General features: G+C 44.6%; 1 protein-coding gene across 2 annotated transcripts; it reads right to left on the bottom strand.

The window, feature by feature from the left end:
- Positions 1-19,890: 19,890 nt before the first annotated feature.
- On the bottom strand, positions 19,891-98,235 carry PDGFB (platelet derived growth factor subunit B). Of its 2 annotated transcripts, XM_030208510.1 has the most exons (8): positions 97,635-98,235; positions 72,425-72,521; positions 60,829-60,833; positions 48,069-48,156; positions 45,098-45,297; positions 34,324-34,471; positions 33,353-33,536; positions 19,891-23,426 (listed from the first exon to the last, which is right to left on the bottom strand). In XM_030208510.1, exons 1-7 carry the CDS (start codon positions 97,692-97,694, stop codon positions 33,382-33,384), a joined length of 753 nt encoding a protein of 250 aa, XP_030064370.1. In that variant the 5' UTR covers positions 97,695-98,235; the 3' UTR covers positions 19,891-23,426; positions 33,353-33,381. The 2 variants fall into 2 exon arrangements, with proteins under 2 accessions (XP_030064370.1, XP_030064379.1); XM_030208519.1 differs by lacking the exon at positions 60,829-60,833 and having other exon boundaries at positions 48,069-48,155.
- Between the last annotated feature and the right edge of the window lie 43,215 nt (positions 98,236-141,450).

Genomic DNA, 141,450 nt, shown 5'->3' with positions numbered 1-141,450 from the left:
GTACAGCCCTGAAAAAGTAGGTGATATCTTTGCAGCTTGCTGCATATTACACAACGTGAGCCACCCAACGAGGAATAGCTTTGCCAGAACAGGAGGTCACTGAAGACCATGACAGGGATGCCACCTTCCACCGGGATACACCTGCACCCATCAGGAGACCAGTAGACACTGCTGCAGCTGAAGCAGCCAGGCACAGATTGATACAAGAGATATCTTCGATGAAAAGGTGAGGTATATTTATTTCCAAGTGCCATTGTGAAAAAAAGTATGTGGGGAAGTAACAAAAAAACACAGGGGATAAAACTAAAGGGAGGTGAGAAAACAGTGAACCTCATGCACCACCCCACCCCCACCATTCCATGCTGTGACCCACCCCATCCCCCTCCCCTCCTCCCTCTACTGTGACCCCTCTACATCTCCACCCATACCTAACGGCCCTTCTTCCCCTGTTGGTGAGCCCCCATTCCCCTCCCCCCCAGGTCCTCTTAACAGTCCGTGCACTGTGGGTCAGATGCAGCCTCACAGGCAATACTGCCATCATTCTCTTCCTCTTGCATGCCTGCCTTCCTTCTGTTGTGATGCAGCTGCTGGGGTGGTGTGTGGTTGAGGCTAGAGCTGCCAGGTTCGCAGTATTCCCGCAGAATTGGGTTTTGTGAACTTCCCATGGGAAGTTTTTGAAAGATCGTGGGTCATGACTTTTTGGGTGGATTGCATTTTTTTATGTGGCCACCACTGCATTAGGTTCCTGCTCTGTCTCTGCTTGTCTTACCCTCCTATTGGTCAAATTCAACCAATTGGAGAGTGAGGCGGGTGATGAGGTCAGCACAGCTCCCGCCAGGTCCGAGACTATATAATGGGCTGGAGCGCCGCTGCACCTCTTGGGTTGAGTAGAGGAGTGAAGAGAGAGAGAGAGCAGAGAGTGAAAGCGATGAGTGAGAGATTTGTGACTGAGTGTCAAGATGGAGTCAGATTCAAGCAGTATCCACGATGTGGAGTGGAAGTGAAAGCAGTGCAGAGTGCGGAGTGACTGGACTGGAGCACAAGGCAGAGTGAAAAGAGAGTGCACGCACACAGTGCACAAGTGAGGGAAGGGAGAGGGGGAAAAGCTACATATGATTGGAAGGGACATGCACATAGATGGGATGGAAGGGAAAGGAAGGAAGGAAGAAGGAAAGGCTGATCATGAATGGAATGGAATAGGGGGGGAGGCTGCATATGAATAGAAGGGAAAGAAAGGAAATGTACATGGTGGGATGGAAGGGAAGGAAAAGGAAAGAAGAGGGAAAGGCTGCACATTAATGGAATGGAATGGAATAGAATGGAAGGGAGAGGAAGGAATGCACATGGATGGAATGGAAGGGAAGGGAGAGGGAAAAATGCTGCACTTGGATAGGAGGGAAGGGAGAGGAAGAAAATGCACATGGATGGAATGGAAGGGCAGGGAGGGGGATAGGCCGCACATGAATGGAGTGGAAGGGAGAGGGGAGAAATGCACTTGGATGGAAAGGAAGGGAGAGGGGGAAATGCTGCACTTGGGTAGGAGGGCAGAGAGAGGGGGAAATGTACATGAATGGAATGGAAGGGAAGGGAAGAGAGGATAAAAGGCTGCATAGGAAGTGAAGAGGGGAAACATGCTGCAGGTTATTCTTGTGCTCTAGGGCATGTCTTCATAGGTGGGTAAGGGCTATTATGATTTGGTAAGTTTTCTGTATAGGTTTTGAGTGCTTTCTTTTACAGGGTTTTGTGTTATTTTTCAAAATGTCTGGTCTGTTTAAAAAATAAAAATGCTCAGGACTTTAGTGGGGTCTCCATATCTGGTAGAGCAGTGCTGGGCATACCCAGCCAGTTGGGTTTTCAGGATATCCACAATTTTTTGTGTGGCCAGTTGTAAGGGGGTAGCTCCATTGCTGGGGGATATGAGTTTGTGATATAACAGGAGCTTCAATGTTTATATTGAGATTCTGATCAATTCTGTAGAGAATCCAAAATTCACGCCCACATAGAAGAATTTGCTGAATGATGCTATCAGTTATATAATGATGGTTTTACTGGGTAGTTTAGAGAGTGGAGGGTTTCTTTTATGTATAGAAGATTGCTAATTTAAAAGTAGAGAGTGCAAGGGGGTTATTTTTTTATTTTAGTTACATTTGTACCCCGCGCTTTCCCACTCATGGCAGGCTCAATGCGGCTTACATATACAGGTACTTATTTGTACCTGAGGCAATGGAGGGTTAAGTGACTTGCCCAGAGTCACAAGGAGCTGCCTGTGCCTGAAGTGGGAATCAAACTCAGTTCCCACCACCCTAACCACTAGGCCACTATATGGAAATGTAGCTTTGACTTGCCCCCCACCACACATACCTAGCTTGCCCCCATTTGCCACTCCAAATATTTTTGTCTCAGACTATGGCTGGGGGGCGGGGGGGGGGGGGGGGTCCACAACCCAGGAACTACAAACCATAATCTACAAATAAAATGGTCAGTTTTGTGTTTGAGGGAGAGAAAGGAAATAAAACAAATAAAATGGCCAACTTTTGTGTGGAAGGGAGGGAATATTTTTTTTTTTTTTTTAATGTATTCGGCTTGATCCATAGTTCTTAGTGGATTATATAATTACATATACAATCTAAAAACAAACATCAACACAAACAATCAACAAATCAAAATCCTGAAGCAAATGAAAATATGTCATACATTATCTCAGCTGTAAGCTTTCATGAATAATTTAAAAATTCTGTCTTAAAAAAGGGGGGTTATTGTAACATAAAGATATTCTGTTTTATTAAGAACTATAAAATAGAAATAGAAATTGGAAAAGGGCAATTTTAAGTGTGTATTTGTGGATCATGCTTAGCTAACGATATGTTTACCACAGCTTGTTTACTGATTGCCATGTGAGTCCTGCAGTGAACAAGAACATCTCGATTTTCCAAAGTCCATTACTCATCATGGAAAAGTGGGCACAGTATGGAAAGCATTATAGCAAGAACTGGGAAAATAATGATGTGTTAAAGGACTGGATATGCAGTGTGCCCGGTGACAATACCAAAGCTTTTTGTCGGTATCGAAAATGTGATATCCGGGCACATCATGCTGATTTGATTAGTCATGCCTCAACAGTGAAACATAAGCAGAACGCGGCACCTTTTTCCAGTGCACAGACTTTATTTGATGTCGGCTGTCATTCAAAGAACATCGATCACATTGCCAAGACAGCAGAGATGAAGTTAGCGGCACATGTTGCATGCTATTCCAGTATTGCAACGATTGATCACCTAGGCGAGGTTGTCAAGGACGTTTCAGGCAAAGATATAGCTCTACACCCAATGAAATGTTCTGAACTGATCAAGCACATCCTTGGCCCTGCAGTCCATGAAGAATTAACCTCAGACCTGGACATAAAGGAGGTGTTGTGCTCATTTATTATTGAGAAAAGCATAGATATTGGTCTAGAGAAGCAGATCTGTGTGATGGTGAGCTACTACAGTCGTTCCATGAACTGTATTACCATCACATTTCTAGGAATAATATCACTTGTGTCTGGTACTGTGGGTGGAATATTCAGTGCCATTACCAAGTTTTTTGCTGCAAATCGTCTTGTGATAGACAAATGCTTAGGTTTAGCAACCGATAACTGTAGTACCATGTGTGTCGAAAATAATTCAGCTATATCCAGATTTCATGAAGTTGCCCTAACATTGTACACATAAAGTGTATTTGCCATTCAATTCAATTAAGTTCTTCACATGCGCTGATGGTGACGCCAAGGAACATTGAATTCATGGTTGTTGAGACCTATAACTGGTTCTGCCATAGCACTGTTCACCTGCAGAAAGTGTAAAAGATTATATGAATGCATTAATGTTGGCGAAGAACCACTAAAGATCCTGAGGTTGTCTGACATTCGCTGGCTGTCCATAGCCGCTTGTGTTCAGCACGTCCTTGAACAAAATGACGAACTAAAGCTTCACTTCCAGCTTGTCGAGGATGAGGCATGCATTGAGCTGCTGAATCAGATGTTCAGCACACCTGAAAACAAGCTGCATTTTTAGGTATAACTTGTCTGGAATGTTTTTACGTTTGGGGAGCGTGCCAGGTGCCCTTGACCTGGATTGGCCACTGTCGGTGACAGGATGCTGGGCTAGATGGACCTTTGGTCTTTCCCAGTATGGCACTACTTATGTACTTATGGTATTTTTAAGGCCCATACTACAGGAACTCAACTGAGTTAACAAGCTATTCGAGTCTGATATAGCGAGCCCTGTCCAGCTGCTTACTGACCTGGTGGTATTGCAAAATGCTGCAGCAAATTGTGAGGCTAACCACATTTACAACATGGGGAGCAACTTTGAGGTACAATTTGGAAGATAGGTCTAACCATCAATCATTGGCGGCTATTTACTTTGGGATCGAATTCCAGCAGTTGCGTGAAACTCAAATTAAACGCACATTTGCAGAACAAATAAAAAAGTACTGTAGGGATTATTTATTTGAACTTCTGAAGAAAATGCGTCAGAGACTACTGGCAAATGTACAGCAGCTAGAGTCTCTGCAGATCTTTCTCCATCTGTTGTCCTTGGAGCCCAGAAACCCCTACAGTCAAAGTTAACATTTTTACCTCTGTATATGGGGAATCTTGGAAATCTGGAGCAACAGTAGATGCGAATCAGCACATTGTTGTGGCTAACCTTCAGTGACAACGACATTGAGCAGTTTTGGGTGACTGTGGCAAATCATAGAGATACTTCAGGAGATCATGATTTCCTCCAGCTGGGGCATTTTGCGCTATGTATATTGATTTTACCTTTCAGCAATGCAGCCGTTGAAAGAACTTTTTCTCAGATGAATCTTATCAAGACAAAACTGTGAAACAGGATGCAACAAGGCACTCTGGAAGCCTTGTGGTGTATTCACAGCTACATGAGGGGCAAAGGCATATGCTGCAATGAGTTTACTCCAGCTGCATTGGTGAGTAAATTCATAGCACATATGTATGAGAGCGTGAGCGATGAGGATGACTAGAACCATAGGAGCCAACTTTTCAAAATGATTGGGGGTGCTGAATTTTTTTTTTTACAAGTGGTGCATTCCCCCCTTCCCCTCCCCCTCATCCCCTCCCTCTCCAATGTCACCCCTCCCCTCCCCCTCCCCCTCTCCTGTCCCCCCTTCCTCGTCCCCCCTCCACCTCTCTCCGAGTTCCAGGCTCCCTCCCTCCCAGTTCCAGTCCCTCCCAATTCCAGGCCCTCTCCCTCCCTTCCTTTGAGTTCCAGGCCCTCTCCCTCCCCTCTCTCTCTCCTTTCCCTCCCCCGAGTTCCAGGGTCCCCCCCCTCCAAGTTCCAGGGTTCCTCCCTCCCTCCCTCCCAGTTCCAGGGTCGTCGTCCCTCACTTCCTCTCTCCCTCCCTCCCTTCGAGTTCCAGGCCCCCTCCCTCCAAATTTTAAAAGTCATCTATCTTACCTCGTCGGGGTTAGGGCGGCAGCAGTGGTAAAAAGCATGCAGGCTTGGCTCGGTGCTTAGTTCAGTTTTCCCTTCTCTCTCTCTCAGCTCTGGCCCCGCCCTTGCGGAAACACTTTCCCATAAACACTTTCCTTGGGGTTGGGTTTCTCATATGTCCATTACTAACCAACTTTTCTCCCCCCCCCCCTCCCAGTAACTCTAGTAAGGGGTCTCCCATAGCTGTAGTAATCCCCGTTATAATGGGGGAATTATACTCTCCCCCCAGTAAAGAAAAGATGATTTCCCTGGCACCATCACAGAAATCATCTTCCCTTGTCCTCAAGGGCCATCTTTACCCCCCCCCCCCCCCCCCCATCCCCTCAGGGGTCATTAAATACATCTTAATAACATGAACATTTTAATAAATCCTAATAAATAAAATATTCAAACATAATAACCATTTGCTCAATACCTTCTCTTGTTACTTGCAAACACTTAGCCAGATGTTTCTATCATAACACCATAACTTGACTATATCTGGGGTTGCCTGACCATTAGGCCAGGCACCTCGGAGGGGTGGCATCTCCCCCTTCATGGCATTTTACCTCACATGACATTCCAAATCCGGCAGCGGCAGCGATTCCCATATACTGCCCTGCCGCTGCCGGCACCTGCCTCTTCCCTTTACTATGGCCGTCTCTCTGATGTAACTTCCTGTTTCATCAGAGGCTCAGGCAGCCGCAGTAAAGGGAAGAGGCGGGTGCTGGCACCAGCAGGGAAGCTTATGGGAATCGCTGCTGCTACCGGGTTTGAAACATCACAGTGAGGTAAAACACCGCGGGGGTGGGGGGTGGGGGGGAAGGCTAACATGCATGTTAGCTCCACCTCAGGCAGCATCTTGCCTTGGGCTGGCCCTGACTATGTCCATCCCACATATTCCAACAACCACTCTGTGTCTCCTTCTTTCCTTTTCCCAACAAAGAGTTATCATTTACCATTTATTTTCTTAAGATCTTTCCCATTTTACCATTTATTCAGGACACCCAAATTGAGAGGGTGGCAACCTGCTTAAACTTTATTCTGTAATGTCATCATTTATTTTCCTTAAGATTCAACTTCCATTTTTTTCTCATTTGTCAGGACACCCAGTTGATAGCAAGGGTGACAACCTTCTTAGTTTATTCTTCACATTTATTATTTACCTTAAGGCATGAGTCAGGACACCTTGGCACTGTTATAGAATACGCCTGATCTGCACTTAAGTTAGGCACGGACATTTACACCAGATTTTACTTGGCATAAATGGTCATGCCTAAATTTAGTCATGGGTCTGGGCGTTACGTGTATTCTATTAACCATACCATATGTTAGGCACGTTTTATAGAATAGCACTAAGTGCGTTTTCTTTCTACGCTGATTTTTTCGGTGCCATTTAAAGAATCTAGTCCTATATGTATGCACAGGGATGGCTTGGAGTGGATTCAGAAAATACATAATATTTGGAGAACTTATGGGAAGCGCTAGGTAAAATTCTTAGACAGTAATCTAATGGTTAGTGCAGCGGACTTAGTTCCTGGGGCACTGGGTTCGATTGCTCCTTGTGACTCTGGGCAAGTCACTTAACCCTCCTTTGCCCCAGGTACAAATAAGTACCTGTATATACTATTGGGCTCATTTTCGAAAGAGAAGGACGCCCATCTTTCGACACAAAACCAGAAGATAGACGTCCTTCTCACAGGGTTGTCCAAATCGGTATAATCGAAAGCCGATTTTGGACGTCCCTAACTGCTTTCCGTCGCAGGGACAGCCAAAGTTCAAGGGGGTGTATCAGAAGCGTAGCGAAGGCAGGACTTGGGTGTGCCTAACACTAGGACGCCCTCGACCCATAATCGAAAGAAACAAGGACGTCCCTGATGGACAACTTTACCTGGTAGTGTTTTTCTTACGACCAAGGTACAAAAAGGTGTCCAAACTGACCAGATGACCACCGGAGAGAATCGGGGATGACCTCCCTTACTCCCCCAGTGGTCACTGACCCCCTCCCACCCTCAAAAATCATCTTTAAAAATATTGATTACCAGCCTCTATGCCAGCCTCAGGTTCATGACAGCAGTATGCAGGTCCCTGGAGCAGTTTAAGTGGGTGTAGTGCACTTCAGGCAGGCGGATCCAGGCCCATCCCCCCACCTGTTACGTTTGTGGAGGAAACAGCAAGCCCTCCAAAACCCACCACAAACCCACTGTACCCACATCTAGGTGCCCCCTTCACCCATAAGGGCTATGGTAGTGGTGTACAGTTGTGGATAGTGGGTTTTAGGGGTTTTTTGGGGGGCTCAGCACACAAGGTAAGGGAGCTATGTATCTGGGAGCAATTTATGAAGTCCACTGCAGTGCCCCCTAGGGTGCCCGGTTGGTGTCCTGGCATGTCAGGGGGACCAGTGCACTACAAATGCTGGCTCCTACCACTACCAAATGGCTTGCACTTAGTCATTTCTGAGATGGACATCCTTGGTTTTGATTATCACCGAAAATCAGAAACGAGCAAGGCTAGGGACGACCATCTCTAAGAACGATCAAATTTCAGGATTTGGGCGTCCCTGACCGTGTTATCGAAACAAAAGATGGATGTCCATCTTGTTTCGAAAATACAAGTTTCCCCACCCCTGGATGGGGACGTTTTGCGAGCACGTCCTCATCAAAACTTGGCCATCCCTTTCGATTATGCCCCTCTATGTAAACAACTTTGAATGTAGTTGCAAAAACCACAAAAAGGCAGTATATGAAGTCCCATTTCCCATTTCTTACCTCAGAAGATTCGATTCCCCCCCCCCCCCCCCCCAGATATACATTTATGTTGAAATGGTAGCGGGACTTAGAGATGGTTCTTACATCCAGGGATTCTAAATTATATTTTTGAGAAGTTAAAAGGGCTTCTGTTTGTGTTTTGGAACAGGGAAATGTGTATAAGGTGGTCATACAATGATATTATACACCTGCTTGATTGAAAGGTATGTTTCCATCAGTGTCTGATAAATGTTGGCACTGGGGAGGAAGTGGGTACATTTCTTCATGTGTGGTGGTCATGTAGCCCTCTGCAGGAGTACTGGGAGGGGGTTTGTAAAGAGTTATCTGCAGTTCTGGGTATTGCTTTTTTGGCTTCTCCTCAATGTTGTTTGCTGAGTATGGCTAAAAGGCTGGGTACTAGATGGCAACAGCGGATTAAATGTTTGGGATTGGCAGCAGCTCGATGTGTTATCACAACTCAGTTGAAACAGTCTGGAATTCCCTCTTTGCTAGACCGGCTTCCTCTCCGTTTCCGCATACAGTTCAAACTTCTCTTATTGACCTATAAGTGCTTTCACTCTGCAGCTCCTCAGTACCAGTCTCCACTCTCATCTCTCCCTACATTCCTCCCCGGGAACTCCGTTCACTGGGTAAATCTCTCTTATCTGCACCCTTCTCCTCCACTGCTAACTCCAGACTCCGTTCCTTTTATCTTGCTGCACCATATGCCTGGAATAAACTTCTTGAGCCGGTACGTCAAGCTTCATCTCTGGCCGTCTTCAAATCTAAGCTAAAAGCCCACCTTTTTGATGCTGCTTTTAACTCCTAACCCTTATTCACTTGTTGAAAACCCTTATTTTATCACCCTCACTTTAATATTCCCTTATCTCTTGTTTGTCCTGTTTGTCCTAATTAGATTGTAAGCTCTGTCGAGCAGGGACTGTTTCTTCATGTTCAAGTGTACAGTGCTGCGTACGTCTAATAGCGCTATAGAAATGATAAGTAGTAGTAGTAGTAGTAAATAGTATTTTCTTTTAGCTCTAATAGCTTCCTTCACCTCATTTTATAACCATGCTGGCTTTTGTTTGGTCTTCCATCCTCGTTTTTTAATACATGGAATATATTTAGCCTGGGCTTCCAGGATGGTATTTTTGAACAGCATCCATGCCTGATGTAAATTTTTGTCCTTCACAGCTGCTCCTCTAAGTTTTTTTTTTTTAATCAATCTTCTCATTTTACCATAGTCTCCTTTTTGAAAGTTAAATGCTAATGTATTGGATTTTCTGTGTGTACTTACTCCAGAGCTGATATCAAATCTGATCATATTATGTTCACTGTTATCAAGCGGCCCCAGCACCATTACCTCCCGCACCAGATCATGCACTCCACTAAGGACTAGGTCTAGAATTTTTCCTTCTCTTGTCGGCTTCTGTAGCTGCTTCATAAAGCAGTCCTTGATTTTGTCATAGAAATTTACCTCCCTAGCATACCTTGATGCTGTATTTACCCAGTCAATATCGGGGTAATTGAAATCACCCATTATTAATGTGTTGCCCAGTTTGTGTCCCTAATTTCCTTTATCATTTCTTCATCTGTCTGTTCATCTTGGCCAGGCGGACGCCTTTTCCCCTTTACACATGGAATTTCAATCCACAGTGATTCCAAGAAGTGTTTTGTTTCATGCAGAACTTTCAATCTATTTGATCCAAGGCTCTCGTTAATATACAATGCTACCCCTCCACCAATTCGATCCACCCTATCACTATGATATAGTTTGTACCCTGGTATGACAGTGTCCCACTGGTCATCCTCCTTCCACCAGGTCTCAGAGATGCCTATTACATCTAATTTTTCATTTAGTGCAATATATTCTAAATCTCCCATCTTATTTCTTAGGCTTCTGGAATTCGTATGTTGATATTTCAAACTATGGGCCTTGTTTACTAAGCCGCGTTATAGGCATGTTAGCATTTTTAACGCGCATTAGCCATGTACATGCATTAACAGTGTACGTGCTTACAATATTCCTATAGGTGCCTACATGGTTGGCGTGTGCGCTAATTTTAGGAGCATTAAGAACGCTAACGCGCCTTAGTAAACAGGGCCATAGGTTTGTTGTTCCTATTTATATCATGGTGGTTCCACTGTTTCTAAAATAATTCTCACTATTTCCACATAGTGCACATCATTATTGGCAAATGGCAAAATATGTTTTTTTTTCCTGCTCATTTTTGTTTGGTAAACAAAATGCAGTGACATTAACTATGTCATTGCAAGTGGCAGTCCATCCCTAGTTTTACAATCATTGGTCCACAATTGTGAAGTTCCTTACCCTTTAGGCTCAGAAAAATGCAGAGTTTTGACCTTTTCAAAAAAGAGTTGACGACATGCTTATTTATCCGGGTGTATGGTGGAGTCTCAAATTGATTTCTTGCATAGTGTGTTTGATGTTATAAGAACCTGGAGATTATGAGTATTTGAACATTTAAGTAATGATTTTATGTATGATATATTGTTATGTTAATTGTTGTATTATGATTTTATTGTGTGTGTTCTATTTTTAATCTGCTGAGAATTGTACAGATCATGCAGAATATAAATAAAAACCAGTGTAAACCCTGTTATACACAAGGAAAAAGGCTTTTATAAACATGCATGGCCATAGCACCAAAACGATTGCTCATATTTTTATTCATGCTGTTCATTTGAATTCCCAGGGCACAGTTTGAGTAGAACAGAACAGAAGTTGTGATGTATGCGAGTATTTTGTAAAATACGTGAGTATGCACTTACCCCTGGATTCTATATATGGTGCCTGGATTTGTATACTAAAATTTGGGTGTGTTCCCGAGATGTGTGAGTGATTGGCCAAAGAGTCAACTAACATCAATAATTGGGTTCTACTGTAATAACCAATTATTGAAGTTAATTGGCACCCATTAAAATTTTCATGTGCATCTGGCTGTGCACTGTTCTATAAGGCATGGCACCCAACTGTACTAGAGCATAACTCAAAAGAGGGTGTGGCCGTGAGCATGATAGGGGTGTTCTGAAATGTTGCATATGTAGTTACAGAATATTGCCTCAGTGTGCCTATCCTGGGCACCAGCATTTACATCAGGTTTCTGCAGGTGTAACTCTGATGCCCAAAGTTAGGCACAGGAATTGGTGCTAAGTGTGATTCTATGAAGCGCGCGCACCCTTTAGAGAATCACACTTACTGCTGATTTTTACAGACCAGAACAGGGGTGAAATGGTGGTCAGGTGCTTAAGTGCATTTAGGTGCTATTCTATAACTCGGCACCCAGATGTTTCAGTGGCCAATGCACAAAGGCTGCTGTTAAATACAGTAGCCGTGGTTGAAGTTACCGAGTCGCAAACGGCTACCGATGCACAAAGGGGATGGCATGCAAATAAGATGCACGGATCATTGTTTGTGACTTGAAGCTGTCAAATGCAATTGTCACCACCAAAGAGTTTTTTGAGTTGTGTGGAGGGAGGGGGTTCATCGGAGTCCAGTGGACCACTCTTGATCCCTCTCCCCACATCTCAAAACACTCCATGGTGGACTAGTAAGCCCCCTCCATGAAAATCTCTGGTGTTTTAGTGGACCTCCCCTTCTACCAAAAATCTCCATGGTGGTCTAGTGACCCTCTCCCCACCTCTCCCATCCATATGCCTCTAGAGTTAGAGGCAGGAGGACAAGAGTAACACCTCTGGGCCCTCCTTCTCAAAATGGCCGGTGCATTCTGGGATGCACTGGTAGGGGCTAAGCACTATATAAGGAAAAAAACTCCTTAGTTGGTGCTTAGCCCCACCCAGTGTATCCCAGGAACACACTGGGCAGGGTCTGGGCACCATCATTTTGAGATGGGTGGGCCCAGAGGCAGAAGATGTTGCTCCTGCCCTCCTGCCTTTAATTTTAGAGATATGTGGATGAAAGGGGAAGAGAGGGGTCACTAGATCACCATGGTGTTTTTTGTTAGCCGGGGAGGGGGGCTTGAGAGGAGGATCCACTGGACCACCAGGGACTTTTTGCTTGGGGGAGGGCATGAGGGAATGCAGGGGGGTCTGGGTCCACTGGACCATCAAGGAGGTTTTAAAAGGTCTGGGGGGGGGGCAGGGCAGGGAGTTGGAAGTCCGTGCACTGAGCGTCTACCCTGAGGAGCAGTCTGCTTGCACTGTACAATGCAAGCAGATTGCTCCTCATAAGGACAGGTCCAGAGACCTGCATAAAATTTTGTATATTAAATGTGGGCGCTCGGGTCTGTGCATTGCTCAGAATGCTCATTTTAATACTAATGAGCTCATTGTAATGCATTTGTATAGGGTTGTCGGTATCTGCTATGGGGAATGGTAAAAGGGATGCAGAAACCCTTTGTGCATTAACCTGTTGAAAGCAAACATTGCAAGCATAGAAAGCTTTGTGCATCGGGCATTCTGGTTATTTAAGCACATGTTGTATTGAATACTGTCAGGTGCCTAACTGCCGCAGAGCAAGTGTAAGTGGTGGGGCCTAAATTCAGGTGCCTAATTGCTGACTTATGTTAATATTCCATAATGCGTTGGGCACATAAATTTGCTGTTATAGAATATTAGCTTAGTATTAGTAGCTTAGATTTGGGGGGCCTTTTTTGTGTGTGAGACTTGCATGCTATTGGGGCAGGTTAAGGGTATGTACAGTATAAAGCCACATAGGCAGCTATGTTACCTCTGTGGTTAGGATGATTGTAATTCACTCATCTGACCAAGACTACTTTTGTCTAGTACTGTTTGAAATATATACTTGTTTTAGCTCTCAATAAAGATATTTCAAAAAACTGTGCCCTCTTATATAACTATCCCCTTAGCAGCTGGATATTGCCACTTAAATATATAATTTATACTTCTAAATGGTGCCACCCATGGACTACCCAAAATTCTGCCTCACTTTTGGTGCATAACATTGGCTGTATATTGATTTATATGTTCAAATTTATTTGTCCAAGTGGCATGGATTTTTTAAGTACTTTTGCAGTCAGTGCCATTGGTGTAAGTATAAGTGCTTTTGAATATTGATCTCTAGGGGTCATTTGACATAGTGACCCCTGAAGGTCTGATCTTGAGGAGGAATCAGAGACACCTATGACACAGCACCCTACCAGTGAAGGTTTCCAAAGGGGCTTCCAAAGGGGCAGGACAGGATAATGGGAACCTCTGAGAGACAGAAGGAGAAGACACTTCAGTGAACAACTTAACAGCTCAGAGTCTAGATACACCTACACCAGACAGTTCAGCACAGGCCAAGAGTTAATCGGGTCTATCAGGACCTTATTGTTTCTGACCAGGGTGAGGAGTGGGGTCCAGTTTTGAAAATCAAACCAGGGCTCATGTTGGGTGACTGCTGAAGAAGCCTCTTCAACTAATGGTCTAATTTAATGCTAAGTTTGGGAGCCAATTAAATTCTGAAAAGAAATACATAATAAGGATTTGCTTATATAGCCCGATATTGAGCTGGTGACAGGCAGAGCATTTGCTGTCCACCGCTGGAGTAAAACCTGGATATTCAGTGCTGGGGTGTATCCAGCAACCAGCATTGAATATTTGGCTTTATTTTGGCTGCTAAAAAGTTAACCGGTTAACTTTTTAGCGTCAAAGATAAGCCTGCTATTTAAGCAGCCTAATTTGACCGCTCGATATAGCCGGTTAGGGCTGAGAATCTGTGCCTAGCTGGCTATGTCACATGATATAGCCAATTAGTGTCTAGATTCAGTAGGAGATAAACAAGCGCTGTTAGGCGCTTAAACCCTATTTAATAGGCCAGGAACAGCTCCTGGCCAGTTAAATAGTTTTATTCATGTTTATTTTCTAGGTGTTGCAAAGGCAGTTGTTTAATGCTAACCACTGGGGGACCAAATAGCGCAATTCAATCCCCACATTTAGATTCACTTTCGTGGAGCCACAGCCCAGTGACTACCAACAGGTCCAAGAGAAAAAGCCATAAACTGTGTAGCCATGCATTTATCTGCACAGTGACGATCCTAGGTCAGCTGCCACTCGGGGCGGATTGCCGATGCGCACCCCCCCTCCCGGGTGCAGCATGACACCCCCCCCCCCCCCCGGTGCATCAACCCCCCCCCCCCCCCGGTGCATACTTAGCTGCTGGGAGCAGCCATGCGGCTCTCGGCTCCGCTGGCTCCCTCCAGCGGAGCCAACAGGCTCACGGCTGCTCTCTGCACCCCTCCAGTGACGTGCACCCGGGGTGGACCGCCCCCCACTGCCCCGCCCTTGGTACGCCGCTGCATCTGCAGGATGGAAGCCTCTCTGCTTTGGCCTTCACCCTTGATAGGGAAGATCAGCAAGAATACCTATGTACACATCTGCTTTACCCTCTTTCCCAGAGCCTTGGTGTGCAGGCATCATTAGTATCAACATGGATGAGAAGCATCAGATGATAGTATACTTGGTAAGGCCCAGCAAACTCCACATAACCTCTCAGATCTTGGCACCAGGCAGACAACACATCTCCCAGGACATCATGTCTGGTGGCTTTCTAGCTAGTCGTCACTGATCTAGAAGCATTGGGGGTTTTGAACTCTGGTTCCTTCTGTCCCTGGGCTGTTCTTGCTTCCTCTACTTCCAGGGCTGCATAGCAGTTGGAGAGTGAGAGTGGAGTTGGATATCAATTCTGCATTTGTCCTCTTTCAGGACAGTTTCATATTCCTCTCCAACCAAAAAGGGATTCTGCTACAGTTATCTATAATTTCTTTCCAACATTTTATTGAGTTAGAAAGGGTAATAATTAAAAGTAGCGAACTAGGTTAATAAACTTGCATAAAGGTCTGTGGTTCATTTTTTAGTACAGGGAAAATGTAAAAAAACATCCAGGACAGGCTCCTTAAATCTGCATTGGTTTCTGAGCTGATTCAGCTGATAAGCATGATTCACAGTGACCAGATTCGGCACAGATTTACTTGAAACAAATCCACATTGGGTCAACATGATTTTCCCCAGGTTTGTTGGGCAAAAATATAAGCAAACTTTCCCATAAAATCTTTCTATCGCTCCATGATGTGACCACACCTCGAATATTGTGTTCAATTCTGGTCACCGCTTCTCAAAAAAGATGTGGAGGGGCATAATTGAAAGGGGCACCCAAATTTTCCTGAGGGACGTCCCAGCGAAGGGGTGGGGAAACCTGTATTATCGAAACAAGATGGATGTCCATCTTTCGTTCCGATAATACGGTCAGGGACTCCCAAATCTTGACATTTAGGTCATCCCTACAGATGGTCGTTTTTAGACTTGGTCGTTTCTGATTTTCGGCGATAATGGAAACGAAGGACGCCAGCATTTGTAGTGCACTGGTTCCCTTGATATGCCAGGACACCAACTGGGCACCCTAGGGGGCACTGCAGTGGACTTCAGAAAAAGCTCCCAGGTACATAGCTCCCTTACCTTGTGTGCTGAGCCCCCCAAAACCCACAACTGTACACCACTACCATAGCCCCTACAGGTGAAGGGGGTACCTAGATGTGGGTACAGTGGGTTTCTGGTGGGTGTTGGAGGGTTCACATTTACCACCACAAGTGTAACAGGTAGGGGGGGATGGGCCTGGGTCTGCCTGCCTGAAGTGCACTGCACCCACTAAAACTGCTCCAGAGACCTGCATACTGCTGCGATGGACCTGAGTATGACATTTGAGGCTTGCACAAAATATTTTTAAACTTCTTTTTTGAGGGTGGGAGGGGGTTAGTGACCACTGGGGGAGATCATCCCCGATTCCCTTCAGTGGTCATCTGGTCAGTTCGTGCACCTTTTTATGCCTTGGTCGTAAGAAAAACAGGACCAGGTAAAGTCAGCTAAATGCTCGTCAGGGACGCCCTTTTTTTTCCATTATAGGTCCAGGACGCCCATGTGTTAAGCACGCCCAAGTCCCACCTGCACTACGCCTCCAACACGCCCCCGGGAACTTTGGTTGTCCCCGCGACGGAAAGCAGTTGGGGACGCCCAAAATCAGCTTTCGATTATGCTGGTTTGGGGGCCTCTTTGAGGATGCCCATCTTCCGATTTGTGTCGAAAGATGGGCATCCTTCTCTTTCGAAAATAAGCCTGATAGTGGAATTAGAAAAGGTGCAGAGAAAGGCAACAAAAATGATAAAGGGGATGGTTGACTTCCCTATGAGGAAAGGCTAAAGTAGCTAGGGCTCTTCAGCTTGGAGAAAAGACGGCTGAGGGGAGATATGATAGAGGTCTATAAACTAATGAGTGGAGTGGAGTGGAAAGGGTAGACGTGAAGCATCTATTTACTCTTTCCAAAAATACTAGGACTAGGGAGCATTCGATGAAGCTAGAAAGTAGTAAATTTAAAACGAATTGGAGAAAACCTTTCTTCACTCAATGTGTAATTAAACTCTGGAATTCATTGCTGGAGAATGTGGTAAAGGTGATTAGCTTAGCAGGGTTTAAAAAAAAAGGTTTGGATGGCTTCCTAAAGGAAAAGTCCTTAGACCATTATTAAAATGGACTTGGGGAAACTCCACTGCTTAATTCTGGGATAAGCAGCATAAAATGTTTTGTACTTTTTGGAATCTTGCCAGGTATACAGTATGTACCCTAGATTGGCCACTGTTGGAAACAGGATGCTGGGCTTGACGGACCTTTGGTCTGTCCCAGTATGGCAATACTTATGTAAGGAAAGCAGAAAACTCTGTTAGAATGGAGCTAGGCAAAAACATATCTGGTTTAAGCATATTTTCCAAGCAGCTCTATCCCAGAGCCTGGAGAGGTGGAGTTAGAAGAGATGAGTCTGACTGTACAGGAGACAGCTTCTGTTGGACACAGAGCTCACGTTTAATTTGCACTGCTGAGAAACGTGGCTTTGTGAAGCTGATGATGATGGGTCTGTAAATGTTTGCCCAAGTGTCTGTTTGCAGAACAAGGGTCTCCTCAATGAGACATTCCAGCACCTGTCTGCAGAATATTCCCGTGGTTGTAGCTGGCTAACTGCTAACATTTGGGAAGCCTGGATCAGCAATTTGACAGCTAGTTCCCAAAGTGTGTGACCAAGTAACTCTACAGCAAGGAACCTGACATTCCTCCTCCCTCCCTCCCCCTACCATCTGTCAGCCAGGTTGGCAGGATTCAACAGGTATGGAGTCTCACAGAGGCTTCACATGTCATCTCTTATCATTGGGAAAAGAAAAGGGCAGGGTAGGAAACATAACATTGGAGGCTGTGGACTGCAATGAGAATACAGTGAATAAATACTAGTGCCTGATGCTGCAGGAGAGGCATTGATTAACATAACTAGGAAAGCAGAACCACAAGCAGGTGCCAACATGAAATTTATGGTGCTGTGGAAGCAAAGAATGAGTTTTTGCCACTCTACCAGGACAGGCTGCATGTCTCCTCCAGGCCAAGGAGATTGAGCATTCATTGCCTTGCTAGGAAAAATGTGTAAAGTGGGTATCAGAGACCAAGTCAAGAAGACTAGGCCAGTGCTAGACTTGACGGGACCAGGTCAGAAACTCAGAAGTGGGCCCCAAAACCCACCAGCAGGCTGTGCCCTCCTGCTGCTTCAGGCAAGCCTGCCCTGTGCCAAGCTGGCCAAGGCAGTTGTCTGTGTAGTGGTCCACTCATTGGTTTAGGTTGAGAGTTAACCCCAGAGGCAGGTACAGAATCAATTTATGGTATCCATAGTCAAATTTACATTTCTACCTTCCTAACTTTAACTCATGGAACAGCAGGTTGCAAAGGATTACCTTTATGGGCAGAATAGGCACAATAGGGAAGCAGGGAAAAAGAAGACTGAAAGCAATAGCTGTTTCTTTTTTTTTTAAATTCCCATTAAAGCAGGGGTTCTCAGCCTAGTCCTAGGACACACCAATCCAAGCTGGTTTTCAAGATATCCACAATGAATATGCATACTAATTGTGAGCTCCTGGTTTTTCGCATTAATCACAATATTGAATAACAATCTAGTGACTATTTTTTTATTTATTAGTGTGTATAACAAAATACTATAATCCTTTTAATTCTATATGGTTATCGTGCATCTGCCCATTCATATACTATCACTGTACTACCTCATCCTCTCTTCTCATTCACTACCTCCTTTCATTCTCTAAAATCCATGGGGATCGTATAATATCAAGAAACCTGTTATTTCAACTATTATCAGGAATATGAATACAGATATCTGAACTTTAACCTTCCTCTTAAAGTTCTTAAAGTTCTCTAAGTTCTCTTTTGATGTCCATCCATTCCAGCTCAAGGAGTACTTTGACTTTTAATATGTTGTTTTTACTCCGTACTGGTTCCTCAAATCTTCTGGTTCAAATATTCCCTTAGTAAGTGAAAGTTATAAAATACAATCCTTCCTTCTCAGTATCGTATCATACTGCTCCCTCGGTGTCTCTATATAATTTTCTTTTAATATACTTCCAATCGCCAGCAAAAGCTTTCATTGGTATGTCTTGATATACAGCACCTAGAACGTTTTAGGTGCTGTATATCAAGATTTGAGGAACCAGTACTCTCCTCTGCCCTGCCCTCCCCTCCGTGTCCCACGATACTGGCCTCCCCACCATCTGCAGCGATTCTCCTCTGCCCTGCCATCCGTGTCCTTCGAGTCTCCCCTCGCCTCCCATCCCCTCCATGTCCAGCAATTCTCCTCGGCCCTGCCCTCCCATCCCATCCATGTCCAGCGATTCTCCCCTCCCCTCCATCGCCTGTGACTCTGTCCTTCCTGCCACCCTGCCTTTAATTTGTTCATCTTACCTGAGGTTGCAGCAGCGGCAGGCTGGGCTCGCGTTGCCTCCAGCCTTCCCTTGCCTTCCCTCTCAGTGTCTTGCCCTCCTCCGACATAATTTCATCTTTACGTGAGGGCGGGACACAGAGGGAAGGGAATGCTGGAGGCGAGCTGACATCAGCATGCTGTTACAAACCCAGCCAGCCAGCCAGGGAAGCAGAGTTACAAATTATTATATAGATGCCATGAGAGTTGTTGCAGACTACTTAGAAATCTGTTATCAGGTATAAAACTAGAAGGCACATTTTGTAGATGGAGAGGATAACTAGCATGGTTCAGACATGTATGCCTAGTGCCTACATATGGTAACCTGGGTCTCCGTAACTCCTAAAATAATTTCTGGATATGTCACTGTTTAAGTCACTAGGTTTCACAATAAAATTTACAACAAAGAAAATTGAAATACAACTCTGAATGAGCCAAGCCTGCAGGGATAGGGTGTTGTAGCAGTTGGGGGAGATGTGTGGGGATGAAACCTCTTGGAATTAGGGTGTACATATTTCCCTAACTGCTATGTTTCAGTGTAATACATTTCTATGCTGCAGAAGCTGGAAACTGCTGCTCACATTGAAATACATTGCGCCATTTTGGGGGAATGTATTTCCCTAGAACACCCAGTCTAGAGTGGCCTATTTTTGAACTTCATGTGTCTTTTCACCATTTTTTCTCCATGCCAAATTTGATCCTATTCTTACATATTCAGAGAGTTATTTTGCCCCCAAACAGACATTCTCGATTCCTAGTGTACAATTCTTTTTCCAACATCCCTTAGGCTGGAAAGAATGCAAAACAAACAAACAAACAAACAAAACACAAAAACTAAAAAAATACAAAGCCAAAATTAAACTTTTACTTTTTTTTAATACAAAGTTGACATAGTACAATTTTTACAACCTTAAATAGAGTATATAAATTAATTTTACTTTTTAAAAAATTTCTGTATAAGCTGAGCAACTGTAAAATCTTTCAAGAATACATTTAAAGAGACAGGTGGCAGCGTTCAGTGGTAGAATCAGCATCAGTGCCTCTAACCTGCTCCCAGTGGGGCCCTTTACCCCTAGCACCATGAGACTTCTGAGTTTGAACCCCCCTCTGTAACCATTTCTTTCTTGTCTAAGGTCCATTACACTAGCTTTTGACCTTCTATGACTCGAGACACTGAACCGAGCTATAAAATCTCCTCTTCCCTCTGTGGTCAGGATACTTGATGGCCCAGGGCCAGCTGGAATGGAGTGAGACAGTTCTGATATGTAAACCCCAGACCCACAGCATCTCTGATTTCGTATTCCTCAGTTCACCCAAAAAATTAGTCCCTGCATGCTATGGGCTTGGAAATTGGGGGAAAAATACAAAGCCTCCATTCCACCCCTCCCCTGGCAATCTAATGGCCTAGGCCTGTCCCTGATGATTTTGAACTGCCCAGTGACCTTACTCTGTGGGTGATATGAGCACAGAATCACATGTGAGAGAGAGGGAATCAGTATAGATTCACCATCTTGATTGATATAACTTGGCTGTGAGTTCATTGTATAGGGCAGGAGAGGGCAACCTTTATACACAGAGGGCCGCATAAATGTCAGTTCATAATATTGCAGCCCTCCAGAGATAGTAATGTCAGAATTGGAAACACACAGCGCGCCATAAGTCTTCTGTTCATCAATTTTGCCTATTTAACTAAAAATGAGGGAAACGAACGGAAAATATTTGCAAAATATAGTATTTAAAATCATCAAAACTCTGGTTAATGATATTTTCTGTGCATATTTCCCATGGTCTTCGGGGCCATATAAACTTGAACTGTGGGCCACATTCGGCCTGTGGGCCACAGATTGCCCACCCCTGGTGTCAGGAGTATTTAAAGTGCCCCTCCCCCCACAATCATAAACTGCAGTGCTGGAATACAGTGAGGTGGCTGTTAACACAAGCTCATATGTACAGTGACAGGGTAGGACAATAAGAAGATATTAACAAGGTTGCTCTTTCTTACTAACTCAGGTAGCTATTCTTTTCACTCAGTGCTGGTGGTATCCCTCTGTTGAAGTCAGAAATTGGCAGGTCCAGATCCTATACAGTGAATCAGTGATTCCTGAGCCTTTACTATACCTGTATATATGAATATATACGCACAGAGCAAGTATGACCGGACGAGGCGTACAGTGGGCTGAGTGATCTTAAACAGACAGCACAGTAACCCATGGGAGATTCAATATTTGAGAGTTGAGAGAAATGCACCCAGGACCACCGAAAGACAAAGCTAGGCCGAGGGCAAACAATCTTCAGGGCCTTGCTGCCCCCCCCCCCTCTCGCTGCTACTGCTCCCCCCACGCCACAGTGAACGAGAGTGCACGCTCTGCAGGCTCTAGGCCTTTCTTCCTGCCGCGTCCCACCTCCTGTGAAGTAGCTTCCTGTTTCTGCATAGGCAGGATACGGTAGGAAGAAGGACCTGGGGCCAGCAGAGCACTCTCTTTCGATCGCCAGTGCTGAGCCATCCTTGGATGCCGGGCCTAGGGTATCTTGCCCCCCTCTTGGTGGCCCTGTACCACTCCCCTCATTCGACAACCTGGCCCTTGAAGTCAGGTGCAAGGTGTGTGTCTATGTTAAAGAATATTAACACTTACGTGCGTCAGAGACACCAGTCATTGGCAGTTACATACATTAAGTGCTAGGTGCCTTCTATAACGTATGCACCAAAATCGTTTACCCCCAGATTTGACTAAAGCTGCATGCGTAGCCAATTTGCGCACGCAACTTAAATTAACAAGCTAATCAGCACTGATAATTGGCCACTAACAAGCAATTATCGGCACTAATTAGAATTTACGTGCGCAACTTTCTAGGCATATTCTGTAAAGTGGTCTGCACAAACTCTAATGCATGGATTCCAAAAGGGAGTGCGGTAATGGGAGGGGCATGGGCGGATCATGGGCATTTCTGAAAATTATGCGTACGGTTACAGAACATGCCCGATTTGTGCCTAAATTAAGATGTGGGCATTTACACCAGGCTTTAGTTGGCGTAAATGGCTGCGCCTATATTTTAGTTGCTAGATGGCCACTACGTGCATTCTATAATCCGTGCCTAACTTTAGGCGAGGTTTATAGACTAGCGCTAAGTGCAGGGGTTTTGGTTCTGTATACAGAATCTGGGCCTTAGTGCATAACTGCAAGGGACTGTACATATGGGCAGGCCATGGGCGTGTCACCAAGCAATGTGTATAACTTATTCAGTACTATCAGTCATGCGCATTACATGGGGCACTTAGACGCATCAACTTACACCAGCCATTGACCTGTCATACGTGGGTGAATCTAAATTTCAGCGCGCCAATGCGTGCTTGCATTATTATTCTATAAAGCCTTAAGACACACGTTGAAGTCCTTATAAAATTGGTCCTATACATGCCCCATTGTGGAACCTACATCTTGAATATCAAGTTATAGAATTGCTCCCCTATGTATTCTTAAGGGATCCGGTATTCCATTTTCACTATGGAGCAAAGATCTCGGATCAATCCTCGTTTCCTTAAACTCCCATCAAAAGCAGGTTAAAACAATTCTGATGAGGACATCAAGTCAACAGTTGCCTTCTAAGAGCACCATGGCCAAGTCTATGTTCAGGCGTGTGACCTCTAAACCAGTCAAAAAGCATGATACAACTCTGGGGTTTCATCAGTGTATAGACACACTAATAAGCGTATAGAGAGAGATTTATTAGTGTGTATATACACACACCTTCAGGAAATTAAATTACAAGCAAAAAAAGAATACGCGATATCCAGTGCTGACACAATGAACATTCAATGCCTTGGGTGAGAAAAACTTTTCTATCCATCTTCAGTTCCTCCAATTGCTTCATTTTTGTTTACAAAGAAGCACTTCCAGTGAAATGCGGTGTAACGTATATATACATGTACATATAGTATATATAATATACATATAGAGTCTGTTTAAAAAAAAATATTCCAGTTTTTGAGATGAGAGCGTAGTGGTTTTCATAGTCCCAGTTGTGCTGTGGGGTAGAAAAGCCATGCAGTGGCTTTCAGTACATTATCATTGCCATGGCTGCGGTTTTTTAGATGAGAGAAGAAGGAAAGATACAACTCCTGCAGAATCATCTGCCTTCTCTCTCCCCTCCATGGGTAGAAGAAATGCTTCCCTCTTTGCCTGTCAAAAATAGCTGACTGCACTGAGTGGGTTACTTCTCTTGGCTTGTTGCTTTCGGTGACCTGCCAGCACACACCCTTCTAGGAAAGTCCTAGTCAGCAAGGGCAGGGAGGAAGGCTTGTCTTGGGCAGGATCCATCCAGGCAGCACCACTAATGTCCGAGTAAGGGCGTTTTGAAGCAGATGACAACAAAAATTACAGCGCATCACTCTTAGGACCCCATAGGGGCCACTTAAATAATACATTAAGGAACCTGGAAAGAAAGACAAGATAAGACCGATCATTGCTAGTGAACTGAACATGCATTTACATTAGTGGTTTTCAATCCAGTCCTTGGGACACACCCAGCCAGTCAGGTTTTCAGGATACCCACAATAAATATGCAAGAGACAGATTTGCATACAATGGAGGCAATGCATGCAAATTTATCTCATGAATACTTATTGTGGATATGCTGAAAACCAGACTGACTGGGTTGTCCCAAGGACTGCATCGAGAACCCCTGGTTTACATAAAACAGCAAGCTATGTCAAATACCTTATTCTTTTTGTTCAAATTTGACTGGGCATTTTTTGTCTATTAGATTGTAAGCTCTTTGAGCAGGGACTGTCTTTCTTCTATGTTTGTGCAGCGCTGTGTATGCCTTGTAGCGCTATAAAAATGCTAAATAGTAGTAGTCGTAGGCAGACAGTGATTTTCTAACCCTCTGGTTCAGTAAAGCAGTTTGGTCCTTCACTTTCCATGCTTCTCCAAGAGTTGGAAAAACAATATTTTTCAGGGCTAATTTCGAGGATCTGGTTTCTGAGTTTTTGCATCGCGTAGCCCCATCTCTCTCTCTCTCTACTACACAGCGTGAGCCTCTACAGGCTGTTCAGTAGAACTGAGGCCTAAGGATATCGCAGATGCATTGTGTAGAAACAGGCAGAAAAGCAGGACTGATTAGTTCAATGCTATTCACTTCCAGTCCAAAAGGACCGCAAACAGGTCAGCTTTTCAGGATTTTTTAATGAATATGCATGACGTATGCAAATCTGTTTCATGCATGCTCTTTAGGGCTATCCTAAAAACTCTGTCTGTTTGTTGCCCTTGAGGACAGTGAATACCACTTTACTAGGTAAAGGAAAACAGATTTTTTTGGAATGTGAGTGGTGAGGGAGGCCGGGCTCCTCCACTTTTGCCTCAGGCCTCTACCAGAAACCAGGCATGCCACTGCTATGCCTGGCAGGGATCCACAAGCCCTACCAGATGAAAAAATCTGGATTCGGGTCAGCTGAAAGAAGAAGAAGCACAGCAGTCAGCAGAAGCACTCTTGGTAGCCGAAGAATGGCTGAGGATATAGAAGAGGTGTCTGGGGTAAAGAGAGCTTTGGGGATGTTTGTGCCGGGGGCAATCTGAGAAAGCCAGGGATGTCTTGCTGGGGAATGGGGAGAGCAAGAAAGCTGGAGTGGGACAGAGGAAGGAAGAGAAAACTGGGGGTTGAACCTGCAAGTGGGCGGGGAGAAATCAGGCCTAGGGTGGATTTCTAGCTAAACTGAGGAGTGAGATTGCTGGAGGGACTAGCTAGCTTGAGCAGGAAGAAAGTTGGAGGAGGGGGGGGGGGGGGTGTCAGGCCTGGGGCAGGGAGAACCAAGCCTTTATAAACACAATTCAACACAAAAGTATAAATAATGCACAATTTTCAAAAGGTGTGCAAAATTTTTTCACAGAATTCCCAGAGGAGTAAAATTTTTTAAAGAAATAAATAGTAACAGATTTTAAGTAAGCATTAGCTGTGAAGACATGATAGGAAGACTGGATCTTTGTCATCTGCAAAATGAGCAGATTTGTGTTTAGACTGGATAGTTCTTATAATCCTTCATACACCATGTTTCCTCCCTACGCATTCTGAATCATGTGATACTTGTTTAAAGACCATGATGCATGAATTGCTGTGTAAGACCTGAATTCAATCCCTGACGTGGCTCCTGTTCCTTGTCAGAGCTGTTATGTTACCCAGTTCCAGCAGGAAGACTTTTTGGTCAGACCTCATTTTCAAACCTACCTGGCAAAAGAGCAGAATTTATAGCTCCCGATTCTACCCAATGACATCAGAAATGTGCATGCAAAAACAAAAAGGCAATGGGAATGACCAAACAAACCAAAACGGGTGATGCCAATATTAAAACGTTCTTTATTGTCAATCCTAGTTAAATGAGTTGATGTGGACTCGACATGGGCCATGTTTTGGCTCTAGCGCCTGCATCAGGAGCCCATGAAAACTGATTTAGGGCTTACTAATGTACAACTCTCCTTATGCCAACAAAAATCAAATGGCAAAGGAAAAACATCTTGATGCTGCTGGATCACAGTTTTCATGGACTCCTGATGCAGGTGTTAGAGCCGAAACACAGCCCATGTCGGGTTCACATCAGCTCATTTAAGTAGGATTGACAATAAAGGATGTTTTAATATTGGCATCACCCGTTTTGGTTTGTTTGGTCATTCCCACTGCCTTTTTATTTTTTGCTGTTGCGATTTGTTGGACTTTTGGTTTTCTCCTTTTATCAGAAATTGTAGATAGAATGTATTTGGATACAGGCAGCAGATGATGTTTTGTATATTCCTGAGAATCTAGCATGTGATGTTTTTGTTCTTTCCTGAGAAAGTAGCAGAATAGCAGGTGATGTTTGTACATTCCTGAGCAGGTTCACGAGCTGTTCATGTAGAGTTGTTCTTGTAAGCAATGCATGATCATGGTTGTGTAAGCAAAATGTAACCAATAGTAATGATAATACATGTAATATCCATGAATATTCATAGAGTATATAAGAAGGGGATTGACTCCCAAATAAAGAGTTTTTTGCCCAGACACACGAGAGGAGAGTTATTTTGCAACATCTGGTGATCCCCGACGTGATCGGTGAAAACGTGACGTACTTACTACGACTGGAACAGTCAGCGCGCCATTCCTTCTACGGAACACTGTAAGTATGGGGGGAAATTTAACATCATCACATAAACAACATGCACAGGAGCTATATACTATAACGCAAAGATATGGTTCCTCCCGAAATCCAATAACTCTTAAAGATATAGAGCGTTTAATTGAGGAAATAGTTTGTCAATGTCCCTGGTATCCAGAGAAGGGATCATTCGATCCTCAAACATGGGAAAAGATAGGGCAGCAGTTTCGTTTAGAGCCTAGAGTTTCGACTCCTATATTATTGACTTGGAGAGAGATATATTCTACTATAGTAATTCTCTCTTCTGGATTGACAGGCATTACTAACGAAAATATATCCAACAAATTGCCAGGCAAGACCTGGTCTCTTTTACCTCCCGCGACTCTTGGACCTACACCTTCTCCTCCTTCTTGTCGGCTGGCCACCGATATGGGAAGGGAAGAGCAAAACAAAACTCCTGACTTTACTACTACTACCCCTAATAAACAAATTGAAAATATCCAAAACAACAACGCTAATGATAGCGTTATTATTACCAAAACACCAAAGAGCGTAGAACGACCTAGTTTAATTCAATTAGGTATACAGCAAGCACGAAAAAATGGTGAATTCATTTGGAACGATGATCTATGGGATAATTCGGAACCTAATCCTAATTTATACCCAGTTACTAGAACTACAACAATAGAGGCAGGGAACGAAACACATCATGCAGAATGGACTGCTCTACCTTATCAAGTTTTGAGAGAATTACGTAGAGCTATCGTAGAATCAGGTTTAAAAAGTTCATTTGTTCAAGGCATGATAGAAGGGATTAGTAACGGTTACTTAATGACTCCAAAAGATTGGAAAGACCTTTTCCGTATGCTGTTAACTCCTGCGCAATATGTAGTGTGGGATAATGAATATAAGCAAGCAGCACAACTTATCACTGGGACTAATTTGGTGCCTGATCAAATTTATGGATCGGGACCATTTTCAACCCTTGATATGCAAATTCAACAAAACGATACCTGTTTTCAAGCCATAGGCACTTGTATCTTGCGAGCATTTAAAAGAACACCAGAAGGGAATAAACCAACAAAATCTTTTGCATCAATTAAACAGGGTGCAACCGAATCTTACCTTCAATTTGTTAATCGATTGCAGGAAGCTGTAACTAGGCAAATTGATAATCTTGATGCGCAAACAGAGTTATTGATTAAATTAGCCCAAGAAAATGCAAATTCAGATTGCAAAAAGGCATTGCAGACTGTAGCTCATCGCCCAGGAATTACTTTAGCAGATTTATTGAGCGCATGTGCAGATGTGGGGACTCATGGTTATTCTATGAATTTGTTAGCAGGAGCTATACAAAAAGGTAATAAGCCACAGGGGACGTGTTTTAATTGTAAGAAACCAGGACATTTTCGAGCTCAGTGTAGAGCCCCAGGAGGGGGTGCCAACTTTGCAAAAGGACCTTCTCGACCTTCTCGAAAATGTCCTCGATGTCAAAAAGGATATCATTGGGCCAATCAATGTCGCTCTAATCCAATTAATTCCACACCGCCACCCCCAAAAAACTTTGCTCCGGGTTAACTCCTAACCTCGGTCCAAAGGGAGTGCAAGGGTCTTTTGCTCATAGTACTACTGCTACACAAGGTAGTGCAGGAATTGACCTTATTGCAGCGGAATGTAAAACTGCCATCTTACCTCATGAAGTTTTGGTATATAATACTACCTTTAAAGGACCCATTCCAGCGGCTACTGTAGGTTTAGTATTACCTCGCTCCTCTGCATCGAAGGCAGGTATTCATGTTATCCCTGGAGTTATTGATGCTGATTACACAGGCATTGTTAAAATTCAAGTATGGTCCTCATCACCTTTAACAATTTCTCCCGGGGACTCGTGGGCACAATTAATTATTTTACCATATTTTACAGCACCTATTCCTTCTACTGTCTCTCGTACAGGGGGCTTTGGATCTACGCGACAGGTAAGTGCAGTTTTAAAACCGGTTTCTAATGCACGACCCACTGCTCAATTTTTATTGCAACAAAAGCCCTTTGTTGGTATATTAGATACCGGGGCGGATGTTTCTGTCATAGCTTATAAACAATGGCCTGTGGAATGGCCCATTGAAGATACTTCACATGTGACAGGAATAGGGGGAACTCAGTCAGCCTCCCAAAGTTCTCAATGGTTATCTATTACATATCCTAACGATACCAAGGTTCTAGGACATATTAAGCCCTGTATTTTACAAGTACCCTTTAATTTATGGGGTCGTGACCTTTTGGAACAATTAGATGCATCATTGATCCTACCTGATTAACAGTTCATAAATATGTCTTTTTCTCTTCCTTTGGAATGGAAAACTGACAAACCTGTTTGGGTAGAGCAGTGGCCGATTACCAGAGAAAAACTGTTGATTTTACATCAATTGGTGGAAGAACAATTACAATTAAATCACATTGAGCCTACCAATTCTCCATATAATACTCCGGTATTTGTGATCAAGAAAAAATCCGGAAAATGGAGATTTTTACATGACCTACGAGCTATTAATGCGATTTTAGAACCAATGGGCCCGTTACAATGTGGTATTCCAAATCCTAATTTGATTCCTTATGATTATCAATTAGCTATTATAGATCTGAAGGATTGTTTTTTTTCAATTCCTCTCCAGGAAAAAGATTATAAATACTTTGCTTTTACTGTACCTGTTTACAATAATGCACACCCTACTACTAGGTATTGTTGGAAAGTTTTGCCCCAGGGAATGTTAAATTCACCCACTATTTGTCAATACTATGTTCATCAAGCCTTGCAACCATTTCGTGCCTATTTCCCTCAACTTTTGGTATATCATTATATGGATGATATACTAATTGCAGGGATAACTCTTCCCCCTTCTTGGAAATCTACTTTAATTTCTATCTTGGCCTCCTCAGGATTAACAATTGCCTCAGAGAAGGTTCAAGAAAAGGAACCCTATTTATATCTAGGTTTCCGTATGACTAAAGCTGCAGCCCAACCTGTCGCTCCTCATCTCAATTTACAGTCTCCCACGACATTACATCAATTACAAGAGATTTTAGGAAATCTCAATTGGTTACGTCCCTACTTGAAACTTCCTACAGAATTTTTACAACCCCTGTTTCTCGCATTAAAAGGTCATAAAACACCTGCTGAATTAATTACACTCACTGCATCGCAACAAACAATTCTGTCACAATTGGATCAAATCTTACAAACAAAATGGACAGATAGACGAGATGCATTTGCCCTTTTTTGTTTTTGCGTTCTCAAAGACCCCACCCACCGACAACCGTTTGGTGTCTTATATCAAGATACAACTCCTCCGAAATTGATAGAATGGGTCTATTTACAGAATACTCTCCATTCTACTATTACACAATGGCCCCAGCAACTAGCCTTGCTGATTACTAAAGCTCGAGAGCGAGCAACATTCATGACTGGTTTCGACATTCTTAAACTCATCATTCCTCATTCTTTGTGGCAGTGGGAAAAAATGATTCAGTTCTCCGACGACTTGCAATTTATTTTAGCCACTTATGTTGGTATTATAGATTGCCACTATCCTAAAGACCCTCGCATACAGGGCACATCCATTTTGCCAATCACTCTTCATGATCCCATTTCTTTACGTCCACTCCCTACTGCTCTCACCGTCTTTACAGATGGTAGTCCCACTCGTGGGGTGGTTACTTGGTACAATCTGAACAAATGGCACGTCAAATTTACCTCTCCACAAACCTCTGCTCAACGTTCAGAGCTTGCTGCCATCATCCTGGCTCTTTCTTTATTTTCAGATCAACCACTGAATCTTATTGTTGACAGTCAATATTGTGCTAATCTTGTCCGTCGCATGCCCGACAGTTATGTATCATTCAAAATGGATGCCTCTTTTTATGCTTTACTGTTAACCCTCCAAGGTTACTTGGAGAATCGCCTTTCTTCTCTCTTTATAGGTCATATCCGCAGTCATCAACCTTTTCCTGGTGGTCTGTCTGAAGGGAATGCTCGAGCGGATCGCCATCTTCATTTTTTCTCCACAGCACACTGCAGTCATGAACTTCATCATCAAAATGCACCTAGCCTAGCTCGCCAGTTTCAAATTTCTTTAGAAGAAGCTAGAGCTATTATCAAAAATTGTCCACAATGTTCCTTTTCAGCTCCTACTACCTTTTTTCCTGGAGTTAATCCTCGTGGTCTGGAAGTTAATAGCCTCTGGCAAATGGACGTTACTCACTTTCCCCCTTTTGGTCAATGGTCTAAGCTTCATGTGGTTGTTGATACTCATTCTGGATTTTTGTGGGTCACTGCACAAAAAGGGGAAACTACATCTCATGTCCGCTCTCATCTTCTCCAAGCTTTTGCGGTCATGGGTGTTCCTAAAACTCTCAAGACAGACAATGCCCCTGCTTATACTTCCACCTCCTTACAGGAGTTCCTGACCCTCTGGCATATTGAGCACCTTTTTGGTATCCCCTATAACTCCACTGGTCAAGCTATTGTTGAACGTGCTAATCGCACACTGAAAACTGCTTTAAGTAATCTGACTACAAAAAAAGACGGTATTCTCCGTCATAGAGTAAGCATTGATGAATGCTTAGCACAAATCCTTTACACACTGAATCATCTCAATCTCATCAATAATCCTGCTACAAAAACTTTTTCTTCCAGATTTGAACAACATTTTCGTACTCCTGCCCCACCTTTATCTCGTCCTTTGGTCATATACCGACAACTACCTTCTGATCAGTGGAGTTCCCCTGTGCCTCTCCTTACCTGGGGTCGTGGTTACGCTGCTGTTCAAACAGATTCTGGCCCGGTGTGGATTCCAGCAAAGTGGGTGAAACCTCATGTCGTGGCATCAAGGTCTTCACAACCCAATTCCCAATTTCACACTCACCCTTCAAGGACCGCAGATGCAAACACGCAAACGGTCAGTGACTCGTCAACCTAATGCTCCTGTTACTTGGGGACAAATTAAAGCCTTGAGTCAACAAGCTACAGAGACTTTAGAAAAAGCTCATATTGAAAAGACTGATGATAACTTCGTAGTGGCTATTATTGCAGCGCTTAATGCTAATTCCATTACATTGCTTCTACTGTGTTGTTGTTTGTACATACCTTGTGGACAGTCACAATTACTTCCCACAAAAAATATTTGGGAAGCGTTTGCAATTTCACTGAACCAAACTGATTTCTGTCTTTCTCATCAAAAGGCAGTTGGAGAAGTTTTGGCAACTTGCCTGATTCCAGTATGTCATGATCCTAAAGATATGCAAAATGATACTTGGTTTTATTCACAGCTTCCTGTTAATTCATCCTATCGAAATGCTTCTTATGAATACCATAATTGGGGAACACAAACCCTGTTGCCGCCTACTTTGGCAATGCATGTGAGAACCAATCAAATAGCTAGTATCAATATGACATGTGCTCGTATGGTTAATTGTACCCGATCAAATTGTGTTAATTTTGGACCAACTTTGTTAAATTGTAGCTCCTACGAAAATGTTTCATATATTTATAAATTTACTCATTTACCCCCTGGTTGGTTTTGGTCATGTGGAATGTATACCTTTAATTATATTCCAGCTAATATATCTGATGGTACTACATGCTGTCTAAGTCGACTCATTATGGTACTTCCCAGTAAACATATTTTATTTTCTAACTCCTCACATATGCGATCCAAGCGTATGACCCTTGCTGCCAATTGCAATGATAATGTTAAATTTCTGAGTCAAACTGAATATCTGGCACTTGCATTTTCATTAATAGGTGTCCCTGCATTGGCAGCGGCAAATGCAAAAAATATTCGTGAATTAGCCTGTTGGGCAATTAAATCAATCAATGCAACCTCCACTGCTATTAGTTTACTTAATGCTGAGCAACAGCAATTACGTCATGGAGTTTTACAAAATCGAGCAGCCATTGATTATCTTTTATTACTTAACCATCATGGTTGCGAAGAGTTTCAGGACATGTGCTGTTTTAATTTATCTGACAATTCAAAGGCCATTGACAAACAATTAGCTTTCCTACGGAATTTAACTACTCATATTACTATTCATAATAACCTACTCTCTGATGTATGGGATCAATTGTGGCAATGGATCCCTTGGACCTGGCTCCGCCCTATTATCCAGTATTTAGTCATTGGTATTTTTGTTTTCACTATTTTTTGCTGTTGTATACAATGCATTCCTAACCTTTTTTCTTTATGTTTTCCTCGTCCATTCGCTCCAACACGTCACTCTGCTCAATATGTTTATAAGCTATTACAAACATCTCCACCTCCATCTCCAGCTGGCACACCACGGAGATTTCATTAAAAAAAAAAAAAAAAAAAAAGGTGGAGATGTAGATAGAATGTATTTGGATACAGGCAGCAGATGATGTTTTGTATATTCCTGAGAATCTAGCATGTGATGTTTTTGTTCTTTCCTGAGAAAGTAGCAGAATAGCAGGTGATGTTTGTACATTCCTGAGCAGGTTCACGAGCTGTTCATGTAGAGTTGTTCTTGTAAGCAATGCATGATCATGGTTGTGTAAGCAAAATGTAACCAATAGTAATGATAATACATGTAATATCCATGAATATTCATAGAGTATATAAGAAGGGGATTGACTCCCAAATAAAGAGTTTTTTGCCCAGACACACGAGAGGAGAGTTATTTTGCAACAAGAAATGCAGATCCCATAATGCATCAGGAGAGGATAAATTCTCTTCCTAGAACTGAGTAATTTGGCAGATCTGCAAATGGGGCCAGAATGAGGGAAGAAGGGAGTCCCAGCAACACCTGTTCACTGACTATCCTAAGGAATCCCTGCTTAGTGATTCTCAGCCAAGGACTCTCTCTTAGGATGGCTGAGTTGGGGACAGAATGGGGATGGTGGTGGGGGTGGGGTAACTCCCCAGAAAGCTGCAAATGAGTTTTTGTGGTACCTTAGTCTAGTCAGCACAGGTTGTACAGCCAGAAATGTGCAGTATGAAAGCTTCCCTTTCCCAAAACCTAAATGAATAAAAAGATACCACCAAAAAAACACGCATCCCAGCTTGGGCAGGGAATGGGAGAACATTCCTTTCTGAACAAGGCCCCAGTGTCATCTGGGCCTGCACAGCAGACTTCCAAATCTCAGAATACATGCAGAATATACAGAAAGCTCTGAGATGACAGGTGTGCAGCACTGAGAAAGTGCCCTGATCTGGTCTCATACCTGGCAGCACCCTGCTGCAGCACACACCCCTATGTTCTCAGCAGCTCCTTCAGTGTCTTCTTGTCAGATACGTGTTTCAACTTTCGATGTTTCCGTTTGGGTGGTCGGAGAGTGGCTCGTTCTTTCCACATGGCAGGAGCGGCTGTTGTGCGGGACCAGTGACTAGCAATCCCTGGAGAATGACCTAACCACGACAAGAGAAAAGAAGAAGTGGGCATAGTGAGAAAGAGCCTCAGAAAGTTTAATTTTTGCCACTGCTGTCATTACACACTGTGTGTCACCAAAACCTCCTATGACTAATCACATTAAAAATACAAAAACCAAAAAACCCCACAGTGTATAATTATAGTACCACACTGGGAAAGCACAGGAAAGCAAAGAGGCTAAGATGACAGAGCAGAGAAAAGGCAGACTTTAACCAACATCAGAAGACCTGGAGTGCATTCCCAGCTTATTCCAAAAGGGCAGGAGTCCAGACTTGTCTTGGAAGAGTGACTTCGGTTTGACAGGGAGAGGAAGGGCCAGAAAACGGATGCTTGGTGGGAAGTGGAGAGCACACAGAGAAGGGCAGACTGAAGGGAGAGAAAGGCTATGAAGATGTACTGGATATGCTGAAAGGCATCCAGGCAAGTGAAGCCAAGAGCTATGTCGTTGAATTTGGGATTCTGGTTAAAAACATGGGGGCTCCCTGGACCTGAAAGAAGGCAGGGCCGACTATTGATGAATACAATTAGATCAAATAACACATTCCACTATCATCCTAAACTGTCCATTTAGTTTATTTCATACATCAAGAAAGAGGGACACACAGGACTGTAAAACATCCTGAACACTGCTCTGAAATAGAAGCTCCCAGCGTGCAGCCCTCCAACCATGGCTTAGCTGCTATTCTGAAGATTTGTGACAGGGCACAGTGGTAGAGCACAGACATGTGAGGCTTCACACACATCACAGACAAACTGTGAGCTTACCTCGTGCTTCGTGGGACTTTGCCATGGCGTGCTGACCAGGAGGTGGGGCAACTGCAACAGACTCACACCGGCATGCCAGGTGATCCTCCAAAGTCACAACGACCTTATGAAAGATGGACTTCTTACGTACAATTTCAATTTTATTCACCTGTTCAAGGAGAAGCAACAAGAAAACTACAGTACTTGAAAAAGAAATATACCCCCACTAATCACAACAGTGCTTATTTTAAATTCACTAGTCACATTTTAGGTGTACACAAACTGGCATTTAGAGATTTATATTGCACAAAGGAATAGAATGGGTAGAAGTGAATTGATTTTTCACTCTTTCAAAAAGTGCAAAGACCAGGGGACACTCAATGAAATTACATGGAAATACCAAATAGGAGGACATATTTTTTCACTCAAAGAATAGTTCAGCTCTGGAACTTGCTGCGGGAGGATGTGGTTAACAGCAGTTAGCATATCTGGGTTTAAAGGAGGTTTGGACAAGTTTCTGGAGGAAAAGTCCATAGTCTGTTAATGAGATGGACATGGGGAAAGCCACTGATGAAAGTAGGATACTGGGCTAGATGGACTATTGTTCTGACCCAATATGGCTGGGATTTACACTTCTAAAACTGAAAAAAACCCCGTGTAAATGGCAAGGGGTGTGGTCTGGATGTACTTTGGGCAGGACTAGGGTGAGACTAAAAAATTGACATGTATTCCAAATTTCAGATTTACACCTGCTACCTGGGATGTCTAGATTTCAAAAAAGTGATCTTACTAAGCACCTCCCCACTAGGGGAGGTCATCGACTTAGTCCCCGAGTGGCTGATGTCCCACCTCAACAGCAAATCTGGCAAGGGAAACTGGGCCCTGTGACAGCTTAGGAGAAACAAACATTTGTGTTTCTAAAATGCTAACATTAATGTTCTTTTATGTGCCCGTGTCAATCCCATTGATATTTTAGATCAGTTGGGTTTTCAGGATTTCCCCAATGAATATGCACGAGATCTATTTGTATACATTGGAGGCAGTGAATGCAAACAGATCTCATGCATATTCATTGGGGACATCCTGGAAACCCAAATGGGTTGTGGCCCTCAAGGACCATGGCTGGACACGCCCCCGTTTTAGACATTTATAGTTCTAAAATGGATTCTCTCGCCACACCTAACTAGCACACAAACTTCCATTTCACCATCTTCTTTAGAATAGATTCTTAACCGACAGATGCTGTTCTAAAATCCTAATGGAACTTGAGACATCCCAACCTGGATGTCTCAATTCTGATTTGCATGTCTTTTTTTTTTTAAATGCCTCTCCAAAGCAGAAGCACAATCATAACTTCAGACACTGATGCTGTTGCAGACAACATATTTAGGGTGCTTGGTGAAAAAAGTTACAGAAGGAAAACTGTGTATGGAAACAGCTTCCTTAAAGAACAGAAATTAACCCTACAAGGCCAAACTTCTGCTTTGTGCTAACTCAAAATCAGGCAGATTAAACTATCTGCCATATATCTAATGCTTTATTTTGTGCAAATTTTCAATACATAATAATTCTAAAGTGCAAGCTCCAAATTTGGCACAATCATAAAACTAAGCAAAGTCTTTGCCTTTAAGTATTCTATGTACCTGGATTCAGTTACATTATTTTTTTTATCATGAACGTCTAAATCTTTCCAAATTTTTCCTGCTTCTAAAGGAAGTGAGCACACGTGAAATCTGGTTGCATCCACCTTCTAGTTTTCCAGAGGTCTCTTAAGTAAACAACTTCAAACTGAGGGAATGACTGCAGTATTTCACAATCACCTGTGGCATCCAGTAATACACAGTCAATGTATATATATATATATAAAAAAAAAAAAACTTTCATTGTCACTGTTTTTAAGTCACTATACGCAGCAACCCATAGTTCCCCAGCCAGTACCTCTGAGACAGTGGCGTTCCTAGGGTGGCTGACACCCGGGGCAGATCGCCGATGCGCCCCCCCCCCCGGGTTGCATGCAGCATACCCCCCCCACGGGTGCATTTTTACCTGCTTGGGGGGGGGGGGGCCGTGCGCCTGTCGGCTCCGTTCATTCCCTGCTCCCTCTGCCCAGGAACAAGAAGTAACCTGTTTTGGGGCAGAGGAAGCAGAGAACAAGCGGAGCCGACAGGCGCGCGGCACCCCCCCTCCCCCGGCAGCATGCACCAGGGGCGAACCGCCCCCCCCCCTTGGTACCCCACTGCTCTGAGAGCTGCCTTGTCATAATAACATAGTAGATGACAACAGATAAAGACCTATACGGTCCATCCAGTCTGTTCAACAAGACAAACTCGTAGCATAAGGTATGATGTGATACTACATATATATCTTGATTTGTCCTCGCCATTTTCAGGGCACAGAATGTAGAAGTCTGCCCGGCGCTGGCCTTGTTCTCCAACTACTGAAGCTGTCGTTGAAGCCCTACTCCAGCCCATCCAAATCTATTCAGCCACAATCAGGGCACAGACCGTAGAAGTCTGCCTGGAACTGGCTTTGCTTCCCACTTCCCAGTGTTGCCATCTAATCACCACTAAGCTTCTTTGGTTCCACACCTTCTATACAGGATTCCTTTGTGTTTCTCCCTCGCATTTTTGAATTCTGTTACCGTTTTCATCTTCACCACCTGTTGCGGGAGGACATTCCAGATATCTACCACCCTCTTCGTGAAAAATACTTCTTGACATTATTCCTGAGTTTGCCACCCTGCAACCTCAATTCATGTCCTCTAGTTCTACCACTTTCCCTTCTCTGGAAAAGTTTGTTTGTAGATTAATACCTTTCAGATATTTGAATGTCTGTATCTCTCAAAAGCAGAGTCACAAATGATATCACAAGCTCCTACCTCAAATCCTATAAATCCCACCCAAAGTTGGGCATGCAGTTAAAGATTTCAGTCAGTTATGCATGTAAACCAATTAGCTTAATTGGATATAACTCATTATTTGGCTTCTTATCTTTCCCCCTAAACAAACCTCTCCTCCTCCCCCATTCTCTGTTTCTGTGGATAACACTCTCATCCTTCCTGTCTCATCAGCTCGTAACCTTGGGGTCATCTTCGACTCCGTCCTCCCTCTCCTCCTCTGCACATATTCAGCAGACTGCTAAAACCTGTTTGTTTCTTTCTCTATAATATCACCAAAATTCACCCTTTCCTTTCTGAGCACACTACCAGAACCCTCATCCACGCTCTTATCACCTCTCGCTTAGACTATTGCAACTTGCTTCTCACAGATCTACCACTTTGCCATCTCTCTCCTCTTCAATCTGTTCAAAATTCTGCTGCACGACTAATATTCCGCCAGTGTCGCTATGCTCATATTAGCCCTCTCCTCAAGTCACTTCACTGGCTTCCTATCCATTTCCGCATACAGTTCAAACTCCTCTTATTGACCTATAAGTGCATTCACTCTGCTGCTCCTCAGTACCTCTCCACTCATCTCTCCCTACATTCCTCCCCGGGAACTCTGTTCACTGAGTAAATCTCTCTTATCTGCACTCTTCTCCTCCACCGCTAACTCCAGACTCCGTTCCTTTGATCTTGCTGCACCATATGCCTGGAATAGACTTCCTGAGCTGGTACGTCAAGCTCCATCTCTGGCCATCTTCAAATCTAAGCTAAAAGCCCACCTTTTTGATGTTGCTTTTAACTCCTAACCCTTGTTCAGAACCCTTATTTTATCATCCTCACTTTAATATTCCCTTATCTCTTGTTTGTCCTAATTAGATTGTAAGCTCTGTCGAGAAGGGACTGTCTCTTCATGTTCAAGTGTACAGCGCTGTGTACACCTAGTAGCGCTTTAGAAATGATAAGAAGTAGTAACAAACACAAATTGGCCTAAAATTAGCAGTTAACGCATGTAACTGGTCTATTCCCTATTCTATAAACAGTGTGCCTAATTTTTATAGTATGCAACTCCAATGGGGGCATGGCCAGTATTTGGCTGACATAAGTGCTCATGCCAAAATATAGACTTAAGCTAGTATTTTGCGTGGAACTACCGCTACTGTCTCTCAGCATCTAACTTTAGGTGCCATTTACCGAATTTTCCCCTTGCTGTTTGAATAACTCAGAGTAGACGTGATGCTAACTGTGACATTAGGACTCATATGGATCAGTTTCATCCAGAGTGTGTGGGTGAGGAAATACATGCCTTTTAGCAAACCGCAGGGCTCCCCGAGTACCAATTTACACAGCCTTATAAACTGGAAGTCACAAAGATGTGCAAATTATCACTGGACTCTAACTCATCAGAAGAAAGGTGAAGGAGTGGCGTAACCTTTGTGAAATTGCCAGAAAAGCAAACCTAACCGCACATGCACAATCCTACTTTTTAGTAACAGTTTGACAATGATTTACCCTTGTATTCCACAAAAAAATTAAAAACATTGAAATGAACTCTTATCTCTCCGTAGAGATGGAAGAAAAAAAAAAAAAAGAAGTTCCAACAACCTCCATTCCACTTTTTCCATAAAAACAGGCTGCTTCCATTCCTCCTGCATGGCTTCCCCACATGCTGTGGCTTTTCCGACTGTAAGGAATTTCCTGAAAAACAGACTGTGTGCATGCCTTCACTGCCGGACCCTAATCAACTTTCAAACAGGCCACGGCCAGTTCTCCTACTTATTTTTATCCATCACTGTCTGGCAGGAAGTGTTGACTGGGTCAGTATTGGCTGAGTAGGTCAGAGGGGTCGGATGGAGAAGAGAATCCTGACAACAGCCCCTAGTGGTAGGCAGGGAAATGCTTAGCTTGTCATCTTGTCAGGGTTAGAGGGTACAGATGTCCTCTCTTCCTCTGTAACAGACACCATTTGCGCTCCGCTTTGCAAAATATTGCAATGGTTTGTTTTTTTTAACTTTACCAACCCACTTTTGGCAGTGAAATCTGAGCAACTAAGATTGTGAGCCCTCCTGGGACAGAGAAATATCCAGTGTACCTGAATGTAACTCACCTTGAGCTACTACTGAAAAAGGTGCGAGTAAAATCTAAATAAATAATAAAAATGATACCCTCAGAGAAGAAATGATAAAAATCAGTAAAAAGTCAGGCTGTGGCAATGACGCTGGGAATGTGAAACTTCCTGCTTTGGTCAGTGTCGTAGTGCCTGCCTGATTCTCAGCCTAAACTGTCCGTGCTGCATGATCCAGCTTCTGCTCCTGACTTCCAGCCTGGGTTTTGGGAAAGCTTAGCTTCCTACACCAGCTGCCTGTGCATTTGTTGGTCTGAGCATCCTCTCACCCGTGCAGTGTTTGTGGGTGATTTGAGAGGTGTGACCAGGTTTTTTTTTCCCCCCTTCAGAGCCACTGTGACCATATCACAGAGAGATGGGGAACTGTGAAGCTTCAGAAGCTCACCTCAGTACATTGTAAATATTTTAGATTTCCTATACTTAATAACCTTTTTGTTATTTGGCTGGTTAAAGTCACTTTGCAGCTCTCACAGTTAGCAAATTGCACAGAGAGATGTTTTCAGTGGTAGCTAGGTGCATACTGCTGTTTTTTTCCATTAGATACTATTTTTTGGATGCATCTGTTTCTATCTGTCTATTTCAATAGGGAATCTACTGGTTTTCGTTAACTGTTGAATTTTTCTTACTTTTTTGGAACAGTTTCAGTTTTTTTCATTATGCTAAGCAGGAAATGCAAGAATCGAAGTTTTTTAAAGGCATTCTGTGCATGACAGTCTGCAGAGGTGTGCAGTAGCACACACATCACATGCATCATTCCTACCGATTATTCACAAAAACAGCCAAACCTAACTTATTATTTCTCTGTCACTGCCCAAAAAGAAGACTGACATGCACTTCCACCAATCCACAGTCTTCTTGTGATGTGTACCTTGGTCATGCCAATCTACAGTGGCTGCAGTGGGCATGGTGTGGGGATGCTCCCATAGCTCAAAGCTGAGTTTTGTCGTCTTGGCACCAGGACTGACATGTCAACAAAAGTCACATGAAGCTGGTGGGTCATGGTGGTGGCATGGGTTTTCTTGTTTGATGCTATTCATGTGATTGTAATTGTCATTCATGTGACTGACTAAGACCACGTTGCTATGTATGGTCCAGTCTAACAGTCTGAAAGAACAAGTGATGCTAGCGTCACCGTTTCAAAAGACAATTAGAAATCAGAAGATTTTCAGCTCTGTATTCCTTGTACTTGGAGTTAAAATATGGAACTCTCTACCTATTGCCATCAGAACAGAAAACAGCTACCTTAGCTTCAGAAAGAGGCTAAAATCCTCTCTCTTCCTAAAGACTGCTTCATAACAATCCATTGACTTCTACCTTCTAGTATCATCCATTATCCTTTCCTATAATATTTTTTGGTCTCATGTATTACACCAATGGTCTCTAATTGTTCTCATACCTCACACTAACGTTATCGGCTTTTGTCTCAAGTAGAATGTAAACCACACTGAACCCTGGAAAGGGGCTATTAGCAGTATACAAGAATTGATTTGATGTGATACACTTGCCGCACGCACATTGAAGGAATCACTCAATTTACACGACATGAACGTGAATTGCGTGCCTTGATAGAGAATGAACTTTAAAACAGTCACATGGACAAATTTGGATACTATTACAAGTAAAGCATGTTGAAAAGGTTTTTTTTCTATAAAGAATATTTTGAAACAATAATCTATCGAATTCCTCTTTGTTTAAAAGCTGTAACTTTTTTGGGGCCCTCAGATGTTGGGCAGGACAAGCACCATCACGTTATAAGTTTAAAGTTTTCTTCTTTTTTTTGTACTGTTTTTTTGGGGCAGGGGTCTGTGTTTGTCCTAAAATCTTGAGTGGCAACACAACTGGAGAAACTCTCTGCAAGGAGGATTAATGACAGGAGAGCATGAGCCTATCTTGCCTTGTTACCTGGGCTGAAGGCAGTGGGCGGAGCTTGCTGCCATATTGGCCAGAACAAAACAATTGCTATTGGATTGGACTTATTAGCTCGATATACCACTTAATACTAATGTGTCTGAGTGGTTTAAAACCAAAAAAATGTACATTACACATCAGTTAATCCTACAAAAGTTTTAACACAGAAATTAAAAATACATCATGCAATTATAAAATCAACTAAAATGTTGCTGAAATAGAAGAGTCTTCAGTACTGTACAAAAGCCATGATATAAAGAACACAGTCAGAAAAACAATGCAACCATGAGTTCCATAAAGCTGGCCCTCTGTAAGAAAATAATAGCAAACTTGTGAGGTTTTATTAAACCTCCTAGGTTTTGCATTCTTTCTGTTAGAAGGAGGAAATTTAAGGGAAGTGGGGGTAGGGGTTGGGAGTTTTCAAAGAGTCTGTGAAGGAGGAGGAGGGTTATATTTGAAATGTATTTGTCAGTGCTCCAGAGCTTGCTTTGTTATTTGCAATGCTTAGGGTTACCATATTTTGTCCTCTGAAAACGAGGACACATGTCCCGCCCCCTGCCCAGCCCACACCCCGCCCACTGTCACATATTCCCCTCCCTTTACTTACTATCTACTGCACTGGTGGTCTAGTGACCTCTTCGGGGAAGGAAAGAGCCCCCTCTTTCCTGCCTGGAGCTCTGTCCTTGCCCTGCATTCTGTTGCTGTGATGGTCTCGGGATTCAAAATGGCCACCGAGAGTTGAAGTCTCACGAGGCCGCTTCAACTCTCGGCGGCCATTTTGAATCCCGAGACTGTCACAGCAACAGAATGCAGGGTAAGGCAGCGCTCCAGGCAGGAAAGAGGGGGCTCTTTCCTGCCCCGAAGAGGTCACTCGACCACCAGGGCAGTAGATAGTAAGTAAGGGGAGTGGAGACCCAACCCTCCTTTCTCATGTCAGAACAGAATACCATAACAGCAGTATACTGTCCTGACATGAGGCAAGAGGTTTTGGCCTCTGAAAGCTAACTGAAAAATGTATTTAGTCCAATAAAATATTATCATCATATTTTATATTTTTATTTGTATTTGTTAACCTATAGTACAGTGATTGAAATATGTCAGTTTTTGAAATTTGTATCTGTTGTCTTTATATCTGTACAGTACAGGGGGACATGAATCACTTTTTTCTGCAGTTGCCCTGTGGCTTTTTGGGAGTTCAGTTTAATATCTGCCTACATATTTTTATACTATGGTGGGGGGTTCAAAGGTAGGGAAGGATGCTGGATGACGTGGGAGGGGGTTGACTATGGGATATTAGGTAAGGGGAGATGCTGGAGCTGGGGGCAGAGCATAGGCAGGGTTAGGGGTGGGGCTTGGCCCCCCTTCAAACAAAAAGGCGTTCTGCTGCCTCTGATTTCAATGCTGAGCATTAAGCCTTTATTTTTTCTTTTTATATAGAAATATCTTTGTCATCATAAGAAAAAAATAAAGGCATATAGCACAGCACTGAAATCCACAATACAGCACTGCAAATAAAGCAAACTCTGGAGCACTGAGAAATACATTTTGAATATAACCCTTCCCCCCTTCACAGACCCCTCAAAAACTCCCCAACTCCCCTTACATCCTCCCACCTCTGATCCCCTCCTAACAGAAATAATGCAAATCCTAGGAGGTTTAATAAAACCTCAGAAGTTTGCTATTGTTTTCAATAGTGAAAGAAATTATTTTGTTCTAACCAATATGGTGGCTGCATGGGGGAAGATTGAGGGGCTTCAATTTTTTTGACGTTATGCCATCTCCTGTCAATAAACCTCCTTGGCTTGCAGCAGCTGACTAAGCCCCACCTCCTGCCTCTGATTGGCTCATTCTTCTGGCCAGGACCAATGAGCAGCAAGAAGTGGGAAAACACCTCTTCAGCTCTTACCAAGGGAGGACAGGGGCACAGAGAGGAGAGTGCAAGAGAGTGTTATGTGGGGTGCAGTAAGAAGAGGGATGGGAGGACAGAGGGCCCCAGTAAGAAGAGGGATGGGAGGACAGGAGGCCCCAAACCAGCTAGTGGGCTCTGGGGGCCCCAGCATATCTAACATAAGTCATGCATCCTGGGGCTTTAAAGTTTGGTGATATCATCATGGCCATCTTAAGTGTGGAAGAAGGTCTAGGGCAGCAATGAAATACAGGGCTAACAACCTGACTCCCCTGTACTCTCCCAGAAGCCCCAGCAGCTTCCTACACTTTAGAAGAGAGTAGGGGTAAGGTAAGGGTGGGATCCACACCCCTGATCCTCCTCTCAACTTCTGTTGTTGAGCAATGTTAGAGGGCCATCTGAGTACCGAGGCGGCCCCTCCAGCTGTGTAGCATGAAGCAGATGTATTATTTGAATCTGCCCAAAGAGGGCCCTTGACTTCCAAAAATCTAACCACACTGAAATTTCATTTGTGCCAGCCAAGAAACAGTCGAAATTAGGGGTTTTTAACCAATGGTGCAAACAACCTCAAGAGATGCAAGAAGAGGTCAGGTGGGGTGCAGAAGAGGGCCTTGAAATCTGGGGCAATTTATTGAAACTCCCTAGACAGAGTGAAGGCAGTTATGAGGACAGTTATTGGTAGTATAACCGCATACTACTGTAATTTTTGCAGCTTGTTAGCAGTTAGCAGCTAACAGTTGGTGACATAATGTAGCTGTCAGTAGTCACTAGTGGACATGTGGTTTAGGAAGGGGGTGCGAGGGTTTCATTGATCAGATAAAGGAGTGTGAAAATCAAAAATGGGCAAGAACCCCTGATCTAAATGGATTGAGTGTCTAAAAGTTTCAAATGTCACGTTTTATCTTTATTTGATATATGGTCATATGGTGTTAAAATCCATTACCATACTACCAGGTCTTTATTCATAGATTTTAATACATTCCTTAGCAGTTGAAGGCAGCTAGCCTTTGTATTCATACTCACAGTGCAATAAAATTTTTTAATGTATTGTACACTGTCACAAGGAGGGCCAGGTTTCATTCCTGAGCCAGGTTCCTGCTATTCAGGGTGGGGATGCTATGGAAGGATTCCCAGACACTGCACACCAGTGACATCTACAAGTTCATTACTGACATATATGCTGAGGTCTGAAAGGAACTGCATTTCCTGCCTCTCAGTTCAGGAACCGCAGCTGGACTTACCAGCTTGATGAGCGCAGGTGGGAGGGGGGGAGGGGAATGGACTTTCAGCCATTCAAGATTTTCAGGATATCCACAATGAGATAGATCTGCAGAAACGGCTTATTTCTGTTATGAATATTCATCATGAATATCCTGAAAACCCAACTTGCTGGGGGGGACCTGAGGGGAGTTTGGGATCCACTGCTTTAATGCGAACTTTTTAAAGGCAGAGTTCCTTCTTCAAACAATAAGTTCTTTATAACGTTTTTGGATAACTTTTTGGGAAGTTTTAACGCTTTTGCATTAGTAAAAGTGAAGGTTCTTATGCTAATGATAGAACACCCAGGGAAAAACACCCTGTTCTGGCGCTATTCAGATTCTTTTCCTCCATATGTCATGAAGATTTATTGATGTATGTAGAGATTTGGATATATTTTCCATTCTGCCAAGTGTTATACCAGTGGTTTCCAAACCTGTCCTGGGAGAATCCCAGCCAGTCAGGTTTTCAGAATATCCACAATGAATATTCATGAGTTAGATTTGCATGCAACAGAGACAGTGCATGCAAATTTAACTCATGAATATCCACTGTGGATATCCTGAAAACCTGACTGGCTGGGGTGCCCCCAGGACAGGTTTGGGAACCACTGCTCTACAGAGTTAACAGACCACAAGCTTAAAAACTGACTTGAGAGAAAGATGAGCAAACAAGGCCGTATAGCTGCTCCAGCATGAAGCCAAATGCTCCCACATACCTGGACGTGTCTCAGGTGAACATGGGAAGGTGTGCAGCGCATGGCTTTGGTATTGCAGCAGCCCGAGCAGCGTTGCACTTCTACGCACGGTGGCCACACTAGGAAATTAGCATTGGAGGGGTCCACCAGGCTCCGGGAAATCTCAAACACTTCTGTCCGGGTCTTGCACTCTGCAATCTCCGCTTGTTGAGCTGCTACAACTGAAGGGCAAATAGATAGATTTTAAGTGATCCAGTGGTGCCATGTGGTTCTATGAGGTCATCTTTAACACACAGCGGTCAGCACAGAATGAATAAAAATGAAAACTAAACAGAGCTACTGTAAGGGCAACAAAGCTATTTGTAAGGAAAGTAAATAAAAGTAAGAGGAAACTGATGGTTCTCAAAAGTAGTAGCTGAAAAGGTAAGGAAAAAAAAAAAAAAAAGAAGAGGTTAGCCTTTATAAACTACAAGAAATCGCAGAAAGAGGAAGACAGGTGACAATATCTAGGAAAGCTAAGAGAAGCTGGTAAAGTAGTCAGGAAAACAAAGATATAAAGGGAAGAAAAAATAGCCAATTCAGTAAAATGGGGGTCAAGACATTTTTTTTTAGATATGTTAGTGATAGGAGGAAGTACAAAAGTGCCATTGTGAGGGAGGTAAAAGGGAAGAATATGTAGAAGCTGATAAAGATAAGGTGGAATTGCTTAACAAATATTTCTGTTCTGTGTTCACTGCTGAAAAGCTGGGAGCAGGACCACAGAAGACAAACAGAAATAGGAATGGCAGGGGTGGTAATCCCTGAACAATTCAGAGGAACAAGCGAAACTAAAGGTGGGCAAAGTGATGGGGCCAAATGGCATATATCTGAGGGTACTGAAGAAACTTAGGGAAGTTCTAATAGCTCCGCTGGCTGACCTTTTCAGTGCTTCTCTAGAATCAGGATTGGTCCCAGAGGACTGGAGAAGAGCAGATGTGGTCTCTGCACAAATGCAGAAAAAAAAAAGGTTGGTAACTACAGGCTGGTAAGTAAATTAACGGAAACACTTTTAAAAGAGAGAATAGTAAATTGCTTGGAAACCAATGGATTACAGGACCTCAACCAACATGGTTTTCACTAGAGGCAGGTCTTGTCAGACAAATATGATTAATTTCTTTGACTGGGTGACCAGAGAGTTGGATCAAGGGAGAGCGCTAGATGTGGTGTATTTAGATTTTAGCAAAGCCTTTGACACTGTTCCACATAGATGACTAATAAATAAACTGAATGCCTCAGTATGGGCCCTAAACTTACTGACTGGGTTAGGAATTGGTTGAGTGGAAGAGTAGTGGTAAATGGAGCTCATTCTGAGGAAAACGATGATAGCAGTGGTGTACTGCAAGGTTCGGTTCTTTGGCTGGTTCTTTTTAACATTTTTGTAAGCAATATTGCTGAAGAGCTGTCTGTAAGATTTGCCTCTTTGCAGATAAGAAATCTGTAATAGGGTAGACATCCCCGATAGTGTGGATAAGATGAGGAAGGACTTAGTGGCTTGAAGAATGGTCTGGAATTTGGTAGCTTAGATTTAATGTTAAAAAATGCAGGGTCATGCATTTGGGCTGCAAAAACCTGAGGGAACGGTACAGTTTAGGGGATGATGAACTTTTGTGCACAAAATAGGAGCAGGACTTGGGTGTGATCGTCTGTGATGATCTTAAGGTGCCCAAACAGGTAGAAAAGGTGACAACGAAAGCTAGAAGGATGCTTGGATGCATAGGGAGACAAATGGCCAATAGGAAAAGGAGATGATGATGCCCCTGATGAAACCTCGTTTAGAATATCGTATACAATTCCTGTGACTGCACCTTCAAAAAGATATAAACAGGATGGAGTCTGTCCAGAAGGTAGCTACTAAAATGGTCAGTGGTCTTCGTGGTAAAGCATATAGGGACAGACTTAAAGATCTCTATATGTATACTTTGGAAGAAAGGCGGGAGAGGGGAGATAGAGACATTTAAATACCTGTATGGCATAAATACACAGGAGGTGAGTCTCTTTCAATTGAAAGGAAGCTCTGGAAAGAGGGGGCATAGGATGAAGGTGAAAGGGAACAGACTCAAGAGGTAACCTGAAGAAATACTTCTTCACAGAAAAGGTGGTGAATTCGTGGAATAGCCTCCCAATGGAAGTGGTGGAGATGAAAACAGCATCTGAATTCAAGAGAGCTTGGGACAAGTACATAGGATCTCTCTAGGAGTGATAGGCAGAGTCAAGCAGAGTCAATGGCATGGAAGGACAGACTGGATAGGCCATATGGTCCTTATCTGCCTACATTTTTCTACGTTTCTATGGAACAGTAGAAAAAGAAGAGCATGGTGGGATTGAAAGTCTTGTAGAAAATTCAAAACATTCAGAATGTCGTGATGAGATTAGATCTGTATTCTAAGTTCTCCTGCCTAATGGAACTGGGCACCCAGTAGTGCACTAGGGAGTGCTGCAGGTCAGGACTGAGGTGCATTGGCAGAGCTCTATGTGTGGGGTCTCAGTACTAGTGTAACATAGGGTACTGCAGGGCAGGACTTAAGTGCATTGATAGAGCTGTGTGTTTTTTTTTTTTTTTTTTTTGGGGGGGGGGGGGGGGATCCCAGCACTGGAATAGCAGTAGGTACTGCAGGTCAGGATTGAGGGGCATTGATAGAGCTGTGTGTGGGGGTCTTTGTACTGGAATAGCAGTGGGTGCTACAGGTCGAGGTGCATTGGCAGAGATGTGTGTGGGGGGGGGTGGGGGAGGAGGGGTCACCAGTACTGGAATAGCAATGGGTGTTGCAGGTCAGGATTGAGATACATTGGCAGAGCTGTGCATGTACATGTTTGGATGTAAAGTGATAAGCACTATATCTGGTAATATCAGTTTCACTTTGCTCAGATGTAAAATTCAGTATTCAGAAGGTTATTAAAGCAATTCACATATGCATAAAAAGACTTCGAAGGCTGGATGGGAATCTGTACCTACCTAAGCTGCGTCTGACTCTTGATACTGTCAAGTTGTTGCTGGAAACGCTTTCCATTGAGTTTTGATCTGTATCCAGATAATCGTCCTCTGTAAGAGAAAGAAACAGTCATATTTATATCCCATTGTCACCACGTTAAACCACAGAGAGGTTTTTATCACAGACTCTGGTTCAGTGGCCATTAGATGCAAAAAAGCTTCTAGGGAAAGACTGTTTTCTAGAACTGGATGGCAGACCTCTCGCTGGTCACATGTGACGGGCGCCTTCAGAATGATTGCTGAAATCAAAAGCACACTGAACGCCCAGATGAAACAAGACAACCCAGCTGGGAATTCATTTCATGTCTTGTCAAACAAAATGCCATTTATATGCTGCATCTAAAAGCCCTTCATTTGCCAGCAAGTGGCTTCGCTACACTTCATTTGTAAATGCATTAGATCAGCTTAGTACCAAGGGCTGTGCAAGTGGTGTGGCCACAGGACAAGAACACGAAAGGGCTCAAAAATTGCCCCCAGTTCACTGTCTCCTCTCATTGGTGGTAACAAAGCAGTTGGGGCCAGGGAGGCGCTAAAGGGCGAGTCACACAGGGGCAAACTATAGCGGAAGGGGGAGGAACCTATGATTCTGTTTTCTGGGCTTATCTATTACACTACTGAATATTTGTATATTGCCTTTCTTACACATAGCCCAACTCAGAGCAGTTCACAAAACATAACACAGCAATTAATACATTATAAAATGCACCAAAATACAATTCACATATACAAATGAATACAAATCATTAATATTTTTCCACATAAAATGCAATTAATAAAAATATAAACCACCAATATATTTCTAAGCAAAATGAAAATATAACACAATTAATACAATATAAAACAAACTGCGTACAGTGTCTCTAGATATTTACATTCTGAACATCAGTGATGCAATTGCTTCTGATGTCCTAGAACACTGTTTCCCAAGTCCGGTCCTGCAGTACCCTTTGCCAGTCAGGTTTTCAGGATATCCACAATGAATATGCATGAACTTGATTTGCATACACTGCCTCCATTATATGCAAATCTCTTTCAGGCATAGTCATTGTGGATATCCTGAAAACCTGACTGGCAAAGGGTACTGCAGGACCGGACTTGGGAAACACTATCCTAGAAAGTACTGGGATAAATATAGTTTTAACCACTACTCCATACATAAGCAACAGTAGTACAACAGCATCGGACTTCCCACCATGGTTAAAACCCAAACTTCAGTCAGCATAAGATGAATCACTTAATTTTTAAACCACATCGCTAACCTTGGAGGCTGTGAAGATTGTTAAACTGTTATGGAAAGGCAGAAATGGGCTTGAGTGTCAGCTTAGCTTGAGTACTGGGTATTGGCGCTAATTGGCAGGATATTCAATTAAATTGTGTGCACAATTTTAAATTCAATTTATAGAATTGGGGGGTAAATGTGGTACAACATACTATTTGATCCTGATCTTTCTTTGTCATTTCCAGGACACAGACCGCAGAATTCCACCCAACACTGGCCTTATGTCCCAACTACTGGATGCTATCCGGTTAAGCAACGTTTTCTTACTGAACGAAAAGCATAAAACCAAAAAAATCGATGTTGTCAGAAAAATACCAGAATAATCAGCCTCCAAGAATAGATCAAAGATTCTGATCTGTTAAAACAGAAATCAGGTTGACCAGGTCTTGATTTGTAGACAAAAAGGGAAGTGGGTCTGTGGAGCTGGGATAAGGGGGAGAGGGATCCACGGTCAGGCGCAGCAGAAGAGAGACTGGATTATTTAGTGTGACTGCTCTTTGCTGTGCTCCAGTTTCACACCCTCCTCTTCTATTCCCTACAGGCTTCCGGGAAGGAAGGATCTGGAGACTGAAAATAGGTGGGTTTTAAGTGTTTTTCTGAAGTGTAAGTGGTCATTCGTGGTTTTCAAGGCTTTTGGTAGTGCGTTCCACAGTTGTGTGCTGATGTAGGAAAAGCTGGCTGCATAGATTGATTTGTATTTGAATCCTTTGCAGCTTGGGTAGTGGAAGTTTAGGTACGCTCGTGTTGATTCGGATGTGTTTCTGGTTGGTAGGTCGATCAAGTCCGTCATGTATCCCGGTGCTTCACCGTAGATAATTTTGTGAACCATAGTGCAGATTTTGAAGGCAATGCATTCTTTGATGGGAAGCCAGTGTAGTTTTTCACATAGGGGTTTTGCGCTTACAGGAGCCATTGCTTGTCGGTTAAATAGTGCTGAATATTGGGAGGAGTGTAAAAATGTATGTGGTGCTTTGCCATCACCTCTTCGATAATTACAGTACATGGGAATGCCTACAGACTCTCTGGAGCTAATTAGTTTCCCCACTCTCCCAACTACATTCTTTTGGGAACAACTTGAGTTGCTGGCAGTGCTTAATGAACCTGACAAATACACAGAGTTCGTATCCCCTCTTTCTGGGGGGGGGTTCAGTTATGTGGTTCTTTCCAGTTTTGAAGGTTTTTCCTGCACATGTTAACATTTTTCAGTCCCTGTTTATATGTTAGCATGTTTTTCCCCCAGTCTCAGTGTAAATGTCATGATGTATTCATATGGCCAGTACCATTACTGTCACCTAGAAGCAACATTTTTCCAACTGTCAGAGGCTGAACTGCTAAAACGTGTTTTTTCTTACTTTATTACTTTCTAGCTATCATTTTCCAAGGCACTGATGTTCAAAGGTCCAGCGAGACAGAAAACAGGACAAACCCCATAGTGCAAGAACAGTACAGAAACCTAAGCTCTCCAATGCTCAAAGCAAATGGGAATCAAATTTTATGAGTGCTAGTAAACTGAAAACGAGGAGAAACGTGCCTGGCGCATGTGCAGAAATGTTTCATGGTAGAACCAGAAGTGCAAGCTCACATTGGTGCCATTCTTCTGTGCCTTTAAATATAAGCTTTTCAAAAATTGCTTGCACTTAAAATTTTCGAAAGGCTCATAGTTAAGCGCAGAAAATCAGGTGTCAATTTGTGCTTTCACTTTCTCTTTTGCTCGGACTCGCACACGTGTTTATTTTTCTCATTATCAGCACTTAGAGGCTGTACGGGCTTCTTTCCGCTTCCAAAGCGATACAAAACTGGCAGTTTAATGTCATAAACTGAGAAGAAATCCTCTCATCAAGGCCTTTAATGCTACCCCCGAGTGGGTGGAAAGTTTTCAGCATTAAAGCAAACTTTTTTTCTGCACTGTTGTCTAAGCATTGGGAGAGAATACCGAGTAACCTCATTAACATTCATTTCAATACATTTATAAACAATTTGTGGCCATCTTTGCATGCACGTTGATACCTGCACTAGAGCCCTCTGAGCATTCTGTGCACATTAACCTGTGTGCTACTCCGGCACTAATTGCCTTTAATGCCAGCATTAGGTTTTCAGTGTTGGCCCCCAAGTCCCGAGGTCTGCCTGTTTACAGTTTATGTTGCCTGCACTGCACACTGGACTTTGATGCTTACTTGCCTGTCACCAGGGGCGGCCCAAGGCAATCTGCCGCCTGAGGCAGGGATAAGATGCCGTCCATGCCCTCGCCGCCACCTGGTTACAGTCTGGAATATTCCCTCCTCAACCCTCTTCCATGCGTCTACCTTCTTTTTTTCTTTTCCAAAAGGTGGCAGTGGAAGCAATTCACAGAGGCTGCCCTGCCGCTGGCATCGACCTCTTCGCTCTACTGCGTCCTGCCTCTGAGGAAACAGGAAGTTATGTCAAGAGGGGGGCCAAAATAGGGAAAAGGGGCTGTTGCTGGTGGCAAGGCAGCCTATGGGAATCACTGCCGCCTTTTGGAAAAGAAAAAAAGAAGGTAAACATGGGAAGAGGGAAGGGGGGGGGGGAAGATGTCGCTCCATGGAGAGTGCGGCCCGAGGCCCCCTCCTCAGTTGGCCTAATGGTAGGGCTTCCACTGCCTGTCACAGCACATTAGTGAAACTTCCCATGCACAGATCCCTGGCATAGCTTACTGAGAAAAAAGGGAAGCCACTATGCTTTTTGTGACCTTGGTCGTCACATCAGCCTCCAGTGTCTCAGATACAAACTAACTAGTTAATATTCAGACAGCGGCGGTCAGTGTTTCTTTAAATGCTGACCGCAGCCACCTAAATTAGATTCAGATACTCAGTGCTGAGCTCTATCTAGTCCCTGGCACCGAATATCCGAGTTTTTGAAAAGTGCCCAGAAGCTATTCACGTGCAGCTAATATTTACTGCTGTACATGCAGAACTAACCAGGCATAGTTAGGACTACTTTTTATGTGGTCCAACATGCCCATTTAGCCATGCAGGCACAGACCCTGAATATTGCAATAAATCCCAGGTCTGTCCCAATTCCTCTCCAAGATCACCCCAGCATTAATCAAAGAGTGCTGCAGCGGTCAGATCAATTCATCAAGTTTCCAGTTGCCACTGAATATCAGCTCTTGGGCTGGCCAGTATGATTTAATCAGGCAGGAGCCTCTCCTGCCCAGTTAATGATAAAGGAGATGGGACAACTTCCCCATGAGGAACGGCTAAAGCGGCTAGGGCAGCTTAGAGAAGAGATGGCTAAGGGGAGCTATGATAGAGGTCTATAAAATAATGAGTGGAGTGGAACAGGTAGACGTGAATCACTTGTTTAACTCTTTCCAAAACTGCTAGGACTAGGGGGCACACAATGAAGCTACAAAGTAGTCAATTTAGAACAAATCGGAGAAAATATTTCTTCACTCAATGCATAATTAAACTCTAATTCACTGCCAAGGAATGTGGTAAAAGCAGTTAGCTTAGCGGGTTTAGGAGAAATTAGGTCTTACCTGATAATTTTCTTTCCATTCGTTCTTCACACTATTCCAGGACAAGTGGGTAGTTATGTCCATCGACCAGCAGGTGGAAATAGAAAATCCAGAACTGAGCACTACTACCTAGCCATGTGCTAGCCACCCAGTTCCTCAGTATTGTACATAAGCCAGTAGAAAACCAACCTAAATGAATGAACAGCAACCAACCAACAAACAAGGCAAAAAAACCTCAAAAACCAACGACAGGATCCAGAACAGTGAGCAGGGCAGTCAGAAGCAAAATAGGCTAAAAACACCGGGAGGGCTCCTGGAATAGTGTGAAGAACTAATGGAAGACCTAATTTCTCCTTCCATTACATTCTATCCCAGTATTCCAGGACAGTGGGATGTTCAAAAGCAATTGGCCCTGCTGCTCTTAAGACCGCCACCCCAAAGGACGCATCTGACCGCGCAGCAACATCCACCCTATAATGCTTACTGAAAGAATGCAACGACGACCACGTTGCTGCCCTACAAATGTCTACCGGAGAAGACAAAGACGTCTCTGCCCACGACGTCGCCACACGCCTAGTCGGGTGGGCTTTCAAACCCAAAGGCAAAGCCTTCCCTGCCAGGAGGTAGGCGGACAACATCGCCTCCTTCAACCAGCGGGCAATGGAAGCTTTGGAGGCCTTTAGGCCCAACTTCTGTTTACCGAACAAAACAATCTAACCGAGCGACAAAACTCATTAGTTGCCTCCAGATACCGGATAAGAACTCTTCGAACATCTAGAAGCCGCAAGGACACATACCGGCTCCCCACGTCCTACCGACGAAAAGAAGGCAGCTCTACCGACTGATTAAGATGAAATTCTGAGACCACCTTGGGCAGAAAAGACAGCACTGTTCGTAGAGACACCCCCTTCTGAAAAACAGAGAAAGGGGTCCCTGCAAGAGAGCGCCTGGAGCTCAGAAATGCGACGGGCCGAAGCGATAGCCACCAAAAATGTCGCCTTCAGAGTAAGATCCTTCAGGGAAGCCTGACAAAGAAGCTCAAAGGGAGGACGCTGAAGTGCTCTAAGCACCAGATTGAGATCCCAGTCAGGGCAGGGAGCCCGGAAGGGCGGTCAAAGACTCACTCTTTTCAGAAAATGGACCACATCCGGGTGAGCCACCAGCGAGGAACTGCGCAAGTGCCCTCAGAAGCAGGCCAAGGCCGCCACCTGGACCTTCAAGGACCCCAGTGCTAAGCCCTTGTGCACCCCCTGCTGCAGAAAATCAAGGTTGCTGCCCACCAAAGTGCTAAAGGAATCCAAACCCCTTTCCGTACACCAATCTTCAAATATATGCCAGACGCGGACATAGGCCGAAGTAGACCGCTTGCGAGCCTGAAGCAGGATAGTAATAACCGAATCCGAAGAGCCCTTCTTCCTCAAAAGAGACCTCTCAAGGGCCAGGCTGTAAGACCAAAGTGGGAGGGATCTTCCATGGCTACCGGTCCCTGCCAGAGAAGACCCCTCTCCTGCGGAAGCCGCAGCAGCTGGCCATCCATAAGACTGATGAGGTCGGCATACCAAGGATGCCTGGGCCAGTCACGGACCCACCAAAATCACTCTGCTGTGATGAGTCGCTACTCTTCTCAGCAGACGGCCCAACATCGGCCAAGGAGGAAAGACATACAGGACTCCCTCTACCAGCCACAGTTGAAGTAGGGCATCCAGACCTAACAAATCCTGCTCCCTGTGACGACTGAAGAAATGTGGAACCTTGGCATTGTCCTTCATGGCCATGAAGTCCATTCAAGGAAGGCCCCAACGCCACACTACTAATTGGAACGCCACGGCAGACAGCTTCCACTCGCCGGGATCGAAAACATGACGACTGAGAAAGTCGGCTTCTATGTTGAGGACCCCGGCAATGTGGGCGGCTGAGAGGTAAGACAGGTGCCGCTCCACCCAGACCATCAAGAGGCCGGATTCCCTGGCCAGACGGCTGCTGCGGTTCCCCCCCAGCCTGTTGATATAAGCTACAGTCGTTGCATTGTCGGAGAAGACTCGGACCGCAATCCCCTTCAGGAATGGGAGAAACGACTTCAGAGCTAGCAGCACTGCCCAAAGCTCCAGAAAATTGATGGTCCAGCGGGACTCCTGCGGTGACCACGTACCCTGAGCTAAATGGCCTCTGAAATGGGCCACCCAGCTAACAGGCTGGCATCCGTTGTCACTACTTCCTATTGCAGAATGAGAAAGGACATTCCCCGAGCCAGAGACTGGGGGCAGAGCCACCATCTCATGCTCCGCCTGGCCTCCAACGTCCAAGGCAGTCTGACTTGGTAAGCCTCCGACACCGGAGACCAGCGAGAGAGCAGAGACCTCTGAAGCAGACACATGTGAGCTCGCGCCCAAGGGACTACCTCCATGGCCACTGTCATGGACCCTAGAAGCTGGACGTAGTTCCAAACCCAGGGCCTGGCGGCCAACAGAAGGGGGCGTACCTGCCTCACCCGCTGCGGGTCAGTCAGAAAGACCCGAGCCCGTTGGGTATCAAATAGAACACCTAAGTATTCCAGGCGCTGAGAGGGGATCAGGCAGCTCTTCTCGAAATTGATCACCCATCCCAAGGACTGAAGCAGCCTGACAACCGTGGAAGTCACTTCCAAGCTATCCTGGTAGGACGACGCGTGAATTAGCCAGTCGTCCAGGTAAGGGTGCACTCGAACACCCTGTTTCCGGAGGAAGGCTGCCACCACTACCATCACTTTGGAGAAGGTCCGTGGGGCCGTAGCAAGGCCAAATGAGAGTGCCTGAAACTGGACCTGCTGACCCAGTACCGCAAAATGAAAGAACTGCTGATGGAGGCCCCAAATTGGAATATGAAGGTACGCTTCTTTGAGACAGAGAGGTGAGAAACTCGCCCTCCCACACGGAGGCAATGATGGACCTGAGGGTTTCCATCCAAAAGTGTGTAACCCGCAGGCACTTAACACTCTTGAGGTCCAGAATGGGCTGGACCATGCCTCCCTTCTGGGGGACCACAAAAGAGATGGAGTACCTCCCCTGTCTGCGCTCGTCGAGCAGCATGGGCACAATAGCCTGAAGAGACAGTAATGCCTGAATGGTGGACTTGATTTGTGCCTCTCGGACAGAACCTCGACACAGAGACTATAAGAAGAGAGGAGCGACCGGGCGGTAGAATTCTAACCGGTAACCGTCGCGCAGGATGTCCAGCACCCACTGATCTGAGGTGATGGACGCCCAGACGTCCCCCTATCGGACTGAACACATGGACCAATGCACCATCATTGTGACTGTCGGGCAGGAGGACCTGTCCGACCTGACTTGCTGGTCCCCTTCCTGTCCCCCTGAAAGGACGACTGACGGGGCTGAAACTTAGGCCATTACCCGAAGGCCGGGTGACCTGGTCTGTATTTCTTACTGTCCTGAAACCGAGGACGAGAGAACCTGGACTGCCGACCAGACGACCTAGGCCGGTCCTCAGGCAGCCGCTGGGGTCTAGACTCTCCGAGCTCTTTCACCAGATTACTCAAGTCCTCGCCAAACGGTAACTTCCCCCGAGAGGGCAGCTTGACCAACCGGGCTTTGGACGCCGCATCCACAGACCATGCCCGGAGCCACAACTGTCGCCTTGCGGAGACCGCCAATGACATACCCTTAGCCGAAACCCTAAGCATGTCGTACATGGCGTCTGCTAGATAAGCGAGACCTGCCTCCATCCTAGCCGCCCGCGAGCCACTCCTGGCCCCTGACCTTTGATGCCATTGTAGACAGGCACAGGCCACAAAGGAACTGCAAATTGCAGCCTGCAAGCCCAAGGCAGCCACCTCAAAGGCCTGTTTTAGGGCCTGCTCCAATTTCCTATCCTGAAGGTCCTTTAAGGCCACCCCGCCTTCCACAGGCAAGGTTTTCTTGGTGACCGCTGTCACCAAAGAATCCACCATAGGAAAGCCTAACTTCTTCCTTTCCTCTGGAACCAAAGGGAAGAGACGGGCCATGGCTCTCTCCACTCGTAGACCCGCCTCGGGGGTAATCCACTCTGCAGAGATTAAATCCTGAATATCTGGATGCATCGGGAACGTCTTAGAGGGACTCCTAAGCCCCTGCATGGGATCAGACTGCTGGGAAACTGAAGAATCCTCCCCCCCCCCCAAGTTCAGATATGGAGAGAGAGCCGATAAGGACTCCGAAATTAACACACCCAATTCATTTTTTTTAAAAACTTTTGGCGCTAGTGTTTAATAGAAAAAAGGTGCACCGCAGGAACCACGCAACCGTTACCATGGCCCGCTAACAGATCCCCAATTCACCACCTGGATCCTGAAACAGGGTGTGCACCCCCAAACTCTCCAACCTCCTCACTCCCCCCAGCCAGAACCAACACCGCCGGACTGGAGCCGTTCTGATACAGCCAGAAGAAACATGGCTCTTTTTTTTTTTTTTTTTGTTGATGGTTGCTGCACAGACTCTGCCACAAGAGAGGCTCAGGAGGGAAATAAAGGGAAGAAAGCCTCCAGGCGGGAGCAAGACAGGGACCCAGCACCACCAGGTATGTCTCAACTAGGAACCAGTCACCAACCGGACCAGAAGAAAACCAACTGGAACACAGAGAGAAACGAAGTATGTCCATCCACCTGCTGGAGATAGAAGATACTGAAGAACTGGGCGGCTAGCACGTGGCTTGATAGACCTTCAGTCCAGTGGCGTACCAAGGGGGGGGGGGGGTGGTGGGGGCGGTCCGCTCCGGGTGCCCGCCGCTGGGGGGGGGAGGGGTGCCGCGGGCCTGTCGGCTCTTCGTTTTCATGCTCCCTTTGCCCCGGAACAGGTTACTTCCTGTTCCAGGGCAAAGGGAGCATGAAAACGAAGAGCCGGCAGGTGCGCGGCACCCCCCCCCCAGCGGCGTGCACCCGGGGGGGAGGGGGTGACGCGCTGTTCCGGGGGGGGGGGGGGGCGCGGTGCATCGGCAATCCGCCCCGGGTGTCAGCCCCCCTAGGAACGCCACTGCTTCAGTCTGTCCCAGTATGGCAACACTTATATACTTATGCCCCCTTAGATTATAAGAGTTGAGCAGGGACCTACCAACTATGCCTGAATACGTAACTTCTCGAGCTCAAATCTGAAAAAAGGTTAATTTAGATCTAAAATCCAAATCCTGCTACTAAAGGCTGTTAAGACTGGTAATTCAGATATTATTTTGACTGAAGGTATATGTCAAGGGCATTTTCTTCTTCACTTTATAGGTCAATAAATATACCACACTAGAGTAGTGGTTCTCAATCCAGTCCTCAGGACCCAGCCAGGTTTTCAGAATATCCATAACAACAATATGCATGAGATAAATCTGCATGCACTACTTCCACTGTATGCAAATCTCTCTCATGCATTTTCATTGTGAAAACCAGACTGGCTGGGCGTATCCTGAGGATTGAGTTTAGAACCCCTGCACAATCCTCGGGATTCTATATATCACACCGAGATTCCTGCACAGAAATCAAAGCAGATTCCTTCTCAATGCACATAAAACTTAGTTAACAAGCTAATTGGAAGTTAAGCAATTATCAGCACTAATTAACATTAATTAGAATTTACGTGCACCGAGTGTATTCTGTAACGCGGTGTGCATAAATTGTCGCTTAGTTGAAAAGTAGGCATGGTTATGGGGTGGAATGGGCGGGTCATGTATGTTTCTAAAATCTATGTACATTGTTACAGAATACACCTGCTCCGCACCTAATTTAGGTGTCATTTAAACCAGGTTTTAGTTGACCTAATTGACCGTGACTAAATTTAGTCGCCTAGACCGGTACTCAGCGTTTTCTATATACCATGTGGAAATTTAAACCTATTCTATAAAATTTAGGCATACTTTAGAGAATATGCCTAGGCGTATTATTTTTCTGCACAGAATTCTCAGGTGCCATATATAGAATTTAGCCTGTGTGCGCTAATTTTCATCAGCACACTCAGTAATCTATGGAACGCATTGCCGTGCAACCTAAAAACGATTCACGAACTAATGAACTTCCGCAAACTTCTGAAGACCCATCTCTTTAACAAGGCATACCACAAAGATCAACCAATGTAACACACACAATTCCTCCACATATACTCAAACTGTCTTATAATATCTGCTTGTCATGCTAGTATCTTGCTTATCATAATCATATTGCTTGTTATACTACTATCTTGCTTTTCATTATCATATTGCCCAAGATTCCTCTGTAACACTAAATGTTTATTTCCTAATGTCTTCCATTTTCAAGATGTATTGTAAGCCACATTGAGCCTGCAAAAAGGTGGGAAAACGTGGGATACAAATGCAATAAATAAATAAATAAATCGCTACGTTAAACACACATACACCTCTCTGTTCTTCATTTAACCCCTTCCATTTTTAGCTTGACAGATTTAGAGGGGTATAATCGAAAGGGCCGCCCAAGTTTTGTTGAGGATGTCCTCGCAAAACGTCCTGATGGAGTGGCGGGGAAATCCGTATTATCAAAAAAGATGGACGTCCATCTTTCATTTCGATAATACAGTCGGGGACGCCCAAATCCTGAAATTTTGGTCGTCCTTAGAGATGGTCGTCCCTAGACTCGTTTCCGATTTTTCGGCGATAATGGAAACCAAGGACACCCATCTCAGAAACGACCAAATGCAAGCCATTTGGTTGTGGAAGGAGCCAGCATTTCTAGTGCACTGATCCCCATGACATGCCAGGACACCAAGCAGACACCCTAGGGGGCACTGCAGTGGACTTCATAAATTACTCCCAGGAACATAGCTCCCTTACCTTGTGTGCTGAGCCCCCCAACCCCCCCCCCCCCAAAACCCACAACTGTACACCACTACCATAGCCCTTACGGGTGAAGGGGGACACCTAAATGTGGGTATAGTGGGTTTGTGGTGGGTTTTGGAGAGTTCGCTGTTTCCTCCACAAACGTAACAGGTGGAGGGATGGGCCTGTGTCCGCCTGCCTGAAGTGCACTGCACCCACTAAAACTGCTCCAGGGACCTGTATACTGCTGTCATGGACCCGAGTATGACATCTGAGGCTGGCAAAAAATATTTTGAAAGATATTTTGAGGATGGGAGGGTGTGACTACTGAGGGAGTAAGGGGAGGTCATCCCCAATTTTCTCTGGTGGTCATCTGGTTAGTTCGGGCACCCTTTTGTTGCTTGGTCATAAGAAAAACAGGACCAGGTAAAGTTGTCCAGGTGCTCATCAGGGATGACCCTTTTTTTCCATTATGGGTCGAGGACATCCATGAGTTAGGCACGCCCAAGTCCCGCCTTCGCTATGCCTCCGATTAGCCCCATTGAACTTTGGCCATCCCTGTGACAGAAAGCAGTTGGGGACGCCCAAAATCGGCTTTCAATTATACCGATTTGGATGACCCTGTGAGAAGGACGCCCATCTTCCGATTTATGTCGAAAGATGGGTGTCCTTCTCTTTCGAAAATGAGCCTGATAGCTGTTATACAATTTGCAACCTGGACTAGTGTGTCTTCTAGGCTTTTATTATCCATTAAATGTGTGTGAAATGTCTTCCGAAAATAACTAAAATATTGCAATCGTTTCTGAAAGTGTAAACGGGTCAAGTACCGTTTCTAGAAAAAATGCACTTATCTTAAACAGAATACTCCAAATGTGCCCAGAAATTGAATAGATCACATTTTCTCTGCAGCTCATACTGCAAACAGTCCGCAATTACATTTTAGGATTCATAACTCTCTTCCTATTACCACGATGAAATCATACAAGCTGTTTTGTCATTCTAGAATATTCATTATGTACTAGACAGTTTATGCCAGGAAATATATATGGCCTTAATATAGAACAGAATATCTTTTTCATAACATTTTTTAAAGTGCTTTCTAATTATGTTATTTCTATCTTTATCCTGGGGAGGGGGGGGGGGGGGTGACTAGAATGTTTGTTTGAATCCTACTATTAATAGAGCTCAATGTTCTCTTGTGGTTACTGCTATCTCCAGTGATTTATGGAAATTATTCAGTAATGCTCAGCCTGAAGATATCTGGAGTGAACTTCCCTACTTGTGAAGATGATACTTTTTCTCTGAGACACAATGCCTAGAGCCCAGCTGGTTATTTTCATATATTATATTTTTATATATATACATAATATATATATATACTAGTTCACACCGGAACAAACCAGAACAAATATGTACTCCCCCACTACTATTTTCTCTGTTTAAATTGCCACCATGGTTGACTCCTGTGATATTCTACCTTGCCCCATCAAGGTTAAAAAAAAAAACACACACACATACACCTTGGAGCTCTAGTACTAGATAGACATGAATTATAACCTGAATTATAACCTTCTGAGATATCTTAGAATAAAAAAAAAATCATTCAGGTTTTCTACACTAGTGACACCCTGTCAAGTTACAACTAGTGGTCTGTCGTTGATGGTAATCTAATTCATAATATATCAGAATTCTATACACGAGGCATTACATCTGGGTCCCCTTCTGGCACATCCTGTCTCAGAAAATATTTTGAAGTTCATTGAATTGTGGGGCCATAGATAATGCTGGTCAGGTGATATCAATGCTTTATTTCTAATACATTGTCTTCTGTTTACTATTTTCATACTAGCATGATAGATTGGGACCCAGAATTATTTCTTGATCCACTGAATCTGGCCTGTTGTATCATCAGATTTGCATGATGTTCTGATAAACAGTACAACACTGCCTGAGGTGAACCGGACAATTCAAGCCCTACAACTGGGAAAACCTCCAGGCCCTGATGGATTTCACCCAGGCTTTTATAGAAAGGTAATGTCTGTGAGTTCTGTATTCTACAAATGATTTAATTAGTCAGGGAACTACAGGATGAGACACAAAAAAGTAACCCCCTAGATGTATTTTGTTGTTTTTTTTCAGCAACCACCTGGAATTTCAATATGAAATTTTACAGCTTTATTTGTTCTACTCTATTCCCTCTTTTGTATACTGCCAACTTTCCCAAAGGATTCAAAGCAGTTAACAAAAAGATATTACCTTCCTAATTAAAAGAAATACCTATTGATAAATATAAGAAATCATAATATAGTCCGAAACAGGTCATCTAAAAATCCTTAGCTGTCAATAAAATTATTTTAACTAACAATCATTGATTAAATAACAACAGTCTTCAAAGCTGTGACCATATGATTCAGGTGGGAAGCACATTCAGCCTGAAGCTCTAACCATTTAGGCCCAGAAATACCAAGAATTTGTATAAGGATCTTAAAGAGTTGATTCAGGAGCATATAGGAGACAGAAACTGCTTAAGCATCTATCTTGTTGGAGTGCTCAATGGAATGCAGATTCCTCTACACCTCTTCTGAAAAACTTTGGAGTAAGAGATACTGGGCTAGTCTTGTGATTTCAGCAGTGCAATCTGGACTCCTTCCATCTGCTGATGATCCGGGAACAACTCATTGGCAATATATAGGGTTTTTGAGGATCTGTACCGATCCCAACTGAAAAAGATGCTGGAGGACCACAAATGAGCCTAAAAGCCCCCGAGCCTCCTTGTAGACATCACCAGAGCTGCAAGTGCAAACCTTTCCACAGACTGTACTTCTAACGTTTACTATACCCAACAGTGGGGAAAAAGAGGGAGAGAAAGAAGGATTGTATAACAGAATGAAAGGAGGACTGTGAATTTTCTCTGGATCTAAAAAAAAAAAAAAAAAAAAAGTGAGACTATCAAGGTACAGAGACTTCGTAAACATTTTTCTTCAATACTTGTCTGCCTTGTACTGCCTCTACCAGTTTGTATCTGCGCCTTTTGACATTTGAAAGATGTTGCTTCAGTAAATTAGTTAGTTCAGCACACCAGCTTTGGAGTGGATTGAGTTACTGAGAAAGTGGGAAGCACAGAGAGAGTGTGAAAACTTGCTTCTGCCTTGATTACCAGTCCCAAACAAATAAATTTGGTTATAGATAGATCCCCCACCAATATCTGGGCACACTCGGGGACCAGTCTTTAAATACTCAATATCTTTGGCTCCGTAAGACTGACAAGAGGTTGGACCCTATGGTATCCTGAACCCATTAAATAAGTTATAAGTCCGCTTTGCCCCATAACTCAAATTCTTTCTTAATGTTGTCATTGCTTAGTTAGAGCAGAATGAAATGCTAAAAGCACACCTGCACTAATTCATAAATTATAGCTAGTCAGACATTCCTAACTGGCATCTTCCATCTGTTGCAAAAATGGCAAGTCCATGTATGGCCTCCTACACTGTAGCTACAAAGATACCCTCTTTTCCTTTTGCAATTTCAGCAATGCTAGCCCCTTTGTGCTGGAGAAGCTGTGGGAAGATGGATTCTCAAATTCACGTGTGACACTCCTGTTAGGGAGCCAATAAATTTCAGGTGCCAGCAAGATTCTGTCTCCCTTAACTGAAGGCAGTCCCCTCTCACTGCATGAGCAAACTGCAGTGTACCAGGAAAAGATGTCTGTTCAGTTCACAAAGACTGGTGATCTCCCCCTTGCTTGGTCACTGATCATATGTCGTTGGGATGACAGCGATGGGAGACAGTAGGCACTGTATAAAAATTCTGTTTTCTGGTGTCTTTGGACATACAGCTCATCTCCATCGCCAGAGCATTTAAGGCAGTCTGTGAAAAGCTAATTTGCTACTTAGAACCTCAACAAAAAAACCAGGTCACTGAGGGAGAAAAAAATTGATGAAAACACAAAAGATCCTTATATTTAAAATATCCTTTAATGTTTCCAACAAGAGAGGATACACGTATAATAACTCAGGGGTCCTTTTACAAAGCCGTGGTAAAAAGTGGCCTGCAATAGTGTGGGTGAGTCTTTTGGGTGCACACTGGGCCATTCTTTACCGTGGCTGGGAAAAAGGCTTTTTTTAATGAGCCGGGAAAAGGGCCTGTGCTAATATTAAACCGAGCATGTCTATTTATGGCTTGAGCGGAAGTCTTGTGAGGCTGCCACTTGAACTCTCAGCAGCCATTTTGAATCGGCGCAGGAGGCAGCAAGAGACAGTCTGCAGCCACTCCAGGCAGGAATGAGGGGGGCTCTTCCTGCCCCGAAGAGGTCACTAGACCACCAGGGCAGTACAGTAAGGTAAGGGGAGGGGTGGATAGGACACCCTAGGCCCGCTTGCCAGCCTGCATGTTTGTCCACATATCCAGACAAACATGCAGGCTGGCAAAACCCACCCAGTTGCCCGGCCGTGTCCTCAAAAAGACTGGGCATATGGTAACCCTACTAGATTCAGAGTTATCAGCACAGTCTCTAGCGAGTACATGAGGCTGGCTTGCAGCAAACCAGGTCACAACACCAACTCTTCAAGGTTCCAAGTTGAACTTGGCCTACCTGAACATAGGGGTTAGAGTTTCTCAGCTTCAGAGTGGAGGCATCTGCGTGGCCATCACTGCTTCCCTCTAGGCCCCTTTAACCTAGCTCTGGCTCCGCCTTTTATACTTTCTGGACCATGTCCTCCTGACTCCACCCTTCCTGTGTCACTTCCCCCTTGTTTGGGATTATGGGGTTTTAAGGTGGTTCTAACACTGTGAGCGAGTGTCCTCAAGGGGAAGTGGCAGCGTCCTATAGACTCCCTCAATAATATGTATTGTCTTCCATTTTGTCTACTCTTTGATTTTATTTTATCTAAGCGTTATTTTTATCTGTAATATTATATCTCCTAGGTGTAATATTTTTATGATTTGCTATATAACAATAGGTAAACTGCAAAATTCCTGACCGATTGTATATTTTTGAGCTGCTGCTTGTTCTGCAAACCAAAGAAATCACCAGTAAATGATTTTTTTGACTGGATTGTGTGAAGTATGGCTAATCCGGATTTGGGGTTACGGGTTTCTGCACAGACTTCTTCCCCTCCCCTGGCCACCCAGCAGTGATCCCTATGGGTATGGAGTGTAACGGCATCATCTATTCCTTTCCCAAATCCAATGCTATGAAGAAGATATACATCAGGACAAGACGCATTTTTGAAAAGGTCAAGTCCAGGCACTGTTTTACTCTCCTTGACATAAATACACCCTTGGAAATGTCTGTTATTAACCTAGCTAAAAGTATATTTACTTTATTTAGATTTTGCTCACACCTTTTTTCAGTATTAGCTCAAGGTGAGTTACATTCAGATACACTGGATATTTCTCTGTCCCAGGAGGACTCACAATCTAAGTTTGTACCTGAGGCAATGGAGGGTTAAGTGACTTGCCCAAGATCACAAGGAGCAGCAGTGGGATTGGAACCGACCACCTCTGGATTGCAAGACCAGTGCTCTTACCACTAGGCCACTCCTCCACTATAGATGGCTCTAGGCTTATGGGAGCAAGTCTATAACTTGGCACCTCCAGGTAGGTGTGCCGATGCTGAGCGCTAAGCACCAATTCTATAATGGCATCTGTGCACCAAGGTGCCCTTATAGGATACTAACATAAACCTCAATTGGCAAGACCATTTATGCCAGGTCAATGATAGGCATCAATGGGCATATTAACCCTCAGATTCTCTATATGGTGCCTAAAGTTGTGCATGCAAATTTGGCAGGTAGTGCGGCCATATTGTATGAGCAATTTAATTAGTTAACAAGCCAATTGGTGCCAATAATTGGCCACTAACAAGCAATTATCAGCACTAATTGGCACTAAATAGAATTTCCGCACATGACTTTCTAAGCATATTCTCTAAAGTGCTGCATGTAAATTCTAAAGCATGGACCACAAAGGGGGGGCATGGACGTTCCTATAAATTACATGCACTGTTATAGCCCGATCCGCGCCTAAGTTAGGCATGGGCATTTACACCAGATTTTAGTTAGCCTAAATGGGCGCACCTAAATTTTAGTCATGGGAACGGGCACTATGTGTATTCTATATACCACACCTAACTTTAGGCAAGGTTTATAGAATAGCACTAAACATGGTTTTCTTTCTCAGCGTCAATATTTTATCATATATAGAATTCACCCCATGTGCGCCATGCAACATGCTTAACTTACACACGTAACTTAGAGAATGCCAGAAGCTGAAGACACGCATATGCCTTTCTTATGCTCTGCCCATTATACATCCCCTTGCAATTAAGCACTAAGGCACATACATGCGCCATTATAGAAAAGTGTGGCGTACACTCCTGTGCCAAAGAGCCAATTCTCTCAGCGCTTACGTGCAAAAGGCGCAAGTAAATTCAAGCACCCAGTTATAGAATTGCCTTTCAAATGTATTTTAAGCCTGGCTGAGGATATTACTCAGAGAAACCTAGATTGTAAGGTCTTTGAGCAGGGACTGTCTTTTTGTGTATGGTGTACAGCGCTGCTTATGCCTTGTAGTGCTATAGAAATGATAAGAAGTAGTAGTAGTAGAAACCGGGATTTTTACAAGGATGTGCATACATGTATTGGGGGGGGGGGGGAGCACAGAGGCATAGCTAGGCAGGGGTGCAAGGGGAGCAGTTGCTCCCCAAATTTAATTGACTTAAATGGCGTTTATGTAGATTGTCCCTTCAGCCTCGCACTGGCACCTAGTTTACAAAAGGTCTGCTCCCCCTATGACAAAATCTGGCTATGCTTTTTTTTGGGGGGGAGGGGGGAGGGTTGCAGGAAAGCTGTAGGACTGGAGAAGAGGAAAAGAAGCTGCTGCTCACTTCTCAACCTTCATCCCTCTCTGGGTTCCTGTAGGAAAAGCTGCACCTATGGAAATCCCCACAGTTCCTGGGAGTGAACACATTGGTTCTGGCCTTGAAATGCTGCTATTGTTTGAAGCAGAGGCGTACACCCAGCTGCGCTGGCCTCCAAGTGTCTTTCTGGTGAGAAGCTGCTGTGTGAAAGTCTGACCTGCGAGCTGCCTGGGTCGATTCCAGAATGTTCCCTTCTCTCTTGTCCAGCTCACACCTCTTTGGATTTACAGTTTAATGCAAATTACTTCTTTTCCTCTTTACAAATACTGTTTCTGCACACTGAAAACAAAATGGGAAGCTGTGGGCGCATGTGCACATTTTCTTACCAGGCTGCCTTCGCAAGACAACTTGATTTGATTTAATAATTTGATATACTGGCTTACACTTAAGTTTTAAGGTGGTTTACAATAACAAATTAAAAAGCATAATACAATACACAGATAAGACAACTGAAATTAAATTCCACCCATCAATATTCATAATAAAACCTCAGAAGAGGATGCAATATGCCATACAGAGTGACTAAAACACAAATAAAGTTGTCTCTAAGCTGTAATGACGTTGCTTCAAACTGTAACACGATGAACAGGATGGTCACCAAGTCTGTTGTGTAGTAAGACTCCAGCCCCTGACTTTGAAAGTCTATTTTTAGACAGGAAATATTATGCGTTTGGGGCAGTGTGTGGAGGCCAAGAGGGACAGTGTCAGCAGGGAGCTGGTGCACTGAGAGCAAACACTGGAAGGAAAAGTCTATTTTTAGCCCCTTGAATCTCCGTGCTCTTAGTCTATCACCCCAGGACAGGGCTACCGAGGGGGGGGGGGGGGGGGGGGGCAAAATTCTCCTTTGCTTGATTTGCAAGGCAGGAGGAAGGTTACCGTATGCTGCAGCAGACAAGGTATTGGGGGGCCCTTTTACAAAGGCGTGTAAAGACCTACGCATGTGTAGCATGTGTCAAATCGGCATTACTGCCAATGCAGTGGAGAAATGGTCCAGCGAGTGTGCGATACACGCGCCCTTAAAGGAGATGGCCCTGAGTATCTGAACAATAGGATGATCCTTTATGCACTTCCAAGGACAATAAGGTCCTCTCAAGGAATATCACTAACCACACCCTCTCCAAAACACATTACACAATGTGATACCCGCAAGCCAGCCTTCTCCAGAGTAGCCCCCCACACTCTGGAATGCACTGCCAGAAAGTCTTGTGTTAAGCGGAGCCTATCTCTACTTCAGGAAGCAGGTGAAAGCTTGGCTCTTCAACCAGGCCTTGAATGGAAGAAGTAACTAACTTGTTAGTCTCACTCACACACACAAGGATTGACTCAGGCTGCACACACACTGCAGCAGGACATGTTTTATCTACTCGTACCCTAGCTAAGATAATATTTAACCATCTCTCTGTACTCATGTGCAACTTTCTTTAAATCAGTCACCTTACTTTTTAACTCTTCCTACTGTCTTACCTATGTTATATCTTTGCTTTACCCTTCACTATCAACTATAATGCTCTATTAATTACCTATTGTGTTGACATTGTAAGTAGTATACCATACTTTGTAATGTTATTTGAATATTTTTACTGCTGTAATTGTCTATTGCTCGTTTGATATACAGTGGTTTTCGTTGACGTCGGTTTCGGATTTCGTTGATTTTTGACTAGAAATTTGTCTCAGTTTTCGTCGAAAAAGAAGGACGTCCATCTCCCAATTTGTATCGGAAGATGGACGTCCTTCTCCTGATTTTGGGCGTCCTCATTAATTGCCTCGGTTTTGGATTATCGACGAAAACCGAGGTTTCATTGTATTCTTATTGTACAACACCTTGAGTGAATTCCTTCAAAAAGGTGGTAAATAAATCCTAATGAATTAATACATACATACATACAGCAGGCCACTTTTTGGCATGTCTTTGTATGGGTTAGTGTGTGCAAATATGCACATGCTTTAACATCTCTGCAGTAACTTGTTTGCATGTGGGCACTAACCATATGTTAAGGGCTTAACACCCTTTAGTTAGCTTAGCAGAGTTTAAAAAAGGTTTGGACGGCTTCCTAAAGGAAATTGGACAGGGAAAATCCACTATTTCTGGGATAAGCTTATAAAATGTTGTATAATACGCTTCGTTTTCCACACAGAAATTAAGGCGTAATATATAGAATTGAGGAGAAAGTGATTTATAAACTAGCGGACCTGTGATTCAGGATATTAACAAAGAATTACATATTAGTCCACTTGGATATGTGGAAATTAGGGTTGAACACATTGCAGTGGTACAATTTTACTGAACTATGTACCAAATCTCCTTCACATAGCAGCCCAGTTATAGAAACATGTCTGTATTCAATTTCTTACATGGAAAATTTTTTCAAAGTGATTTGTGCAGATGAAAAAAGCATTTTGCAAACCTTATTCAGATGTCTGAAAATTTCTCACGTTAATACGGCTTAATTCTTAGGTCTATTCCGCAACTCAGGCCCTCTTACCTCTAGCAAGAGGAGATGTTTCCTGGCCTGTGCTTAGGACGAGGGAGGAAAGGTCTGTGAGTGGGTGACATTCCAGTTTTCACACAAAAGCAGGTGCCAGTGAAAGCATATATTTTATTTATTTAGTTCAATTGCTGCCCCAATTTAAAAACATTCTGGCTGGAAATTCAGCACTGGGCCCTGTGGATACTTCGGCATTGAATTTCTGTTTTTTTTTTAATTTTAAATGGCTGGCACATGCCTGGTTAAGTCAATATTCAGATTTAAACTGCCACGGGCTAACATATAAATATAGGACAGCTGTTTATACAGTCATATTTATGCACTAACGTGGGTGTTAGTGCTCTGAATATTGGGAGCTTACTAGCTTTTGCACAGTGGAGGAGTTGCCTAATGGTTAGTGCAGTGGGCTTTGAGCTTGGCAACCTGGGTTTGATTCCCACTGCAGCTCCTCGTGACCTTGGGCAAGTAACTTAACCCTCCATTGCCCCAGGTACAAAAATTTTGATTGTGAGCCCTCCAGCGATAGAGAAAGTACTTATATAGCAAGTGTACAGAGCTGCATATAGTAGTGCTATAAAAATTAGTAGTAGTAGTAGAAATGCCCCTGAATACCCCCGATGTAGCCAGCTTCCACTTTGGCACCAGTAATTTTCTGCGTCACTAAAAAGTGACTGGATAGTCGCATACAAGCAAGTTAACTGGTCGGCGGCCGTTCCCAGCTGGTTAACTCACTTTGGGGCTCATTTTCAAAGCACAAAGGGGCCCTTTTACAAGGCGTGGTAGGCTGTATGCACGTGAGCGTGCATCAAAAGGAGACTACCATCAGGCTAGTGTGCCCTCTGGTGGTAATTTCAGATTTGGCATGCTATTTTTTTTACTTCTTACTGCGCGCAGCGTTTCTGGCATTAATCAGCAGTTGGTGTGCGGTGATCAGTCACTGTGCATGAAACATGTGAGCCTTTACTGCTAGATCAATGGGTGGCATTAAGAGCTTAGGCCGTAAATAGGCACGCGTGGTTTCAATTTTACTGTAGGCCCTTTTCCTGGCTCATGGAAAAAAAAAGCCCTTTTTCCAAGATGAGGTAAAAACTGGTCTGGCACATGCCCAACACATGTGCCCACAGAACCGCAGGCCACTTGTTGCCATGGCTCAGTAAAAGGACCCCAAAGTTCCATAGGTTACTATGTAACTTTGTAGGTCTAAATGCTTTGAAAATACCCAGATTAGTCGAAGTGGATTACATAAAAACATACATAATTATATTTGTCCAATATGACACTCTCATTCCTATTTGTAGGATTCAGGTTGCCATCTACAAGTTTATTTCACTGCTTAAATTTATGCTTATGTTTGATCATTTCTATTTATTAGGATTTACCAACTTTTTTGAAGGAGTTCACTCAAGGCAGTGTACAGTAAGAATAGATCAAACATGAGCAATAGGCAAATACAGCAGTAAAAATATTCAAACAATACAAAGTATGGCATAGTATACTACTTGCAATGACAACACAATACGTAATAGAACATTTTAATTGACAGTGAAGCGTATAAGCAAACATGGAACACATATAGGTGCAGTAATGGCTTAGGCAAACCAGCCCCTAGAAATGCAATGGAAGCAGAGGGGAAGAGAGAAATGGGAAGGCTGAAAAACCTGCTAAGTGGCAGGCTCGGAAGTGAAATTTTAGGCTACTTTTTATTTTGCCTGATAGGATCCTCCTACTCCTTTGGGTTTGCATTTCATTTGGAACCTGGCACTGTAGTGCTGGTTGAGATCCTTCATGTGCGTGTATTTCAGGAAAGAGTCCCAGTGTCACTCCTATACTCTTCTTGTGTCTAGTACAGCCATCAGAGTGACACGTGCCTGACAGAGCAGCACCAACTGCTTTCCCATCCAGAACCTGGCATAAATACTTTTCCAGGTAACCAGCAGGTGTCACTATTGCACAATGGCTTAGGTTCCCCCCTTCCCCCTGTCCCCCAATCACTGTGAGCCAATCTTTGATATACCACTTTTCTGTGGTTACAAGATTTTTATTCCCTCTCCTAATGCAGTTCATAGAAACATGATGGCAGATAAAGGCCATATGGCCAAAAATGGAAGAAAGATGGATTACAAAAATCCCTATGCTTTACAGATACATGTAAAACAAAACCAAAAAATAATTTGAACTGACTTGACATTTCCTCCAGAAACTGGGCTACTTGGCAGCTCTAGAAGGAGAAGCAGGTGTGGCTCTTTCATTCTGAACAGCTGGGCGTGGGAATGCATTCCACAGCTAAATTTGAAATGCCTACCATTGTACCACTGCCTGGAAACCAAAAAAACCTGACCATTGTTTGGCCACCTTGGAGTTTCCTCATGACCTCTCCCGCTCCACAATGCCCCAGCAGCTGAAGGTCAATTTGGTCAGAGACAGAAACGGTAAAAGTGAGAAAAAAAACACCCCCACCCCCATGCACCACATGGAGTGGTGGAGGTGGTAGCTGAGGTAGGGAGAGACTGGGAAGGTTGGTAAGAAATTAAAAAAAACAAAAACAAAAAAACTTTGTTAACTCAGAGTAACTAATTTTGGAAGGTGCCAAACACTCCAAGAATGAGAGAGGACACTGTTCTAGGTCTTTCCCAAGGGAAAGAATGATTGATGCAGCTGGTGCTGAGGACAAAATATACTTCAACCCCAAGGATGGGAGGGCAATTTTTGAAATTCAGTTGGAGGGGGCTCGGAGGGAGCAGCAATGCTTCAGAGAACAAGCCACTGGCCCAACTGGCAGAGGAAACAAAGGCAGGAAACTCTGTTCCTTCACAGATAGCACATCGGCAGCAATCGACAAAGCAAGCTACAGACAAAACAAAAGGGGGAGAGAGAGCTGCAGAGGTCGGAAAAGAATAGAAGCCCCTGCGAGCGACATTAAAAATAAGCCTTTGACCCGGCCTGTTGGCTCGGCGCGTGTTAACATCTGCACATGTACATGCTTCCCACACGCCAGGGACCATCCCCATCACAGATGCCAGCTCCAAAGGCAGGCAGAAGATGGGCATCTGACATCTACAAGTGCTAGGCATTCATTTCACTCTCGAAAGATCATGGGACTGAACTATTGTGTTTGTTCTCCCAACCCTTGTACTTCAGGATTCATTCATTTTGCCATAGCTAGAGAGCCAATACCCATCCCTTCGTAATATCCCACAAGCCGCATCCTGCTTTAAGATGTCTCTTGCACAGGTAGGTGCCACAAGGCAGCTCCTGTGACACAGCAAGCAGGGTAGGGCAAGGAAACATCCCCCACCCCTCCACCCAGAAGACTGGGCATTGCAGATGGGAGGAGCAGGAAGGCTGGCAAAGAAAGAGAAAGGTTGTTGAGCATAGATTTACCTACGGAGTCTATCTGCAGGAGCCGCTGGAGGTCAGCGATGGAATGAACTGAGCTGCCCCTCAGCTTCTTGTAAACTTCCTGGGGGATAGGATCACCCTGCCAGAGAAGGAAAAAGAAAACAAACTGGTGTTAAAGTTACCCACGGAGGGAGCCATGGTACAAAATCATCCTTCCGAGCCCCAGTCAGTCAGGAGGAGAGCTGCAGGAGAACTCAGTATCCTCAAACATGGGCAGAATGACTGACTGCTGTCTTTCTTGTTTTTATTTCACTACACCTGCATTACGGGATCTGTAGGCCCAATTTCTCCCAACAACAGCAGGACTGCAAGTCCCAGCATCTCCACCAACAGTGGAATGGGATCCTAAGGGTCACACTGGGAGGCTGGATTTCATATCAACGGTATTCACTGCACCAGCCAGAAAGAAACACTAGAAGGGAAATGAGATTTGGCAAGAGCCAAATTTATAACTATGCAATGACTGATCAGCTCTGATACCTAAACCAGATTTTCTAGCAGAGGCAGTTACTAAGATTTGTTGGTGCATCTCATTCCTATCCTTGAGCTCCCCTGTTATTCCAGAATGGGAACCCCTCCCCCTCCCCCACAAACTTACACTCAGAGCACCCCTCAGTCCTGACCTGCAACTCCAATATTACACACAGCTCTGCCAATGCACCTCAGTCAGCTCCACTGTGCATCTACTATTATTTCAGTACTAATTACAGTTAGGACAGCAGGAATCTCTTACAAAGCCATGTGTAACATTTTGCAACATATTAATGCCATGCGAGGTCAAGCCAAATCCCCTGCCTTGCACTGCTCCGTTCTCTTAACTGATATCTAACTCTGTAATAGAAATGTTAGTGGTCACTCCATCCCTAAGAGCACATCACAGGCAGGAGCAGGTGATGGGAATTTAGACATCCAGAGAGAAAGTTACCAAGACCTTTTTATCACAGACACAAAACAAAATTCCTCAGCAAATCTTTCACATGCAAACAAGACTGGCAGATCCAGGTGGGTCTCCTTATAAATTCACAGACAGGACAGCTTCTGAAGCTAAGCTAGGCCTGGGACTTACACCAAAACTGTAAAAAGACAATACAATGGGAAAAGGCAAAACCTTTACTCTTAGTTTACAGATAAATAAATATCTTGGGCCCAATATTCAACACGATTTAAATGGCCAGGAGAGGCTTGTCGGGATCTATTCAGTGGCAGTTAACTGGAAAGTGTCACTAAATATTCCTCATTAGTTGTACGCCACAAACAATTATTTTGTGGGCAGTCCAGGGTAGAGTTGGCACTTATCCTGTTAAGTGCAGATAGTAGCACTTAATCGGATAAATCGGACCATAGTAGCACTTAATCGGATAAATCGGACCACACAAAATACAGTCCTATCTGATTACATTCTGAATATCAAATTTAACTTCAAGTTCAATGAGTTGCACTGCTGAGGCAAACACGATGTTTACTCATTAAATATTCTATGTTATGATCTGGTGAATGATTTATTATAAGAGTTCGTGTTTACCACACCAGATTGATTTAAGCACGTTTATAACTGAGTGTTATTGGCATCCGATTAGGGAAGGGCATGGTGAGTGAAGGTGGAGGATGAATGTCTTCAAGATGTGGAACTGTGATGGGCTGCCCTGGGGAAAGGATGAAGCTGTGAGATTCCTCCACCTCCTAACCCAAGCCCTCCCCTCGCTCTGAAAACATTAAGCCTCCCTGCTGCCCCAACGCTTCTGTGGAGCACTGTCTGGAACCAGGGACTCCCAGGAGAAGGGACAGCTAGCAATTCTTGGAGGGAAAAGGGTCAAGGGGTGGGAGGAGGCAGGGAAACTTGTCACTTGAAAAGACAAGAGGAAGGAAGAACAGAAATGAAATACAGAAGGAAGCTGCAATGACAGTTCCTGAAGTTCCCTTGTTCTCATAGGAAAGGGTAAGGGAGAGAAGTGAAAGGGGTGACACCAAGGGTGGAAGGGGAAGTGTAAGCATTCCCTGACCTCTGTTCATCAAAACACTGGCACATTAGTGGCACAGCTGGGGTTCCTCAGCATAGCTGTCAATTTACCCAGATCCAGTAGAGACATTTCAGGCCAGTCCGGCTTTTGAACTGAACCGGTGTGCTTCTGTATATGAAAACCTGAGTCTACCCATTTAAAATCAGTGCTGCAGGTCCCATAATACAGTGGTTCTGAACCCTGTCCTTACGGCACACCTAGCCAGTAGTTTTCAGGCTAGACACAATGAATATGCAGGCCACAGATTTGCATATAGTAGAGCCAGTGCATGTGGCTATCCTGAAAACCCGACTGGATGAGTATACCCCATGGATTGGGTTGAGAACCAAAGCAAAAATACATTAGGAAGAGGTTATCAGAAAATCAGGACCTGCCCAAAATCTCCTTCCTGGAATTAGGTAACTTGGAAGCTCTGGCTTCTTAGCCTTGGCTTTTAGTCCTTCCTAAACTCCCACAGAGCTGAATTTATATCTACAATAATTCTAGAGCTGCCAAACTACCCAATTTTGAGAGAGAGATTTTAGGCCAGTCCTGATGCATTATGGCTGTGTTCCCAGAGTCCGGTCCTGGAGTACCCCCTTGCAAGTCAGGTTTTCAGGATATCCACAATGATTACGCATGAAAGAGATTTGCATATAATGGAGGCAATGTATGCAAATCAAGTTCATGTGTATTCATTGTGGATATCCTGAAAACCTGACCAGCAAGGGCAGGGCCGGTCTTAGCAAGTGCGGGGCCCTATGCAGACCAATTTGACGGGGCCCCACCCTAGCCCCGCCCACCCTAACCCCGCCCCACCCTAACTCCACCCCCACCCTAGCTCCAGAGCCAACCACCCCTCCCTCCGAGCTCCAAGGACCCCAGCTCCAGGACTTGTCGATCCTGCACAGTCAATGCCAACGGAAAACCATGTCTTTTTCACAAACACAGATACACCCTAATCCACTATAGAATAAGTAGTAATATTTAAACTTTCTATTTAGACAAAAATTAAACTGAACCCCCAAGATGCCAGACTCTGCATACAATTCAACACCACAGAAACAGAAAATGACCCCTAGTACTGTGCAAAATATAAAGACAGCAGATGTAAATTTGAAAAAAAACTAAAAAAATACCAATCACCACTTTACAAATTAACAAATAGAAATAAAACAAATATAGAAAATAAAATAATACCATTTTATTGGACTAATACATTTAGCTTTCAGAGGCCAAAACCTCCGTCCTCAGGTCAATACAGTATAGAGCTGTTACAGTATCCTATCCTGACCTGAGGAAGGGGGCTTTGTTCTCCGAAAGTTTGTCAAAATGTATTAAAATTAGTCCAATAAAAAGATTACCTTATTTACATGTTCTATTATAAACATTTATTAACATAGCTACAATACTATATCCTAAAGCAAAAAAATAAAAATATATATTTTATTTACAGTTTGTCATCTCTGGTTTCTGCTTTCCTCATCTTCTTTTCACTGTCTTCCATCCAGCATCTGTCTTCACTCTCTCTCTCTGCCATCCAGTGTCTGCCCTCTCTGCTGTCCCCGCCATCCAATGTCTGCCCTCTCTCCCTGCCCCTTTCGTGCACATCTGCCCTCTATCTCTGCCCCTTCCATTCACTGTCTGCCCTTTCTATCCCTTCAATCCACCATTTGCCCTCCCTCTCCCATCCAGGGCCGGTCTTAGCAAGTGCGGGGCCCTATGCAGACCAATTTGACGGGGCCCCACCCTAGCTCCGCCCCACCCTAGCTCCAGAGCCGGCCATCCCTCCCTCCGAGCTCCAAGGCCCCGAGCTCCAGGGCTTGTCGATCCTGCACAGTCAATGCCAACTGAAAACCATGTCTTTTTCACAAACACAGATACACCCTAATCCACTATAGAATAAGTAGTAATATTTAAACTTTCTATTTAGACAAAAATTAAACTGAACCCCCAAGATGCCAGACTCTGCATACAATACAACACCACAGAAACAGAAAATGTCCCCTAGTACTGTGCAAAATATAAAGACAACAGATGTAAATTTGAAAAAAAACTAAAAAATACCAATCACCACTTTACAAATTAACAAATAGAAATAAAACAAATATAGAAAATAAAATAATACCATTTTATTGGACTAATACATTTAGCTTTCAGAGGCCAAAACCTCCGTCCTCAGGTCAATACAGTATAGAGCTGTTACAGTATCCTATCCTGACCTGAGGAAGGGGGCTTTGTTCTCTGAAAGTTTGTCAAAATGTATTAAAATTAGTCCAATAAAAAGATTACCTTATTTACATGTTCCATTATAAACATTTATTAACACAGCTACAATACTAATATCCTAAAGCAAAAAAATATATATATATATTTTATTTACAGTTTGTCGTCTCTGGTTTCTGCTTTCCTCATCTTCTTTTCACTGTCTTCCATCCAGCATCTGTCTTCACTCTCTCTCTCTGCCATCCAGTGTCTGCCCTCTCTGCTGTCCCCGCCATCCAATGTCTGCCCTCTCTCCCTGCCCCTTCCGTGCACATCTGCCCTCTATCTCTGCCCCTTCCATTCACTGTCTGCCCTTTCTATCCCTTCCATCCACTGTCTTCCCCTTCTCTCTGCCCCTTCAATCCACCATTTGCCCTCCCTCTCCCATCCATCCGGGTCTGCCCTCCCTCTCACTCCCCCTTCCATCTAGGATCTGCCCCTCTCCCTGCCCCTTTTTTCAGCCCCCAGTTCCAGCCCCACTATCCCACCAGTCCCCCGTTTCAGCCCCAGCCCTTTTCTCCCACCAGTCCCGAGCTTCAGCCCCCAACCACTCCTCCCTGTCCCCTTTTCAGCCCCCAGTTTCAACCCCAGTCCCCAGCCCTTTTCTCTCACCAGTCCCAAGCTTCAGCCCCAGCCACTTCTCCCTATCTCCTTTTCAGCCCCCAGTACCCACAGTTTCAGCCCCTGCCCCTTTTCCGCCTCCAGTCCCAGTACTAGCCCCCTTATCCCACCTACCCTCCTTTTCAGCCCCCAGTTCCAGCCCCCTTCATCCACATGCCTTGTATTAGAACCACCCTTTTCAGCCCCAGAACCATTCTCCCACCTGACCCATGCATGCCCCATTTTCCCACCAGCCCCATGCATGGCCCCCATTTCCCATATGGCCCCTTCTCAAACCCCAGTTCCAGCCCCCTTCTCCCATCTGAGAACCCCCATCCCACACCCTTCTCCCATCTGAGTCCCCCTTACCCCCTTCCCCCAACTGAGAACCCCCATCCCACACCCTTCTCCCATCTGAGTCCCCCTTACCCCCTCCCCCCAACTGAGAACCCCCATCCCACACCCTTCTCCCATCTGAGTCCCCCCCCCGACCCCACCCACCTAAGAACTCTGTTCTGCTGCACCCACTAACTTTAAAAAAAAAATTGAGAAGCGCCGAGTAGCAGGCAGCGCCTCGTGTCTGCCCTGCTACAAATCTCCTGCACATCGTCGGGCCGGCCTTTCCGCATTAAGTCCCGCCCTCCTCTGAGGTAATAGGCTCTTCCCGCATTAAGTCCCGCCCTCCTCGAGGTAATAGCCTATTACCTCAGAGGAGGGCGGGACTTAATGCGGAAAGGCCGGCCCGACGATGTGCAGGAGATTTGTAGCAGGGCAGACACGAGGCGCTGCCTGCTACTCGGCGCTTCTCAATTTTTTTACTGAAGAGCAATCGAGCGGCAGGTGGGGCGACCCCAGGCGCGCCGCGCGGGGCCCTATGCGGCCGCCTCGGTCGCCTCGCCCTAAGACCGGCCCTGCTCCCATCCATCCGGGTCTGCCCTCCCTCTCGCTCCCCTTTCTATCCAGGCTCTGCCCCTCTCTCTGCCCCTTTTTTTCAGCCCCCAGTTCCAGCCCCACTATCCCACCAGTCCCCCGTTTCAGCCCCCAGCCACTCCACCCTGTCCCCTTTTCAGCCCCCAGTTTCAATCCCAGTCCCCAGCCCATTTCTCTCACCAGCCCCAAGCTTTAGCCCCAGCCACTTCTCCCTATCTCCTTTTCAGCCCCCAGTACCCACAGTTTCAGCCCCTGCCCCTTTTCAGCCTCCAGTCCCAGTACTAGCCCCCTTATCCCTCCTTTTCAGCCCCCAGTTCCAGCCCCCTTCATCCACATGCCTTGTATTAGAGCCCACCTTTTCAGCCCCAGAACCATTCTCCCACCTGACCCATGCACGCCCCATTTTCCCACCAGCCCCATGCATGGCCCCTATTTCCCATATGGCCCCTTCTCAAACCCCAGTTCCAGCCCCCTTCTCCCATCTGAGAACCCCCATCCCACACCCTTCTCCCATCTGAGTCCCCCTTACCCCTCCCCCCATCTGAGAGCCCCCACCCTGCAACCTTCTCCCATCCGAGTCCCCCTTACCCCCTCCCCCCATCTGAGAACCCCCACCCTGCAACCTTCTCCCATCCGAGTCCCCCTTACCCCCTCCCCCCATCTGAGAACCCCCACCCTGCAACCTTCTCCCATCTGAGTCCCCCTTACCCCCTTCCCCCCAACTGAGAACCCCCATCCCACACCCTTCTGAGTCCCCCTTACCCCCTCCCCCCAACTGAGAACCCCCATCCAACACCCTTCTCCCATCTGAGTCCCCCCCCTGACCCGACCCACCTACCAACTCCTGCTGCACCCACTAACTTAAAAAAAAAATTGAGAATCGCTGAGTAGCAGGCAGAGCCTCGCGTCTGCCCTGCTAGTAAAAATTTCCTGCACGTCGTCGGGCCAGCCTTCCCGCATTAAGTCCATTGTTCCATGCTTCTTCTCTGCCCCGGAACAGGAAGTAACCTGTTCTGGGGCAGAGAAGAAGCATGGAACAACGGACAACAGGTGCGTGCGGCACCTCCCCAGCAGCGTGCACCCGGGACGGACCGCACCTACCGCCCCCCCCCCCAGGAACGCCACTGATTTTATTTGATTTAAAGTTGAATACAAATAATCCGGAGCTCTACTCTGCTAAATCCTACTGAAATAAACACTTGATCTCTGAATTTCACGTTGCTTCTTTTATTATTTGTTAGGTTCAAGCTCAATGCCCATTATTAGTATTTGGCCGAATAGTATTTTTCATGAATCGTATTCAGATGAATAGTAAAATATGCTATTTGGTACAGCTCTACTAGATATGCTGTATTCTGTGCTCTGTAAAATTGGGTAAAGTCCCACACCTATAGGGTCTTTCTTTGTTTTTTTTACTGTAAATTCCTAGCTTGGCCAGGGTCCAAATGCTTTCATGTTCCTCGTGGGTTCGGCTTTGCTTCTCTTCCCATAGGCAGGGCCGCCGAGAGACTGAGTCAGGCCTGCGGCAGGGCTGCTGCCAGCCCCCCCTCCTCCCCGGACTGCAGTGTAGCCAAACTATAAAAATTGGGGGGGGGGGGGGGAGGGTGCATATTTTGCCCCACCTCCCTGACCCCAGCCGCAACTCCACATACCTTGCTGGCAGGGGTCCCTAAGCTCAGTGTCATAGCGAGGTCAGCTGACACCCGGGGTGGGTCACCGCTGCGCACCCTCCCCCCTCCGGAGCACATACCGACGAGGGAAAGCGGCGAGGGATGGGCGGGAGGGCCAAACCGCCCCGAGTGCATGCACCCAGGGCGGACCGCCCCCCTTCCTACGTCACTGCCTAAGCCCCTCCTGCAGAAGTCTTCCTCCAGTGCTGTTCTCCACTGCATTGCCTGCCCTGGGGCTGCTGTTCCCTTTACGTCATGACAGGCAATGCAGTGGAGAACAGCACTGGAGAGGCTTGGGGACCCTCACCAGCCAAACCAGAGGCCCCGAAGCTCTGTGTCTGCTCCTCCCCAGCCTCTAAGGGGGGCCCGGTGCATGCAGTTCTCTCTCCTGTTCCTGTCGGGAGGTGATCACCTGGGTCCCATCAGAAGCAGGAGAGAGACAGACACCAGCACTGGGCCCCCCTTGAAGGCCAGGCCCACAGGAATCATGCCCCCCACCCACCCCTCGGCGGCCCTGCCCATAGGGGAAGATTCAGGAAATGGCACCAGGATACAGGCATGAATTCTATAAATGGCAGTTCTGCACCTCCAATAACATCAGGAATGAAACAACCACACCCCGACTTTTAAGTCCCCTCCGCGAAAAACTACACTGGCTCCCAATCAAAGAATGCATTGCTTTCAAAATCTGCACTCTGGTTCACAAAATTATCTATGGTGAAGCCCCGGGATACATGACAGACTTAATCGACCTACCAACTAGAAACACATCCGAATCAACACGAACGTACCTAAATCTGCACTACCCAAGCTGCAAAAGATCAAATACAAATCAACTTAGGCATCCAGTCTCTCATACATAAGCACACAACTGTGGAACCAGTGGCGTACCAAGGGGGGGGGGGGGGTGCCGTGCACCTGTCGGCTCTTCGTTTTCATGCTCCCTCTGAAATAAGGGAGCATGAAAACAAAGAGCCGGCAGGCGCGCGGCACCCCCCCTCCCCCCAGCGGTGTGCACCCGGGGGGGGGGGGGGCGTTGCGCTGTTCCGGGGGGGGGGGGGTGCTGCACCCGGGGGGCGGGGTGCATCGGCGATCCGCCCCGGGTGTCAGCCCCCGTAGGAACGCCACTGTGTGGAACGCATTACCAAAAGCCTTGAAAACTACGTACGACCACCTAAACTTCCGGAAAAAACTAAAAACTAACCTGTTTAAAAAGGCATACCCCACCGATCCAACATAAATGCCAGATCTCTGCAACACAACAAAACTAAAATACGTAATGGACATAACACAACTCTTTCCGTTGTACGATTCCCTAATGTGGCCGTGCCACATGAACTTTATCTTACCACAACATCATTTTGTATTTGTTTACACTGGAGTCTCCAAATGCCTCTCTGGTACTATGTAAGCCACACTGAGCCTACAAATAGGTGGGAAAATATGGGATACAAATGTAACAAATAAAAAAAAATAAAACTATCATTATAAATTACCGGCTTAAGTCTGCATTCTCACGGCTACTTACTGGCGTTTAAGTGCACTTTAATGGAAGTATTCAATAAAACTATGCCTACATGCTGGGCAAGCACTGACTCACCCGTGGCCATGCCCCTTTAGGGGATGTGCGTTACAGAAAGTAGACGCACTCCGGCCAATATTCAGTGCTATTTAACCAGCTAAGAACAGCTCCTGGCCGATTAAATCGCACTTAACCAGATAATTGCTAAAATTCAGTGTGGGATAGCCAGTTATCTCTGCTTAATATTAGCGTTTACCCCCAGATTCTATATAGCACGCCTACAGATTTGTGCCAAAACTGGCACGGATTCTATAACAATGCAAGTAACTTAACAAGCTAATGAGCGCTGATAACGCTGAACAAGCAATAACAAGCACTAATTGGCACTGATTAGAATTTACGCACACAACTCGCTAAGCGTATTCTGTAATGAAGTGCGTCAAACTTCTAATGTGCGCATGCAAAAAGGGGCATGGTTATAAGCAGGGAAATGGACATTTCTTGGGTATTACGAAATTTATGCGCAAAGTTATAGAATATGGCCCAGTGCGCGTAAATCTACACTCTGGGACTTACGCCACATTTCTGTTGGTGTAAACGGATGCGCGTAGTTTTAGGTGCTGAGATATCAGCTAAGCTTACTGTATAAGCGGCACCTAAATCTAGGCACCAATTATAGAATACGCTTAGTCAGCACTGATTTCAGCGCAGATTTTTTTTTTAGGCGCCATATATAGAATCTCCCCCTTAACGCATACCGGCTAACTGGCTTTATCATGCGACATAACTGGTTAGCCATGGATATCCAGCACTTCGCCGGCTAGGTTTAGCAGCCAAATAGAACAGCCTAAATACCAGTCCTCTCTTTGGCCGCTATAAATTTAACCGGCCAGTGCTGAATATTAATTTGAATGGTTACGTTTAAGCTGCCCCCCCCCCAAAAAAAATCCCTGAATATTCAATGCAGGTCACCGGATAAGGTCCAGCATTAAATATCCGGGCTCAATGCCGATCACAGGACTCAGCCAGGCTGCCTCCCGCAAAGTGAATATCGGCCGGACTGTTTATAGAAGAGGCATAGATCAGTTAAGCGGATAAATCCTAATTATAGCCGATTATTAATTGTTATTGCCTATTAAGTCAATTAGTTTATGCATGCCACCTAACCATCCGCTCAATTGTGCACCTATCTTTGGGTACCATTTATAGACTTGGGGGTGGGGGGTACTGTATAATTTCTCAGTCTCTGCTCCTCCCCCCCCCCCCCCCCCCACCGAATTTCCCCCATCAAATGCTAACACTAACCTATCCTGTTACTGAGGATCACAAGTCCACAGCTCATCCTCTGGCTTCTGGCTCCTCCTGCATCAGCTGAGTTCTGCTCATCCTTTCCACTTTGTCAGCCCCACACCCTTCCATCTGCTCCCTGCCTGGAACTGGCTTGGACCTGAGGACTGCCAGTTAAGGGGGGGGGGGGGGGGGGGCTCACAGTCTCACACAGAGCATCAGCACATCTCTCAGGGCATCCTGGTTTTCCCTTCTAATAAAGAGAGCCTTGGGTTGCCCTGTGTGACTGTTCATTGAGTCACAGTTCACATCTTCTCAGTGTGCGTGTTCCAACCTCTTGTTGACAAGTCATTGTAGTAAATGAAGTCTAAAGCTCAGGATGTGTTCTGTCTGTCTTCAGACTGGTGCTGACATCACTAGACAATGATTCTGCTTCTACCTCCAATAACATCAGGAGTGAAACAACCACACCCCGACTCTTATGTCCCATTTTCATTAGGCAGTAAGAGTGTGTGCAGTCAAGAGATTTTACTAATAAACAGAGGGCATGCAGAGAAAGCAAGGGTCACAGTTCTACATGGGGATTTGATGGTTTATTGAGAGGTTTGATAAATAGATCAAGTTGAAGTGGTGCACATAGCATTTAAAAATATAAAAACAGATAGAAAAGAACTCCCATTAGCTTAAAGGAAAGAACAGCTCGATAGCCATAGGTTAACTATGTTTCATGTTTCAACAGTCATGATGATTGATGGCAGTATTGAATAGAGGAGTTGACTGAGCAGGTCTGAGGGACACAGGAAGATTGTTCCAGAATCTTGGTGCCAGAAAGTAAAATGTAGAATGGTAAATCGGTTTTCTATCCCACTATTACCTCACAGTTCTAAGCGGGTTACAATTTTAAAGAAGCCAGTTTCATTTAACTGGGAAGAATGGGTATGGAGTGGAGTGGACTACTAGTTAGAGCACTGGTCTTGCAATCCAGACTGCTGCTCCTTGTGATTTTGGGCAAGTCACTTAACCCTCCATTGCCTCAGGTACAAACTTAGATTGTGAGCCCTCCTGGGACAGAGAAATATCCAGTATACCTGAATGTAACTCACCTTGAGCTACTACTGAAAAAGGTGTGAGCAAAATCTAAATAATAAATAAAAATAAAATAATAATAAATTCAATAAATTAAGAAAAAAAATAACAACATCAGTGATTAACATGAGACACATAGTTCTGAAACAAGAAGGTTTTCAAATTTTCCCTAAAAAGAATATAGGACTGAAGATTTGAATATAGGTGAAATCATAGTCCATAATCTTGCTGCTTGAAATGCTAACCCTAATTCAAAGAGGTGTAATCTCTTTTTACCTTTTGATGATGGAAAAGAATAACCTACAGTACCAGTATATCTTATTCTCAAAGCATAAATGAATAAAAAGTGTGGATATAGATAGTCTGGTGCCAAGCCATGTAGGAGTTTAAAGAGAAAACAGAGTAATTTGAAATAGATTCTAGCTTCAATAGGCAACAAATGTAAATGATAAATAGCTGAATGACTAGTTGATTTCCATTTGGCTTGAGAATGGTCTGGGAGTACGAGTTGTTGGTCATCTAAAGCAGTACTTCTCAACCCAGTCCTCAGTACACACCCAGCCAGTCAGGTTTTCGGGATATGCACAATGAATGTGTGTGTGATAGATTTGCATACCAAGGAGGCAATGCATGCTAATTTATCTCATGCATATTCATGTAGGTATCCTGAAAACCTGACTGGCTGGGTACGTCCTGAGGACTGGGTTGAGAAGTACTGATCCAAAGAGGGGAATATGGGAAGAGGTATAAGGAAGGACATGGGATTATAGGTAATCCAGAATACCTATAGTGTTTATAGGTAACAGTCAGGATTTTGACTTGTACTCTGTTGTATAACCAAAGGGATGCTATGAAGCACTGTATCTTGGTCACCCTCACGTTACTTATTTTCTGCAGAATTTGGTGGCACCCATCAAGGCTAGTCCACTTTGACCACATAAGTACACAGCTCCCCTCTCCAAAGAGGCGGTAGGCCAGCCAGAAGCCAAATCTCTCTATTTACTAGGGATGGGCTGTCATTTGCAATGACGTGGGACATGACAATGACATACCCCTATGTCATCACCAAATGAAAATGGGCAGAACCCACCCCCCCCCCAAACAGTTCATGTTTTTTCGTTTGCCAAAAATTGTGTGTGCTCTTTTGAAAGATTACACACTCAAATCACTTTGCTCCCGTGATGACAAAATGGCCAATGAATCAAATACACATTCCTAGAAATGACACAGGAAATTACATGAAACATCAGGGGTGGACTGAGAGTACTCTGGGTCCCCCCTCCCCCCACACACACACACACTACTGCCATCCCCTACCTTGATGAGCCCTGGTGGTCTAGTGGCTTCTTTGGGGGCAGAAAAGAACCCCCAATCTTTCCTGCCCACCTGCTGCCACTACTCTGCCTGGTGCCATCTTTTCAAAATGGCTGCCAAGACTTCCCATGGTAGTCTTGTGGGTCTCGATAGTCTTGCGAGACTGCCGCAGAGAGTCTTAGCAGCCATTTTTAAAACATGGTGGTGCTGGGAGAACAGTGGCAGTGGCCACTAGACCATCAGGGTCTAAGGGGGGCTGTAGTGTGTGGCAGTGGCTGCAAGCAACTGAGATGAGCCTCTGGGCCCCCTAGAGCTTTTTGGGCCCTCAGACACTGCCCGATTGCCCGAATGGTCAGTTCGTCCTTGTGAAACATAATCTTATGGCTCCCACATCTCTACTACACACCTGTATAGGACCAGATTCAGTAGATGGTGCTCAAGAATCAGCATGGAAAAAAATCCTCACTAAGCATTATACTATAACGGGTATTCAGGGCTAAGTGCAAATTCCTGCCCCAAAATTTGGACGCTAGCTGAAACCTGGCACAAATGCTGATGCAAGAACACCAGGAAGGCAAATTGCCTACGTATGCAAAAGCAAAGAGGACAGAGTAGGGAAGGAACAATGGTCAGCCACAAAAGGACCAAACCCAGAGGTCAATATAAATTAAATATTTATTTGTAGCATTTGTATCCCACATTTTCCCACCTATTTGCAGGCTCAATGTGGCTTACAATATTCCGCTCTGATTATTGCCATAACAGAGTGAAGATACAATTAATAATTACAGAAGAATATATGTAACAAATGAGATAAAGCATTAGTTATAACGGGATCAATAATAATCATATTGTCCAAGGTCAATCAAATACAATCAGACTCTGTCAGACTCCACATGGAACCGTGTTTCGGTAAATTGATGCCTACTTCAGGAGTCAATATCTGATGTGTAATTGAATTAAACCTATTCAAAAACTGCTGGGACTCCACGATATGCACATAAGGAGCTCCAATGGGAACAAAGTTTGTCCGGTCTTCTGATTCTGTGGAGCACAGTGTAAATGCTGGTACCCAACTCATAGCATTTTGGCATATAAATGGAGTGCAAAGTCTCGGAATGCCCCTGACCTGCCCATGCTCCTCCCATGGCCACACCCCCTTTTGGGTGCACACTATGGGAATAGCCAATTAACATCAGTAATTGATGGTTACCATCCAATTATTCACTGCAATTGGCTTAACTAATTAAGCTGTGCACACATCTCAGGATCACATCCACATTTAGGTGACCTTTAAAGAATCAGGGGCATAAAGTTAAGAATGAGATGCTACGACCTAACTATGTGTACCCTAGAAGAGGAGAGACAGGAGATATGAATGACATATTCAAATACCTCAAGGGCCCTTTTACTAAGCTGCGTAAGTGTCTACGAACACCCAACGTGCGCCAAAATGGAGTTACCGCCCAACTACCGCATGGCTCTTGCAGTAATTTTATTTTTGGCGCGCATCCGATATACGCATCTGAAAAATATTTTTTATTTTCGGGCTCGGATAATGGACACGCGCCAAGTGACATTTGGCACGCGTAGCTCATTACTGCCTGGTTACCGTGTGAGTCTTTATCACTAGGTCAATGGCTGGCAGTAAGGTCTCAGACCCAAAATGGACGAAGTAATTTTCATTTTGCCACACGTCCATTTTCGGCAAAAAAAAAAGAGAGGCCTTTTTTACAGGCGCGCTAAAAAAATGGATCGGCGTACACCCAAAATCCTAAGTCATTTTTCAGCACGCCTTTGTAAAAGGACCCCTCAAGAAGCAAACCTTTTTCCGCAGACAGGAAGTTCTATGTGACTTTCTTTGCTGAATGACAAAACGATGCTTATTTTAAGAAAAAGGAATTTGTATTCGGTGGACAAAAACTGCAGTTTCCCCGAATTGAGAAGGAAATCTGTTGTGTAATTAAAATTTAGGAAGCTTGCATGGGATGCTACTTTTTATTTAAAGTTCCCATAAAATCGAAGTGCTTTAATTCCAAAATAGTAATTATGTGTTGACAGATCCCTTTCACTTAAGAGAGATTTTGGCTTGAAAAGGAAGGAAGGCTGGTGATTTGTTTAGTGGCCTGGTTGAGGTATGTAAGTTAGGGCCTTATTTATTAGGCTTTATTTACCACCTTTTTGAAGGAATTCACTCAAGGCTTAGGACGTATGTAGTTATTTCTTTGATATTTTCCCCTCTCTCTTGATGTGGGCTTGATACTGAAGAATGCTACGTTACAATGTTTTTTTTATTTATTCTTGCTTATGCTTTTTTTTTTTTGTATATACATGATATGTTCTTGTAAGTCTTTTGGAACTTATTAAAACTTGTAAAAAAATGAAAGAAAGGAAATTTTAGAACAAGAGGTCGTGATATGAAGCTGTGAGAGGGTAGGCTCCAGGGTAAGATCAGAAAATATTTATGCATGGAATACATAAAACAGCCTTTTATGGGCAGGAGGCGGAGGCAAAAAGAGTAACATGATTCAAGAAAACTGGAGGATCCTTAGCTGAGGAAAAGTGAAAGTAAAGGCAGAGATCAAACAGCCTCTGTGACACTGCATCTAGATGAGAACAGTACTGTTTACCTGCTAGGACTGTTCACCTGTTAGTGCACCTTTAAAAAGTGTTAATGATGCGCTAATGAACCTTAATAAACCCAGCTGACTTGCTTTTCACCAGCCATGTGGAATAAGAACTAATGGTTATTGTTTTGATTTTATGTTTTGATTTTATTTTATGTTGTTTGATTGCCTTTTCAGTCCTCTCTTGAGACTGGCGTTCTTTTCATATGCTTTGTGTGATTTTATATTGTAAACCGCCTAGACCCAATCCTTTTGAAATTTTGGCGAGTTACCAAATATCTAATAAACATAAACATAAGACGCCCATAGGAATACAATGGGTGTCTTACCATTTAGCACACGGTAATCATTAGAGCGGACCTTAGTAAAAGGACCCCTAAAAGTGTGTGCTAAACTGATTCAAGGCACACTATCTGACTTAGCATGTCTTAATTCATCAGTTAGTTCACGTTAAATCAATGAAGTGCACACTAAATATTCACTATTAAAACGAATGTTTGAAACTAGCCCAGAAAATGGCCTAACATGGGATGCGTTACAGCGTTTGTTAGTTTTGCCATCTAAACAAGCTAACCACGTACTAAATATTTTTTTGAATTTTTTGAGGGGACGTGTCAGGGGTGGAAAGTGGACATTCATGTGTGTGTGTGTGTGTGTTTAGCTCATCTATATTACCACATGCTAACTGGTCAGTGCACAGATAACACAGAGCCCTTACTGCTACAAAAAAGGTGATGCCAAGTGCTCTCATTGTAATTTTTTAAAATGGCCATGCAGTAATGGCAATATTAGTGCATGACTATTAATGAAATACATAGAAAATTGTGAATTTTACAGCCATGGAAAGAATGGTCATCCCAATTCTGGTCACAGCATCTAAAAAATATATAGCAAAATTAGAAAAGGTACAGACAAGGCAGGGGCGTAGCCAGACAACAAATTTTGGGTGGGCACCAATTGTTCTCCTCCCCCCCACCCCCCCCCCCCCCCCCCCCAAAAAATATCTCAGCTGGTGGGAAAATGCTTCTTTCCCTTGGCAGTCTGCAGCAGGCATGCGCTGAAAACTGAACATATGCAGGTGCCGGTATCATGGAGAGTAGCGTTTTCGTTACAATCTGGAGGAAGTCTTCAGTTGGCCGAGTTTGGGATCCCATAGCTACCACTAAACGTGTGCTACTGTTGGGTGGGCCTGAGACCTAAGTGGGTGGGCCATGGCCCTCCCAGGCCCACCTGTGGCTACACCACTGAGACAAGGGCAACAAAAATGATAAAGGGGACGGGACGACTTCCCTATGAGGAAAGGCTACAGTGGCTAGAGCTCTTCAGCTTGCAGAAGAGACGGCTGAGGAGAGATTTGATAGAGGTCTATAAAATACTGAGTGGAGTGGAACAGGTAGACGTGAATCGCTTGTTTACTCTTTCCAAAAAATACTAGGATTAGGGGGCACACAATAAAGCTACAAAAACTAGAGAAAATATTTCTTTGCTCAACGTGTAATTAAACTCTGGAATTTATTGCCAGAGAATGTAGTAAAAGCAGTTAGCTTAGCAGGGTTTGAAAAAGGTTTGGATACTTTCCTATAAAAGTCCATAAGCCATTATTAAGATGGATTTGGGGAAAACCCACTGCTTATTTCTAGGATAAGCAGCATAAAATCTGTTTTACTGTTTTCAGATTTTGCCAGGTACTTGTAACCTCCATTGGCCACTATTGGAAACAGGATACTGGGCTTGATGGACTTTCAATCTGTCACAGTATGGCAATGCTTATGTTCTTGCCTGTACAGCAGCATGCTAAAGTCACTTTTTACTGCAGCTTAGTAAAAGGACCCCAAAGAGCCTGTGTTCCTCTTGGTTCTTTGCATATGCTCCTCTATGTTGTATTATCACTAGGGGCAGTTAATGCATGCTAATTTAACACACATTAACCTTCAGATTACGCTTTATTAAAAAAAAAAAAAATGAAGCCAACTGGGAAAAACTGCCCAAAATGGAGAAAAAAGTCCAAACTGAAATTACACTGAAAATGCTTGATCTCATGCACAGCCCTAGTAATCACGAGGCAACTTTAAATCACTACAACACTGGACATAAAGACGTTTCTGCCTCTCTGGATAAATGAAGTATTTATCCTCATGATTTTTGGAGAAGGACATGTGAACAACATTACTGCTAAACATATTTTGGCAGGACATGGCTCCAAGATATTTGCTGTCTAAAGGCCCTGCTGAGATCCAGTCACCTCATCTCACCCAATGCCCCAACAAGAAAAGATCCGAACAGTGCAGCACTGAGTTTCACTACCGTTGTCTTGAAGTGCAGGGGATTTTCAGATGAAGCAGACCAAATTTTTTTTTAAAGATTTTACAACCAGCTGCCTAAAATAAGGGGAAGTGAAGAATGGAAATCCTTAAATAAAGAAGTCCGGAAGCCTTCATCATCATCTCTTCTGCTACTGAAAATGCATCACTGTGTGCCAGGGCTTTTTTTGTGCCGGTACGCACTGGTACTGCGTACCAACACTTTTTTTCCCCCAGCGAGTCCTGCACCCTTCCTCTCACTCCCCTACTTACTGGTTTTTTATGGACTCGGCAGCCTCTTTATCGCTTCGCTGGCAGGCAGGAAGGCAATGGAGAAGGAGGATGGGCTGGGAGGAGGATCGCTGGACATGGATGAGAGGCGAGGGCAGGGGAGAGAGAATTCATGCTGGACATGGATGGAGGGGAGGAAAGAAAAAGGAAGAAGATGCACATGGCTGGAGATGAGGGAAAGGGAAGAGGAGAAAAACTGCACATGGGTGGAGAAAATAGACAAAAGCTGGATCCACGTTATACCTCCTCCAGTCAATTCCACAGAGGAGGATCCAGCTTTTACTTATGGATGTAGGGCAAGGAATGAAGAGGAAAGGAGGAAAGTAAAGAAATAAATGGAAAGGAAGCCCTGGAAACAGTGTTAAGAGAACAGATAGAGAGCAGCAGAATCAGAGACTAGGACCAATATGGATAGAAAAACAAAGTCACCAGACAACAAAGGTAGAAAAATTCATTTTAGTGTTTGGAATATGTCCAATTTGAGAATTTACATCTGCTGTCTTATTTTGCACTGGGTATACCAGAGCTGTAACAGCTTACAGAAATTATTTATAATGAAAAAAATCACGTTATTTTTTTCTCCTATACTAGTATAATGTTTTCAACGATGTCTGTTTATATGCACCATGGCTGGTATAAGGGGTGTGGCTAATGCAGGTGTGGCTATCAGGGGGTGGAGCCATATGTGGTGACCCCTCCCATAATGAGTACTGGCACCTTTTTTTCTTAAAAAAAAAAAAAAAAAGTAGCACTGCTGTGTGCTCACGTCTCAAAAACCCTCATCCAGTAGTGTCTGGAAAGAGGTGCTCTCGCTTTACTGGAAACCGGTACTTTTCTTCAATAACAACAACATTCTTCCGTTCAGTTTTCCAGTAAGACCACGCCATTCTCCCTCACCAGTGCTGTTCCCTCTAAGCTGAGCAGGAGTCCTCCATTTACAGTCCTGCCAGTGGGGGGTGCTGTTTCACCATCACATTTTCAATAGTTCAAAAGTTCTGCAGGACTCCAGGAGATTGAAAACACAACACTGAAGCACCACCCCCTACTGGTATCAATGCAATTGGAGGACACCCACTCAGCTTAGAGGGAACAGTGCATCACCAGCCAATTAGATTGCTTCCCTTACCCAATCAAAAGGCTCAGTGGCACTGTGCCATTTCCCCACTGCCTTAACCAAGATCATGTCATGTGCACAACATAGGATTAATGGTGTCATGGCATTACTTGAACCCAAACTGATCACTCCATCCCACAATCTAGACACTCAGGTCATGTTGTGCCCCTTCATTCACTGACAGTTTGTGGAGGGGGGGGGGGGGGGGTTCTCAAGCACATGGCTTATTTCCTAACAACCAAACAGTGAATCACAGAATAAACATTTCCAACTTTTCTTTATACAAAAAAAGAGGGGGAAAAAGACCTCATAGAAACTGTGGCATAATTCACTCTTTTTGGCGATACAATCTGCACACAGTTTAAAAAAATAAAGTAATCAGTCAAAAAATCTCCAGTTCAAAAATCCTTTAAGTGTGAACAAAAATTCAAGTAAACAAAAATCATTGAAGAGTGCAATTAACTTAAATTATTAACACTTCTCCCATGCAGTTGTGTCATAGAGGCTGAGTCACTTATCTTGTAAAGAATATCTTGTTCTGGTAGATGGTCCCTCAATTTAAGCAGGACAAAAGAAAAACAAGGTAAGTGACATTAGCCTCTATGACACAACTGTATGGAAGAAATGTTATTGCACTCTTTAATGATTTGTGTTTATTTGAATTTTTGTTCACACTTATAAAGGATTTTTGAAGTGGAGGTTTTTGACTGATGATTACTTTTTTTTTTTTTTTTTTTTAACTGTGTGCAGAGGGTATCACCAAAAAGAGTGAATTTTGCCACAGTTTCTATGAGGTTTTTTTCCTCCCTCTTTTTTTGTATAAAGAAAAGTTGGAAATGTTTATACTGGGATTCACTGTTTAGTTGGGATTATCCTGGATTATTTGAGTGAATCTGATCTGGTTGTGAGTTTTACATTTATTTCCTAACACAGCATCCTCAAAAATGCAGGATTATGTCACATGCAAAGTGTGGACTCAGGCAGGCAGGAACAGAAATCAATGGTGCTTTGGAAGCTGTCTGTCTAAGCATGTTTTCCTCAAGAAAGTGCCTGTTGGAGAGGGTTAATTTGTCTATTCCATCTCTAAGCATAGGTTTGTTTGCAACTGCATGACAGGAAGAGCCGCTGCAGGATCTACCAGCGGGAATTTAATCCTCACCGGCACAAGAAAAACCAGAAAGCCACCAGAGCCAAAAGGCAAAGCAGCATCTGCTGGCAGGGACTGGACAATGTAGGGTTACCATATTTGCCCTAAAAAAAAAAAAAAAAAAAAAAGGACACATGCCCCACCTCCTGACACACCTCTTATCTGCCCCTGTCCCGCCCATGCCCCACCCCTTGCCCCGCCCCCTATGCAAGACTTCAATGGAAGTCTCGCGAAGCTGCCGCTTCAATCGTATTAGCATACATTCACCATCCACCTTTTTGCCAGCTCTCTCCCCCCCCCACCACCCCCCAGTTTTCTTCTACTTCTCCCCCACTTCCTTCTCCCACCTAGATTAGTATACAAATCTCCAGTACGGCCTTTGCTGTCCATATAAAAATGTATTGAGTGTTTTTAAAACTGTCGATGTAAGGAAATTTTCATTTTGAACCCCGCTTTGATGCTGTTATTAGGACAGGAGACTTTATCAAGTTTTAATAAGTATATAATCACAAATGCATGTATTTGTGATGCTTTACTATGAGTTTGCATTAGATCTAGGCACAACAAAAAAAAAAACTAACCCTAATTCTTGTTTAATGTGGGATATAACTGCCATAAATATGTAAATAAATAATTAGAAAGAAACTCTGAATGTTGAGCACCTGATTTTTATAACATGATGTCTGTTTAGTGGTCCTTTACCAGGAGAAACAAAAATCTCTGCAGTGCATGAATATAACACATGCTAAGGTGTCCCTATAACCAGCCCCACCAAATAACACACCGTTTATGATTTATAACAAATTCCTACTCTACCTATGAAAAGTTATTCCGTTATTTATACTTCCATCGGTGTACATCCGTATGTTGCACATGGCAGCCTACCAAGTTACCTACCAGCTCCAGACCAGTACCATCCGAAAGAAAGTGGCTCCGACCCCGGACCCAGACAGGGAGGCCGCCCTTGGAGGAGAGACGAGTCGGAATCAGGATTAAAAAAAAAAATTTACCTCGTCGTTGTCAATATGGCGGCGGCTGTGCAGGCAGCAGGCACTAGAACTGAAGCGCTGCACTGCGTACCTGCCTGTGTGCTCGTGCAGGAGGACGGACGGAGGGCGGATCATTGTAATCAGCTGACTGGGGCGGGCGGGCCTGGCTGGCTAGCGCACACACATGGACGCTGCACGTCGGCGTCGGACGACGGGAGGAGTCGAGTCAGGAGGAGGAGAAACCTGGACAAAGCCAACAAATGAGGAAATCCGCCCGACTCCCCATGGCGCCCTCAAAAAGAGGTCATGTCGGGGAAATCCGGACGAATGTTAACCCTAGGAAAATGGCAATGTTGGGATCAGTTTGCCACAATAATGAAAGACACCATCCAGGGGGGGGGGGGGGGGGGGAAGATTAGAAACAGGTACAGGGAGGGACGCAGGGACATGATTAAAAAGAAGGAGAAGAGGGAAAATGGGAGGGGGATGGGGAAGAAGGGAATGGGGAGGATGAGAAGAGCAAGGTGGAGTGGCCTGTACCCTACTCCTACCTCCTCTCCCCCATACACACAAACCTCATTCCCACTCCGTCCCATCCCCAACCTTCTCTTATACAATCCTTCTTCACATGCATGCCAATTCCACCTTCTCCCCACCCCCAGATATACACAACCCACCCCTCAGAATGACAGATATATACACACCACTTACCATAACCTTTACCCCTCCCTTCACATCCACATTCCTCACCCCCACTCCCTGTCCCTCTCTCTCACACACCCCCTCATAAATACTCACCCCTACTCTCATGATACACAAAAATATATACTCAATATCACTCACACACACCTCTCATCCAGTCCCTCCCCAACACACCCACCCATGCAGCCTGACAGCCCTGTTGCCACCCTTAAGACACACTTTTTCTTATCATGTGTCTTCTCATCAATTGCCCCACCCAGAACTGCACAATTTTGCAAACGGAGGAAGGGGAAATACGCCATTGGGTCATGCTGTAAATGTTCTCTTTCCATCCATTTAATAATGTGTATTAGGTGCACTGAAAAAACCTAGCATACAAATTGCACGTTAGGGTAACATCCTTCGGCCCACGTGTGTCGTATATGGCTCTCTAGAATTATCGGCGTGCCCTTGTAGGTGTGTCTCCGTGTGTACATGTCCAGGTTTGCCAGGTAATTTATAAGCTGTCAGTCTGAATTATCATTCTTACTACTGATGAAGTGCTAGGGATGTACACTGCAAGTTTATAAGAGAAAGGAGGTAATTGTATTCTATGTGGCACACAGCAAAAACCCCACAGGTACGGAGCCTGGCACAGACTATCTCGTAGAGTCCACAATGGAAGGTGGCCACAGTGGTTTTAGCTGGCACTGAGGAATCACTGAAGTGTTAGCAGCACATTCTGTGGAGTAGGGCAGTTTCAGCAGAAACTGGTGCATGGTATGCGGGTCTATATTCTGTAAGGGGGGGGGGGTATATTTTACCCTTCTGTCCATCCTAGGCCTCCTCCTCTCTCTCTCTCTCTGACCTTCCTGCACTTCCATCAGAATGCGGATATGTCTGTTCTCCAGGATTCGGGCACCTGGAGCAGTCTGGAGAGGAGCCAGGCCAGCTTAGACTACATTCTTGGAAACAGATGGCAACCTCTGTAGCAATCAAAAAAGGAGAAAGGGGAATCCAGTCCAGGAGTTGCTGCCAAAACACAACTAAGGATGGGATCAAAACAAACAGGCCTTGTGCGCACCAGGTACGGCGGGGCAAGGGGAAGAAAAACAGAACAGAGAGAGTAAGCGCTGGTCATCGACAGCCAAGGGAATGATGTGAAAGCAGCGGAGAGGACCAGGTTAGGCGATCTGAACATGCCAGGGAGAAAGAGTGTGTGTGAGACGGGGCAGAGGATGAAGCATGAGGGTGACAAAAAAGAATGAGAGGGAAGATGCAGACAGAGGAAGAAATAGGAAAAGGAAGAAACCTGTGCCTGTGTGCAGGTCACTCAGCTCCTGGGAGACATACTGGCACATCTCCTGCCCCTGTCACTGAGGACTGCGGGGAAAACTTCAAATCATGTCCCAAGATCACAAAGAACAAAAGAGCAATTCTTTCCACAGAATCACAGTGGAGAGCAACCTGCACTCCTTCACACCCCCTCATTTTCTTAGCCTGCCAAGGCAAACCTCGATTTTTAACTCTCGCCCTTTCAGGTGCCCTTCTCCATGCCCTGTTCTCGTTTCCCTTTCCCTACATTTAGCTCTGTCTCCGACTCTCTCCTCCTCCCCCTCCCCTCCCTCCAAAATGCTGGCAGTCTTCCCTGCTGCCAGTTACCTGTGCCTCCCGGAGAGCAGAACTGATCCGACCTGCTTGCCTCAGGCATTTTTATTACCTTGCCCTGGAGCAACACATAACATACTGCATTCTGACTAATCCAGTGACTGTCTCTGCTTGTCCCAGGGCTGTGCCTTACCTGCACCAAGAAACAGTGTGCGGGTGAACAGCAATCCTAATAAAAGGTGAACGTGCAGACATGATACATATATGTGTATGTCCAACATGCATGTCATGCTTTATGACTATTAGATGCTGGATTTACTCTTTGAAGGGAATGTAAAGGGCACTGAAAAATCAGCACTATGCATAGTCCATAAAGCACGCTGCAGGATGAACGCCCTTTACAGAATAACACTTATAGAGGTGATTCCCGCGCTTAACTTTAGCCACTAACATTTGCGCACGGTGTAAATGCTGGTGCCCAAGTTTCGAAAGTTGAGCATGCAAATCATAGTATTCGATAACATCACACCTAACTTCTAGGAATGTCGTCGTCGTCCCCTCCTCCCCGCTCTGCTCAAGCTTCTCCCATGGCCATGCCCCTTTTCAGTCACATGCAAAATAACGTTTAGGGCAGATGCACGTGCCAATCCAAATTGGTGCCAATTAAGTCCAATTGATTGTCAAGGCCTCATAACTAATTGATTTGACCACGCATCTGCTCAGCATGCGCAAATTCACACGCCTACATTTTCAAAAATCTGTGGTTTGTGCTCAGGCATGAATTACTTATAGAAAACTTCTCCTTGCATAAAACAGGTAGCAATAGTCAATCCTGTATTAAGCTAGCCTAATGAAAAAAAAAAAAAGGATACCACCATACAATTTTGTAATTTATTATCCCTTGCCATATAGGGATGAAGTTTTCTATATACAAGAAGTCAACTATTACTCTGACTGTGCCAGGCTGTTTTGATTGGACGGTGACTATCGGAATGCCTTTGTGACGTCACAAAGGCAACAATGCTCTAATGATCCACCTTTGTGACATTGATCACCACTGATTGGTCAGCTGGGAAGCTACAGCTGTATATTCCAGGTCCAGAAAAGGGCTTAAAGCCTCCTGCAAGTTAACTGAATGCCAGTTCAGGTGAAGGCTTGTATATGATAACAGAAATATTATATGTCAGTGTATAAAGGATGTATAGCATAGGCTTTTATATATACATATACAATTATGCCTGTGTGTGTAATAAAGAGCATGCACGCATTGAAAGCATATTGTGTCAATCCCTTTTACATTTCTGCGCCAGGGCAAATTATATCTGATCTAAGAAAAGTTTGTTTTAAAAATGTTAACCAATTTCGCAACAACAGGTTGAGCATAAACAGCTGGTAAATCAAGCCCTGCCCAATTTATGTCCCAGGCAGCTCAAACTTCTGTTTGCAAAAATACTGCTTGCCGGGAGCTAGCGACCTGAACCCACTGCAAAACGGGGGAGAGGGGGGGTCCTGCAGCCACTCTACCCCCTCCCCCCCCCCCCGTGCAAAATTAAACCAATTCAAGATCGCTTCCAGCGCTGAATAGAAGGAAAGTGTCACAGCTGAAATCCAAGCCTTGTACTTGGCTCCAAAGCAACGCCAGATAAGAGGCAGGGAGGCTACGTTCAGGTTTCTAAGTTTAAAGTTCAAGTTTATCTGGGAAGACGAGCGAAGGGGGGGGGGGGGGGGGGGGGGAGGAAGCAACGACAAAAAGCAAAAACTCACCTCTGCAGCAACTAGGAGCAGGTACCACCGCAGTGAGAGGAAAAGCAACCCAAAATTCATACTGCCTCAGATCCCCAAGTTTCTGGTGCATTTAAAAATAGCCTGGCTAAAGAAACGCACAGCTCATCTGAAAATTTTATGCAACCAATAAATTTCAAGTTGTCAGAGGCACACGCAACGCTCTCCTCCTGCTCAGGGAGAATTTTTTTCTGCTGTACAACAGGTCCAAGGCTTATCGCCTCATAGAAACTTCTGCTAGTCCCCCTTCTGATAAAACGTGGCTGCCCCTGGAAAGAGAATCCACCGTCCAGGGTACTCGGGCAGGCAGGCGATGTACCAGGGAAAACACAAAATATACATGAAAGTGACCCCAATTTCTCAACCTAGCCTCCGTGCAGGAGCTGCAATGTCTTGGTGCCTGGTACTGAAGATATATATATCCACCCTGTGCCACGACCAAATAATTCCTCTAATGCCAGCCAGCGATCCCGCAGTGCCCCGATGCCCCTTGTCGCCTCAGTTCTGTGCCGTGTCTTGGCCCCCTTCTGAAGACAGGTGCGAGAGGGGCTGGCGGGCTGCCCGGGGGGCGCTGGCTCCTACTTTCAAGATTAGACTGATTGATTCTTAATTGCGCTTCGCCTCTTTTTATACGGCTTCGGTGCAGGGGAGGGAGCGCTAAGGTAGGGGGAGGAGCTAAGGCAGGGAGAGCCCGGGGCTTATTAAAGTGGGAGCCGAGGGGGCTGGCACGGGCCGAACCTGAGCTGCTGGCTGTGTATCAAAGGCGGAGAAAGAGTCCGGCCAACGTTAGCTACACGCCCCTCTGGGTACGACTGGGAGGGGAGGAGAATGAGAGAGAGAGAGAAACTGCTTATACTTATCTGCACGGCTCTGCAACATAAACGTTTAGTAGTGATGACAGCATTAGAAGCAAAGGGGGCAGAAAGCGAGAGAACTGCAGATGGGAGGTACTCGGGAAGGAAGAGATAAACGCCTTTATTTTCAACAAGTGTCTTTTTGTCTTGATGGAAAGGTGGGGTGCTCTTAGGTGTTCTTCATTCTTCAAGTTTGCAAAAACATCCTTTGCTAAAGATACCACCTGAACACGTCAGCCTGACTGTGTCCTCCTGGGAGTGGACAGTTAAACTTCTCCCCCCTCCCCTTTCCTCACCTATGTATGTGCATCAGGGGAACGGAGCGGAGGAGTTCATGGGGGTTAGTCTAGGAGGTGTGATTGGGTGATGTGTAACTCAGTCTGAGTGGGTGACTCTAAGATATATTAGAGGGGTCAGATTTTCAGGGTATCCCTAATGAATATGCATGAAAGAGATTTGCATGCCTACTACCTCAACTGTATGAAATCTGTCTTTTACACATTCATGGGGGATATCCTGAAAACCTGACCTGTTGGCATCCCTCCAGGGCTGGGAGTGAAGACGGAGGGATTATGTAGTGCATAAATGCAAAACTGCAAGTTACTCAGTTCCAGGAGAAAAAGTGGGCTCCAGTCTTGGATTTTTGACAACCCTATCCTGAGGCACTGACTATGCGACCTGCAGCATTGGTTTCAATGGGTAGAATCAGGGACTGCAAATAGGTGGGAGCTTTGGGGATGTAAGTTCAATGCCAGGAGTGGCCAAAAAGTTTCCTTTCTAGAACTAAGGTAAAGTGGCAGCTCTGCCAGGGTTGATGGATGAAGTATTCTATATGTGAGTGCTAGTCTAATTGTAAATGATTGAATATGCCTAGGTGCACAGCAGGGTAGGGATGGGCAGCCAGAAGATTTTAGTTTAGTTTTTTTTTCCTTTTTAAAATTTGTTTTGAAATGAATGTTGTTAATAGTGCAAATTATTTGCATATAATGTGCACTTTTCGTAAACAGCTGTGCTATGGGGATAATTCTATACAACTGCATACAATTTGGGCATTCCACTGGCGCAGGCTGAGTGCCAATTCTAGCAAGGGGCTATGGCACCAAGATTCCATCACAGAATACCAGCACAAGCCTCTTTTGGCGTGGGAATAATGACACGTGCCATCAGTTACACCTGTCAGACATGGTGTAACTGCTGGCACATTAGGGTGGCAAGAGCGTGTGTAATGTACAAGATTCTGTAAGGTACATACATCAATCTATGCGGGATGCAAAGAACAAATCATAAAGAAACTTCAAACTGCTCAAAACACGGCAGCCAGGCTTATATTTGGGAAAACACGATTCGAAAGCACCAAACCCCTCTGAGAAAAACTGCACTGGCTCCCAATCAAAGAACATATCGCGTTCAAAATCTGCACCCTGGTTCACAAAATTATCTACGGCGAAGTCCCGGGATACATGTCAGACCTCATAGACCTACCAACCAGAAACACAACAGGATCAGCACAAACATACCTAAATCTCCACTACCCAAGCTACAAAGGACTCAAATATAAATCAACTTATGCATCCAACTTTTCCTATATAGGCACACAACTCTGGAACGCATTACCAAACGCAGTGAAAACAACGTTTGACCATCTAAACTTCCAGAACTCACTAAAAACGTACCTGTTCAAAAAGGCATATCCTATCGACCCAACTTAAATGCCTCTGAACTCTGCAACACAACGGATCCAAAGCTTGTACTGGACATAATTTTAACTCTTCCTCCTTACGATTCCCTACTGTGTATGTAACACATGATCTTTATTCTTCCACAACATCACTCTGTATTTGTTCATACCGGTTTTGGCGATCGCCTTATGGTAGGTACTATGTAAGCCACATTGAGCCTGCAAATAGGTGGGAAAATATGGGATACAAATGTAACAAATAAATAAATAAATAGAATTTGCACTTAGCGCCGATTGCCGCAACAAACTTTGGGTGCCAGAATTATGCCTGCTGTAGCCCTGTATAAATTCTGGTGCTCAACTTAGGCGTGCTGACGCTATATTCTATAAATGTAATTACGCACGCAATGTTTCAGAGCACCCCTGACACACCCATGGCCACACCCCTTTTGTATTACATGCTAGAAGAGTTAGGCACCATTCCTAATAGAAGAACAGGCAGCCAGAGGCGAACGCAAATTTTAATGAGTGTAAATTAACTTTAATAATTGGTTGTTAGCTAAGGGCTCATTACTCAATTAAATTGTGCATGCATCTTGGACGTGCAAATCTGGGCACCATATAAAGAATTCATGGGGGGGGGGGGATGTATAGTGTGACTCTTTAAGAAACGTGCACACTATCCCCGGTATTCTATAAATAGGGACTAAAGTTGCGGGTGCAACTTAATTACTTAACAAGCTAATCAGCGCTAACAAGCAGTCATTGGCACTAACTAGAACTTACGTGTGCAACTGTCTAAACGTATTCTGTAAAGTGATGCACGGATCACAAAATTCTGTAAATTCTAATGCACGGATCACAAAAGGGGGTGTGGCCATGGGAAGGGTGTTCCTAAAAATTACATGTGCTGTTATAGAATAAGCCCAAGCTGCACCTAAATTAAATGCGGGGCATTTACACCAGGTTTTAGTTCGTATAAATGGCCACGCCTCCATTTTCGTTGCAGGGAGTGACACTACGCATATTCGGTAAACTGCATCTAACTTTAGGCGAGGTTTATAGATTAGTGCTAAGCATGGTAGGTTTTTCAGCATCATTTATAGAATTTGGTCCTATATGCAAATAGTGCACTCTCTTCTCAACAAACGACATTCATTTCAAAAGTCAGCCCATCCGTAGAGCACAGCATAGGTAACTTTGGACCAGGAATGATTGTGGTGCTTGGTAGGAAGAGGCAGTAGCAGCCCTACCATTAGGCCAACTGAGGCGGGGGCCTCAGGCAGCACTCTCCCCTTCCCTCCTCAACCCTCTTCCTCACGTCTACCTTATTTTTTTCTTTTCCAAAAGGTGGCAGTGGCAACGATTCCCCATAGGCTGCCCTGCCACCGGCACCAGCTTCTCCCCACTGTGACCTGCCTCTTGACATAACTTCCTGTTTCCTCAGAGGCGGGACACAGTAGAGCGAAGAGGCCAGTGCTGGCAGCAACACAGCAGGAAGGGGGAAATGGGACTTGATATACCGCCTTTCTGAGGTTTTTGCAGCTACATTCAAAGTGGTTTACATATATTCAGGTACTTATTTTGTACCAGGGGCAATGGAGGGTTAAGTGACTTGCCCAGAGTCACAAGGAGCTGCAGTGGGAATCGAACTCAGTTCCCCAGGATCAAAGTCCACTGCACTAACCACTAGGCCACTCCTCCACTGGATTCCCATAGCGATTCCCATAGGAAAGCCTATGGGAATCACTGCTGCCTTTTGAAAAAGAAAAATAAGGTAAATGTAGGGAAGAGGGTTAAAGAGGGAAGGGGGGAGATGCCAGACTGGGTGGGGACATGGACGGGAACAGCATCTTATCCCTGCCTCAGGTGTCAAATTGCCTTGGGCGGCCCCTGGGTACGGTCTTACCTCTCACCCTACTCCTGCCCAGTCAAATCACTCTAAACTAGCCCTGTGTTTTACCTCCCATTTCTTAGGATTTGGGATCCCCTTGTTCTGAAATGTGCAATGACAAAGCCCTGAGTGGTGAGAGATGACAGTCTGAAAATCTGGACTGGCATTAGACTGGAGCTGGTGGAGTCTGAAAATCAGGACTGGCATTAGACTGGAGCTGGTGGAGGCATGTGTTAGGCCAGATCATGGAGCCTGCACCATGCCAAGATGTTATCCGAATGGTGATGGAATCCTAAGCCCTAGCATTGGTACTCTAAGGGCCTCTGATGAGAAGCCTGCACAGTTGCAAAGTGCATGGAAGCCTTTCCCACTTTTATGTTGCCGCTAATTTTCAAAAGAAACCTAGCTGGGTCGCTAACTCATGTAAAGTATATTCACTACGACAAGTGGTTCTCAACCCAGTCATCAGGACACACCTAGCCACAATGGAAGATTTTCACGATAGCCACAATGAATCTGCATGAGATAAATTTGCACACAGTAGAAATAATGCATGAAAATTTATTCCATGCATATTCATTGCAAATATCCTGAAAACCTGACTGGCGGGATATGTGGATAATCCCTGCACTAAGAGCATGTCAGTACTTTGCAGGGGCTGAAAGAAGCTAAAATTGCATGCATGCTTTTGAAAATGAAATGGATGCACTCCACAGAAAGCACTGATACCTGCATATATGTTTTTCACTGGGCAGTGCAGGGCAGTTTTTAGGCAGGCAGCTTTACCCAGCTAAATCAAACTTGCGTTCTCAGAGGTGTCATTTTGATAGGGAATAAATAAATAGATGGATAAAGCTGTGATTCAAATTCCCTTTAAAAACTGACCCCAGCTCCCTGTGTGTAAAACCATGCGCACGCATTACATTGAACAAAAATCTTATATGCCGCAACTATGCGTTAGGGTTCAGTGCGATTTACAACAAGAAGAAAGAGGCAGACCCTGCAAAATAACAAAATACAAAAGAGTCAGGGAGTGGATGGAAGCAGAGATAGTAAGTACAGGGGATTTCAGTTTGAAATTCACATTGCTACTTTCTGATGAACCCTTTGCTCTTGAAGGTGTGTGAGGTAACCTCTCCCCGCTGGTACCAGCCTGCCATGGAGTTTTGAAGGGAAACTCTGTGGGACTCCAAGCACTGAGGATTCACTGAAAATACCTTCCCATGTGCAAAGACTGACAAAATATGTGGCAGGGGAGATCCGTGCCAAAGCAGTATTTCACGGAGGTAAAGTCTTCCATTGACTGTAGATGGCACTCTCAGGCACATATGAATAAATACAGCAAACCAGTTGTCTGCTTTCACTTCAACAGCAGTCTCATGAATGCAGCATGTGAGTCACAGTTTTATTCATGAAGGTCATCCAGTCCAAAACTTGATAAGTTTTCAGTTAGGAAATGCATCTCAAAAGATTTTTTTCCCCTCCCCTTGTCAATCACACAAATAACTTCTAAACTCCGGATCAGTGGCGGAGCTACGTGGGGCCATGGGGGCCTGTGCTCCCCCCCCCAAAAAAATTTCCTCTAGGCCCCTGGTTTTGCTGGTGGGGGTCCCCAACCACAGCTAGCTGAAGCCTTGTCCAGCGCTGGTCTCCTGACACCGCCGCATGCCTGCCCTGCTCTGTCTTCCCCTCACGTCCGACATGCTCCTTTTAGTGAAGCTGAGCGTGCTCAATTTCACTAAAAGGAGCATGCAGGATGTAAGGGGAAGACAGAGCAGGGCTGGCAATGCACTGGACAAGGCTTCAGCTGGCGGGGTTGGGGACCACCACCAGCCAAGGTATTTGCTGCGGGGAGCAGCAGGGTGATGAGGCGGCGGGGGAGTGGGGGGGAGGCGGCGGTAGTGCAGCAGACCAAAATGTGCTCTCCCACCTCAGGCTCTGGCCCCCTCCCACCGTGAGGTCTGGTTAAGCCCCTGCTCAAGGCATCAGCCAGGAAAGAGCCCATAGGGTCACAGTGACAATATCTTGTGAACTCAAGATAATGAAACAGCATGACATGACAGTCGCGACAGCCTGGTGCACAGGGTGAGGCGTAACCGGCAAAAAAAAAAAAGGAGGTGATGATGCCCCTGAAGAACAAGGGCAGTAGAACAAAACAATCTCTGACCCTAATGCTGTGCTGGGCAAAATATTGGTCAGGTCTACGGCACCAATGGTCTGTGGCCCACCCCATCCTGTTGCCTATTTTTGCACAGGTCATTGCAGTGGACCTAAACTGGAATACAGTTTTCAGATTTGGAGGCAGAATCTCAGAAAGGATAAAGAGAAGCAAGAGGCAATTCAGAGGAAGGCAACCACACAGGGAGGGGGAGGGGGGAGCTCTGCCTCAGAAGCTACACAACATGAAACATAAAGATCCAACTATATAGTTATTTATTTATTTATTTATTTATATACATCCTAAAGCAGTGGATCTCAACCTTTCTTCTGTTGTGACACACCCGACAGATGATGTTCATCTGTGTGACACACTGAAATTATTGTTAAAAATGATGTATTGAAATATACAACAGTCTTAAACAGAATTTGTATGTATAAACTGTCATTAAAGTTATCAAATTTGATTTTTTTCTGAGTTTTAATCGTCACTTACTTTATCAGTGAGAAATCTGGGAATAATGTACTGCAAACAGTTTTCGAAATAGCTTGAACAGTAGCCAAATTCACACTAAACATTTTTATTAAGGGATTGTGTTCATAGTCGTGAATTACTTGTCAACGTTCAGGCGTTGCTCTCATCGACCATTGTCATAATCTTTATTTACATTTCAGACTACTATTAGGTTGAATCACGGTCTGTATCGGGTTATTTAATAAACTCTACATAGTCATACATCAATAACTTCCCTGTGGTTCATCATTGTCCATGGACAACTCATTGATGTTTCTTGTGGTGCTATTTCTTGGGTTTCATCCCTGTCCGTGTCATCTCAGTAACAGCATCACAAAATCCATCTACTGTCAAATACTGTGAAGTATCATAAAACCCTTCAAATCTCTCTCTCTCTCTCATTCATGCTGCCCACAAACAACAAGCCATGAATGGCTTATGGGGCCACCACACAAGTGTAATGATTTTAATGGCAGGCCCAAAAGGGGTGAGGTAGCCAGCACCACCCCTACCCTTCAAACATGCTACTCAGAAACTATGCAACAAACAGAACCTATGAACAGCAGACCTGCAACATTTCCAGTTGGGGTTGGAGGCAGCAGTTATCGTTTATTCAGTTTATTTTATCTCTTCTTTTGCGGGCAAGTCAAAACTGTCTACAATACATAAAAATAAACATAAAACAGAACTAAATTAAAAGGAGCGCCATAAAAAAAATTGGAAAGCACAATCACTCAGGACCAGTCAAATAGTACACAGGCATCCAACTTAAAATAAAAAAAAAACAATTTGCATAAAGCAGTCATTACGTTATTTTGTGTTTCCTCCCCCCGTCGCAGAAATCCAACCAGAAAGGACATTACAGTCCAAAAGTCAGCTTGAAAGAAATATGTTTTAAAGGAGGCTTGAAAAGAGGTATAGAAATCCTCTAACTTTAAATATTGGGACAGTGAGTTCCAGAGGGCAAGAAAGAAAAAAAGCAGATGACCGAGTAGACTCCCATCAGAGATTGTGAACCCTCTAGGGACAGAGAAAGCACCTGCATATAAAAAAGTGTACAGCACTGCGTGTGTCTAGTAGCTCTATAGAAATGATTATTATTAGTAGTAGTATAAGTACATAAGTATTGCCATAGTGGAACAGACCGAAGGTCCATCAAGCCCAGTATTCTGTTTCCAACAGTAGCCAATCCAGGTCACAAGTACCTGGCAAGATCCCAAAAAGTACAATACATTTTATGCTGCTTATTCTAGAAATAACTATCAAAAAAATCAATTGGCTATGTTCCACTTGAGTGTTTGCACACAAGGAGGTTGGGGGCAGTCGATGATTATAAAGTGGCATGTATTACAGGCTCACCAGTTGAGTGATATACATTGCCTGAGTCATTTTATGAGACGTCCCCTTACAAAATATCTAATGTTTAGCACTAAACACCATTTGTTCCACTAACAGTGCGTTGTGTATTCTAGAAATAAGCAGTGGATTTTCCCCATATCCATTTTAATAATGGTCTATGGATTTTTCCTTTAGGAAGCCATCCAAATCTTTTTTAAACCTCGCTAAACTAACCGCCTTTACCACATTCTCTGGCAACAAATTCCAGAGTTTGATTGCACGTTGAGTAAAGAAATATTTCTCCGATTAATTTTAAATTTACTACTTTGTCACTTCATTGCGTGCCCCCTAGTCCTAGTATTTTTGGAAAGAGTAAACAAACGATTCATGTCTACCCGTTCCACTCCACTCATTATTTTATAGACCTCTATCATATCTCTCCTCAGCCTTCTTTTCTCCTAGCTGAAGAGCCCTAGCCACTTGAGCCTTTCCTCATAGGGAAGTCGTCCCATCTCCTTTATCATTTTCATCGCCCTTCTCTATACCTTTTCTAATTCCACTACATCTTTTTTGAGATGCAGCAACCAGAATTGAATACAATATTCGAGGTGCCTTAGAAGGGCAAAGTATAACGAGCCTATATCAAGGATAGTGTGGAAGCAGAAATAGAGACAATTATGAGGATTTCAAGTACTGGACTCTGAATCTCTGCTCTCCCCGGTTTGAAGGCACAGATGGATTTTAAGAAAAGCACAGGCTTGCTGTCTACACCACATTTTGGTGCTACACTTCCCACCTCCTGGTGACACACCAATGTGTCCCAACACACTGGTTGAGAACCAGTGCCCTAGAAGAGAAGAGAGAGGGGGAGATATAATAGAAACATTTAAGTATCTGAAGCTTGTTAATAGGGCACAGAAAGCAAATCTTTTTCAAAGGAAAAGGAGTTCTAGAACTAGGGGGTCATGAAATGAAGCTCCAAGGCGATAGATGTGGGAACAAGTTCTTTTATGGAAAGGGTGGTGGTGGGTGCCTGGAATCCCTCCTGTAGAAGGTGCTGGATACAAAAACAGTAACAGGATTTTTAAAGATGCACAGGATTAGCACAGAGGTTTCTTAGTGACAAGCCCTGGGTAACAACTGCACTGTGCTTCCAAGAAGTTATTGGGTTATTGCATTACATCACCCATTACATCCTGAAAGAGCAGTGATATGATCTTATTAGATCTATGAGAAAATATCTGAAAAAACTTGCACAGAGACAGTGGGGCAGCTTGCGACATTGGAGGAGAGATGTGGGAAAAGAGGAAGGAACGTTGGGTTTCCTATGGAGATTTGGACAAATTGCTACAGGGCGGAAAGGATCAGCCATTCTGGTCTTTATCTGCCATCATAACCTGTGAAATGTTTTGCAGGTTAGCAGACATTTTCTGTGAAATTTTGGTAGAGATGCAGAGTTGCTTGGCCCTGGCTCATTTGAGTCCATAGCAGAATTTTGCAAGTAATTTAACATGGCTTCCATGGCTGGGAATTTTGTATGTTCCCGGCTGTAGCCCCAGAATTTATTGAATTCTAACATTTGCCCTTTCTGCTCAACAGTGGTGAAGCCTTAAAGAGGTCACATGACGTCTGTCAGAAGCCCTCCTGGCTCCTCGAATCTCTGGTGAGCCAGTGGGTCTTTGGAAAGCCTCTCTCCAATTCCTCTCTAGGTGATAGTATGAAACAAAATGGCCCCTCTGTGTAGCTACACCTCATTTATAATCTCTGCCTCTCTGAAAAAATTGGGTCAGCCAATGCCATTTCCAGGATGGCACTAGCAAGAGTGCATCTACCTCCTATGGCACTACTACACTTTGGGGTGAGCTACTGTGGAAATTGGAGGCAGAGAGCCCACTAAGGGCATGAACCCCCATTTTTCAGATGAGACAGGGCTGAGAATGGGGCAAAGCTTGGTGGGGGCTGTTTTACAATATCTGAAGTGGGACTGGGGAGGTTCTAGGAGCCCAGTGGCCCTCCAAAGGTTTGAGGACCCTCCCCCACCCCCTGAAGGAGCTATTAACATGGGTTTGTGGACCTTTATAGTTTTTGTGGCTGCCACCATGGAAAGTGTATCTCCAGAGACCTATAAATGATAACCAAATGTCACTGAGGTGCATTTTTCTTCCAGAAAACAGTTCTGTAAATTTCCTTTCACATACTGCTTAGGCAATCTGTATTAGTAATCAGCTTCTTTGCAATGTTTTGTGCAAAAGTGTAATCATCTTTGCTGGTGCTTTTATTCTTTTTCAGGAGAATCTGCCAAAACGGAGAACTTGAACGTCCCACGAGAAACCACTAAGATATAAGGAGGAAGAGTGGGAGGTTGACCACGGTACCAAAGACTGGAACAATGTACTTGGAAATAAAAATGTTTATTGAAAAAATGACTTGACACAAACGTTGTGTTTCGGCCTCTAAGCCTGTATCAGGAGTCTGTATTGACAGAGTTTACAGGAGGTTTTTTGACTGATGAGGAGCTTGCCTGATATCCTTTTTAAGAAACAAGGTATAGCCTTAAATAAGGGATATTATAGGCATCAACCAAGCACAGTTAATTTAACTATTAACCAAGAAGGTTGAGCATCTGAAGTCTTTTCCTCCTTAATTAATTAATTACATACAATTGAGTGGTCAATTAGCTTTATTTAGAGTATAACAGTTGTTAATATTCCTTTGTATTAGCAATGAGCACTGCTGAGGTCACCACTAAAATAGGTGAATAATATAAGTGACTATGACCTGTGGTTTTGCATAAGCTGAAGAATTAGGAACCAGTCTCATACATTGCCACTGAAAATCCAGGCATATTCAGCCAGCTAAAACTTAGCCAATTAAGGGGCCCTTTTACTAAAAGGTTGGCATGCAGCAATGGACTTGCCATGCGCCAAGCTAGAACTACTGCCAGGCTACTGGAAAATTGTGCACAGAATCCACACTAAGCTCTGCATTAAGCCTCCCGTACTTTATTTCATTGACCTGTCGGTTACTTTATCTAATTTCAGCCTTTATAAGGCACAATGAATTCCTTCCCTTGGGAGCACATAAATCGATACCCTGACACAACAGGAAACAAAAGATTTGGATTCACCGCCTGTTTTTTTGTTTATTCCTGGAAAGTGAAGAGTGCCGAGCCAAAACCTTCCTAATCACGGTCATAAAAGAATCAAACAAAAGTCTGTCACAGCCTGAAAAAGGTATTCAAAGTGTACAAAGAGAGAAGACACTTTTAGAGGTGATATATAAGAGGTCTCCACTCTGCTCACAAACCACCCTACAAAACTATTGGCACAGATCTATATACTTTTCCATCTGGTTGGTGTAAGTATAAAGACAGTGACTCACAGGCTCAGATTCGGGGAACACTCCCTCAAAGTATTGGGGGTGTGTGGGGGAGGGGAGTAGTAGGAATAATATAACATTTCCTTTGTTCCTACAAAACTCTGGAATGGTTGCATCCAAGACAAAATGCTACTTTTGTTTCTGCAATTTCTGTCTCCCAACCAGGTTCTTTGAAAATGACAATGATAAAGCCACCTTACCAGGCCAATCATTTCCACAGAGGTTGAGTCTGAAGGCTGAAAAATGAGGCCCATGAATCTTCTCAAGCAAGAGAGCTTAAATTCAAGGCTGAAAATTCAAAGACATAGTTTAATCAGTAGTCAAAAAGTACCACATTATCCCCTCTTTCTATAATCTTACACATTCACTGTCCCAGAATTGGGCGTCTCAGCCATTGTATAATTGATACCTAGTGACCAGACTCAAGATACACAAGTATCAGGTTCTAAAGGGAGCTGCAATTTATTGGTCCTGGCTGAGGGCTGTCACTGCAATGGATAACACAGATATGATGTCATAAAAATGGGGAGATCTATCTCGTGTATATTCACTACACCAGGGGCGTAGCCAGACCTCACGGTCGGAGGGGGCCAGAGCCCAAGGTTGGGGGCACATTTTAAGTGCCGCCCCCCCCCCACCACCACGCCTCTCCTCACCTCGTGCCCCCACCTCCTCGCCGCTTCCCCTCACACACAAATACCTTTGCTGGCAGGGGTTGGGGAACCCCGGCAGCCAAACCAGGGGTCTGGATGAAATTTGCAGGGGCCCAGGCCCCCGTGGCCCCCCGTAGCTATGCCCCTGCACTATACCCACAATGGAGAAACCTCAATTCCAATATAGTTGTATCATGCAAACATGCATAATATATCCACAGCTATGGACAACCTATAAACCTTTATTCTGCATTAGAAAAACTTTTAAAATCTGACAAATATCAGGAAATTGTTATAGTGCAATTCTTCAAACACACATTACATACACCAAACATATCCTCATTCATTCATAACTCCACTATACACCTCAGAACTAAATGATTCTCTACTGCTGCATTATATTACTGAAACACACAACTAGATCCAAATATACTCAGTCCACTGTTCACATTCATAAACGCTTGGCTTAAGATCTCCAGCCATCACGTGACATGTTGTAAATCCAAAGTGTCCAATCAGTGTGCTTCGATATTTTCCCACATCCGAGGAATATATCTAGGCCACCGCAAACTGAAAGATGTACATTCTTGAAACTGTAAAGTACAGTCGCCAAATCACTGGAGCCTGTTTTACATCAACTCCGAACCCAACACGGTCCATGTTTCGCTCCTTTATGCGTCATCAGGGGTTGGACCTCTTATCATTCCATAATGGCTCACAGGCTCACCAAAGATGCTTGCCATGCTTCCGGAAAAAGGGCCGGGAGTACGGAGGGGTACCATTACACACCAGAGATTTTTGTCTGAGGGGGTCATGTTGGTAGGCCAATGCAGAAAGTGAGGTGTCGGTGGGGGAGGGGAAGGGTAGGATCGGAGGGTCAAGTCAGATCAGGGGACTACTAGACTATCAGGGATTTTGCTGGCAACTTTTTTTTTTTAAATGTCCCTGTTCTTGTCAGTGCAAGAGCCAATTACCACTCACACCCCGACAGGAATGGAACATTTTGCAATGAGCTGCAGATTACTGTCACGATTTTAATGTGGCAGTAATTTGCATGCTCATTGATTACTGCAGAAGCCTTGCATTAGAATCCATGTGGTTAGTGGCTGTAACATAAAGCTTTCTACATCGGCCTCCCAGAGAGGCTCTGGGTATAAGTTTATCTTTTGACTTGGACCTGGCTGGTCAAGGAGCAGTAACAAAACATTAAGCCAGTCTGATTGGTTGACAGTGAGGTGCATTTTCGAAAGGGACGTCCAAGTTTTGATGAGGACGTCCTCGCAAAACGTCCCCATCCAGAGGCGGGGAAACCCGTATTTTCAAAACAAGATGGACGTCCATCTTTCGTTTTGATAATATGGTCAGGGTCGCTCAAATCCTGAAATTTGGTTGTCCTTATAGATGGTCGTCCCTAGACTTGGTCGTTTCTGATTTTCGGTGATAATCGAAACTAAGGACGCCCATCTCAGAAACAACCAAATGCAAGCAATTTGGTCATGAGAGGAGCCAGCATTTGTAGTGCACTGGTCCCCCTGACATGCCAGGACACCAACCGGGCACCCTAGGGGGCACTGCAGTGGACTTCATAAATTGCTCCCAGGTACATAGTTCCCTTACCTTGTGTGCTGACCCCCCCCAACCCCCCCCCCCCTAAAACCCACTACCCACAACTGCACACCACTACCATAGCCCTTACGGGTGAAGGGGGGCACCTAGATGTGGGTACAGTGGGTTTCTGGTGGGTTTTGGAGGGCTCGCTGTTTAATCCACAAACGTAACAGGTAGGGGGGATGGGCCTGGACCCGCCTGCCTGAAGTGCACTGCACCCACTAAAACTGCTCCAGGGACCTGCATACAGCTGTCATGGACCTGAGTATGACATCTGAGGCTGGCAATCAATATTTTTAAAGATGTTTTTTGAGGGTGGGATGGGGTTAGTGACCACTGGGGGAGTAATGGGAGGTCATCCCCGATTCTCTCTGGTTCTCATCTGGTCATTTCTCAAACCTTTTTGGGCCTTGGTCATAACAAAAAAAACAACCAGGTAAAGTCGTCCAAGTGTTCATCAGGGATGTCCTTGTTTCTTTCCATTATGGGTCGAGGACGTCCTAGTGTTAGGCATGCCTAAGGCCCGCCTTCGCTATGCCTCCGATACGCCCCCTTGAACTTTGGCCATCCCTGCGACAGAAAGCAGTTGGGGACGTCCAAAATCGGATTTCGATTATACTGATTTGGACGACCCTGTGAAAAGGACGCCCATCTTTCGATTTATGTCAAAAGATGGGCGTCCTTCTCTTTCAAAAATGAGCCCAAGTGTCAGATAAACCTGCTTGTGCTTCTTTATTTGGGAGGGGGGACTGTTCTTACTTCCTGCTCCTTCAACTCACTGTGAGTCCTAAAAATAGGCAACACAGCTCTGATAATGATAAATATCCTTGGTTTACAAACAGAACCAAAACTTCCCTCAAAAATGTCACTTTATACCAGTTTGTGAGCTTTTTCTGTGCCTGCAGGAAAGATCTCTAACAATGGCCAGTAATGTCACTGTCTTTTTAAAAAGCCGAAAAAAAAAAAAGAAAAAGAAAGCAAATAAACCCTGAGGGAGTCACACAGTGGCCTTAAAGGACTGCTATTTTAGTTCTTTTTTTATCATGTTCTATATATAGGAGGCTGCCCCTCCCCATTGAATAAACTCCCAAAGCAAAGGGTAGTCACAGTCACAGGAGGCTTTCGCTGGAGTTATCAAAATAACAGGCATTTTTCCTATTGTGCAAAGCAGAGTCTGTAAAATCCTCTCAAACCTCCCCTTTCCCCAACCCTTGCCTTCTGCTTTTTCTGGACTCCCCTCCATCCATATTCCCCATGCTCTGGACTGGGATCATTACTCCCTCCTTATCTGTCTGTGCCAGGCAGTAGGTACAATACAGATACATGAATCTAGAAACCTTAGTTTAATTCCCTCTCTGTGTGTGATTTTATGTGATAAAATTCAGACCCCCTCAAGTTGGGTCTTCTGCTCCTTGGGTTGTCTGGTGCTAGGGATGCAGTGGATAGATTTCACAACCCTCTAGTGGGGAGGGGGAGAGATAAGTCATGGTCATAGTTTACAGATAGTATCTAGGGAGTCATTTTATGACAGGATGCCTGATTGGTGCATATTCTATTAAGTGTACTAGGCAGTAGTGGCCTACCATTAGGCCACCTGAGGTGGGGGCCTCAGGTGGCACTCTTTTGGAGTGGCATCAACCCCCATGCCCACTGCATTCTGGCTTTGCCCTTCCTTCCCTGAATTTACCTTTTTTTCTTGCTTTCCAAAGGGGCAACAGCGGTTCCCATACGCTGCCCTGCCGTCGACCCCTTCTCTCTGATGGCCCACCTCTCTGATGTACTTCCTGATTCCTCAGACGCAGGGCGGGCCACAGTAGAGAGAAGGTGCTGGGGTCAGTGGCAGGGCAGTGTATGGGAAACACTGCCGCCCTGACTTTTTTAAAGCTAGAAAAGAAGGTAAATTTGGGGAAGGAAGGAAAGAGGAGATGTCAGACTGGGGTGGGGGCGGTGCAGAGTGGAGCTGGGGAGGTAGACCATTCCCTCGCCTCAGGTGGCAGACCATCCCCTCACCTCAGGCAGCAGATTGTCTTGGGCCGTCCCGATACTAGGTACCTACTTCCTTTTATAGAAAGTGTAACCAGGTATATGCACATATGTAATTAGATAGAGAACCTACTCCAGTCTAGAGACATGTGTTAGTGCCTATGTTCCAGCAAAATGCAATTTGAAAGTTATCAGGAAGGCCTTCTTCAAGTAAGATTATCAAGGTGTCTGAAGAAATTGTTATCTGAGGTGAATTTCCGGACAGTTTTGCAAACTTTGGTATTGTCAGTGTTAGATTATTGTAATTCATTGCATTTGGGCCTTTCTAAATCGATGATTCAGTCTTTTCAGCTTGTGCAAAATGCTGCTGCTAGGCTTCTGACAGGATTGTCAAAATTTGATCACATTACTTTGGCTTTGAAGGAATTGCACTGGCTTCCTGTATTTTAGCAAATTAGGTTTAAAGTGTTGTCCTTGGTTTTTAAAGCCTTGAACAATGATACACTCCTGGCTTTACCTTCATGTTTAAGATTGTATCAACCATCTTGTAGACTGCGTTCTTTGGATAAGCTTTTATTGGACATTCCTTCCTTTAAGTGCATTAGACTCGAAGCTAACCATTAAGCAATGCTTCAGATTGCAGGTACAGCTATTAGGAGTACTTTGCCTGTGAGCTTACACGTCATAACTTCGATCCTTCAGTTTAGGAAACAAAGAGGGGCATTTTCGAAAGGGATGTCCAAGTTGTGATTTGGACATCCTTGCAAAACGGCGAAATCCAGGGGCAGGGAAACCTGCATGTCCATCTTTCGTTTCGAAAATACCGTCAGAAACGTCTAAATCCTTAAATTTGGACATCCCTAGATTTAGATGTCCCTAGACATGGACGTTTCTTTCTGCGATTTTCAAAACCAAAGACGTCCATGTCAAAAACGGCCAAATGCAAGCCATTTGGTCATGGGAGGAGCCAGCATTTGTAATGCACTGGTCCCCCTGACATGCCAGGACACCAAGCGGGCACCCTAGGGGGCACTGCAGTGGACTTCATAAATTGCTCCCAGGAACATAGCTCCCTTACCTTGTGTGCTGAGCCCCCCCCCCCCCCCAAAAAAAAACTCACTCCCCACAATTGTATACCATTACCATAGCCCTTATGGGTGAAGGGGGGCACCTATATATAGGTACAGTGGGTTTGTGGTGGGTTTTGGAGGTAGGGGGGATTTGGGCCTGGGTCTGCCTGTCTGAAGTGCACTGCAGTACTCACTAAAACTGCTCCAGGGACCTGCATGCGCTGTCATGGACCTGAGTATGACATCTGAGGCTGGCACCAAATATTTTGAAAGATGTTTTTTGAGGGTGGGAGGGGGGTTAGTGACCACTGGGGGAGTAATGGGAGGTCATCCCCAACTTCTTCAGCAGTATCAACCCTCAAAAACTTTAAGGTCTTCCCAGAGTAATTATTTGAGATTGCCCTCAATGGTGGAAATGCAGCAAGTTAAGTGGAGAGCAGGGGCCTTTGGGGTACTGGGTCCAGAGGCCTGGAATAAGCTTCTTGTGGAATTGCTAGGTGTGGTCAACTTGAAGGTTTTTAGAAACTGTATTTGGTTCCCTGAAGGAACTGGGAGGGATGGTTTTATAAAAGACTACTTATGGATTTTTTGTCTTCTATTTTTTTAGTTGTTTTGTATTGCTTTATACATCATTTGAAAGATTTCTGTCAGGTATAAGGCATTTAAATGTTTTAGAAATAAATAAATGTTAGTGTCTACTCTATAGAATTACCACTCTAGTGCCAAAGTCAGGGACCATGACAGTAGGGTTCCAGAAGGAGCCTTGATGTATGATGCATAGCCTCCAATTGATGAGAAGCCCCAGGACAGTCACTGCAATGACTAAACTAGGTGTGTCAGGGGCAGGAGAGGGGAGGATGTAATATTGAGGGAGACAGTTCTGGTTAGTTGTTAATAAAGTCTCATGCTGCAAGTGCCCAGCCCTGGTTCCAGCTGAGCTGCAGGTACAGAGAAGGAGCTAGAAATGATATGTGGTTTATTTGTAATAGAGCTAAGTAAAGCATTTTATTATTATTTGGCTTTTGTTCATACCTTTTTGCAGTAGTAGCTCAAGTTGAGTTACATTCAGGTACATTGGCTATTTCCCTGTCCCTGGAGGGCTCACAATCTAATTTTGTACCTGAGGCAACAGAAGGTTAAGTGACTTGCTCAAGATATCAAGGAGTAACAGTGGGATTTGAACTGGCCATCTCTGGATGGGAAGACTGATGCTGTAACCATTAGGCTACTCTTCCACTCCTCCATGGATATACAGGGCAGCCCTGTTACACACCAAACCAGTTTACTATTTGCGTTAGATACTAAAGGTCCAATATACAGCCGGCAACGGTGAGCGTTTTTTAACTGCTGCTAGTGTTATACCTGGATATTCAATGCCAGGCCATGGGCATCTAAACTGAATATCTGGGTTTATGCAGATGGCTATATATTATGCGGTTAAATGTCAATTTCACCCATGGACCACCCACAAATTAACTGACTTTGAGTTTAGTGGGCCGTGGTGATATTCAATGGCACTAGCCAGCTAAGTGCTGCTGAGCATCAGCGGATAGCCCAGAACAAGCTATTTAACTGGCCAGGAGCCATTTCTGGACGGTTACATTGCTTTGAATATCAAATCCTAAAAGTTTATTTTTTTATCATGCGGCACATAAATAAACTGTGGAAGCTGTTACCTGATGATATGGTCAAGGTGACTAGTTGGGGTTCAAAAGAGGTTTAAGCAAGTTCCTGGAGGAAAAGCACATAAAAATTATTAGCCAGGTAAACTTGGGAGAGCCACTGTTCATCCCTGGAAATGAGCTATGGGAAACAGATCTACTTTTAGGATCTACTCAGCACTTGCGATTGGCCACTGTGGGAGACAGGACACTGAGCTTGATGGACCTTGGTCTGACTCAGCATGATTTAACTTATGTTCTTATGTTCTAGGTTCTCTTCTAGGGTGTTTCAGCTGGTAACCCCCACTGAGAAAGAATACCACTCTGAAGGTAGTCTTAGGATTTTAAATATTCCTACCAAAACCTAGGAAAGCCAGCATGTTAGGCTCCATTATCATAGCAGCATAGAAGATGATGGCACATAAAGAACATATGACCTATCCATTATGCCTATCCATATCATCCACTGATCTTTATCATCTCTCACTCTCTCTTGAAGAACCTCTGTGCTTGCTCCATGCTTTCCTGAGTTCAGATGCGTTCTTCATCTTCCCTACCTAGAATTGAATTGAAGCGGTGCGAAGAAAAGCTACGAGAATGGTAAGGGATTTGCGTTACAAGACGTATGAGGAGAGACTTGATGACCTGAACATATATACTCTGGAAGAAAGGAGAAACAGGGGTGATATGATACAGACCTTCAAATATTTGAAAAGTATTAATCTGCAAACGAACCTTTTCCGGAGGTGCGAAGGAGGTAGAACGAGAGGACATGAAATGAGATTGAAGGGGGGCAAACTCAAGAAAAATGTCAGGAAGTATTTTTTCACGGAGAGAGTAGTGGATGCTTGGAATGCCCTCCCGCGGGAGGTGGTGGAAATGAAAACGGTAACAGAATTCAAACATGCGTGGGACAAACATAAAGGAATCCTGTTCAGAAGGAATGGATCCTAAGGAGCTTAGCCAAGATTGGGTGGCAGAACCGGTAGCGGGAGGCGGGGATAGTGCTGGGCAGACTTATACGGTCTGTGCCAGAGCCGGTGGTGGGAGGAGGGGCTGGTGGATGGGAGGCGGGGATAGTGCTGGGCAGACTTATACAGTCTGTGCCAGAGCTGGTGGTGGGAGGAGGGGCTGGTGGTTGGGAGGCGGGGATAGTGCTGGGCAGACTTACACTGTCTGTGCCCTGAAAAGGACAGGTACAAATCAAGGTAAGGTATACACAAAAAGTAGCACATATGAGTTTATCTTGTTGGGCAGACTGGATGGACCATGCAGGTCTTTTTCTGCCGTCATCTACTAGTTACCTACCTCCACTAGGAGGCCATTCCCATGCATCAACTACTTTTCCTATAAAGAAGTATTTCCTTAGATTACTCTTATGTTGATCTCCTTTCAACTTCATCCTATGTCCTCTCATCACTCCAGGACTTAATCATGTACTCAGAACTGTGGTGCAAGCTGCAGATCATGCTTCTTCGTGTGCCTCCATTTTTTTTTTACTGTCTGTTATAGCGCTTTTGATAATCACCCTGGATCTTTCCTTTCCTATCTCTGTCTTCTAGGGCCACAAAGCAGATAAAGCTCATTGCTTTTTTGTCCAGAGGTAAGGAACTTTAATACCACCTCAACCGGGTCTCTCTTCATTGATTCCAAACTCTGCTCCTAATCCCCTTTCTTTAAATGCACCTTTCTTTAGTCACCTTATTTTCTAACTCCTCTTACTCTCTTACCTATCTATATCTTCCATCTTTGCTTATACCCTTCACTGTCAATTAAAATGTTCTATTACGTATTGTGTTGACATTGTAAGTAGTATACTATGCCATACTTTGTATTGTTATTCGAATAGTTTTACTGCTGTAATTGTCTATTGCTCATGTTTGATTTATTCTTACTGTGCAACGCTTTGAGTAAATTCCTTCAAAAAGGCGATAAATAAATCCTAATAAGTAAATTAAATAAATTACATACTGTACGTGAGATTGACAAATTGAAGTTTGGCTTTCCTTCTTTAATAGTAATCAATAGAAATAAAACAAAATAAAACATGGAAAAGAAAATAAGATGATACCTTTTTTATTGGACATAATACATTTCTTGATTAGCTTTCGAAGGTTGCCCTTCTTCGTCAGATCGGAAATAAGCAAATGTTGGTAGATGACAGTGAGGGGCATAATCGAACGGAAACGCCTATCTCCATGGGCGTTTATCTCCGAGAACGGGTCCGTGAAGGGGCGGGCTGAACCGAATTTTCAAAAAAATGGACGTTTTTGAGCTGGGTGTTTGTTTTTTTTAGCGATAATGGAAACTAAAAACGCCCAGCTCAGAAATGTCCTAATCTGAACCATTTGGTCGTGGGAGGGGCCACGATTCATAGTACACTCGCCCTCCTGATATGCCAGGACACCGACTGGGCACCCTAGGTCAGTGCGGTGGACTTCAGAAAAAGCTCCCACATGCATAGCTCCCTTACCACGGGTGCTGAGCTCCCAACCCCCCTCCCCCAAAACCCACTACCCACAAATGTACAACACTACCATAGCTCTTAGGGGTGAAGGGGGCACCTACATGTGGGTACAGTGGGTTTTGGAGGCCTCCCATTTACCAGTACAAGTGTTGCAGGTGGGGGGATGGGCCTGGGTCCACCTGCCTGAAGTGCACTGCGGTACCCACTAAAAGTGCTCCAGGGACCTGCATACTCGCAGGCCTCTAGGACTGGTTGCTGCTATATAACATTGGCACACCAGTTGACACCTGAAGATTAATCTCTCCAAAAATGTCCTTTATTGGAATAACCGCGTTTACTCACAGTTAACTGCAGATCAGAGGTTGTGCCCCACTGGCAACGAGTCTCCCTGGTACTGAGATTAGCAGTAGGTCAGAGCTGGCAGAATGCTGTACAATGCCCTGTTTCAGCCACATTCAAGGTAAGAACTAAGTTGTCTAACGTGGCTACCACAGGAAAGGGAACTAAAACTGGCTTATAAAAATGGCCACTACCGCATGGACTACAACAGGAAACACAACAGGGCACATTCTGACCCAGTAGGCAGGAGGAAAAGCACCATGGGAGAAGAGCCTACCAACTACCAACATCGTGAGACTGTAACACAAGCTAATGAAATCACGGAGCCCAATACCCTACACCCACCACAATGCAATGCTGATGTGACCCTGTACTGCACCCGAGAGCCACATCTGACCCAGGGAAAGGCTGTGAGAGGATCGAACACATTCTGTTGTCATGGAGGTGGGTACGGCATTAGAGGCTGGGAAAAAAGTTTGTAAAGTGGGGTTTTTTTTGGTGGGAGGGGGTTAGTGACCACTGGGGGAGTCCGGGGAGGTCATCCCCGATTCCCTCCAGTGGTCATCTGGGCAGTTGGAGCACTTTTTTGGGACTTGTTCGTGAAAAAAAAGGGTCCAAAAAAAGTGACCCAAAATCGCGGTCAAAACGCCTTTTTTTTTCGATTATCAGCTAAAGACGCCCATCTCTCCTCGGCTGATAACCACGCCCCAGTTCCGCCTCCACCACGCCTCCGACACGCCCCATCAACTTTATTCGTTTCCACGACGGAGTGCAGTTGGAAACGCCCAAAGTCAGCTTTCGATTATACCGATTTGGGCGCCTTTGCGAGACAAACGTCTATCTCCCGATTTAGGTTGCACTATAGGCGTTTTTCTCTTTCGAAAATAAGCTGGAGTATATATAAGTGAACTGTCATCTACCAACATTTGCTTATTTCCGATCTGACAAAGAAGGGCAACCTTCGAAAGCTAATCAAGAAATGTATTATGTCCAATAAACAAGGTATCATCTTTCTTTTCCATGTTTTATTTTGATTTATTTCTATTGATTACCTTTAAAAGTGGACTAACACGGCTACCACACCTCTCTTCTTTAAGAGGAGCTCATCAAAGAATACAGACTGAGCTGTCTTTCTCCTTTCAAGGGGCTAGGATTTGGAATAGTCTTCCAAGACAGATCACGGAATTGCCCTCTTATCTACTCTTTCGGAAAGCATTAAAACTTATTTGTTTACAGATTTAATATCCTTTTGATCATATTTTATAACCTTGTTAGTTTTTAACACTAATTCCTTCTATTGTCGAGGTCTCTTTATTTGTAATCTGCTTGGAATACAAGATTGCAAATAGAACAGTAATGAACGTTAAAATAGCTTGAAAAGTCTGTTCCTTTGAATGTTTTTTTGCCTTGTGAAAGCATGAACTTTGTTGTTTGTTTTTTTCTAACAAACTTTATTCTTGGCGAGTTCACACAATGTTTCCTTTCTACTTTTAGGGTTTGATTTATGAAGGGTTTGAAAATGGAGACATAATTTCTCCCAGCCTGTTCATCTATCATCCACTTGAACAATAAATGCAAAAAAGAACATAACTTAATGTATCTTAATCCAGACAGACAGACAAGGCAGATATAAGCATGCATTTGTTCTTTTTTCCAATGTACTGTGCATCTGCTATCATTTTTTACACAATACAAAATATTCTTATATTCCTCTATGACCATAAGTTCTGTGCGGATAACAAGAAACAAAAAGTCTGGACAGAACCCAGAGAATTACAAACTTCACGATAAAATCAATCTATACAACATTATAAAAGGTTAACCTAATAACACTTTCCTGTTCTTTTTTTTTTGTGCACATGTGGCAGAAGCAACTGGTTTGAACAGAAACTGCTCTCCTGCAGTGTACGTTAGTTGGACCCACAGTGGAGTGACTGGAAGAGCCAAGGAGATTCCCACTGCTCAGCATGATGGCTGCAAGTACTGGTCAGGTAAAGGAAGAAAGAGAAACAAAGGGGTGAGGGGGAGAACCAAAAAGGGAGCAAGGGCAGGGGCTAATATTTACCCCCCCCCCCCCCCCCCCCGCCATACACACACACATCTCTGTCCCCATGCTAGCACCATCCAATTCTCAGTCAATGTGACAAGCATGCAAAATGAAGAGCCATTAGCACATCTGGATTACAAAAGCTTGATTTGAGAAACAGAATTAGAGTTAGATTCCTTAAGGCTTCTCTCCCTTTCTGTGTCTGTGGAGAAGAAGCATAGTAAATCAGACCCATGATCAAGCACGCAAAAAGAGAATTTGAAAAGAAGTTTACTGTAGAGGCAAAGAAGCACAATAAAACCTTTTTCAAGCACATTCGAAGGAAGAAGCCTAAGAGGAAGTCTGTTGACCATAACATTATTGAGAGGTATAGGGGAACCTGAGGAAGGACAAAGCCATAGTACAGAAACTAAACAAATTCTTTGCTTCGCTCTTTACTGAGGAAGATATAAGGGAGATACCTAGGCCAGAAATGGTATCTCATGGTGAAAATTAGGAGGGACTGAATCAGGGACGTAGCCAGACTTCACAATGAAGGGGGCAGAGTCTGAGGTGGGGGGGGGGGTACATTTTGGTCTGCCGCCCACTGCTGCCACCCCCCCCCCCAGCCACCTCACCACCCTGCTGCTTTCCATCCACTGCTGCAGCAAATACCTTAGCTGGCGGGGGGTCCCCCAACCCCCGCCAGCTGAAGCCTTCTGCAGTGCCGGTCTCCGGCACCACTGCTTTACCTGCCTTGCTTTGTGTTCCCCCTCATGTCCTGCACACCCCTTTTAGTGAAACTGAGCATGCTCAATTTCACTAAAAGGAGCGTGCAGGACGTGAGTGGGAAGAGAGAACAGGGCAGGCAATGCGGCGGCGCCGGAGACTGGCGCCGGACAAAACTTCAGCTAGCAGGGGCTGGGGACCCCCACCAGCAAAACCAGGGGCCAAGAGGAAATTTTGGGGGGCGTGGCCCCCATGGCTCCACGTAGCTACACCACTGGACTGAATGAAATCAGGAGGAGGAAATTACACATCTTCTTTCCTCCTCAAAACTAAGTACCTGTTCCTCCGATCCTATTCCCACCCATCTACTTAACGCTATCTCTCCCACTGTCATCCCTTTTATCTGTCATATCCTCAATCTTTCACTTTCCACTGTGACTGTTCCTGATGTCTTCAAACATGCTGTAGTCACACCACTCCTTAAAAAACCTTCATTGGACCCTACCTGTTCTTCCAACTATTGCCCCATCTCCCTCCTACCTTTCTTATCCAAGATACTCGAACGTGCTGTCCACCGCCGTTGTCTTGACTTTCTTTCGTCTCAAACTATTCTTGATCCACTTCAATCTGGCTTTCGCCCCCTTCATTCCACTGAAACAGCACTTGCTAAAGTGTCCAATGACCTGTTCCTGGCCAGATCCAAAGGCCTCTAGTCTATCCTCATCCTTCTCAATCTATCTGCTGCTTTTGACACTGTTGATCACAGCCTACTCCTTGATACGCTGTCCTCACTTGGATTTCAGGGCTCTGTTCTTTCCTGGTTTTCTTCTTATCTTTCCCATCGTACCTTTAGTGTATACTCTGGTGGATCCTCCTCCACTTCTGTCCCACTGTCAGTTGGTGTACCTCAGGGATCTCTCCTGGGACCTCTTCTTTTCTCCACCTATACTTCTTCCCTTGGTACTCTGATCTCATCCCATGGTTTTCAGTATCATCTTTACACTGACGACTCCCAGATCTACCTCTCCACACCAGAAATCTCAACCGAAATCCAGGCCAAAGTATCAGCCTGTCTGTCTGACATTGCTGCCTGGATGTCTCACCGCCATCTGAAACTAAACATGACAAAGACTGAGCTTCTTATCTTTCCCCCTAAACCAACCTCTCCTCTTCCCCCATTCTCTATTTCTGTGGATAACACGCTCATCCTCCCTGTCTCATCAGCTTGTAACTTTGGGGTCATCTTTGACTCCTCTCTCTCCTTCTCTGAACATATTCAGCAGACAGCTAAAACCTATCGTTTCTTTCTCTACAAAATCAGCAAAATTCGCCCTTTCCTTTCTGAGCACACTACCAGAACTCTTATCCACACTCTTATCACCTCTCGCTTAGACTATTGCAACTTGCTTCTCACAGGTCTCCCACTTAGCCATCTCTCTCCTCTTCAATCTGTTCAAAATTCTGCTGCACGACTAATATTCCGCCAGTGTCATTATCCTCATATTAGCCCTCTCCTCAAGTCACTTCACTGGCTCCCTATCCGTTTCCACATACAGTTTAAACTCCTCTTATTGACTTATAAGTGCATTCACTCTGCAGCTCCTCAGTACCTCTCCACTCTCATCTCTCCCTACTCTCCTCCCCGGGAACTCCATTCACTGGGTAAATCTCTCTTATCTGCACCCTTCTCCTCCACCGCTAACGCCAGACTCCGTTCCTTTTATCTTGCTGCACCATATGCCTGGAATAAACTTCCTGAGCCGTCCCGTCAAGCTCCATCTCTGGCCGTCTTCAAATCTAGGCTAAAAGCCCGCCCTTTTGATGCTGCTTTTAACTCCTAACCCTTACTCACTTGTTCAGAACTCTTATTTTATCATCCCCACCTTAGTAATTCCCTTATCTCTTATTTGTCCTGTTTATTTGTCCTAATTAGATTGTAAGCTCTGTCGAGCAGGGACTGTCTCTTCATGTTCAAGTGTACAGCGCTGTGTACATCTAGTAGCGCTACAGAAATGATAAGTAGTAGTAGTAGCAGTGAACTTGGAAGATGTAACAGAGGAAACAGACAAACTAAACAGTAGTGAATCACCTGGTCTGGATGCTATATACTCCAGAGTACTGAAAGAACTTAACAGTGAAACTGCAGGGAGTGCAGAAACCTTCTGAAAATATGAAGAACCAGAGCGCTCATAAATTGTATGCTGTACATGCTTTCTACCACCATAATATGAAAGCAATGCTGATTCCTTATATTTTTTAAACTTCTTACTGTTTTATCTTTGCAGATGTTAAAAAATAATACATTACATTAAAAAGACAGTTACCATTCAGGTTCAAAGTGACTAACAATAAGAGCAAATAGACAGTAACTAGGAATTACATCAAAATAAAAATAATTATAAAATCAGCATAATGACTATTAAAAGACACCAAGTAAAATGACATCTGATGCCCTAAGATCAATACAGTCATGATACACATTTTCTAAACAAAAAGTTTTCATTAGTTTTCTGAAGCAAAGAATCTGTAGTTCCCCTAACAGATAAAGGAAGAGTGATCCAGATTTGTGCTGCATGGTAGGGTAACAAATTGCCCATAGGCGGTCGGTGGCCCAACTGTTTGGGGAGGCTAAAGGGGGCGGGGTTAAGGGTGGAGCTTAAATGCATAAATGTCTGATAACACACAGAAAAATTAAATAAATAAAAATAAAAGTCACAACACCTTTTATTAAATTTAGATATTAGATATGTATCATATGTCAAAGAATAAAGTGGTTGCTCAAAGCATATTCTAAGCACAGTCGCTCAACTGCAAAACACTATGCACAACTTTGTGCAAAAATACATTCAGAACCTTACTGTACCATAAATATTACACTGGGCAGAACCTAATACACCAATATACCACCCATACGGAAAATGCAGACCGTCAACAATATGAAACAAGGGATCATATCATCACAATTCTCATGTAGAGCCACAAAACACCCTAATTCATGTTTAATGTGGGATAAAATGCCATACATAAGTAAATAAATATAAACTTTTAATGTTGAGCACCTGATTCTCAAAGTGGACATATTCCAAACACTATAATGAAAATAAAATGATCTTTTCTACCTTCGTAGTCTGGTGATTTTTTCTGATCATGCTGGTCCAGTATCCGATTCTGTTGCTATCTGTGCTCAGTGCAGGTCAGGAAGTCATCACCATCTGCTGGGAAATGAGGTGTTCACTATAGGCAGTGGAGTCTCTGTTCCTGGTTTCCTGTCCTAATTGTTCTTCTTCTTACCAGCCAGCCTTGAGCCTGCAGTGCTTTCCCTACATGAGGTGCCCCGCCTCCCGCGTGTTCCCGCCTATGCAGCACGGGAGCGAGCAGCGAGAAGGCTGACTGACTGGCTGCCTGAGGGCAAGGGGGCGAGGCACAGGACCGCGAAGCGCCAGTGAGAGCCCGAGCGGGCGAAACTACTGTGATCAGCTGATCGCGTCGTCGGTGAGTCTGTCTGAGCCCCGGGCGGGCGGAACTGGGTCGCGTGTGTCGGTGTCGTCATGGGGGGCGTGCCGCGTGAAAGTAGTGACATCATCACGTCATCAGGCTCCGCCTCCATTCGTTCGGCTTGGGGAGGCTTAGCCTCCCCAAGCCTCTTATACCGGGCGCCTATGAAATTGCCTAACAATGTATGAGATTTTACGGATTTCAGCAATTGAAATCCCAGCAGTAGTTTCTCTCTCATATTACTTGAGGATAAACCTGACAAAAATGGAAAATAATCTGCCATATATGTAGGTAATTTTCCAGAAAAAAAATTATAAGCAAAAACACTAACTTTAAAATGTAACCGAGCTTCAACCGGAAGTCAACATAATCTTATCAGTAAGGGAGTTATTGAATTATAAGAAGGGGGATGTTTCTAATGTTACCAATTATCGTCCAGTTGCCTCGATTCCCTTTCTGATAAAAATTATGGGTTACCAGTCAATTGGGGACTCTTACTTAGGTACACTTCAGCTACTTCATATCTCCCACTCAGGGTTCCGAAAAGGGCTCAGAACAAAAACAGTGGTGGACTCATTGATTGCTCTTGGCAATAGGGTGTTGAGTCAGGGATGTTGTTTAATAATACAATTTGAACCCACTAGTGCCTTTGACTGGCTGACCACCAATTATTGCTATATATCCTGCATAAATTTGGAATTCAAGACAGCGTTCTCAATTGGTTTCAGGGTTTTTTAGAGCAAGATTTTATATAGTCAAAATGAGAGAAGAACCATCTAAGCCCTGGGGGGCTCGTTGTGGTGTCCTTCAAGGCTCACCTCTCTCTTCCACCCTATTCAACATTTTGAACAGTCTTTAGGAGTAGTTCTAGAGAAGAATACTATTCAATTGTATGTTATGCTGATGACATTACTGTTTTTCCTTCCACGCCCTAAGACTGAACGTGATACTTAATTGAAAATATTACAGTGTCTGGAATTAATTGGGTTACTTCTCATAAATTGAAATTGAATAAAACTAAGAAAAAAATTTCTTTGGATTGGAAAACCAGATTTGCAGGATACATACCCAACTTTACAGCTATTGCATTTGAATTATAAATTGGAAACAAATTAATGTGGCTGCTGAATTTCAAACCAACTGAAGCTGAGATTTCTGAGACTTGGTACAACCTAAGAAAATGACATTACAGTCGTTCAACTGTGAAAGGACTAAGGATGTAACAATATGGCTAAATACTTGTAGTTCAAAAAACTTTCCAACTGTTCTCAAGTTTTTCAGGAGTATAAATGAGCTCTTAATAATCTTATCTACTTGATTTCTCAACGTGACAAAACTGCCCACTTCCACTCCAAGGATTCAAGAAGATGTTCATTCAAATGCGATACCGTAAAGTTGGGTATGTATCCTGCAAATCTGGTTTCCCAATCCAAAGAAATGTTGTCTTAGTTTTATTCAATTTCAATTTATGAGAAGTAACCCAATTAATTCCAGACACTGTAATATTTTCAATTAAGTATCACGTTCAGTCTTAGGGCGTGGAAGGAAAAACAGTAATGTCATCAGCATAACATACAATTGAATATTATTATTCTCTAGAACTACCCCTAAAAACTGTTCAAAATGTTGGATAGGGTGGAAGAGAGAGGTGAGCCTTGAGGGACACCACAACGAGCCCCCCCAGGGCTTAGATGGTTCTTCTTTCATTTTGACTATATAAAATCTTGCTCTAAAAAACCCTGAAACCAATTGAGAACGCTGTCGTCTTGAATTCCAAATTTATGCAGGATATATAACAATAATTGGTGGTCAGCCAGTCAAAGGCACTAGTGGGTTCAAATTGTATTATTAAACAACATCCTTGACTCAACACCCTATTGCCAAGAGCAATCAATGTGTCCACCACTGTTTCTGATCGGAGCCCTTTTCAGAATCCTGAGTGGGAGATATGAAGTAGCTGAAATGTACCTAAGTAAGAGTCTAATTGACTGGTAACCCATACTTCCATAATTTTTATCAGAAGGAGAATCGAGGCAACTGGATGATAATTGGTAACATTAGAAACATCCTCCTTCTTATTCTTTAGTATAAGTGTCAAAACAATTTTGCCTAATTTACGACATAAACACTTCAGAAGAAGTAGCTCAGCAGTAAACCACTGATCAGATTTCCCTTAAATTCTAGTTTTCAATTTAAATGGTGACAATTTATTTAAGATTTCCTCACTGACCTGGCTCCAATTATTAATTATTTCAAGGAGATTAGTTGAACTATCCTATATTGTCTCATTCACCTTTAACCAAAATAAGTTAGGTTCCACCCTATCCCTAGAATAATAAAGGGGGCCCTTTTACAAGCTATGCACCAATCAGATACTATAGCTGGGCTACCGCAGGACCCCGATGAGGTGTCTGCAGGACTCCCTGTGGAAATGTCTGCCCCCCCCCCCCCCACCTGCTCCATTTCTAAACATTTTCTGCACTGGGGCTTACCCAGGGGTTAGAGCAGGAGGGTAAGGGAATGGGACTTGATATACTACCTTTTTCAGCGTACCTGCAAAAAAGGCTCTTTTGTTTTACTGACACGTGCGGCAAAATAAAAATTGACACACGTCCATTTTGGGTCTGAGACCTTACTGCCACCCATTGGCTTAGCGGTAAGGTCTCATGCTTTAAATGTGAGGTAATCGTTAACGCACGTAGAATGACGATTACCGCTGAAAAATGGACTTTGCGCGCGTCCAATACATATGTCTACACCAGTGCAGGCCATTTTTCGGTGCAGCTTAGTAAAAGGACCCCCTAAGTTTGTACCTGAGGCAACAGAGGGTTAAGAAACTTGCCCAAGATCGCAAGGAGCAGTAGCAGGATTTGAACTGGGTTTGTCTGCTCTAAGCACTTGGCTATCCATCAATTCTATCTGTGGTAGACTATCTGATTATATCAGTTTACTATAAAAGGGCTGTTGATTTTTTTTCTAAGGGGACTAGTTCGTGAAAACTAAGCAGGTAGTTGGGTAGTGTTTATAACTTTATGTTTCCTCAGGCTAGTTCCCATATAGGAATTTGAAAGTGTTGAATTTTGCTTCTCCTGCCACCAGACTGAAGGGGTGTGAAAAGGTTGGATTCAGCATTTGGGTGCACAGTGGAACAGTCTCCATAGTCAGGAAGTAATGGGGGATCCAGGCTCCCTTCCTGTTTTGATGGAAGAAAATTTGTTTTCTAAACGTTCATCCCCTATTTTTCCATCCTTGGATAGACAAACGTGGTGGAAAAGTAGCAAAAGTCAAATGGCCTGTTATCCTGTTGGAGTTATTTGTTATGTTTACTTTTCATGATCTTTTTGTGTCTTTCTCAATCGTCCTCTTGACCACCCTCCAGGGCAGGGAAAAATAAAGATCAAATATGAGGAAAGGCAGCTTTTGAAAAAACAGAGCTCCCCCCACCCCCTTAACGTAATGCATCACAATGGCACATCACTGGAAAGGGAGGAAAACCAAACTAAGTACCTTTTCCAGTTTAATATTTTCCCTTGGGCTTTTTTTCTTTCATTCCATGGAGTTTTTGTATATAGCTGCATTTATAGGGAACTCATGAGCTAAATTAAGAGTGCTTGTGAACTTTTTATCTGCAGTGAGTTGACCACATGACTTTACCATGACTCACATTTTTCTGTGTTGTTATTGTTTGGGGTGGAAAGGCAGGAGGGGGGATTAGCCTGGCAATTTTCTCCCGCTCTTTATGGGATTTCAGTCCATTTGGGCTACAGCACCATAATTCTTCAGGGTTATTTAGCTCAGTCATTTCAGCACCCTCTGGAACCACTGTTCCCTCTATTTGGGGAGGGGGTGCTGTTTCATTATCACCAAGGCCAGATTAACACTATATTGGGCCCTGGGTAAACATATATTTGTGGGCCCCCCTACCAGGAGCCCCCCTCTCCCACCATCAATTCACCTCTCCAGAAATGGCTGGGAAAAGTGCAGAGCCTAGCTGTGGGTACGAGAGCAGTAATAGTTTGTGAGTGAGCATGGGGACTATACAACACATGCTTTGACAGGAGAGGCTTAATGAGTACAGATGGAAAGCTGCCAAGTTATCCAGTTTCAGGAGGGGAATTCTGAGCCACTTCTGAATTTCTGCAACCCTATCCTGGTACATTATGGGACCCGAAGTGCTGATTTCAATTGGTGGTATCAGAGACTACAAATAGAATAATTGAGATATAAGTTCAAAAACAGGACTGGCCAAAAAAGTCTCCCTCCAGGAGCTGGGTATCTTGGCAGCTCTGTAGCAGTAGGCTAAGAACCAGGAAAGCTGGGCAAGTCATTTTCACTCTCCATTACCTCTGGTACAAACTAGAGATTCCAAGGATGGACTGCCTGAAAGAGTGAGATTTAAGGACAATGGGGGAGATTCTATACATGGTGCCTGGAAAATCCGCGCCGAAATCATTTTTGCCTAAGTGTATTTTATAAGATTTAGGCACGGTATATAAAATATACTTAATTGATATCCCAGCGCCTAAAATTACACACATCCATTTACACCAATGAAAACGTTGCATAAGTCCCTTTGCATAGATTTATGCGGACCAGGCCATATTATATAACTATGCTTGTACATTTGGGAACGCCCACAAAGCGCCCATTTCCCTGCCCGTAGCCACGCCCCTTTTTGGATGTGTGCATTAGAATTTAGGTGCACTGAGTTACAGCATATGCTTAGGGGTATGTTTACTAAGGTGTGGTAGCGTTTCTAACGCACCCTTAAATTTAAGACTACAAGATGAAAGCCATAGGAAGGAAGGAAGGATGCAGACAGGAGCTGTGATGGGAGAAGAGGTGCAGAGACAGTGGGGCATCAGTAATTGCAGCAGCTGCTTCTGTGGAGAAGCAGCTCCAGAGGATGAGGAAGAAAAGTTCAGTTATAGAACTGGCCCTAAAAGGATGCTGGCTACAGAACTGAAATTCCTTGCTGCAGGAGGTGAAACATTCCCCCATAGGTCAAAGAGGAACTTTTAAGTGCAGCACAAAAAAACAAAAAACAGAAAGAAGAAGAAACTTGTGGTCTGAGGAAGCAAAAAACAAAACCCAAAAAACCCAAACACACACACACACACACACCAGGGGCGTATCTGCGTGGGGCCTCAGGGGCCTGGGCCCCCGCAGATTTTGCCCTGGACCCCCCTACCGCCATCAACCCTCCCCCGCTGCCGTTCTTACTTTTGCTGGCGGGGGACCCCAACCCCCGCCAGCCGAGGTCTGCTTCCACCTGCCGCTGCCGTAAAAACTTCTTCTTCAGCCGGCGGGGGACCCCAAACCCCCGCCAGCCGCCCCGCGGTGTTTAAAATTCATCTTCGGCCTCCGTGGCCGTGCTGCTGTGATAGGCGCTGTTGAAATCCACTTCGGAGTCTGACGTCGTTGTACGTTGTACGTGCTGCGACGTCAGACTCCGAAGTGGATTTCAACAGCGCCTATCACAGCAGCACGGCCACGGAGGCCGAAGATGAATTTTAAACACCGCGGGGCGGCTGGCGGGGGTTTGGGGTCCCCCGCCGGCTGAAGAAGAAGTTTTTACGGCAGCGGCAGGTGGAAGCAGACCTCGGCTGGCGGGGGTTGGGGTCCCCCGCCAGCAAAAGTAAGAACGGCAGCGGGGGAGGGTTGGCGGCGGGAGGGGGGTGGAGAGAGTCATTGGTGGCGGTGGGGGCTCGGCGGCGGCGGCGGGGGGGGGGGGGTAAAATGTGCCCCCTCCCTCTGGCTCTGGCCCCCCCTACCGCCGGAGTCCAGATACGCCCCTGACACACACACAAAAAGATAGTCAATAGAGGGGATATAGAAGACTGGAAGAGAACAAGAAAGGGGGGTGGAGACTCCATAAGCCACACAACTCCAATTTGGCATGCATTGGGCATGCATAGGCGCTTACGCAGCTTACTAAGAGGGCCCCTCAATTTGCCGTTTCCAAGTTGACCTCGTTGATTGTATTTATGTTTATATTTGGTCATTTTTACTATTGTCATTCCATTAACAAAATTGTAAGTTTTATGTTAAACGGTACCTGATGTACACCACCTTGGGTGAATCTATTCATAAAGGCAGGTAATATATCCCAATATATAACAGAGAGGCAGGAAAGAAGCATAAGTGGAAGAGACATGAAACAGAAGATGAGCTGGAGCTGAAAGATGTTCCAAAGGACACAGGTATACGCCCAGAGAGATAAGAACAGCCAAAGAGAGACTGGCTACACAGAGTATAGTTGGGAGGTGCTGGCAACAAGCAGCAGAAAGCCCTGAGAGTAAGTCTGAGAGAGAGATACTGAGGAACAACTGAAGGGGCAGAAACCAGCAAAGAGAGTTCTGAGAGACATGCTAGACAGCAAAGGAGTGAGACAGATGTCTTAGAGCCAGTTAAGGTCTCAGGATGCTCAAAAAGAGCTTCTGACCCCATCGGAGACACAAAGAGATACCTGCTGAAAGAGGTACCAGTCAACTTCCCTCATCCGTAACTCCCATTACTTCCCTCACCCGTAACTGTCTTGTCTGTCTGTATTATTTAGATTGTAAGCTCTTTTGAGCAGGGACTGTCTCTTTGTATCAGCTGTTCAGCGCTGCGTGCGTCTGGTAGCGCTATACAAATAATAATAATAATAATAATAATAAATAATAACTGTTGGCTGGGGCTGTAAATAAAAGACAGTCACTGGTGTCAAACAGGCACCAAAATTTGGGCCTGGTATTCAGGTAACAGCTTCTGCTATCTGAATAGGTCCTGCTGAGCGGGGCCACTCAGATTTTCATTGCTATTATTCGGATAATGCCACTGAAAATCACCACAGGGAGGCCTGTGGGCAGTTAGAGCTGTTCTGTCAACTATCCAGTTAGTGGCAATATTCTGTCTGCTAACTGAACCATCCAGATGTTTAGGCAGCAAAAGGGCAAACTAGAGGACATTCTAGCCCACAGCATGGGAGCTAAGTCTGCCGTGATTCTAATTTTCTCTTATGTTTATGTTATTCAGTTCTTGATATTCCACCTTTTGGCACAACACACCAAAGCAGTTTATTACTCCAATATCAATAGAAAAGAGAAAACTTATTAAGCCGCCCACCTGTGAAATTTCTCAATTCAGCCAGAGCACCACACACTATAGACATATGAAGGAGAAAAGAATGACTTATCTGGGTGATATTCTAGCCATTGAGTCACTTTTTATGTATAAGTCTTGAATCCCAGGAAGAACATAAGTGTTGCCATACTTGGACAGACCATCAAACCCAGTATCCTGTATCCAACAGTGGCCAATCCAGTTCACAAGTACCTGGCAATATCCCAAAAGAGTAAAACAGGTTTTATGCTGTTATCTAGAAATGCTTATGCTGTTTATCCCATCTTAATAATGGCTTATGGACTTTTAAGAAATTATTTAAACCTTTTTAAAACCCTGCTAAGCTAACTGCTTTTACCACATTCTCTGGCAACGAATTCCAGAGTTTAGTTACACATTGAGTGAAGAAACATTCTCTCTGGTTCGTACTACTTAGAGGGGCATAATTGAATGGGGCGCCCAAGTTTTCATGAGGGCATCCTCGTAGGACGGCCCCGTAAAGGGGCGGGGCAACCCGTATTATCGAAACAAGATGGACGTCCATGTTTCGTTTCAATAATACGGTCGTAGACGCCCAAATCAGGAAACTTAGGTCGACCTTAGAGATGGTCGTCCCCGGTTTTCGGCGATAATGGAAACCGAGGACGCCCATCTCAAAAATGACCAAATTGAAGGCACTTGGTTGTGGGAGGAGCCAGCATTCGTAGTGCATTGGTCCCCCTCACATGCCAGGACACCAATCGGGCACCCTAGGGGGCACTGCAGTGGACTTCACAAATTGCTCCCAGGTGCATAGCTCCCTTACCTTGTGTGCTGAGCCCCCCAAACCTCCCCCCAAACCCACTCCCCACAACTGTACACCACTATCACAGCCCTAAGGGGTGAAGGGGGGCACCTACATGTGGGTACAGTGGGTTTCGGGTGGGTTTTGAAGGGCTCACATTTACCAGCACAAGTGTAACAGTAGGGGGGGGATGGGCCTGGGTCCATCTGTCTGAAGTGCACTGCACCCACTAAAACTGCTTGAGGGACCTGCATACTGCTGTCATGGAGCTTGGTATGACATTTGAGGCTGGCATAGAGGCTGGCAAAAAAAAAATTTTTTTAATTTTTTTTTATGGTGGGAGGGGATTGGTGACCACTGGGGGAGTAAGTGGAGGTCATCCCCGATTCCCTCCGGTGGTCATCTGGTCAGTGTGAGCACCTTTTTGAGGCTTGGTCATGAAAAAAAATGGACCAAGTAAAGTCGACCAAATGTTCGTCAGGGACGCCCCTCTTTTTTCCATTATCGGCCAAGGATGCCCATCTCTTAAGCACCTTCACTACACTGCCGACACGCATCCTCACGACGGACTGCAGTTGGGGACGCCCAAAATCGGCTTTTGATTATGCCGATTCGGGCAACCCTGAGAGAAGGACTCCCATCTCCCGATTTGTGTCGAAAATTGGGCGTCCTTCTCTTTCGAAAATGCCCCTGTTAGTGGCTTCATTGCGTGCCCCCTAGTCCTAGTCACTTTAGCCTTTCCTTACATGGAAGTCATCCCATCCCCTTTATCATTTTCGTCACCTTCCCTGTACCTTTTCTAATTACGCTATCCTGCTTATAATCGAAAGAGAAAAACGCCTATATTGCGACCCAAATCGGGAGATGGGCGTCTTTCTCCCGTGGGCGCCCAAATCGGTATAATCGAAAGCCGATTTTGGGCGTTTCCAACTGCAATCCGTCGTGGAAACAGGTAAAGTTAATGGGGGCGTGTCAGAGGCGTGGTGAAGGCGGAACTGGGGCATGGTTATCGGCCGAGGAGAGATGGGCGTCTTTAGCTGATAATCGAAAAAAAAGGCATTTTGACCGCAATATTGGGTCACTTTTTTTTTACCCTTTTTTTTTCACGAACAAGTCCCAAAAAAGTGCTCCAACTGCCCAGGTGACCACTGGAGGGAATCGGGGATGACCTCCCCGAACTCCCCCAGTGGTCACTAACCCCCTCCCACCAAAAAAACCCCACTTTAAAAACATTTTTTCCAGCCTTTATGCCAGCCTCAAATGCCGTACCCACCTCCATGACAGCAGAATGTGTTCTATCCTCTGACAGCCTTTCCCTGGTACTGATGTGGCTCTCGGGTGAGTGTGACACCTTTTCTGTTAAGGGCACTGCAGAGTCACATCAGTAATTCATTGTGGCGGGTGTAGGGTATTGGGCTCTGTGATTCCACTAGCTTGTGTTACATGCTCACGATGTTGGTAGTTGGTAGGCTCTACTCCCATGGTGCTTTTCCCCCTGCTTACTGGGTCAGAGTGTGCCCTGTTTTGTTTCTGGTAGTCCATGAGGTAGTGGCCATTTTTGTAAGCCAGTTTTAGATCCCTTTCACGTGTTAGCCACGTTACAGAACTTAGTTCTTACCTTGAATGTGGCTGAAAGAGGGCATTGTACACCATTCTGCCAGCTCTGATCTACTGCTAATATCAGTACCAGGGAGGCTCGTTGCCAGTGGGGCACAACCTCTGATCTGCAGTTAACTGTGAGTAAGCGTGCTTATTCCAATAAAGGACGTTTTCGGAGAGATTAGTCTTCAGGTGTCAACTGGTGTGCCAATGTTATATAGCAGCAACAAGTCCTAGAGGCCTGCATGTATGCAGGTCCCTGGAGCACTTTTAGTGGGTACCGCAGTGCACTTAAGCCAGGTGACCCAGGCCCATCCCCCCTACCTGTAACACTTGTGCTGGTAAATGGGAGGTCTCCAAAACCCACTGTACCCACATGTAGGTGCCCCCTTCACCCCTAAGAGCTACGGTAGTGTTGTACATTTGTGGGTAGTGGGTTTTGGGGGAGGGGGGTCGGGGGCTCAGCACCTGTGGTAAGGGAACTATGCATGTGGGAGCTTTTTCTGAAGTCCACTGCACTGACCTCTAGGGTGCCCAGTTGGTGTCCTGGCATATCAGGGGGACCAGTGTACTACGAATCCTGGCCCCTCCCATGACCAAATGGCTTGGATTAGGATGTTTTTGAGCTGGGCGTTTTTAGTTTCCATTATCGCTAAAAAAAACAAACGCCCAGCTGAAAAACGTCCATTTTTTCGATAATACAGTCTGTCCCGCCTCTTCACATACCCGTTTTCGGACATAGACGCCCATTGAAATAGGCGTTCGCGTTCGATTATGCCCCTCCACATCTTTTTTTGAGATGCGGTGACCAGAATTGAACACAGTATTCGAGGTGCAGTCACACCATGGAGCGATACAAAGGCATCATAACATTCTCATTTTTATTTTCCATTCCATTCCTAATAATTCCTAACATTCTATTTGCTTTCTTATCTGCTGCTGCACACTTAGTAGAGATTTACCAGGTAATTTGTCTGGTTAAAGAAACAGAGAAAAATGAAGGTAGATAAAGACCATATGGCCTACCCAGTCTACCCATCCATGCCACCTACTATCCCTTTCACTCCCTTAGAGATCCTATGTACATGTCCCAAGCTTTCTTAAATTCAGATACAGTAGTAAAGTTAAAATACTTCTCTTTTTTTCTGAAACTAAATTACAGTGGGGTTCTCAACACCTCTCTGACTGTCACTGACATGGCAAAGAAAGTGGTCTAGACTGAAACTGTCCTCCTTGCTCCACCGTTCCTTCCCCAGGTTTAGTCTTCCAAATCACCCAACAACTGGTTTACTTGGATAGTACTGAAATAAATACCTACATGACCATATAATATGAGCCCTGCTCCCATGGGGCCTGACAGTTTAAACTATAACTAAACTTAATTAACTTCATAAAACCATGAAACAGTAAGTTAATGAAATAGAAAAGAGAGTTATCATCTCTTGTCCAGTCTATTTCCTCAAATCTTCCTCAGCCTGAAGTTTCTGGAAGTTGGCCAGCAGCAGCTTCTGGGTGGCAGTACAGAGCTGCTGCAGACAAAGCAAAATAAATCCTGACAGCCACACAAACTCAAAGAACCATTAGCATCTACTTTATCCTGCATTATTATAGAATGCTTGTGCAATGATCATGGTTGTTGAATTTAATTTAAAGGATCCACCCAGGTGGCCGAACGTCGAAATCCCACAAGTAAACACAAAAGAAGGAACAGAGTGAGAAACAGGATGACGGCTCTTCACAAAGGCCACGGGACACCCAAATCATAAAGACACTCTATTTATTAGTGATGAATAAAAGACTTGACACAGCACTGTGTTTCGGCAAAACATACCTGCCTCAGGAGTCTTGTGCTTTGAATAATCAAATAAACTGTCATATGGATGCACCCACATTGGGCTATACTTAATGAGTCTTTAAAAAGATTGTTAGTAAAACACCTGCTAGTATCGGATAAGATGTGCACACAGCAATACAAGTGCTAGAAATTCAAACGATCGTGTACATAGAGGGGCATAATCGAACGGCGCCAGCCAAATAGCTGACCGGCCATCTTCGGGGCCGGCGCCGCAAGGGGGCAGAGCCAACCGTATTTTCGAAAAAGATGGCTGGCCATCTATTTCTTCGCTAATAAGGTTGAGCCCGGCAAAATGTCAGAGCTCGCCGGGTTTGAGATGGCCGGCATCGGTTTTCGGCCATAATGGAAAATAATGCCGGCGATCTCAAACCCGGCCAAATCGAAGACATTTGGTCGTGGGAGGAGCCAGCATTTGTAGTGCACTGGCCCCCCTCACATGCCAGGACACCAACCAGGCACCCTAGGGGGCACTTCTAAAAATTAAAAATAAAAATAGCTCCCAGGTGCATAGCTCCCTTACCTTGGGTACTGAGCCCCCCAAATCCCCCCCCCAAAACCCACTCCCCACAACTCTACACCATTACCATAGCCCTAAGGGGTGAAGGGGGGCACCTACTTGTGGGTACAGTGGGTTTTGGGTGGGTTTTGGAGGGCTCCCATTTACCACCAGAAGTGTCAGGTAGGGGGGGGATGGGCCTGGGTCCACCTGTCTGAAGTGCACTGCACCCACTAAAAACTGCTCCAGGGACTTGCATAGTGCTATCAGGGAGCTGGGTATGACATTTGAGGCTGGCATAGAGGCTGGCAAAAAAGTTTTTTTTAGGGTGGAAGGGGGTTGGTGACCACTGGGGGAGTAAGGGGAGGTCATCCCCGATTCCCTCTGGTGGTCATCTGGTCAGTTGGTGCTCCTCTTTGAAGCTTGGTCCTGAAAAAAAGGGACCAAGTAAAGCCGGTGAAATGCTCGTCAAGCCTGGCTTTTTTTTTCCATTATTGGGCGAAGCCGACCATCTCGTGAGCACGCCCCTGTCCCACCCCGTCCCGTCCCCGTCCTGCCTTTACTACCCTACTGACACGCCCCCTTAAATTTTCGCCGGTTCCGTGACAGAAAGCAGTTGGCGCCGGCCAAAATCGGCTTTCGATTATACCGATTTGGCCGTTTTCAGGAGATCGCCAGTCATCTCCCGATTTGTGTCGGAAGATGGCCGGGGATCTCTTTCAAAAATGAGCTGGATAGTCACAGATCTTTGATACAGTGAGCAAAAGACGCCAAAACTGACATGTCAATTAACTCACTGTATTTTGTGACTATGTACACGATCATTTGAATTTCTAGCGCATATACCGTCTTATCTAATACTAGCAGGCGTTTTACTAACGGTCTTTTTAAAGACCCATTAAGTATAACCAGTGTAGGTGCATACTTATGACAGTTTATTTGATTACTCAAAGCACAAAACTCCTGAGGCAGGCTTGTTTTGCTGAAACACAGTACCATGTCGAGTCTTTTATTCATCACTAATAAAGAGAGTGTCTTTAGATTTTGGTGTCCAAAGCCTTTGTGAAGAGCCGTCATCTTGTTTCCCATTCCATTCCTTATTTTCTGTTCAGTTTAATCATCATAATTGGGGGGGGGGGGGGGGGGGGGGGGGGAGGTGCTGCCGGCTAGCGGCCTGAAAATTAAGTGAGGAAGAGGTGTAAGGCTGAACATTCACCTGGACTGCCAGTTTACCCTTGTATCAGCTCTGTTTAACACCCAACAACCATTGCAAGATAAGCCCTAGAAGAGGATTCTTAGGACAAAACATCATCACTGTCCCACAAATTACCTGGATAGCCTCACCAATCTTCTCCCAAAAGTGTTCAGCATACCTACACTCCAACCAACAGTGTTCTCTCTAAGCTGAGTGGGAGTCCTCCACCTACTGTCCTGCCAGTGGGTGGCGCTGTTTCACGATCACATTTTCAATAGTGATGGACAGGCAAGTTCAGCAGACTCCAGGGAACCTGCTGCTCAGCTTAGAGGGAACAGTGCCCACCAAGCATGGTTAAACCTGCCCAGAACATTGCAGCCTTTCCAGCAGTTAGATCAGAGGTTGCTGTCCACCCTTGCCAACCAACCTGGAGTTAGGTGCCCAGCAGGATTTTATACTGGAGCTACCTATCTGTAGTGAAAAAAACAACAACCCAGTAACTTATCCTGCACCATCAATCTAGCTCCAGCTGCTCCCCTAACCAATTGCCCCATGCCACCTTATGTGGGCATATTTTACATTATAAATCTGAAACAGAGAGCTATATAGTAACCTAGAGGCTGATCTTCAGTCTACCCAACTCTCTTTGCATATCATACACAGTTCTCCCTCACTGAGCAAAGTATCTGAGCTGTAGAGAATGAAACAACAGCCTATCTTCTCCTCAAGATACTGCTTGGAGAGAAAGATATCCGTGCGCTACACCCTTCTCCAGAGGCGCAGGTTGAATGCTTAATTTGGTAGTGCACCAAAACATTTTCCGCTGCAATGTGGCTAAAAAAATAAGATTTTTGAGATACTCTTCTTTTAAGTTGATGATGTACATGCACCACTGTGCCCCAAAATTGGCAGGGAGTGGCAGAGCTTAAGTATAGCAGCGTTTAATTGGTCACGTGATGCCTGCTACTTGAGAGGCAGCTGGAGAGAGAGGCTCCTCCAATACCCCACAGAAATCTGCTTTTAAAATCAAGATCGATGGGATTTAGGCATCAACGAATATAAGATAAACTTTTACCTATCCTACAGGACCATATTGTGAAGTTTAAAGGGGTCGGTGGATCACGGTATGCCCACAAGGACCCAAAGGAAATCGAAGACCCCGTGGCAGATAAGCCCTGGCAAGATGGCGGAGCCTCAGCAAATGGAGAGTCAAACCCCGATCCTGTTGCAGACAGCTGAATGGACGCAAGAGATTTCTAAATCGGTATCGGCAGTGCTGGAAGATCGCCTGAATAAACTTCAATCGGCTGTGGATGAAATTAATGAAAAGTTTGATACTCATTCGCGAAGGCTAACAGACGTGGAGCAGCGGGTGTCAGCAGGAGAGGACGAGGCATGCGCCATGGTGTCTCAAATAGCTGAGTTGAAGAAGGTGGCAGGGGAGTTACAGGACCGTATTGAAGAGCAGGAAAACCGGAGCAGGAGAAACAATCTAAGCATGGTCAGCCCTCCAGAATCAATATCGGGTGCGAATTTGTACCAGTTTTTTGAATCATGGGGGTTTTTTTTTGTTACATTTGTACCCCGCGCTTTCCCACTCATGACAGGCTCAATGCGGCTTACATGGGGCAATGGAGGGTTAAGTGACTTGCCCAGAGTCACAAGGAGCTGCCTGTGCCTGAAGTGGGAATTGAACTCAGTTCCTCAAGACCAAAGTCCACCACCCTAACCACTAGGCTACTCCTCCACTCCGGATAAACTGGGTCTGGAGGAGGGTCGGACCATTTTTTGCTGTGATCGTGTTCACCGAGTTGGAGCTAAAGGTGAACCAAATTCCAAGCGCAGAACAGCCATTGCCCACTTCATTAACTGGATAGTGAAAGAAAGAGTGCTAAAGGCGTTCAGGGCCAAGGAGAGTTTGGAGTACGAGGGACAGCGTTTGCTTTTTTTTAATGATTACTCTGCGAAGGTAGCTGGGCAGCGACGAGCTATGGCGCCCACATGTATGGCGCTCCACAGAAAGGGGGTGTGATTTGCCTTATTATATCCTGCAAAATTACGCATCTGGCAAGGGGGAAAATCGTTGATTGTCCAAGATGTTGAGAAAGCTAAAGCCTTTATGGGGCAGCTCAATAACACTGGCCAAGAGGATCGGATGAGGGAGGTCCCCTAAACTGAAATCGGTGTGGAGAGCGGTTAAGATTTGGATAGGGGCATAGGTCCCGATATCAAAGTGGATTTAATTCATATAATTACTACCCCGAACGCTGGTATGGTGAGGGTTTCACATTTGTGGACAAGGGATTTTTCAACTGAGTTGATTGAGTAGTAACGAGGTTCTGGAGGGAAGCAGGGAGGGCTGTTTTTTGGGAGTTTTTGTTCTGAAATGTCTTCCCTTCCTGCAAGTTCTGTGAGTTAAATGTAAATTTTGTAGTTTCTGTTAAAAATTTCTTTTGTTTTTCTCTTATCTCTGAAACTGGTTTAGGGATCTTGATAAATAGGCTAAATAGGGAAGGTGGGGTTGGAGCTCTGTGGCTGGGTTTTTCTAGTAGAAGGATGTGGAGGGTCATGGGGAAGGGAGGGAGAGGTTTGAGCAGAGTGGTGGGGGAGTGGGTGCAGTGTGGGGGGGGGGGGGACAGGGTTTTGGAAGGGGAGAGGAAAGGAAGGGGAGGGGAAAGGATGGTTCTGAGTGTTTGGGCAGTGGGCAGGGTTTCAGGATAGGCTGAATCTGACAGTGTGTATTTTTTTTAGATTTTGCTCATGCCTTTGTCCCTGGAGTGCTCACAATCTAAGTTTTTGTACCTGAGGCAATGGAGAGTTAAGTGATAAAGAGCAGCAGTGGGAATTGAACCGGCCACCTCTGGATTGCAAGATCGGTGCTCTAACCACTAGGCCACTCCTCCACTCCACCTGTTATT

This window comes from Microcaecilia unicolor, chromosome 1 (genome assembly GCF_901765095.1).
Source record: "Microcaecilia unicolor chromosome 1, aMicUni1.1, whole genome shotgun sequence".
NCBI classification, from domain to species: domain Eukaryota; kingdom Metazoa; phylum Chordata; class Amphibia; order Gymnophiona; family Siphonopidae; genus Microcaecilia; species Microcaecilia unicolor.
The sequence above is the reverse complement of the archived record's forward strand: the minus strand, read 5'-3'. Positions and strand labels throughout refer to the sequence as shown.

Bases quoted from the DNA above. Each gene is read 5' to 3' on its own strand.
- PDGFB (XM_030208510.1), bottom strand. From the start codon at position 97,694: ATGAATTTTGGGTTGCTTTTCCTCTCACTGCGGTGGTACCTGCTCCTA. The intron at 45,298-48,068 runs GTAGGTACAGAT...TTTGCCCTTCAG, and splicing joins AAGAGTCAGACGCAGCTTAG to TTGTAGCAGCTCAACAAGCG. The intron at 34,472-45,097 runs GTATGTGGGAGC...CTCCTTGAACAG, and splicing joins TTCACCTGAGACACGTCCAG to GTGAATAAAATTGAAATTGT.